The 144,179-nt window shown below is 41.9% G+C and overlaps 4 protein-coding genes and 1 long non-coding RNA gene across 11 annotated transcripts; 2 read left to right on the top strand and 3 right to left on the bottom strand.

The window, feature by feature from the left end:
- Positions 1 to 49,044: 49,044 nt before the first annotated feature.
- On the bottom strand, positions 49,045 to 64,117 carry hs6st2 (heparan sulfate 6-O-sulfotransferase 2). Of its 4 annotated transcripts, none has more exons than XM_079509589.1 (3): positions 64,026 to 64,117; positions 63,114 to 63,688; positions 49,045 to 52,952 (listed from the first exon to the last, which is right to left on the bottom strand). In XM_079509589.1, the coding sequence occupies exons 2-3, from the start codon at positions 63,686 to 63,688 to the stop codon at positions 52,133 to 52,135; spliced, it is 1,395 nt and encodes a 464-aa protein (XP_079365715.1). In that variant the 5' UTR covers positions 64,026 to 64,117; the 3' UTR covers positions 49,045 to 52,132. The 4 variants fall into 4 exon arrangements, with proteins under 4 accessions (XP_079365715.1, XP_079365714.1, XP_079365713.1 ...); XM_079509588.1 differs by having other exon boundaries at positions 63,949 to 64,114; XM_079509587.1 differs by having other exon boundaries at positions 63,114 to 64,114.
- LOC306929184 (serine/threonine-protein phosphatase 2A catalytic subunit alpha isoform-like) lies at positions 62,882 to 75,163 on the top strand. Its single transcript, XM_079509628.1, has 8 exons — positions 62,882 to 62,920; positions 65,610 to 65,737; positions 68,193 to 68,402; positions 70,230 to 70,403; positions 70,788 to 70,877; positions 71,334 to 71,495; positions 73,386 to 73,504; positions 74,194 to 75,163. Exons 2-8 carry the CDS (start codon positions 65,636 to 65,638, stop codon positions 74,264 to 74,266), a joined length of 930 nt encoding a protein of 309 aa, XP_079365754.1. The 5' UTR covers positions 62,882 to 62,920; positions 65,610 to 65,635; the 3' UTR covers positions 74,267 to 75,163.
- Positions 75,164 to 78,450: 3,287 nt separating this feature from the next.
- On the top strand, positions 78,451 to 92,811 carry sfxn1 (sideroflexin 1). The gene is made up of 11 exons (XM_079501593.1): positions 78,451 to 78,509; positions 81,440 to 81,612; positions 82,070 to 82,240; positions 82,926 to 83,024; positions 83,215 to 83,290; positions 83,458 to 83,543; positions 84,785 to 84,912; positions 88,187 to 88,236; positions 88,434 to 88,483; positions 89,799 to 89,846; positions 90,993 to 92,811. Exons 2-11 carry the CDS (start codon positions 81,449 to 81,451, stop codon positions 91,087 to 91,089), a joined length of 969 nt encoding a protein of 322 aa, XP_079357719.1. The 5' UTR covers positions 78,451 to 78,509; positions 81,440 to 81,448; the 3' UTR covers positions 91,090 to 92,811.
- A 2,971-nt stretch (positions 92,812 to 95,782) lies between these two features.
- On the bottom strand, positions 95,783 to 99,051 carry LOC306924622. Its single transcript, XR_013790191.1, has 2 exons — positions 97,419 to 99,051; positions 95,783 to 97,030 (listed from the first exon to the last, which is right to left on the bottom strand). It is a non-coding gene; the product is annotated as an uncharacterized lncRNA (long non-coding RNA).
- A 38-nt stretch (positions 99,052 to 99,089) lies between these two features.
- Positions 99,090 to 141,152, bottom strand: atp7a (ATPase copper transporting alpha). Of its 4 annotated transcripts, none has more exons than XM_079502761.1 (25): positions 141,006 to 141,152; positions 138,530 to 138,623; positions 137,038 to 137,166; positions 132,615 to 133,125; positions 125,797 to 126,089; positions 125,109 to 125,649; positions 122,891 to 123,088; positions 116,779 to 116,942; positions 115,238 to 115,399; positions 114,791 to 114,867; positions 113,993 to 114,215; positions 113,612 to 113,845; positions 112,904 to 112,995; positions 112,504 to 112,631; positions 112,035 to 112,189; positions 111,641 to 111,775; positions 111,113 to 111,307; positions 109,542 to 109,724; positions 108,364 to 108,577; positions 107,828 to 107,974; positions 107,502 to 107,644; positions 101,990 to 102,193; positions 100,932 to 101,049; positions 100,364 to 100,466; positions 99,090 to 100,009 (listed from the first exon to the last, which is right to left on the bottom strand). In XM_079502761.1, exons 3-25 carry the CDS (start codon positions 137,158 to 137,160, stop codon positions 99,733 to 99,735), a joined length of 4,620 nt encoding a protein of 1,539 aa, XP_079358887.1. In that variant the 5' UTR covers positions 137,161 to 137,166; positions 138,530 to 138,623; positions 141,006 to 141,152; the 3' UTR covers positions 99,090 to 99,732. The 4 variants fall into 4 exon arrangements, with proteins under 4 accessions (XP_079358887.1, XP_079358888.1, XP_079358886.1 ...); XM_079502762.1 differs by lacking the exon at positions 141,006 to 141,152 and adding an exon at positions 139,418 to 139,474; XM_079502760.1 differs by lacking the exon at positions 141,006 to 141,152 and adding an exon at positions 139,029 to 139,092.
- Between the last annotated feature and the right edge of the window lie 3,027 nt (positions 141,153 to 144,179).

The following is a 144,179-nucleotide window of genomic DNA, read 5'->3' as shown; positions in this document are numbered from 1 at the left end:
TTTTCGTCTTTTTTTCAAATCCTCAAAAATGATGCAAAACGGCATGCTATAGTATGCCGTTCGAGACCATGGGCTATACCCCATCGTCTCGGAGTGATTTTCGTCTTTTTTTCAAATCCTCAAAAATGATGCAAAACGGCATGCTATAGTATGCCGTTCGAGACCATGGGCTATAGCCCATCGTCTCGGAGTGATTTTCGTCTTTTTTTCAAATCCTCAAAAATACTGAAAAACGGCATGCTATAGTATGCCGTTCGAGACCATGGGCTATAGCCCATGGTCTCGGAGTGATTTTCGTCTTTTTTTCAAATCCTCAAAAATGCTGAAAAACGGCATGCTATAGTATGCCGTCCGATATGGGCTATAGCCCATGGTCATAAATGATGAAAAACAAGGATTTTAAAAAAAGACGAAAATGACTCCGAGACGATGGGCTATAGCCCATCGTCTCGGAGTGATTTTCGTCTTTTTTTCAAATCCTCAAAAATGATGAAAAACGGCATGCTATAGTATGCCGTCCGATATGGGCTATAGCCCATGGTCATAAATGATGAAAAACGAGGATTTGAAAAAAAGACAAAAATCACTCCGAGACCATGGGCTATAGCCCATCGTCTCAGAGTCATTTTCGTCTTTTTTTCAAATCCTCAAAAATGATGAAAAACGGCATGCTATAGTATGCCGTCCGATATGGGCTATAGCCCATGGTCATAAATGATGAAAAACGAGGATTTGAAAAAAAGACAAAAATCACTCCGAGACCATGGGCTATAGCCCATCGTCTCGGAGTCATTTTCGTCTTTTTCTCAAATCCTCAAAAATGATGAAAAACGGCATGCTATAGTATGCCGTCCGATATGGGCTATAGCCTATGGTCATAAATGATGAAAAACGAGGATTTGAAAAAAAGACGAAAATGACTCCGAGACGATGGGCTATAGCCCATGGTCTCGGAGTGATTTTCGTCTTTCTTTCAAATCCTCAAAAATGATGCAAAACGGCATGCTATAGTATGCCGTTCGAGACCATGGGCTATACCCCATCGTCTCGGAGTGATTTTCGTCTTTTTTTCAAATCCTCAAAAATGATGCAAAACGGCATGCTATAGTATGCCGTTCGAGACCATGGGCTATAGCCCATAGTCTCGGAGTGATTTTCGTCTTTTTTTCAAATCCTCAAAAATACTGAAAAACGGCATGCTATAGTATGCCGTTCGAGACCATGGGCTATACCCCATCGTCTCGGAGTAATTTTCGTATTTTTTTCAAATCCTAAAAAATGATGCAAAACGGCATGCTATAGTATGCCGTTCGAGACCATGGGCTATACCCCATCGTCTCGGAGTGATTTTCGTCTTTTTTTCAAATCCTCAAAAATGATGAAAAACGGCATGCTATAGTATGCCGTCCGATATGGGCTATAGCCCATGGTCATAAATGATGAAAAACAAGGATTTAAAAAAAAGACGAAAATTACTCCGAGACGATGGGCTATAGCCCATCGTCTCGGAGTGATTTTCGTCTTTTTTTCAAATCCTCAAAAATGATGAAAAACGGCATGCTATAGTATGCCGTCCGATATGGGCTATAGCCCATGGTCATAAATGATGAAAAACGAGGATTTGAAAAAAAGACGAAAATCACTCCGAGGCGATGGGCTATAGCCCATGGTCTCGGAGTGATTTTCGTCTTTTTTTCAAATCCTCAAAAATGATGCAAAACGGCATGCTATAGTATGCCGTTCGAGACCATGGGCTATAGCCCATCGTCTCGGAGTCATTTTCGTATTTTTTTCAAATCCTCAAAAATGATGCAAAACGGCATGCTATAGTATGCCGTTCGAGACCATGGGCTATAGCCCATCGTCTCGGAGTGATTTTCGTCTTTTTTTCAAATCCTCAAAAATGATGAAAAACGGCATGCTATAGTATGCCGTCCGATATGGGCTATAGCCCATGGTCATAAATGATGAAAAACGAGGATTTGAAAAAAAGACAAAAATCACTCCAAGACCATGGGCTATAGCCCATCGTCTCGGAGTCATTTTCGTCTTTTTCTCAAATCCTCAAAAATGATGCAAAACGGCATGCTATAGTATGCCGTTCGAGACCATGGGCTATAGCCCATCGTCTCGGAGTGATTTTCGTCTTTTTTTCAAATCCTCAAAAATGATGAAAAACGGCATGCTATAGTATGCCGTCCGATATGGGCTATAGCCCATGGTCATAAATGATGAAAAACGAGGATTTGAAAAAAAGACGAAAATGACTCCGAGACGATGGGCTATAGCCCATGGTCTCGGAGTGATTTTCGTCTTTTTTTCAAATCCTCAAAAATGATGCAAAACGGCATGCTATAGTATGCCGTTCGAGACCATGGGCTATACCCCATCGTCTCGGAGTGATTTTCGTCTTTTTTTCAAATCCTCAAAAATGATGCAAAACGGCATGCTATAGTATGCCGTTCGAGACCATGGGCTATAGCCCATCGTCTCGGAGTGATTTTCGTCTTTTTTTCAAATCCTCAAAAATACTGAAAAACGGCATGCTATAGTATGCCGTCCGATATGGGCTATAGCCCATGGTCATAAATGATGAAAAACGAGGATTTGAAAAAAAGACAAAAATCACTCCGAGACCATGGGCTATATAGCCCATCGTCTCGGAGTCATTTTCGTCTTTTTTTCAAATCTTCAAAAATGATGAAAAACGGCATGCTATAGTATGCCGTCCGATATGGGCTATAGCCCATGGTCATAAATGATGAAAAACGAGGATTTGAAAAAAAGACGAAAATGACTCCGAGACGATGGGCTATAGCCCATGGTCTCGGAGTGATTTTCGTCTTTTTTTTAAATCCTCAAAAATGATGCAAAACGGCATGCTATAGTATGCCGTTCGAGACCATGGGCTATAGCCCATCGTCTCGGAGTCATTTTCGTCTTTTTTCAAATCCTCAAAAATGATGAAAAACAGCATAATATAGTATGCCGTCCGATATGGGCTATAGCCCATGGTCATAAATGATGAAAAACGAGGATTTGAAAAAAAGACGAAAATGACTCCGAGACGATGGGCTATAGCCCATGGTCTCGGAGTGATTTTCGTCTTTTTTTCAAATCCTCAAAAATGATGCAAAACGGCATGCTATAGTATGCCGTTCGAGACCATGGGCTATAGCCCATCGTCTCGGAGACATTTTCGTATTTTTTTCAAATCCTCAAAAATGATGCAAAACGGCATGCTATAGTATGCCGTTCGAGACCATGGGCTATAGCCCATCGTCTCGGAGTGATTTTCGTCTTTTTTTCAAATCCTCAAAAATGATGAAAAACGGCATGCTATAGTATGCCGTCCGATATGGGCTATAGCCCATGGTCATAAATGATGAAAAACGAGGATTTGAAAAAAAGACAAAAATCACTCCAAGACCATGGGCTATAGCCCATCGTCTCGGAGTCATTTTCGTCTTTTTCTCAAATCCTCAAAAATGATGCAAAACGGCATGCTATAGTATGCCGTTCGAGACCATGGGCTATAGCCCATCGTCTCGGAGTGATTTTCGTCTTTTTTTCAAATCCTCAAAAATGATGAAAAACGGCATGCTATAGTATGCCGTCCGATATGGGCTATAGCCCATGGTCATAAATGATGAAAAACGAGGATTTGAAAAAAAGACGAAAATGACTCCGAGACGATGGGCTATAGCCCATGGTCTCGGAGTGATTTTCGTCTTTTTTTCAAATCCTCAAAAATGATGAAAAACGGCATGCTATAGTATGCCGTCCGATATGGGCTATAGCCCATGGTCATAAATGATGAAAAATGAGGATTTGAAAAAAAGACAAAAATCACTCCAAGACCATGGGCTATAGCCCATCGTCTCGGAGTCATTTTCGTCTTTTTCTCAAATCCTCAAAAATGATGCAACACGGCATGCTATAGTATGCCGTTCGAGACCATGGGCTATAGCCCATCGTCTCGGAGTGATTTTCGTCTTTTTTTCAAATCCTCAAAAATGATGAAAAACGGCATGCTATAGTATGCCGTCCGATATGGGCTATAGCCCATGGTCATAAATGATGAAAAACGAGGATTTGAAAAAAAGACGAAAATGACTCTGAGACGATGGGCTATAGCCCATGGTCTCGGAGTGATTTTCGTCTTTTTTTCAAATCCTCAAAAATGATGCAAAACGGCATGCTATAGTATGCCGTTCGAGACCATGGGCTATACCCCATCGTCTCGGAGTGATTTTCGTCTTTTTTTCAAATCCTCAAAAATGATGAAAAACGGCATGCTATAGTATGCCGTCCGATATGGGCTATAGCCCATGGTCATAAATGATGAAAAACGAGGATTTGAAAAAAAGACAAAAATCACTCCGAGACCATGGGCTATAGCCCATCGTCTCGGAGTCATTTTCGTCTTTTTCTCAAATCCTCAAAAATGATGCAAAACGGCATGCTATAGTATGCCGTTCGAGACCATGGGCTATAGCCCTAGCCTGGTTAATAAACCAGACCGAATCAGCCGTTGGCAAAAAAAAGTTGCCTACCAGCGGATTACGGTCTGGCGAGGCTCAGTAGCACGCCTCTTTCCTACAGCAGAGAACAGGTCGGACCAATCGGGACACGGTATGCAATATAGGCGGGCTTTGGTACAGTGACGTTCAATGCTTGAGACTTTTGACTGACAGTAGCTCTGACCAATTGCGTCAAAGAGAAAATGTTCCCCGGGAAATGAAATCCAAGTGGAGCCAGCCCAGACTGATATACCGCGACAGTGTTGTGTGATATTAGTCTGGTTTATTAGCCAGGCTACTATAGCCCATGGTCTCGGAGTGATTTTCGTCTTTTTTTCAAATCCTCAAAAATGATGCAAAACGGCATGCTATAGTATGCCGTTTGAGACCATGGGCTATAGCCCATGGTCTCGGAGTGATTTTCGTCTTTTTTTCAAATCCTCAAAAATGATGCAAAACGGCATGCTATAGTATGCCGTTCGAGACCATGGGCTATAGCCCATCGTCTCAGAGTGATTTTCGTCTTTTTTTCAAATCCTCAAAAATGATGAAAAGGAAGTGACAACACTTATCTCAAACATTATGGGTTTTGGAATAGATGATATATTCACATCTTTGTACCTAGGACAACTCCCAGATGGGCTAAATCAGGATGACTCCTACTTACTTAAGATTTTACTTGTAGCAAGCAAAAAGGCTATTACAAGAAATTGGTTACAAAAGAATTGTCCTACTGCTGACCTATTTATCAACATTGTGAAACAACTACATCTCCTAGAACAGATGACCTATTCTTTAAGACTGCAAAAAGAGCTGGGTGAAAGAAGATGGGAGAAATGGATAGAGTATTTAGCTGGGGGGGGGCGGATATGGAGTGAATATGGGCTGTGTCTTTTCGGTTGTCAATGAATCCAAAAGTCTGTAATATGTATTGTTGTTGCTTGTTGCTGTACATCCCATGACCTCATTTGTTTGTTTGTTTGTTTGTTTTTATTATTATTCTGTTTCTTCTATTGATGTTTTTGTTTTAATGTATGCCTTGTTTGTCTTTTGTGTCTCTTGCATATTTGAAAAAAAGACGAAAATCACTCCTAGACCATGGGCTATATCCCATCGTCTCTGAGTCATTTTCGTCTTTTTTTTAAATCCTCAAAAATGATGCAAAACGGCATGCTATAGTATGCCTTTCCAGACCATGGGCTATACCCCATCGTCTCGGAGTGATTTTCGTCTTTTTTTCAAATCCTCAAAAATGATGAAAAGGATTTGAAAAAAAGACGAAAATGACTCCGAGACGATGGGCTATAGCCCATGGTCTAGGAGTGATTTTCGTCTTTTTTTCAAATCCTCAAAAATGATGCAAAACGGCATGCTATAGTATGCCGTTCGAGACCATGGGCTATAGCCCATCGTCTCAGAGTGATTTTCGTCTTTTTTTCAAATCCTCAAAAATGATGAAAAACGGCATGCTATAGTTTGCCGTTCGAGACCATGGGCTATAGCCCATCGTCTCGGAGTGATTTTCGTCTTTTTTTCAAATCCTCAAAAATGATGAAAAACGGCATGCTATAGTATGCCGTCCGATATGGGCTATAGCCCATGGTCATAAATGATGAAAAACGAGGATTTGAAAAAAAGACAAAAATCACTCCAAGACCATGGGCTATAGCCCATCGTCTCGGAGTCATTTTCGTCTTTTTCTCAAATCCTCAAAAATGATGCAAAACGGCATGCTATAGTATGCCGTTCGAGACCATGGGCTATAGCCCATCGTCTCGGAGTGATTTTCGTCTTTTTTTCAAATCCTCAAAAATGATGCAAAACGGCATGCTATAGTATGCCGTTCGAGACCATGGGCTATAGCCCATCGTCTCGGAGTGATTTTCGTCTTTTTTCAAATCCTCAAAAATGATGAAAAACGGCATAATATAGTATGCCGTCCGATATGGGCTATAGCCCATGGTCATAAATGATGAAAAACGAGGATTTGAAAAAAAGACGAAAATGACTCCGAGACGATGGGCTATAGCCCATGGTCTCGGAGTGATTTTCGTCTTTTTTTCAAATCCTCAAAAATGATGCAAAACGGCATGCTATAGTATGCCGTTCGAGACCATGGGCTATAGCCCATCGTCTCGGAGTCATTTTCGTATTTTTTTCAAATCCTCAAAAATGATGCAAAACGGCATGCTATAGTATGCCGTTCGAGACCATGCGGGCTATAGCCCATCGTCTCGGAGTGATTTTCGTCTTTTTTTCAAATCCTCAAAAATGATGAAAAACGGCATGCTATAGTATGCTGTCCGATATGGGCTATAGCCCATGGTCATAAATGATGAAAAACGAGGATTTGAAAAAAAGACAAAAATAACTCCAAGACCATGGGCTATAGCCCATCGTCTCGGAGTCATTTTCGTCTTTTTCTCAAATCCTCAAAAATTATGCAAAACGGCATGCTATAGTATGCCGTTCGAGACCATGGGCTATAGCCCATCGTCTCGGAGTGATTTTCGTCTTTTTTTCAAATCCTCAAAAATGATGAAAAACGGCATGCTATAGTTTGCCGTCCGATATGGGCTATAGCCCATGGTCATAAATGATGAAAAACGAGGATTTGAAAAAAAGACGAAAATGACTCCGAGACGATGGGCTATAGCCCATGGTCTCGGAGTGATTTTCGTCTTTTTTTCAAATCCTCAAAAATGATGCAAAACGGCATGCTATAGTATGCCGTTCGAGACCATGGGCTATACCCCATCGTCTCGGAGTGATTTTCGTCTTTTTTTCAAATCCTCAAAAATGATGCAAAACGGCATGCTATAGTATGCCGTTCGAGACCATGGGCTATAGCCCATCGTCTCGGAGTGATTTTCGTCTTTTTTTCAAATCCTCAAAAATACTGAAAAACGGCATGCTATAGTATGCCGTTCAAGACCATGGGCTATAGCCCATGGTCTCGGAGTGATTTTCGTCTTTTTTTCAAATCCTCAAAAATGCTGAAAAACGGCATGCTATAGTATGCCGTCCGATATGGGCTATAGCCCATGGTCATAAATGATGAAAAACAAGGATTTTAAAAAAAGACGAAAATGACTCCGAGACGATGGGCTATAGCCCATCGTCTCGGAGTGATTTTCGTCTTTTTTTCAAATCCTCAAAAATGATGAAAAACGGCATGCTATAGTATGCCGTCCGATATGGGCTATAGCCCATGGTCATAAATGATGAAAAACGAGGATTTGAAAAAAAGACGAAAATCACTCCGAGGCGATGGGCTATAGCCCATGGTCTCGGAGTGATTTTCGTCTTTTTTTCAAATCCTCAAAAATGATGCAAAACGGCATGCTATAGTATGCCGTTCGAGACCATGGGCTATAGCCCATCGTCTCGGAGTGATTTTCGTCTTTTTTTCAAATCCTCAAAAATGATGAAAAACGGCATGCAATAGTATGCCGTCCGATATGGGCTATAGCCCATGGTCATAAATGATGAAAAACGAGGATTTGAAAAAAAGACAAAAATCACTCCGAGACCATGGGCTATAGCCCATCGTCTCAGAGTCATTTTCGTCTTTTTTTCAAATCCTCAAAAATGATGAAAAACGGCATGCTATAGTATGCCGTCCGATATGGGCTATAGCCCATGGTCATAAATGATGAAAAACGAGGATTTGAAAAAAAGACAAAAATCACTCCGAGACCATGGGCTATAGCCCATCGTCTCGGAGTCATTTTCGTCTTTTTTTCAAATCCTCAAAAATACTGAAAAACGGCATGCTATAGTATGCCGTTCGAGACCATGGGCTATAGCCCATGGTCTCGGAGTGATTTTCGTCTTTTTTTCAAATCCTCAAAAATGCTGAAAAACGGCATGCTATAGTATGCCGTCCGATATGGGCTATAGCCCATGGTCATAAATGATGAAAAACAAGGATTTTAAAAAAAGACGAAAATGACTCCGAGACGATGGGCTATAGCCCATCGTCTCGGAGTGATTTTCGTCTTTTTTTCAAATCCTCAAAAATGATGAAAAACGGCATGCTATAGTATGCCGTCCGATATGGGCTATAGCCCATGGTCATAAATGATGAAAAACGAGGATTTGAAAAAAAGACAAAAATCACTCCGAGACCATGGGCTATAGCCCATCGTCTCGGAGTGATTTTCGTCTTTTTTTCAAATCCTCAAAAATGATGAAAAACGGCATGCTATAGTATGCCGTCCGATATGGGCTATAGCCCATGGTCATAAATGATGAAAAACGAGGATTTGAAAAAAAGACGAAAATCACTCCGAGGCGATGGGCTATAGCCCATGGTCTCGGAGTGATTTTCGTCTTTTTTTCAAATCCTCAAAAATGATGCAAAACGGCATGCTATAGTATGCCGTTCGAGACCATGGGCTATAGCCCATCGTCTCGGAGTGATTTTCGTCTTTTTTTCAAATCCTCAAAAATGATGAAAAACGGCATGCAATAGTATGCCGTCCGATATGGGCTATAGCCCATGGTCATAAATGATGAAAAACGAGGATTTGAAAAAAAGACAAAAATCACTCCGAGACCATGGGCTATAGCCCATCGTCTCAGAGTCATTTTCGTCTTTTTTTCAAATCCTCAAAAATGATGAAAAACGGCATGCTATAGTATGCCGTCCGATATGGGCTATAGCCCATGGTCATAAATGATGAAAAACGAGGATTTGAAAAAAAGACAAAAATCACTCCGAGACCATGGGCTATAGCCCATCGTCTCGGAGTCATTTTCGTCTTTTTCTCAAATCCTCAAAAATGATGAAAAACGGCATGCTATAGTATGCCGTCCGATATGGGCTATAGCCTATGGTCATAAATGATGAAAAACGAGGATTTGAAAAAAAGACGAAAATGACTCCGAGACGATGGGCTATAGCCCATGGTCTCGGAGTGATTTTCGTCTTTTTTTCAAATCCTCAAAAATGATGCAAAACGGCATGCTATAGTATGCCGTTCGAGACCATGGGCTATACCCCATCGTCTCGGAGTGATTTTCGTCTTTTTTTCAAATCCTCAAAAATGATGCAAAACGGCATGCTATAGTATGCCGTTCGAGACCATGGGCTATAGCCCATCGTCTCGGAGTGATTTTCGTCTTTTTTTCAAATCCTCAAAAATACTGAAAAACGGCATGCTATAGTATGCCGTTCGAGACCATGGGCTATACCCCATCGTCTCGGAGTAATTTTCGTCTTTTTTTCAAATCCTCAAAAATGATGCAAAACGGCATGCTATAGTATGCCGTTCGAGACCATGGGCTATACCCCATCGTCTCGGAGTAATTTTCGTCTTTTTTTCAAATCCTCAAAAATGATGAAAAACGGCATGCTATAGTATGCCGTCCGATATGGGCTATAGCCCATGGTCATAAATGATGAAAAACAAGGATTTAAAAAAAAGACGAAAATTACTCCGAGACGATGGGCTATAGCCCATCGTCTCGGAGTGATTTTCGTCTTTTTTTCAAATCCTCAAAAATGATGAAAAACGGCATGCTATAGTATGCCGTCCGATATGGGCTATAGCCCATGGTCATAAATGATGAAAAACGAGGATTTGAAAAAAAGACGAAAATCACTCCGAGGCGATGGGCTATAGCCCATGGTCTCGGAGTGATTTTCGTATTTTTTTCAAATCCTCAAAAATGATGCAAAACGGCATGCTATAGTATGCCGTTCGAGACCATGGGCTATAGCCCATCGTCTCGGAGTCATTTTCGTATTTTTTTCAAATCCTCAAAAATGATGCAAAACGGCATGCTATAGTATGCCGTTCGAGACCATGGGCTATAGCCCATCGTCTCGGAGTGATTTTCGTCTTTTTTTCAAATCCTCAAAAATGATGAAAAACGGCATGCTATAGTATGCCGTCCGATATGGGCTATAGCCCATGGTCATAAATGATGAAAAACGAGGATTTGAAAAAAAGACAAAAATCACTCCAAGACCATGGGCTATAGCCCATCGTCTCGGAGTCATTTTCGTCTTTTTCTCAAATCCTCAAAAATGATGCAAAACGGCATGCTATAGTATGCCGTTCGAGACCATGGGCTATAGCCCATCGTCTCGGAGTGATTTTCGTCTTTTTTTCAAATCCTCAAAAATGATGAAAAACGGCATGCTATAGTATGCCGTCCGATATGGGCTATAGCCCATGGTCATAAATGATGAAAAACGAGGATTTGAAAAAAAGACGAAAATGACTCCGAGACGATGGGCTATAGCCCATGGTCTCGGAGTGATTTTCGTCTTTTTTTCAAATCCTCAAAAATGATGCAAAACGGCATGCTATAGTATGCCGTTCGAGACCATGGGCTATAGCCCATCGTCTCGGAGTGATTTTCGTCTTTTTTTCAAATCCTCAAAAATACTGAAAAACGGCATGCTATAGTATGCCGTCCGATATGGGCTATAGCCCATGGTCATAAATGATGAAAAACGAGGATTTGAAAAAAAGACAAAAATCACTCCGAGACCATGGGCTATATAGCCCATCGTCTCGGAGTCATTTTCGTCTTTTTTTCAAATCTTCAAAAATGATGAAAAACGGCATGCTATAGTATGCCGTCCGATATGGGCTATAGCCCATGGTCATAAATGATGAAAAACGAGGATTTGAAAAAAAGACGAAAATGACTCCGAGACGATGGGCTATAGCCCATGGTCTCGGAGTGATTTTCGTCTTTTTTTTAAATCCTCAAAAATGATGCAAAACGGCATGCTATAGTATGCCGTTCGAGACCATGGGCTATAGCCCATCGTCTCGGAGTCATTTTCGTCTTTTTTCAAATCCTCAAAAATGATGAAAAACAGCATAATATAGTATGCCGTCCGATATGGGCTATAGCCCATGGTCATAAATGATGAAAAACGAGGATTTGAAAAAGACGAAAATGACTCCGAGACGATGGGCTATAGCCCATGGTCTCGGAGTGATTTTCGTCTTTTTTTCAAATCCTCAAAAATGATGCAAAACGGCATGCTATAGTATGCCGTTCGAGACCATGGGCTATAGCCCATCGTCTCGGAGACATTTTCGTATTTTTTTCAAATCCTCAAAAATGATGCAAAACGGCATGCTATAGTATGCCGTTCGAGACCATGGGCTATAGCCCATCGTCTCGGAGTGATTTTCGTCTTTTTTTCAAATCCTCAAAAATGATGAAAAACGGCATGCTATAGTATGCCGTCCGATATGGGCTATAGCCCATGGTCATAAATGATGAAAAACGAGGATTTGAAAAAAAGACAAAAATCACTCCAAGACCATGGGCTATAGCCCATCGTCTCGGAGTCATTTTCGTCTTTTTCTCAAATCCTCAAAAATGATGCAAAACGGCATGCTATAGTATGCCGTTCGAGACCATGGGCTATAGCCCATCGTCTCGGAGTGATTTTCGTCTTTTTTTCAAATCCTCAAAAATGATGAAAAACGGCATGCTATAGTATGCCGTCCGATATGGGCTATAGCCCATGGTCATAAATGATGAAAAACGAGGATTTGAAAAAAAGACGAAAATGACTCTGAGACGATGGGCTATAGCCCATGGTCTCGGAGTGATTTTCGTCTTTTTTTCAAATCCTCAAAAATGATGCAAAACGGCATGCTATAGTATGCCGTTCGAGACCATGGGCTATACCCCATCGTCTCGGAGTGATTTTCGTCTTTTTTTCAAATCCTCAAAAATGATGAAAAACGGCATGCTATAGTATGCCGTCCGATATGGGCTATAGCCCATGGTCATAAATGATGAAAAACGAGGATTTGAAAAAAAGACAAAAATCACTCCGAGACCATGGGCTATAGCCCATCGTCTCGGAGTCATTTTCGTCTTTTTCTCAAATCCTCAAAAATGATGCAAAACGGCATGCTATAGTATGCCGTTCGAGACCATGGGCTATAGCCCTAGCCTGGTTAATAAACCAGACCGAATCAGCCGTTGGCAAAAAAAAGTTGCCTACCAGCGGATTACGGTCTGGCGAGGCTCAGTAGCACGCCTCTTTCCTACAGCAGAGAACAGGTCGGACCAATCGGGACACGGTATGCAATATAGGCGGGCTTTGGTACAGTGACGTTCAATGCTTGAGACTTTTGACTGACAGTAGCTCTGACCAATTGCGTCAAAGAGAAAATGTTCCCCGGGAAATGAAATCCAAGTGGAGCCAGCCCAGACTGATATACCGCGACAGTGATGTGTGATATTAGTCTGGTTTATTAGCCAGGCTACTATAGCCCATGGTCTCGGAGTGATTTTCGTCTTTTTTTCAAATCCTCAAAAATGATGCAAAACGGCATGCTATAGTATGCCGTTTGAGACCATGGGCTATAGCCCATGGTCTCGGAGTGATTTTCGTCTTTTTTTCAAATCCTCAAAAATGATGCAAAACGGCATGCTATAGTATGCCGTTCGAGACCATGGGCTATAGCCCATCGTCTCAGAGTGATTTTCGTCTTTTTTTCAAATCCTCAAAAATGATGAAAAGGAAGTGACAACACTTATCTCAAACATTATGGGTTTTGGAATAGATGATATATTCACATCTTTGTACCTAGGACAACTCCCAGATGGGCTAAATCAGGATGACTCCTACTTACTTAAGATTTTACTTGTAGCAAGCAAAAAGGCTATTACAAGAAATTGGTTACAAAAGAATTGTCCTACTGCTGACCTATTTATCAACATTGTGAAACAACTACATCTCCTAGAACAGATGACCTATTCTTTAAGATTGCAAAAAGAGCTGGGTGAAAGAAGATGGGAGAAATGGATAGAGTATTTAGCTGGGGGGGCGGATATGGAGTGAATATGGGCTGTGTCTTTTCGGTTGTCAATGAATCCAAAAGTCTGTAATATGTATTGTTGTTGCTTGTTGCTGTACATCCCATGACCTCATTTGTTTGTTTGTTTGTTTGTTTTTATTATTATTCTGTTTCTTCTATTGATGTTTTTGTTTTAATGTATGCCTTGTTTGTCTTTTGTGTCTCTTGCATATTTGAAAAAAAGACGAAAATCACTCCTAGACCATGGGCTATATCCCATCGTCTCTGAGTCATTTTCGTCTTTTTTTTAAATCCTCAAAAATGATGCAAAACGGCATGCTATAGTATGCCTTTCCAGACCATGGGCTTTACCCCATCGTCTCGGAGTGATTTTCGTCTTTTTTTTCAAATCCTCAAAAATGATGAAAAGGATTTGAAAAAAAGACGAAAATGACTCCGAGACGATGGGCTATAGCCCATGGTCTAGGAGTGATTTTCGTCTTTTTTTCAAATCCTCAAAAATGATGCAAAACGGCATGCTATAGTATGCCGTTCGAGACCATGGGCTATAGCCCATCGTCTCAGAGTGATTTTCGTCTTTTTTTCAAATCCTCAAAAATGATGAAAAACGGCATGCTATAGTTTGCCGTTCGAGACCATGGGCTATAGCCCATCGTCTCGGAGTGATTTTCGTCTTTTTTTCAAATCCTCAAAAATGATGAAAAACGGCATGCTATAGTATGCCGTCCGATATGGGCTATAGCCCATGGTCATAAATGATGAAAAACGAGGATTTGAAAAAAAGACAAAAATCACTCCGAGACCATGGGCTATAGCCCATCGTCTCGGAGTCATTTTCGTCTTTTTCTCAAATCCTCAAAAATGATGCAAAACGGCATGCTATAGTATGCCGTTCGAGACCATGGGCTATAGCCCATCGTCTCGGAGTGATTTTCGTCTTTTTTTTAAATCCTCAAAAATGATGAAAAACGGCATGCTATAGTATGCCGTCCGATATGGGCTATAGCCCATGGTCATAAATGATGAAAAACGAGGATTTGAAAAAAAGACGAAAATGACTCCGAGACGATGGGCTATAGCCCATGGTCTCGGAGTGATTTTCGTCTTTTTTTCAAATCCTCAAAAATGATGCAAAACGGCATGCTATAGTATGCCGTTCGAGACCATGGGCTATAGCCCATCGTCTCGGAGTGATTTTCGTCTTTTTTTTAAATCCTCAAAAATGATGAAAAACGGCATGCTATAGTATCCCGTCCGATATGGGCTATAGCCCATGGTCATAAATGATGAAAAACGAGGATTTGAAAAAAAGACGAAAATGACTCCGAGACGATGGGCTATAGCCCATGGTCTCGGAGTGATTTTCGTCTTTTTTTCAAATCCTCAAAAATGATGCAAAACGGCATGCTATAGTATGCCGTTCGAGACCATGGGCTATAGCCCATCGTCTCAGAGTGATTTTTTTTTCAAATCCTCAAAAATGATGAAAAGGAAGTGACAACACTTATCTCAAACATTATGGGTTTTGGAATAGATGATACATTCACATCCTTGTACCTAGGACAACTCCCAGATGGGCTAAATCAGGATGACTCCTACTTACTTAAGATTTTACTTGTAGCAAGCAAAAAGGCTATTACAAGAAATTGGTTACAAAAGAATTGTCCTACTGCTGACCTATTTATCAACATTGTGAAACAACTACATCTCCTAGAACAGATGACCTATTCTTTAAGACTGCAAAAAGAGCTGGGTGAAAGAAGATGGGAGAAATGGATAGAGTATTTAGCTGGGGGGGCGGATATGGAGTGAATATGGGCTGTGTCTTTCCGGTTGTCAATGAATCCAAAAGTCTGTAATATGTATTGTTGTTGCTTGTTGCTGTACATCCCATGACCTCATTTGTTTGTTTGTTTGTTTGTTTGTTTTTATTATTATTCTGTTTCTTCTGTTGATGTTTTTGTTTTAATGTATGCCTTGTTTGTCTTTTGTGTCTCCTGCATATTCAAAAATTCAAAAAATAAAGAGTTAAAAAATATATATATATGAAAAACGGCATGCTATAGTATGCCGTTCGAGACCATGGGCTATAGCCCATCGTCTCTGAGTCATTTTCGTCTTTTTTTCAAATCCTCAAAAATGATGCAAAACGGCATGCTATAGTATGCCGTTTGAGACCATGGGCTATAGCCCATCGTCTCGGAGTGATTTTCGTCTTTTTTTCAAATCCTCAACAATGATGGTAAAACGGCATGCTATAGTATGCCGTCCGATATGGGCTATAGCCCATGGTCATAAATGATGAAAAACGAGGATTTGAAAAAAAGACAAAAATCACTCCGAAACCATGGGCTATAGCCCATCGTCCCGGAGTCATTTTCGTCTTTTTTTCAAATCCTCAAAAATGATGCAAAACGGCATGCTATAGTATGCCGTTCGAGACCATGGGCTATAGCCCATCGTCTCGGAGTCATTTTCGTATTTTTTTCAAATCCTCAAAAATGATGAAAAACGGCATGCTATAGTATGCCGTCCGATATGGGCTATAGCCCATGGTCATAAATGATGAAAAACGAGGATTTGAAAAAAAGACGAAAATCACTCCGAGACCATGTAGCACATGGTCTCGGAGTGATTTTCGTCTTTTTTTCAAATCCTCAAAAATGATGAAAAACGGCATGCTATAGTATGCCGTCCGATATGGGCTATAGCCCATGGTCATAAATGATGAAAAACGAGGATTTGAAAAAAAGACGAAAATCACTCCGAGGCGATGGGCTATAGCCCATGGTCTCGGAGTGATTTTCGTCTTTTTTTCAAATCCTCAAAAATGATGCAAAACGGCATGCTATAGTATGCCGTTCGAGACCATGGGCTATAGCCCATCGTCTCGGAGTCTTTTTCGTATTTTTTTCAAATCCTCAAAAATGATGCAAAACGGCATGCTATAGTATGCCGTTCGAGACCATGGGCTATAGCCCATCGTCTCGGAGTGATTTTCGTCTTTTTTTCAAATCCTCAAAAATGATGAAAAACGGCATGCTATAGTATGCCGTCCGATATGGGCTATAGCCCATGGTCATAAATGATGAAAAACGAGGATTTGAAAAAAAGACAAAAATCACTCCAAGACCATGGGCTATAGCCCATGGTCTCGGAGTCATTTTCGTCTTTTTTTCAAATCCTCAAAAATGATGCAAAACGGCATGCTATAGTATGCCGTCCGATATGGGCTATAGCCCATGGTCATAAATGATGAAAAACGAGGATTTGAAAAAAAGACGAAAATGACTCCGAGACGATGGGCTATAGCACATGGTCTCGGAGTGATTTTCGTCTTTTTTTCAAATCCTCAAAAATGATGAAAAACGGCATGCTATAGTATGCCGTCCGATATGGGCTATAGCCCATGGTCATAAATGATGAAAAACGAGGATTTGAAAAAAAGACGAAAATCACTCCGAGGCGATGGGCTATAGCCCATGGTCTCGGAGTGATTTTCGTCTTTTTTTCAAATCCTCAAAAATGATGCAAAACGGCATGCTATAGTATGCCGTTCGAGACCATGGGCTATAGCCCATCGTCTCGGAGTCATTTTCGTATTTTTTTCAAATCCTCAAAAATGATGCAAAACGGCATGCTATAGTATGCCGTTCGAGACCATGGGCTATAGCCCATCGTCTCGGAGTGATTTTCGTCTTTTTTTCAAATCCTCAAAAATGATGAAAAACGGCATGCTATAGTATTCCGTCCGATATGGGCTATAGCCCATGGTCATAAATGATGAAAAACGAGGATTTGAAAAAAAGACAAAAATCACTCCAAGACCATGGGCTATAGCCCATCGTCTCGGAGTCATTTTCGTCTTTTTCTCAAATCCTCAAAAATGATGCAAAACGGCATGCTATAGTATGCCGTTCGAGACCATGGGCTATAGCCCATCGTCTCGGAGTGATTTTCGTCTTTTTTTCAAATCCTCAAAAATGATGAAAAACGGCATGCTATAGTATGCCGTCCGATATGGGCTATAGCCCATGGTCATAAATGATGAAAAACGAGGATTTGAAAAAAAGACGAAAATGACTCCGAGACGATGGGCTATAGCCCATGGTCTCGGAGTGATTTTCGTCTTTTTTTCAAATCCTCAAAAATGATGCAAAACGGCATGCTATAGTATGCCGTTCGAGACCATGGGCTATACCCCATCGTCTCGGAGTGATTTTCGTCTTTTTTTCAAATCCTCAAAAATGATGCAAAACGGCATGCTATAGTATGCCGTTCGAGACCATGGGCTATAGCCCATCGTCTCGGAGTGATTTTCGTCTTTTTTTCAAATCCTCAAAAATACTGAAAAACGGCATGCTATAGTATGCCGTCCGATATGGGCTATAGCCCATGGTCATAAATGATGAAAAACGAGGATTTGAAAAAAAGACAAAAATCACTCCGAGACCATGGGCTATATAGCCCATCGTCTCGGAGTCATTTTCGTCTTTTTTTCAAATCTTCAAAAATGTAGAAAAACGGCATGCTATAGTATGCCGTCCGATATGGGCTATAGCCCATGGTCATAAATGATGAAAAACGAGGATTTGAAAAAAAGACGAAAATGACTCCGAGACGATGGGCTATAGCCCATGGTCTCGGAGTGATTTTCGTCTTTTTTTCAAATCCTCAAAAATGATGCAAAACGGCATGCTATAGTATGCCGTTCGAGACCATGGGCTATAGCCCATCGTCTCGGAGACATTTTCGTATTTTTTTCAAATCCTCAAAAATGATGCAAAACGGCATGCTATAGTATGCCGTTCGAGACCATGGGCTATAGCCCATCGTCTCGGAGTGATTTTCGTCTTTTTTTCAAATCCTCAAAAATGATGAAAAACGGCATGCTATAGTATGCCGTCCGATATGGGCTATAGCCCATGGTCATAAATGATGAAAAACGAGGATTTGAAAAAAAGACAAAAATCACTCCAAGACCATGGGCTATAGCCCATCGTCTCGGAGTCATTTTCGTCTTTTTCTCAAATCCTCAAAAATGATGCAAAACGGCATGCTATAGTATGCCGTTCGAGACCATGGGCTATAGCCCATCGTCTCGGAGTGATTTTCGTCTTTTTTTCAAATCCTCAAAAATGATGAAAAACGGCATGCTATAGTATGCCGTCCGATATGGGCTATAGCCCATGGTCATAAATGATGAAAAACGAGGATTTGAAAAAAAGACGAAAATGACTCTGAGACGATGGGCTATAGCCCATGGTCTCGGAGTGATTTTCGTCTTTTTTTCAAATCCTCAAAAATGATGCAAAACGGCATGCTATAGGCTAGTATGCCGTTCGAGACCATGGGCTATACCCCATCGTCTCGGAGTGATTTTCGTCTTTTTTTCAAATCCTCAAAAATGATGAAAAACGGCATGCTATAGTATGCCGTCCGATATGGGCTATAGCCCTAGCCTGGTTAATAAACCAGACCGAATCAGCCGTTGGCAAAAAAAGGTTGCCTACCAGCGGATTACGGTCTGGCGAGGCTCAGTAGCACGCCTCTTTCCTACAGCAGAGAACAGGTCGGACCAATCGGGACACGGTATGCAATATAGGCGGGCTTTGGTACAGTGACGTTCAATGCTTGAGACTTTTGACTGACAGTAGCTCTGACCAATTGCGTCAAAGAGAAAATGTTCCCCGGGAAATGAAATCCAAGTGGAGCCAGCCCAGACTGATATACCGCGACAGTGATGTGTGATATTAGTCTGGTTTATTAGCCAGGCTACTATAGCCCATGGTCTCGGAGTGATTTTCGTCTTTTTTTCAAATCCTCAAAAATGATGCAAAACGGCATGCTATAGTATGCCGTTTGAGACCATGGGCTATAGCCCATGGTCTCGGAGTGATTTTCGTCTTTTTTTCAAATCCTCAAAAATGATGCAAAACGGCATGCTATAGTATGCCGTTCGAGACCATGGGCTATAGCCCATCGTCTCAGAGTGATTTTCGTCTTTTTTTCAAATCCTCAAAAATGATGAAAAGGAAGTGACAACACTTATCTCAAACATTATGGGTTTTGGAATAGATGATATATTCACATCTTTGTACCTAGGACAACTCCCAGATGGGCTAAATCAGGATGACTCCTACTTACTTAAGATTTTACTTGTAGCAAGCAAAAAGGCTATTACAAGAAATTGGTTACAAAAGAATTGTCCTACTGCTGACCTATTTATCAACATTGTGAAACAACTACATCTCCTAGAACAGATGACCTATTCTTTAAGACTGCAAAAAGAGCTGGGTGAAAGAAGATGGGAGAAATGGATAGAGTATTTAGCTGGGGGGGCGGATATGGAGAGAATATGGGCTGTGTCTTTTCGGTTGTCAATGAATCCAAAAGTCTGTAATATGTATTGTTGTTGCTTGTTGCTGTACATCCCATGACCTCATTTGTTTGTTTGTTTGTTTGTTTTTATTATTATTCTGTTTCTTCTATTGATGTTTTTGTTTTAATGTATGCCTTGTTTGTCTTTTGTGTCTCTTGCATATTTGAAAAAAAGACGAAAATCACTCCTAGACCATGATGAAAAACGGCATGCTATAGTATGCCGTCCGATATGGGCTATAGCCCATGGTCATAAATGATGAAAAACGAGGATTTGAAAAAAAGACGAAAATGACTCCGAGACGATGGGCTATAGCCCATGGTCTCGGAGTGATTTTCGTCTTTTTTTCAAATCCTCAAAAATGATGCAAAACGGCATGCTATAGTATGCCGTTCGAGACCATGGGCTATAGCCCATCGTCTCGGAGTGATTTTCGTCTTTTTTTTAAATCCTCAAAAATGATGAAAAACGGCATGCTATAGTATCCCGTCCGATATGGGCTATAGCCCATGGTCATAAATGATGAAAAACGAGGATTTGAAAAAAAGACGAAAATGACTCCGAGACGATGGGCTATAGCCCATGGTCTCGGAGTGATTTTCGTCTTTTTTTCAAATCCTCAAAAATGATGCAAAACGGCATGCTATAGTATGCCGTTCGAGACCATGGGCTATAGCCCATCGTCTCAGAGTGATTTTCGTCTTTTTTTCAAATCCTCAAAAATGATGAAAAGGAAGTGACAACACTTATCTCAAACATTATGGGTTTTGGAATAGATGATACATTCACATCTTTGTACCTAGGACAACTCCCAGATGGGCTAAATCAGGATGACTCCTACTTACTTAAGATTTTACTTGTAGCAAGCAAAAAGGCTATTACAAGAAATTGGTTACAAAAGAATTGTCCTACTGCTGACCTATTTATCAACATTGTGAAACAACTACATCTCCTAGAACAGATGACCTATTCTTTAAGACTGCAAAAAGAGCTGGGTGAAAGAAGATGGGAGAAATGGATAGAGTATTTAGCTGGGGGGGCGGATATGGAGTGAATATGGGCTGTGTCTTTCCGGTTGTCAATGAATCCAAAAGTCTGTAATATGTATTGTTGTTGCTTGTTGCTGTACATCCCATGACCTCATTTGTTTGTTTGTTTGTTTGTTTTTATTATTATTCTGTTTCTTCTGTTGATGTTTTTGTTTTAATGTATGCCTTGTTTGTCTTTTGTGTCTCCTGCATATTCAAAAATTCAAAAAATAAAGAGTTAAAAAATATATATATATGAAAAACGGCATGCTATAGTATGCCGTTCGAGACCATGGGATATACCCCATCGTCTCGGAGTGATTTTCGTCTTTTTTTCAAATCCTCAAAAATGATGAAAAACGGCATGCTATAGTATGCCGTCCGATATGGGCTATAGCCCATGGTAATAAATGATGAAAAACGAGGATTTGAAAAAAAGACAAAAATCACTCCGAGACCATGGGCTATAGCCCATCGTCTCGGAGTCATTTTCGTCTTTTTCTCAAATCCTCAAAAATGATGCAAAACGGCATGCTATAGTATGCCGTTCGAGACCATGGGCTATAGCCCTAGCCTGGTTAATAAACCAGACCGAATCAGCCGTTGGCAAAAAAAAATTGCCTACCAGCGGATTACGGTCTGGCGAGGCTCAGTAGCACGCCTCTTTCCTACAGCAGAGAACAGGTCGGACCAATCGGGACACGGTATGCAATATAGGCGGGCTTTGGTACAGTGACGTTCAATGCTTGAGACTTTTGACTGACAGTAGCTCTGACCAATTGCGTCAAAGAGAAAATGTTCCCCGGGAAATGAAATCCAAGTGGAGCCAGCCCAGACTGATATACCGCGACAGTGTTGTGTGATATTAGTCTGGTTTATTAGCCAGGCTACTATAGCCCATGGTCTCGGAGTGATTTTCGTCTTTTTTTCAAATCCTCAAAAATGATGCAAAACGGCATGCTATAGTATGCCGTTTGAGACCATGGGCTATAGCCCATGGTCTCGGAGTGATTTTCGTCTTTTTTTCAAATCCTCAAAAATGATGCAAAACGGCATGCTATAGTATGCCGTTCGAGACCATGGGCTATAGCCCATCGTCTCAGAGTGATTTTCGTCTTTTTTTCAAATCCTCAAAAATGATGAAAAGGAAGTGACAACACTTATCTCAAACATTATGGGTTTTGGAATAGATGATACATTCACATCTTTGTACCTAGGACAACTCCCAGATGGGCTAAATCAGGATGACTCCTACTTACTTAAGATTTTACTTGTAGCAAGCAAAAAGGCTATTACAAGAAATTGGTTACAAAAGAATTGTCCTACTGCTGACCTATTTATCAACATTGTGAAACAACTACATCTCCTAGAACAGATGACCTATTCTTTAAGACTGCAAAAAGAGCTGGGTGAAAGAAGATGGGAGAAATGGATAGAGTATTTAGCTGGGGGGGCGGATATGGAGTGAATATGGGCTGTGTCTTTCCGGTTGTCAATGAATCCAAAAGTCTGTAATATGTATTGTTGTTGCTTGTTGCTGTACATCCCATGACCTCATTTGTTTGTTTGTTTGTTTGTTTTTATTATTATTCTGTTTCTTCTATTGATGTTTTTGTTTTAATGTATGCCTTGTTTGTCTTTTGTGTCTCTTGCATATTTGAAAAAAAGACGAAAATCACTCCTAGACCATGGGCTATATCCCATCGTCTCTGAGTCATTTTCGTCGTTTTTTTAAATCCTCAAAAATGATGCAAAACGGCATGCTATAGTATGCCGTTCGAGACCATGGGCTATACCCCATCGTCTCGGAGTGATTTTCGTCTTTTTTTCAAATCCTCAAAAATGATGAAAAGGATTTAAAAAAAAGACGAAAATGACTCCGAGACGATGGGCTATAGCCCATGGTCTAGGAGTGATTTTCGTCTTTTTTTCAAATCCTCAAAAATGATGCAAAACGGCATGCTATAGTATGCCGTTCGAGACCATGGGCTATAGCCCATCGTCTCAGAGTGATTTTCGTCTTTTTTTCAAATCCTCAAAAATGATGAAAAACGGCATGCTATAGTTTGCCGTTCGAGACCATGGGCTATAGCCCATCGTCTCGGAGTGATTTTCGTCTTTTTTTCAAATCCTCAAAAATGATGAAAAACGGCATGCTATAGTATGCCGTCCGATATGGGCTATAGCCCATGGTCATAAATGATGAAAAACGAGGATTTGAAAAAAAGACAAAAATCACTCCGAGACCATGGGCTATAGCCAATCGTCTCGGAGTCATTTTCGTCTTTTTCTCAAATCCTCAAAAATGATGCAAAACGGCATGCTATAGTATGCCGTTCGAGACCATGGGCTATAGCCCATCGTCTCAGAGTGATTTTCGTCTTTTTTTTAAATCCTCAAAAATGATGAAAAACGGCATGCTATAGTATGCCGTCCGATATGGGCTATAGCCCATGGTCATAAATGATGAAAAACGAGGATTTGAAAAAAAGACAAAAATCACTCCGAGACCATGGGCTATAGCCAATCGTCTCGGAGTCATTTTCGTCTTTTTCTCAAATCCTCAAAAATGATGCAAAACGGCATGCTATAGTATGCCGTTCGAGACCATGGGCTATAGCCCATCGTCTCAGAGTGATTTTCGTCTTTTTTTTAAATCCTCAAAAATGATGAAAAACGGCATGCTATAGTATGCCGTCCGATATGGGCTATAGCCCATGGTCATAAATGATGAAAAACGAGGATTTGAAAAAAAGACGAAAATGACTCCGAGACGATGGGCTATAGCCCATGGTCTCGGAGTGATTTTCGTCTTTTTTTCAAATCCTCAAAAATGATGCAAAACGGCATGCTATAGTATGCCGTTCGAGACCATGGGATATAGCCCATCGTCTCGGAGTGATTTTCGTCTTTTTTTTAAATCCTCAAAAATGATGAAAAACGGCATGCTATAGTATCCCGTCCGATATGGGCTATAGCCCATGGTCATAAATGATGAAAAACGAGGATTTGAAAAAAAGACGAAAATGACTCCGAGACGATGGGCTATAGCCCATGGTCTCGGAGTGATTTTCGTCTTTTTTTCAAATCCTCAAAAATTATGCAAAACGGCATGCTATAGTATGCCGTTCGAGACCATGGGCTATAGCCCATCGTCTCAGAGTGATTTTCGTCTTTTTTTTCAAATCCTCAAAAATGATGAAAAGGAAGTGACAACACTTATCTCAAACATTATGGGTTTTGGAATAGATGATACATTCACATCTTTGTACCTAGGACAACTCCCAGATGGGCTAAATCAGGATGACTCCAACTTACTTAAGATTTTACTTGTAGCAAGCAAAAAGGCTATTACAAGAAATTGGTTACAAAAGAATTGTCCTACTGCTGACCTATTTATCAACATTGTGAAACAACTACATCTCCTAGAACAGATGACCTATTCTTTAAGACTGCAAAAAGAGCTGGGTGAAAGAAGATGGGAGAAATGGATAGAGTATTAAGCTGGGGGGGCGGATATGGAGTGAATATGGGCTGTGTCTTTCCGGTTGTCAATGAATCCAAAAGTCTGTAATATGTATTGTTGTTGCTTGTTGCTGTACATCCCATGACCTCATTTGTTTGTTTGTTTGTTTGTTTTTATTATTATTCTGTTTCTTCTGTTGATGTTTTTGTTTTAATGTATGCCTTGTTTGTCTTTTGTGTCTCTTGCATATTCAAAAATTCAAAAAATAAAGAGTTAAAAAAAATATATATATGAAAAACGGCATGCTATAGTATGCCGTTCGAGACCATGGGCTATAGCCCATCGTCTCTGAGTCATTTTCGTCTTTTTTTCAAATCCTCAAAAATGATGCAAAACGGCATGCTATAGTATGCCGTTTGAGACCATGGGCTATAGCCCATCGTCTCGGAGTGATTTTCGTCTTTTTTTCAAATCCTCAACAATGATGGTAAAACGGCATGCTATAGTATGCCGTCCGATATGGGCTATAGCCCATGGTCATAAATGATGAAAAACGAGGATTTGAAAAAAAGACAAAAATCACTCCGAAACCATGGGCTATAGCCCATCGTCCCGGAGTCATTTTCGTCTTTTTTTCAAATCCTCAAAAATGATGCAAAACGGCATGCTATAGTATGCCGTCCGATATGGGCTATAGCCCATGGTCATAAATGATGAAAAACGAGGATTTGAAAAAAAGACGAAAATGACTCCGAGACGATGGGCTATAGCACATGGTCTCGGAGTGATTTTCGTCTTTTTTTCAAATCCTCAAAAATGATGCAAAACGGCATGCTATAGTATGCCGTTCGAGACCATGGGCTATAGCCCATCGTCTCAGAGTGATTTTCTTCTTTTTTTCAAATCCTCAAAAATGATGAAAAACGGCATGCTATAGTATGCCGTTCGAGACCATGGGCTATAGCCCATCGTCTCGGAGTGATTTTCGTCTTTTTTTCAAATCCTCAAAAATGATGAAAAACGGCATGCTATAGTATGCCGTCCGATATGGGCTATAGCCCATGGTCATAAATAATGAAAAACGAGGATTTGAAAAAAAGACAAAAATCACTCCGAGACCATGGGCTATAGCCCATCGTCTCGGAGTCATTTTCGTCTTTTTTTCAAATCCTCAAAAATGATGAAAAACGGCATACTATAGTATGCCGTCCGATATGGGCTATAGCCCATGGTCATAAATGATGAAAAACGAGGATTTGAAAAAAAGACGAAAATGACTCCGAGACGATGGGCTATAGCCCATGGTCTCGGAGTAATTTTCGTCTTTTTTTCAAATCCTCAAAAATGATGCAAAACGGCATGCTATAATATGCCGTTCGAGACCATGGGCTATACCCCATCGTCTCGGAGTCATTTTCGTCTTTTTTTCAAATCCTCAAAAATGATGCAAAACGGCATGCTATAGTATGCCGTCCGATATGGGCTATAGCCCATGGTCATAAATGATGAAAAACGAGGATTTGAAAAAAAGACGAAAATGACTCCGAGACGATGGGCTATAGCACATGGTCTCGGAGTGATTTTCGTCTTTTTTTCAAATCCTCAAAAATGATGAAAAACGGAATGCTATAGTATGCCGTCCGATATGGGCTATAGCCCATGGTCATAAATGATGAAAAACGAGGATTTGAAAAAAAGACAAAAATCACTCCGAGACCATGGGCTATAGCCCATCTTCTCGGAGTCATTTTCGTCTTTTTCTAAAATCCTCAAAAATGATGCAAAACGGCATGCTATAGTATGCCGTTTGAGACCGTGGGATATAGCCCATCGTCTCGGAGTGATTTTCGTCTTTTTTTCAAATCCTCAAAAATGATGAAAAACGGCATGCTATAGTATGCCGTCCGATATGGGCTATAGCCCATGGTCATAAATGATGAAAAACGAGGATTTGAAAAAAAGACGAAAATGACTCCGAGACGATGGGCTATAGCCCATGGTCCCGGAGTGATTTTCGTCTTTTTTTCAAATCCTCAAAAATGATGCAAAACGGCATGCTATAGTATGCCGTTCGAGACCATGGGCTATACCCCATCGTCTCGGAGTGATTTTCGTCTTTTTTTCAAATCCTCAAAAATGATGAAAAACGGCATGCTATAGTATGCCGTCCGATATGGGCTATAGCCCATGGTCATAAATGATGAAAAACGAGGATTTGAAAAAAAGACAAAAATCACTCCGAGACCATGGGCTATAGCCCATGGTCTCGGAGTCATTTTCGTCTTTTTTTCAAATCCTCAAAAATGATGCAAAACGGCATGCTATAGTATGCCGTCCGATAGGGGCTATAGCCCATGGTCATAAATGATGAAAAACGAGGATTTGAAAAAAAGACGAAAATGACTCCGAGACGATGGGCTATAGCACATGGTCTCGGAGTGATTTTCGTCTTTTTTTCAAATCCTCAAAAATGATGAAAAACGGCATGCTATAGTATGCCGTCCGATATGGGCTATAGCCCATGGTCATAAATGATGAAAAACGAGGATTTGAAAAAAAGACAAAAATCACTCCGAGACCATGGGCTATAGCCCATCGTCTCGGAGTCATTTTCGTCTTTTTCTAAAATCCTCAAAAATGATGCAAAACGGCATGCTATAGTATGCCGTTTGAGACCGTGGGATATAGCCCATCGTCTCGGAGTGATTTTCGTCTTTTTTTCAAATCCTCAAAAATGATGAAAAACGGCATGCTATAGTATGCCGTCCGATATGGGCTATAGCCCATGGTCATAAATGATGAAAAATGAGGATTTGAAAAAAAGACGAAAATGACTCCGAGACGATGGGCTATAGCCCATGGTCTCGGAGTGATTTTCGTCTTTTTTTCAAATCCTCAAAAATGATGCAAAACGGCATGCTATAGTATGCCGTTCGAGACCATGGGCTATACCCCATCGTCTCGGAGTGATTTTCGTCTTTTTTTCAAATCCTCAAAAATGATGAAAAACGGCATGCTATAGTATGCCGTCCGATATGGGCTATAGCCCATGGTAATAAATGATGAAAAACGAGGATTTGAAAAAAAGACAAAAATCACTCCGAGACCATGGGCTATAGCCCATCGTCTCGGAGTCATTTTCGTCTTTTTCTCAAATCCTCAAAAATGATGCAAAACGGCATGCTATAGTATGCCGTTCGAGACCATGGGCTATAGCCCTAGCCTGGTTAATAAACCAGACCGAATCAGCCGTTGGCAAAAAAAAGTTGCCTACCAGCGGATTACGGTCTGGCGAGGCTCAGTAGCACGCCTCTTTCCTACAGCAGAGAACAGGTCGGACCAATCGGGACACGGTATGCAATATAGGCGGGCTTTGGTACAGTGACGTTCAATGCTTGAGACTTTTGACTGACAGTAGCTCTGACCAATTGCGTCAAAGAGAAAATGTTCCCCGGGAAATGAAATCCAAGTGGAGCCAGCCCAGACTGATATACCGCGACAGTGTTGTGTGATATTAGTCTGGTTTATTAGCCAGGCTACTATAGCCCATGGTCTCGGAGTGATTTTCGTCTTTTTTTCAAATCCTCAAAAATGATGCAAAACGGCATGCTATAGTATGCCGTTTGAGACCATGGGCTATAGCCCATGGTCTCGGAGTGATTTTCGTCTTTTTTTCAAATCCTCAAAAATGATGCAAAACGGCATGCTATAGTATGCCGTTCGAGACCATGGGCTATAGCCCATCGTCTCAGAGTGATTTTCGTCTTTTTTTCAAATCCTCAAAAATGATGAAAAGGAAGTGACAACACTTATCTCAAACATTATGGGTTTTGGAATAGATGATACATTCACATCTTTGTACCTAGGACAACTCCCAGATGGGCTAAATCAGGATGACTCCTACTTACTTAAGATTTTACTTGTAGCAAGCAAAAAGGCTATTACAAGAAATTGGTTACAAAAGAATTGTCCTACTGCTGACCTATTTATCAACATTGTGAAACAACTACATCTCCTAGAACAGATGACCTATTCTTTAAGACTGCAAAAAGAGCTGGGTGAAAGAAGATGGGAGAAATGGATAGAGTATTTAGCTGGGGGGGCGGATATGGAGTGAATATGGGCTGTGTCTTTCCGGTTGTCAATGAATCCAAAAGTCTGTAATATGTATTGTTGTTGCTTGTTGCTGTACATCCCATGACCTCATTTGTTTGTTTGTTTGTTTGTTTTTATTATTATTCTGTTTCTTCTATTGATGTTTTTGTTTTAATGTATGCCTTGTTTGTGTTTTGTGTCTCTTGCATATTTGAAAAAAAGACGAAAATCACTCCTAGACCATGGGCTATATCCCATCGTCTCTGAGTCATTTTCGTCTTTTTTTTAAATCCTCAAAAATGATGCAAAACGGCATGCTATAGTATGCCGTTCGAGACCATGGGCTATACCCCATCGTCTCGGAGTGATTTTCATCTTTTTTTCAAATCCTCAAAAATGATGAAAAGGATTTGAAAAAAAGACGAAAATGACTCCGAGACGATGGGCTATAGCCCATGGTCTAGGAGTGATTTTCGTCTTTTTTTCAAATCCTCAAAAATGATGCAAAACGGCATGCTATAGTATGCCGTTCGAGACCATGGGCTATAGCCCATCGTCTCAGAGTGATTTTCGTCTTTTTTTCAAATCCTCAAAAATGATGAAAAACGGCATGCTATAGTTTTGCCGTTCGAGACCATGGGCTATAGCCCATCGTCTCGGAGTGATTTTCGTCTTTTTTTCAAATCCTCAAAAATGATGAAAAACGGCATGCTATAGTATGCCGTCCGATATGGGCTATAGCCCATGGTCAAAAATGATGAAAAACGAGGATTTAAAAAAAAGACAAAAATCACTCCGAGACCATGGGCTATAGCCCATGGTCTCGGAGTGATTTTCGTCTTTTTTTCAAATCCTCAAAAATGATGCAAAACGGCATGCTATAGTATGCCGTTCGAGACCATGGGCTATAGCCCATCGTCTCGGAGTGATTTTCGTCTTTTTTTTAAATCCTCAAAAATGATGAAAAACGGCATGCTATAGTATCCCGTCCGATATGGGCTATAGCCCATGGTCATAAATGACGAAAAACGAGGATTTGAAAAAAAGACGAAAATCACTCCGAGACGATGGGCTATAGCCCATGGTCTCGGAGTGATTTTCGTCTTTTTTTCAAATCCTCAAAAATGATGCAAACGGCATGCTATAGTATGCCGTTCGAGACCATGGGCTATAGCCCATCGTCTCAGAGTGATTTTCGTCTTTTTTTCAAATCCTCAAAAATGATGAAAAGGAAGTGACAACACTTATCTCAAACATTATGGGTTTTGGAATAGATGATACATTCACATCTTTGTACCTAGGACAACTCCCAGATGGGCTAAATCAGGATGACTCCTACTTACTTAAGATTTTACTTGTAGCAAGCAAAAAGGCTATTACAAGAAATTGGTTACAAAATAATTGTCCTACTGCTGACCTATTTATCAACATTGTGAAACAACTACATCTCCTAGAACAGATGACCTATTCTTTAAGACTGCAAAAAGAGCTGGGTGAAAGAAGATGGGAGAAATGGATAGAGTATTTAGCTGGGGGGGCGGATATGGAGTGAATATGGGCTGTGTCTTTCCGGTTGTCAATGAATCCAAAAGTCTGTAATATGTATTGTTGTTGCTTGTTGCTGTACATCCCATGACCTCATTTGTTTGTTTGTTTGTTTGTTTTTATTATTATTCTGTTTCTTCTGTTGATGTTTTTGTTTTAATGTATGCCTTGTTTGTCTTTTGTGTCTCTTGCATATTCAAAAATTCAAAAAATAAAGAGTTAAAAAAAATATATATATGAAAAACGGCATGCTATAGTATGCCGTTCGAGACCATGGGCTATAGCCCATCGTCTCTGAGTCATTTTCGTCTTTTTTTCAAATCCTCAAAAATGATGCAAAACGGCATGCTATAGTATGCCGTTTGAGACCATGGGCTATAGCCCATCGTCTCGGAGTGATTTTCGTCTTTTTTTCAAATCCTCAACAATGATGGTAAAACGGCATGCTATAGTATGCCGTCCGATATGGGCTATAGCCCATGGTCATAAATGATGAAAAACGAGGATTTGAAAAAAAGACAAAAATCACTCCGAAACCATGGGCTATAGCCCATCGTCCCGGAGTCATTTTCGTCTTTTTTTCAAATCCTCAAAAATGATGCAAAACGGCATGCTATAGTATGCCGTTCGAGACCATGGGCTATAGCCCATCGTCTCGGAGTGATTTTCGTCTTTTTTTCAAATCCTCAAAAATGATGAAAAACGGCATGCTATAGTATGCCGTCCGATATGGGCTATAGCCCATGGTCATAAATAATGAAAAACGAGGATTTGAAAAAAAGACAAAAATCACTCCGAGACCATGGGCTATAGCCCATCGTCTCGGAGTCATTTTCGTCTTTTTCTAAAATCCTCAAAAATGATGCAAAACGGCATGCTATAGTATGCCGTTCGAGACCGTGGGCTATAGCCCATCGTCTCGGAGTGATTTTCGTCTTTTTTTCAAATCCTCAAAAATGATGAAAAACGGCATGCTATAGTATGCCGTCCGATATGGGCTATAGCCCATGGTCATAAATGATGAAAAACGAGGATTTGAAAAAAAGACGAAAATGACTCCGAGACGATGGGCTATAGCCCATGGTCTCGGAGTAATTTTCGTCTTTTTTTCAAATCCTCAAAAATGATGCAAAACGGCATGCTATAGTATGCCGTTCGAGACCATGGGCTATACCCCATCGTCTCGGAGTGATTTTCGTCTTTTTTTCAAATCCTCAAAAATGATGAAAAACGGCATGCTATAGTATGCCGTCCGATATGGGCTATAGCCCATGGTCATAAATGATGAAAAACGAGGATTTGAAAAAAAGACAAAAATCACTCCGAGACCATGGGCTATAGCCCATCGTCCCGGAGTCATTTTCGTCTTTTTTTTCAAATCCTCAAAAATGATGCAAAACGGCATGCTATAGTATGCCGTTCGAGACCATGGGCTATAGCCCATCGTCTCGGAGTCATTTTCGTATTTTTTTCAAATCCTCAAAAATGATGAAAAACGGCATGCTATAGTATGCCGTCCGATATGGGCTATAGCCCATGGTCATAAATGATGAAAAACGAGGATTTGAAAAAAAGACAAAAATCACTCCGAGACCATGGGCTATAGCCCATGGTCTCGGAGTCATTTTCGTCTTTTTTTCAAATCCTCAAAAATGATGCAAAACGGCATGCTATAGTATGCCGTCCGATATGGGCTATAGCCCATGGTCATAAATGATGAAAAACGAGGATTTGAAAAAAAGACGAAAATGACTCCGAGACGATGGGCTATAGCACATGGTCTCGGAGTGATTTTCGTCTTTTTTTCAAATCCTCAAAAATGATGAAAAACGGAATGCTATAGTATGCCGTCCGATATGGGCTATAGCCCATGGTCATAAATGATGAAAAACGAGGATTTGAAAAAAAGACAAAAATCACTCCGAGACCATGGGCTATAGCCCATCGTCTCGGAGTCATTTTCGTCTTTTTCTAAAATCCTCAAAAATTATGCAAAACGGCATGCTATAGTATGCCGTTTGAGACCGTGGGATATAGCCCATCGTCTCGGAGTGATTTTCGTCTTTTTTTCAAATCCTCAAAAATGATGAAAAACGGCATGCTATAGTATGCCGTCCGATATGGGCTATAGCCCATGGTCATAAATGATGAAAAACGAGGATTTGAAAAAAAGACGAAAATGACTCCGAGACGATGGGCTATAGCCCATGGTCCCGGAGTGATTTTCGTCTTTTTTTCAAATCCTCAAAAATGATGCAAAACGGCATGCTATAGTATGCCGTTCGAGACCATGGGCTATACCCCATCGTCTCGGAGTGATTTTCGTCTTTTTTTCAAATCCTCAAAAATGATGAAAAACGGCATGCTATAGTATGCCGTCCGATATGGGCTATAGCCCATGGTCATAAATGATGAAAAACGAGGATTTGAAAAAAAGACAAAAATCACTCCGAGACCATGGGCTATAGCCCATGGTCTCGGAGTCATTTTCGTCTTTTTTTCAAATCCTCAAAAATGATGCAAAACGGCATGCTATAGTATGCCGTCCGATATGGGCTATAGCCCATGGTCATAAATGATGAAAAACGAGGATTTGAAAAAAAGACGAAAATGACTCCGAGACGATGGGCTATAGCACATGGTCTCGGAGTGATTTTCGTCTTTTTTTCAAATCCTCAAAAATGATGAAAAACGGCATGCTATAGTATGCCGTCCGATATGGGCTATAGCCCATGGTCATAAATGATGAAAAACGAGGATTTGAAAAAAAGACAAAAATCACTCCGAGACCATGGGCTATAGCCCATCGTCTCGGAGTCATTTTCGTCTTTTTCAAAAATCCTCAAAAATGATGCAAAACGGCATGCTATAGTATGCCGTTTGAGACCGTGGGATATAGCCCATCGTCTCGGAGTGATTTTCGTCTTTTTTTCAAATCCTCAAAAATGATGAAAAACGGCATGCTATAGTATGCCGTCCGATATGGGCTATAGCCCATGTTCATAAATGATGAAAAATGAGGATTTGAAAAAAAGACGAAAATGACTCCGAGACGATGGGCTATAGCCCATGGTCTCGGAGTGATTTTCGTCTTTTTTTCAAATCCTCAAAAATGATGCAAAACGGCATGCTATAGTATGCCGTTGGAGACCATGGGCTATACCCCATCGTCTCGGAGTGATTTTCGTCTTTTTTTCAAATCCTCAAAAATGATGAAAAACGGCATGCTATAGTATGCCGTCCGATATGGGCTATAGCCCATGGAAATAAATGATGAAAAACGAGGATTTGAAAAAAAGACAAAAATCACTCCGAGACCATGGGCTATAGCCCATCGTCTCGGAGTCATTTTCGTCTTTTTCTCAAATCCTCAAAAATGATGCAAAACGGCATGCTATAGTATGCCGTTCGAGACCATGGGCTATAGCCCTAGCCTGGTTAATAAACCAGACCGAATCAGCCGTTGGCAAAAAAAAGTTGCCTACCAGCGGATTACGGTCTGGCGAGGCTCAGTAGCACGCCTCTTTCCTACAGCAGAGAACAGGTCGGACCAATCGGGACACGGTATGCAATATAGGCGGGCTTTGGTACAGTGACGTTCAATGCTTGAGACTTTTGACTGACAGTAGCTCTGACCAATTGCGTCAAAGAGAAAATGTTCCCCGGGAAATGAAATCCAAGTGGAGCCAGCCCAGACTGATATACCGCGACAGTGTTGTGTGATATTAGTCTGGTTTATTAGCCAGGCTACTATAGCCCATGGTCTCGGAGTGATTTTCGTCTTTTTTTCAAATCCTCAAAAATGATGCAAAACGGCATGCTATAGTATGCCGTTTGAGACCATGGGCTATAGCCCATGGTCTCGGAGTTATTTTCGTCTTTTTTTCAAATCCTCAAAAATGATGCAAAACGGCATGCTATAGTATGCCGTTCGAGACCATGGGCTATAGCCCATCGTCTCACAGTGATTTTCGTCTTTTTTTCAAATCCTCAAAAATGATGAAAAGGAAGTGACAACACTTATCTCAAACATTATGGGTTTTGGAATAGATGATACATTCACATCTTTGTACCTAGGACAACTCCCAGATGGGCTAAATCAGGATGACTCCTACTTACTTAAGATTTTACTTGTAGCAAGCAAAAAGGCTATTACAAGAAATTGGTTACAAAAGAATTGTCCTACTGCTGACCTATTTATCAACATTGTGAAACAACTACATCTCCTAGAACAGATGACCTATTCTTTAAGACTGCAAAAAGAGCTGGGTGAAAGAAGATGGGAGAAATGGATAGAGTATTTAGCTGGGGGGGCGGATATGGAGTGAATATGGGCTGTGTCTTTCCGGTTGTCAATGAATCCAAAAGTCTGTAATATGTATTGTTGTTGCTTGTTGCTGTACATCCCATGACCTCATTTGTTTGTTTGTTTGTTTGTTTTTATTATTATTCTGTTTCTTCTATTGATGTTTTTGTTTTAATGTATGCCTTGTTTGTGTTTTGTGTCTCTTGCATATTTGAAAAAAAGACGAAAATCACTCCTAGACCATGGGCTATATCCCATCGTCTCTGAGTCATTTTCGTCTTTTTTTTAAATCCTCAAAAATGATGCAAAACGGCATGCTATAGTATGCCGTTCGAGACCATGGGCTATACCCCATCGTCTCGGAGTGATTTTCGTCTTTTTTTCAAATCCTCAAAAATGATGAAAAGGATTTTAAAAAAAGTCGAAAATGACTCCGAGACGATGGGCTATAGCCCATGGTCTAGGAGTGATTTTCGTCTTTTTTTCAAATCCTCAAAAATGATGCAAAACGGCATGCTATAGTATGCCGTTCGAGACCATGGGCTATAGCCCATCGTCTCAGAGTGATTTTCGTCTTTTTTTCAAATCCTCAAAAATGATGAAAAACGGCATGCTATAGTATGCCGTCCGATATGGGCTATAGCCCATGGTCAAAAATGATGAAAAACGAGGATTTAAAAAAAAGACAAAAATCACTCCGAGACCATGGGCTATAGCCCATGGTCTCGGAGTGATTTTCGTCTTTTTTTCAAATCCTCAAAAATGATGCAAAACGGCATGCTATAGTATGCCGTTCGAGACCATGGGCTATAGCCCATCGTCTCGGAGTGATTTTTGTCTTTTTTTTAAATCCTCAAAAATGATGAAAAACGGCATGCTATAGTATCCCGTCCGATATGGGCTATAGCCCATGGTCATAAATGATGAAAAACGAGGATTTGAAAAAAAGACGAAAATCACTCCGAGACGATGGGCTATAGCCCATGGTCTCGGAGTGATTTTCGTCTTTTTTTCAAATCCTCAAAAATGATGAAAAACGGCATGCTATAGTATCCCGTCCGATATGGGCTATAGCCCATGGTCATAAATGATGAAAAACGAGGATTTGAAAAAAAGACGAAAATCACTCCGAGACGATGGGCTATAGCCCATGGTCTCGGAGTGATTTTCGTCTTTTTTTCAAATCCTCAAAAATGATGCAAACGGCATGCTATAGTATGCCGTTCGAGACCATGGGCTATAGCCCATCGTCTCAGAGTGATTTTCGTCTTTTTTTCAAATCCTCAAAAATGATGAAAAGGAAGTGACAACACTTATCTCAAACATTATGGGTTTTGGAATAGATGATACATTCACATCTTTGTACCTAGGACAACTCCCAGATGGGCTAAATCAGGATGACTCCTACTTACTTAAGATTTTACTTGTAGCAAGCAAAAAGGCTATTACAAGAAATTGGTTACAAAAGAATTGTCCTACTGCTGACCTATTTATCAACATTGTGAAACAACTACATCTCCTAGAACAGATGACCTATTCTTTAAGACTGCAAAAAGAGCTGGGTGAAAGAAGATGGGAGAAATGGATAGAGTATTTAGCTGGGGGGGCGGATATGGAGTGAATATGGGCTGTGTCTTTCCGGTTGTCAATGAATCCAAAAGTCTGTAATATGTATTGTTGTTGCTTGTTGCTGTACATCCCATGACCTCATTTGTTTGTTTGTTTGTTTGTTTTTATTATTATTCTGTTTCTTCTGTTGATGTTTTTGTTTTAATGTATGCCTTGTTTGTCTTTTGTGTCTCTTGCATATTCAAAAATTCAAAAAATAAAGAGTTAAAAAAAATATATATATGAAAAACGGCATGCTATAGTATGCCGTTCGAGACCATGGGCTATAGCCCATCGTCTCTGAGTCATTTTCGTCTTTTTTTCAAATCCTCAAAAATGATGCAAAACGGCATGCTATAGTATGCCGTTTGAGACCATGGGCTATAGCCCATCGTCTCGGAGTGATTTTCGTATTTTTTTCAAATCCTCAACAATGATGGTAAAACGGCATGCTATAGTATGCCGTCCGATATGGGCTATAGCCCATGGTCATAAATGATGAAAAACGAGGATTTGAAAAAAAGACAAAAATCACTCCGAAACCATGGGCTATAGCCCATCGTCCCGGAGTCATTTTCGTATTTTTTTCAAATCCTCAAAAATGATGCAAAACGGCATGCTATAGTATGCCGTCCGATATGGGCTATAGCCCATGGTCATAAATGATGAAAAACGAGGATTTGAAAAAAAGACGAAAATGACTCCGAGACGATGGGCTATAGCACATGGTCTCGGAGTGATTTTCGTCTTTTTTTCAAATCCTCAAAAATGATGCAAAACGGCATGCTATAGTATGCCGTTCGAGACCATGGGCTATAGCCCATCGTCTCAGAGTGATTTTCTTCTTTTTTTCAAATCCTCAAAAATGATGAAAAACGGCATGCTATAGTATGCCGTTCGAGACCATGGGCTATAGCCCATCGTCTCGGAGTGATTTTCGTCTTTTTTTCAAATCCTCAAAAATGATGAAAAACGGCATGCTATAGTATGCCGTCCGATATGGGCTATAGCCCATGGTCATAAATAATGAAAAACGAGGATTTGAAAAAAAGACAAAAATCACTCCGAGACCATGGGCTATAGCCCATCGTCTCGGAGTCATTTTCGTCTTTTTCTAAAATCCTCAAAAATGATGCAAAACGGCATGCTATAGTATGCCGTTCGAGACCGTGGGCTATAGCCCATCGTCTCGGAGTGATTTTCGTCTTTTTTTCAAATCCTCAAAAATGATGAAAAACGGCATGCTATAGTATGCCGTCCGATATGGGCTATAGCCCATGGTCATAAATGATGAAAAACGAGGATTTGAAAAAAAGACGAAAATGACTCCGAGACGATGGGCTATAGCCCATGGTCTCGGAGTAATTTTCGTCTTTTTTTCAAATCCTCAAAAATGATGCAAAACGGCATGCTATAGTATGCCGTTCGAGACCATGGGCTATACCCCATCGTCTCGGAGTGATTTTCGTCTTTTTTTCAAATCCTCAAAAATGATGAAAAACGGCATGCTATAGTATGCCGTTTGAGACCATGGGCTATAGCCCATCGTCTCGGAGTGATTTTCGTATTTTTTTCAAATCCTCAACAATGATGGTAAAACGGCATGCTATAGTATGCCGTCCGATATGGGCTATAGCCCATGGTCATAAATGATGAAAAACGAGGATTTGAAAAAAAGACAAAAATCACTCCGAAACCATGGGCTATAGCCCATCGTCCCGGAGTCATTTTCGTATTTTTTTCAAATCCTCAAAAATGATGCAAAACGGCATGCTATAGTATGCCGTCCGATATGGGCTATAGCCCATGGTCATAAATGATGAAAAACGAGGATTTGAAAAAAAGACGAAAATGACTCCGAGACGATGGGCTATAGCACATGGTCTCGGAGTGATTTTCGTCTTTTTTTCAAATCCTCAAAAATGATGCAAAACGGCATGCTATAGTATGCCGTTCGAGACCATGGGCTATAGCCCATCGTCTCAGAGTGATTTTCTTCTTTTTTTCAAATCCTCAAAAATGATGAAAAACGGCATGCTATAGTATGCCGTTCGAGACCATGGGCTATAGCCCATCGTCTCGGAGTGATTTTCGTCTTTTTTTCAAATCCTCAAAAATGATGAAAAACGGCATGCTATAGTATGCCGTCCGATATGGGCTATAGCCCATGGTCATAAATAATGAAAAACGAGGATTTGAAAAAAAGACAAAAATCACTCCGAGACCATGGGCTATAGCCCATCGTCTCGGAGTAATTTTCGTCTTTTTCTAAAATCCTCAAAAATGATGCAAAACGGCATGCTATAGTATGCCGTTCGAGACCGTGGGCTATAGCCCATCGTCTCGGAGTGATTTTCGTCTTTTTTTCAAATCCTCAAAAATGATGAAAAACGGCATGCTATAGTATGCCGTCCGATATGGGCTATAGCCCATGGTCATAAATGATGAAAAACGAGGATTTGAAAAAAAGACGAAAATGACTCCGAGACGATGGGCTATAGCCCATGGTCTCGGAGTAATTTTCGTCTTTTTTTCAAATCCTCAAAAATGATGCAAAACGGCATGCTATAGTATGCCGTTCGAGACCATGGGCTATACCCCATCGTCTCGGAGTGATTTTCGTCTTTTTTTCAAATCCTCAAAAATGATGAAAAACGGCATGCTATAGTATGCCGTCCGATATGGGCTATAGCCCATGGTCATAAATGATGAAAAACGAGGATTTGAAAAAAAGACAAAAATCACTCCGAGACCATGGGCTATAGCCCATCGTCCCGGAGTCATTTTCGTCTTTTTTTCAAATCCTCAAAAATGATGCAAAACGGCATGCTATAGTATGCCGTTCGAGACCATGGGCTATAGCCCATCGTCTCGGAGTCATTTTCGTATTTTTTTCAAATCCTCAAAAATGATGAAAAACGGCATGCTATAGTATGCCGTTTGAGACCATGGGCTATAGCCCATCGTCTCGGAGTGATTTTCGTCTTTTTTTCAAATCCTCAACAATGATGGAAAAACGGCATGCTATAGTATGCCGTCCGATATGGGCTATAGCCCATGGTCATAAATGATGAAAAACGAGGATTTGAAAAAAAGACAAAAATCACTCCGAAACCATGGGCTATAGCCCATCGTCCCGGAGTCATTTTCGTCTTTTTTTCAAATCCTCAAAAATGATGCAAAACGGCATGCTATAGTATGCCGTCCGATATGGGCTATAGCCCATGGTCATAAATGATGAAAAACGAGGATTTGAAAAAAAGACGAAAATGACTCCGAGACGATGGGCTATAGCACATGGTCTCGGAGTGATTTTCGTCTTTTTTTCAAATCCTCAAAAATGATGCAAAACGGCATGCTATCGTATGCCGTTCGAGACCATGGGCTATAGCCCATCGTCTCAGAGTGATTTTCTTCTTTTTTTCAAATCCTCAAAAATGATGAAAAACGGCATGCTATAGTATGCCGTTCGAGACCATGGGCTATAGCCCATCGTCTCGGAGTGATTTTCGTCTTTTTTTCAAATCCTCAAAAATGATGAAAAACGGCATGCTATAGTATGCCGTCCGATATGGGCTATAGCCCATGGTCATAAATAATGAAAAACGAGGATTTGAAAAAAAAACAAAAATCACTCCGAGACCATGGGCTATAGCCCATCGTCTCGGAGTCATTTTCGTCTTTTTCTAAAATCCTCAAAAATGATGCAAAACGGCATGCTATAGTATGCCGTTCGAGACCGTGGGCTATAGCCCATCGTCTCGGAGTGATTTTCGTCTTTTTTTCAAATCCTCAAAAATGATGAAAAACGGCATGCTATAGTATGCCGTCCGATATGGGCTATAGCCCATGGTCATAAATGATGAAAAACGAGGATTTGAAAAAAAGACAAAAATCACTCCGAGACCATGGGCTATAGCCCATCGTCCCGGAGTCATTTTCGTCTTTTTTTCAAATCCTCAAAAATGATGCAAAACGGCATGCTATAGTATGCCGTTCGAGACCATGGGCTATAGCCCATCGTCTCGGAGTCATTTTCGTATTTTTTTCAAATCCTCAAAAATGATGAAAAACGGCATGCTATAGTATGCCGTCCGATATGGGCTATAGCCCATGGTCATAAATGATGAAAAACGAGGATTTGAAAAAAAGACAAAAATCACTCCGAGACCATGGGCTATAGCCCATGGTCTCGGAGTCATTTTCGTCTTTTTTTCAAATCCTCAAAAATGATGCAAAACGGCATGCTATAGTATGCCGTCCGATATGGGCTATAGCCCATGGTCATAAATGATGAAAAAGGAGGATTTGAAAAAAAGACGAAAATGACTCCGAGACGATGGGCTATAGCACATGGTCTCGGAGTGATTTTCGTATTTTTTTCAAATCCTCAAAAATGATGAAAAACGGCATGCTATAGTATGCCGTCCGATATGGGCTATAGCCCATGGTCATAAATGATGAAAAACGAGGATTTGAAAAAAAGACAAAAATCACTCCGAGACCATGGGCTATAGCCCATGGTCTCGGAGTCATTTTCGTCTTTTTTTCAAATCCTCAAAAATGATGCAAAACGGCATGCTATAGTATGCCGTTCGAGACCATGGGCTATAGCCCATCGTCTCTGAGTCATTTTCGTCTTTTTTTCAAATCCTCAAAAATGATGCAAAACGGCATGCTATAGTATGCCGTTTGAGACCATGGGCTATAGCCCATCGTCTCGGAGTGATTTTCGTCTTTTTTTCAAATCCTCAAAAATGATGCAAAACGGCATGCTATAGTATGCCGTTCGAGACCATGGGCTATACCCCATCGTCTCGGAGTGATTTTCGTCTTTTTTTCAAATCCTCAAAAATGATGAAAAACGGCATGCTATAGTATGCCGTCCGATATGGGCTATAGCCCATGGTCATAAATTATGAAAAACGAGGATTTGAAAAAAAGACAAAAATCACTCCGAGACCATGGGCTATAGCCCATGGTCTCGGAGTCATTTTCGTCTTTTTTTCAAATCCTCAAAAATGATGCAAAACGGCATGCTATAGTATGCCGTCCGATATGGGCTATAGCCCATGGTCATAAATGATGAAAAACGAGGATTTGAAAAAAAGACGAAAATGACTCCGAGACGATGGGCTATAGCACATGGTCTCGGAGTGATTTTCGTCTTTTTTTCAAATCCTCAAAAATGATGAAAAACGGCATGCTATAGTATGCCGTCCGATATGGGCTATAGCCCATGGTCATAAATGATGAAAAACGAGGATTTGAAAAAAAGACAAAAATCACTCCGAGACCATGGGCTATAGCCCATCGTCTCGGAGTCATTTTCGTCTTTTTCTAAAATCCTCAAAAATGATGCAAAACGGCATGCTATAGTATGCCGTTTGAGACCGTGGGATATAGCCCATCGTCTCGGAGTGATTTTCGTCTTTTTTTCAAATCCTCAAAAATGATGAAAAACGGCATGCTACAGTATGCCGTCCGATATGGGCTATAGCCCATGGTCATAAATGATGAAAAACGAGGATTTGAAAAAAAGACGAAAATGACTCCGAGACGATGGGCTATAGCCCATGGTCTCGGAGTGATTTTCGTCTTTTTTTCAAATCCTCAAAAATGATGCAAAACGGCATGCTATAGTATGCCGTTCGAGACCATGGGCTATACCCCATCGTCTCGGAGTGATTTTCGTCTTTTTTTCAAATCCTCAAAAATGATGAAAAACGGCATGCTATAGTATGCCGTTCGAGACCATGGGCTATAGCCCATCGTCTCTGAGTCATTTTCGTCTTTTTTTCAAATCCTCAAAAATGATGCAAAACGGCATGCTATAGTATGCCGTTTGAGACCATGGGCTATAGCCCATCGTCTCGGAGTGATTTTCGTCTTTTTTTCAAATCCTCAAAAATGATGCAAAACGGCATGCTATATTATGCCGTTCGAGACCATGGGCTATAGCCCATCGTCTCACAGTGATTTTCGTCTTTTTTTCAAATCCTCAAAAATGATGAAAAGGAAGTGACAACACTTATCTCAAACATTATGGGTTTTGGAATAGATGATACATTCACATCTTTGTACCTAGGACAACTCCCAGATGGGCTAAATCAGGATGACTCCTACTTACTTAAGATTTTACTTGTAGCAAGCAAAAAGGCTATTACAAGAAATTGGTTACAAAAGAATTGTCCTACTGCTGACCTATTTATCAACATTGTGAAACAACTACATCTCCTAGAACAGATGACCTATTCTTTAAGACTGCAAAAAGAGCTGGGTGAAAGAAGATGGGAGAAATGGATAGAGTATTTAGCTGGGGGGGCGGATATGGAGTGAATATGGGCTGTGTCTTTCCGGTTGTCAATGAATCCAAAAGTCTGTAATATGTATTGTTGTTGCTTGTTGCTGTACATCCCATGACCTCATTTGTTTGTTTGTTTGTTTGTTTTTATTATTATTCTGTTTCTTCTATTGATGTTTTTGTTTTAATGTATGCCTTGTTTGTCTTTTGTGTCTCTTGCATATTTGAAAAAAAGACGAAAATCACTCCTAGACCATGGGCTATATCCCATCGTCTCTGAGTCATTTTCGTCTTTTTTTTAAATCCTCAAAAATGATGCAAAACGGCATGCTATAGTATGCCGTTCGAGACCATGGGCTATACCCCATCGTCTCGGAGTGATTTTCGTCTTTTTTTCAAATCCTCAAAAATGATGAAAAGGATTTGAAAAAAAGACGAAAATGACTCCGAGACGATGGGCTATAGCCCATGGTCTAGGAGTGATTTTCGTCTTTTTTTCAAATCCTCAAAAATGATGCAAAACGGCATGCTATAGTATGCCGTTCGAGACCATGGGCTATAGCCCATCGTCTCAGAGTGATTTTCGTCTTTTTTTCAAATCCTCAAAAATGATGAAAAACGGCATGCTATAGTTTGCCGTTCGAGACCATGGGCTATATCATCCCATCGTCTTGGAGTGATTTTCGTCTTTTTTTCAAATCCTCAAAAATGATGAAAAACGGCATGCTATAGTATGCCGTCCGATATGGGCTATAGCCCATGGTCATAAATGATGAAAAACGAGGATTTGAAAAAAAGACAAAAATCACTCCGAGACCATGGGCTATAGCCCATGGTCTCGGAGTGATTTTCGTCTTTTTTTCAAATCCTCAAAAATGATGCAAAACGGCATGCTATAGTATGCCGTTCGAGACCATGGGCTATAGCCCATCGTCTCGGAGTGATTTTCGTCTTTTTTTCAAATCCTCAAAAATGATGAAAAACGGCATGCTATAGTATGCCGTCCGATATGGGCTATAGCCCATGGTCATAAATGATGAAAAACGAGGATTTGAAAAAAAGACAAAAATCACTCCGAGACCATGGGCTATAGCCCATGGTCTCGGAGTGATTTTCGTCTTTTTTTCAAATCCTCAAAAATGATGCAAAACGGCATGCTATAGTATGCCGTTCGAGACCATGGGCTATAGCCCATCGTCTCGGAGTGATTTTCGTCTTTTTTTTAAATCCTCAAAAATGATGAAAAACGGCATGCTATAGTATCCCGTCCGATATGGGCTATAGCCCATGGTCATAAATGATGAAAAACGAGGATTTGAAAAAAAGACGAAAATGACTCCGAGACGATGGGCTATAGCCCATGGTCTCGGAGTGATTTTCGTCTTTTTTTCAAATCCTCAAAAATGATGCAAACGGCATGCTATAGTATGCCGTTCGAGACCATGGGCTATAGCCCATCGTCTCAGAGTGATTTTCGTCTTTTTTTCAAATCCTCAAAAATGATGAAAAGGAAGTGACAACACTTATCTCAAACATTATGGGTTTTGGAATAGATGATACATTCACATCTTTGTACCTAGGACAACTCCCAGATGGGCTAAATCAGGATGACTCCTACTTACTTAAGATTTTACTTGTAGCAAGCAAAAAGGCTATTACAAGAAATTGGTTACAAAAGAATTGTCCTACTGCTGACCTATTTATCAACATTGTGAAACAACTACATCTCCTAGAACAGATGACCTATTCTTTAAGACTGCAAAAAGAGCTGGGTGAAAGAAGATGGGAGAAATGGATAGAGTATTTAGCTGGGGGGGCGGATATGGAGTGAATATGGGCTGTGTCTTTCCGGTTGTCAATGAATCCAAAAGTCTGTAATATGTATTGTTGTTGCTTGTTGCTGTACATCCCATGACCTCATTTGTTTGTTTGTTTGTTTGTTTTTATTATTATTCTGTTTCTTCTGTTGATGTTTTTGTTTTAATGTATGCCTTGTTTGTCTTTTGTGTCTCTTGCATATTCAAAAATTCAAAAAATAAAGAGTTAAAAAATATATATATATGAAAAACGGCATGCTATAGTATGCCGTTCGAGACCATGGGCTATACCCCATCGTCTCGGAGTGATTTTCGTCTTTTTTTCAAATCCTCAAAAATGATGAAAAGGATTTGAAAAAAAGACGAAAATGACTCCGAGACGATGGGCTATAGCCCATGGTCTAGGAGTGATTTTCGTCTTTTTTTCAAATCCTCAAAAATGATGCAAAACGGCATGCTATAGTATGCCGTTCGAGACCATGGGCTATAGCCCATCGTCTCGGGGTGATTTTCGTCTTTTTTTCAAATCCTCAAAAATGATGAAAAACGGCATGCTATAGTATGCCGTCCGATATGGGCTATAGCCCATGGTCATAAATGATGAAAAACGAGGATTTGAAAAAAAGACAAAAATCACTCCGAGACCATGGGCTATAGCCCATGGTCTCGGAGTGATTTTCGTCTTTGAGGATTTGAAAAAAAGACAAAAATCACTCCGAGACCATGGGCTATAGCCCATGGTCTCGGAGTGATTTTCGTCTTTTTTTCAAATCCTCAAAAATGATGCAAAACGGCATGCTATAGTATGCCGTTCGAGACCATGGGCTATACCCCATCGTCTCGGAGTGATTTACGTCTTTTTTTCAAATCCTCAAAAATGATGAAAAACGGCATGCTATAGTATGCCGTCCGATATGGGCTATAGCCCATGGTCATAAATGATGAAAAACGAGGATTTGAAAAAAAGACAAAAGTCACTCCGAGACCATGGGCTATAGCCCATCGTCTCGGAGTCATTTTCGTCTTTTTTTCAAATCCTCAAAAATGATGAAAAACGGCATGCTATAGTTTGCCGTCCGATATGGGCTATAGCCCATGGTCATAAATGATGAAAAACGAGGATTTGAAAAAAAGACAAAAATCACTCCGAGACCATGGGCTATAGCCCATCGTCTCGGAGTCATTTTCGTCTTTTTCTCAAATCCTCAAAAATGATGCAAAACGGCATGCTATAGTATGCCGTTCGAGACCATGGGCTGCATCGTCTCGGAGTGATTTTCGTCTTTTTTTTCAAATCCTCAAAAATGATGAAAAACGGCATGCTATAGTATGCCGTCCGATATGGGCTATAGCCCATGGTCATAAATGATGAAAAACGAGGATTTGAAAAAAAGACAAAAGTCACTCCGAGACCATGGGCTATAGCCCATCGTCTCGGAGTCATTTTTGTCTTTTTTTTTAATCCTCAAAAATGATGCAAAACGGCATGCTATAGTATGCCGTTCGAGACCATGGGCTATACCCCATCGTCTCGGAGTGATTTTCGTCTTTTTTTCAAATCCTCAAAAATGATGAAAAGGATTTGAAAAAAAGACGAAAATGACTCCGAGACGATGGGCTATAGCCCATGGTCTAGGAGTGATTTTCGTCTTTTTTTCAAATCCTCAAAAATGATGCAAAACGGCATGCTATAGTATGCCGTTCGAGACCATGGGCTATAGCCCATCGTCTCGGAGTCATTTTCGTATTTTTTTTAAATCCTCAAAAATGATGAAAAACGGCATGCTATAGTATGCCGTCCGATATGGGCTATAGCCCATGGTCATAAATGATGAAAAACGAGGATTTGAAAAAAAGACAAAAATCACTCCGAGACCATGGGCTATAGCCCATCGTCTCGGAGTCATTTTCGTCTTTTTTTCAAATCCTCAAAAATGATGCAAAACGGCATGCTATAGTATGCCGTTCGAGACCATGGGCTATAGCCCATCGTCTCGGAGTGATTTTCGTCTTTTTTTCAAATCCTCGTAAAAGGATGAAAAACGGCATGCTAAAACTATGAAACATTTCAAAGATTCCTTTTCAGGCAAACATGTCCACCATAAGATGAACCTAAATAGGTTTTTTGAATGGTGTTTCTAGGTGTAAGTATGTAGGACTAGTAGCATGCCAAAGTTTGTGCTATTGCCATTTTCGTCTTTTTTTCAAATCCTCAAAAATGATGAAAAACGGCATGCTATAATAGTATGCCGTCCGATATGGGCTATAGCCCATGGTCATAAATGATGAAAAACGAGGATTTGAAAAAAAGACAAAAATCACTCCGAGACCATGGGCTATAGCCCATGGTCTCGGAGTGATTTTCGTCTTTGATGAAAAATGATGAAAAACGGCATGCTATAGTATGCCGTTCGAGACCATGGGCTATAGCCCATGGTCATAATTGATGAAAAACGAGGATTTGAAAAAAGACGAAAATGACTCCGAGATGATGGGAGTGATTTTCGTCTTTTTTTCAAATCCTCAAAAATGATGCAAAACGGCATGCTATAGTATGCCGTTCGAGACCATGGGCTATAGCCCATCGTCTCGGAGTGATTTTCGTCTTTTTTTCAAATCCTCGTAAAAGGATGAAAAACGGCATGCTAAAACTATGAAACATTTCAAAGATTCCTTTTCAGGCAAACATGTCCACCGTAAGATGAACCTAAATAGGTTTGAATGGTGTTTCTAGGTGTAATTATGTGTAAGTATGTGTAAGTATGTAGGAAAGTAGGAGTTCCTCCTACTTTCACTCTGCATCATGTTTTGGAGAATAACATCCAGAAGAGAACTGGAAAGAGATGGAAAGCTGAGGAGATTCTCAGAGAGCATGGTGGCACTCTGTGATAAGCTGCTGTCTATGTGAGCCACAGGTTGTGGGTTCAAGTTCAGCCCATGGCCTCAGACGGCATACTATAGCATGCCATTTTTCATCATTTTTGAGGATTTGAAAAAAAGACAAAAATCACTCCGAGACCATGGGCTGTAGCCCATCGTCTTAATGGGTTAAATGAGGGGGGAACTTCGACCGAGAGAGACGTTTATCTCTTTTTGCAAGTGTTGCTTTTTGTAGAGACGTGAGGTGTGAGCGTTTGTGTAGTTTTCTAATCGTTTGAATGTTAATTAAAATATTTTGAATTACAGAATGTAATCTCTTGTTCAGAGTTACTTTCAAGTGTTTAGAAAAAATGTGCTTAATGACCAATTCCCATGATTCTGTTACTAGTCTGACATTAGTTCTGGAATGTGTGGTTGTCAAGCTAGCTGTCAGTATTCTAACTGTTACAACATGTGTTTTTATGGTAGTTTTAAAGTGAAAAAGGTAAGTGGATCAGTTTACCCCTGCCTGGTTCACTTTACCCCATTGATTTTTCTGGTCTGTCTCAGTTTACCCCTGCCCTGGGGTAAAGTGAGACACCTGACCACTTTTTTTAAAACAACCATATTGTCACTGCCCTTTGTCTTGAATTCATTCTGATAGTTTCCATTGTTAGGAAACATCCCAAATGAATGGGAAATGTGTAAATTTGACTGATATATCATTTTAGCTCGCCTACAGGGGAGCAAATGTAAAAAGTGTCTCACATTACCCCCGTCTCCCCTACAAGGGAGAGTGAGTTTGAGAAGAGGATCGATGGATGAAGAGGAGCTTACCTTATTATACTGTAAATGTTTCTTCCCTCTATTTGTTTGACTGTCACCTCTGCCACCGAGACGCGAGGTTACTCCGTGGTGAGATTGAGAAATAAATACTACAACAAGAGAATGACAGCTTGGCACGCGCGACAGAATGCAGCCTTGTAACTAACTTGTACGTTTTATTTTTGTCAAACTAATATTGTGTATGCCGTTTGCTTTGATTGAATAATTCATTGAACATGCACTCCGTAATATGATTTGGGTGTGTTCTAAATAAAGTGTTAGTGTTGATTATCGTGTATTAATCTATAATTAGATTAATCTATAATCTAATTATAGTTAACTAATACTATTACACTAAAAAGGATAAAGATGAAGGGAAAATAGACCTTTTTATAGTACAATAATGTTTCAAGTTTACATATACAAACAAATTACACAATAATCAACACAAACACTTTATTTTAGAATACACACAAATCAAATCATAAGTGTATATTGTGCATATTATGTGCATATTATGTGCATATTATATTATGCATATTATGTGCATATTATGTGCATATTATGTGCATAGTATGTGCATATTATGTGCATGGTATGTGCATATTATGTGCATAGTATGTGCATATTATCTTCAACACTGACGGACGGATGCCTATATGATGTGCATAGTATGTGCATATTATATTATGCATATTATGTGCATATTATGTGCATATTATATTATGCATATTATGTGCATATTATGTGCATATTATATTATGCACATTATGTGCATATTATGTGCATATTATATTATGCATATTATGTGCATATTATGTGCATAGTATGTGCATATTATGTGCATATTATGTGCATATTATATTATGCATATTATATTATGCATATTATGTGCATATTATGTGTATATTATGTGCATATCATATTATGCATAGTATGTGCTCTGGTTTTGCATATCCAGACCAAAACCAGAGTAAAAAGCATCAAATTCCTTTAAAGATAATACAGGGACAGACCCAGCTACACATAGCTGTCTATAGGAGTGGTTGCACCACTCAAAAAACGACATACTAGGAGAAATGTGATATTTCATGTGAATTAAAATATTTGATTGTTAATATCATTTGCCTGAATGCATTTATTCAGGCAAAATATCCAATTATTTCCAATCCTATCAACTAAATAAGTTTAGCACCCCCTGCTGGCATAAATAGAGGGTATGCGCATGCATACAGTGAATTGGAAATCGAGTGGCAAAGTGAGTTTAATGTCGTTTAATGCAATCAGATAGGACTTTTGTTTGGATGTAAGGGCTATAAAGACCAGAAAGGTAGTTTCTTTGCCACTCAGTAAGGTGTTCCCGCATAACTTCCGGGTATGATGATGTCACACGCACACTCTATATTTGCCAGGTGCCGCACAAAGCCGTAGCCTGGGATTCAATACAGTACACAACACAACAATAAGGTACATTTATATTCTTTATTAGTTTAATATATTAAAAAAAGCATACATGGGACACAGTAAATGTATGACATTAGCAAGTATGCTACACAAAGTACACATTGAGGTAAGTATACAAATTCCATCCTCCACCATGAACTAAAGCAACTTCATAACTGTTCTGCATTTTCTTTCTAATGCATTTTAGACAAACCAAGATTTTAGTCTTCATATTGAGTAGTTACAAGCAGTATCCACACACACACACACACACACCCCCCCCCTCCATTTTTCAACTTCTTTCTTTTTATAAATCAGTGCTATTGGACACCTTTTACATCTGTGTGTGGGTTTTACAAAATATTGAACCAATGAATGAAAAGTATTAAAAAGCGCTTTTGACTAAACCTCCTAACCTAACTCCATTGGATTCGTTCAAACCACATTACTCCAACTTTGGAGATTCATTTCTTTTCCCATCATTGACTTTGTCATTCTAATCAATGGACAAAATAACTAACTCCACATAAATGGTCAAAAACCTCCCAACTCAACTTGAGTCACCCCATTCGACCGTTATCATACTTAAATCGGCGAAATCATCCGTTATCATCACCATCGAATGAGGCCAGTATGGCCATACTGGCATACTCACTGTTTCAGTATGTCATTATCACCGATTGTGACGGGTGATAATGTCACTGATGTCCTGACGGAGGCGCGCCGTGTCTGGTGGCCTTGAGCCACGTGAGGCACCGCCGAGCGAGGCGCTAGCCGAGCGAGTCGCCGTGCCGAGCGTTGAGACGGCCACCAGACCCGACTCAGCGCCGTCCGAGTTACGTCCAGATAGGCAGAGAATAGTATATATTAGTCGCCCCTAGTTTCCATGCGCCGACAAGAGTTGGAAATGTCGGCCAGTATGCCAGTATGGCCATACTGGCCCCATTCGTTGGTGATAACGCCGATTTAATGGTATGATAACGGTCGAATCCGCTGCTTGAGTTGTACAGGTACAAGTAGGGTTTAATATTTTTCCCGGATTTGGCTCATTTTAACTCCTCACTCAGCTACCCGGGAATTCCCGTCGAAAAGAAAAGAAAAGCAAAAAAGTGCCCACTAAAATGCATGTACATACTTCATATTTGCAATAGAATAGTGATATTTTATTGTTTAAAACGTTTTATTTGAACGAAATATGAACATATAAAATTAAATTAAAATATTACTAATGTATAGCCTAGCTATAGGCCTATACGCTATTCAGAAAAAAGTGACACTTATCGAGTTTGCACGGGAAAAGAATAACCGACCTCACCTCTTTCACATAGATTAGCTATACTATGGTCTTTCACCCTTTGAGCAGTGCTTGGTCCCCTTCTCCACTGAGAAGGTGATCATCTCGTTTTGTACTTTATGAAAACAGCCAGCACGGCCAGTGCACGCAACACACTGATTATATTGTATCAAGGTCGCTCGTTATTTGAGAGAGAGAGAGACACACAGAGACAGACAGACAGAGAGAGAGAGAGAGAGAGAGGGGTGCTGCATGCTGGTGGTTAGGCCTACTGGTTATAAAACAAATTGTACTCATCTTTGTGTTGTTTCACGTTATTGCTGAGTGACACGCACACATGCAGGGAAAAGCAAAAAGGGGTTTAGAAGCGAGAATGTCCATCGCGGGGAAAGGAAACTCCTCACTCAGTCAGTAAAACACACTTCTCACAGAGTGATTAGGCTACTAATGATTGAAAGGTGCAGCAGCTTTGAGAGTGTGCCTGAAGACGTCTGTTGGAGAGAGTGAGACTCCACAACGCCACGGTGCTTTTATTATTAAATTATACGTTCTCATCAGACATTCAAATTTTGCTAAAGTGTATATAAGCTCTGTATCTGGTTCATTGCGGGAGGATGCAGGATTTTATTTTGACCGCCCGCCCGCAGGTATTTAAATACCGCTCGCGCGGCCAACATTTACGTTGGGGGCCGCGGGCTCCCGTTCCCGTTGCAGCCCTCTAGTATGATCCATATAAATGATGGGAGGGTTCAGATTAGATATCTGACCACTCACAGATCAGGGGGAAAACACGCTCTGTGTGCAAACTCCTTTAGTGTAATTTCTAACAAGTAAAAGAAACCTCCGGGCGGGAAATTACGTGAGCTGTACGCGGGAAGCCTGGATCCCGGTCTTAAACCCTAGGTACAAGTGATTATATAAGGGAGAGAGAGCATATCTCATCATTGAAATGTTCTTTAAAACCAATCGTCCATTATGCTGCATCTTATTAACCTCGTTAACCACTCCCCTTGAAGACAAAAATGTGATTTCAAGGGGAAGTGGTTAACCAGGCTAGCATCTCATGACAGCCATGAGAACGCTCTAAAAGGCTGGAGTGTTGTGAAAGTTAGGGCTATTGGCAGCTTGGACCAACCTTCATGTTATGTAAAAGGACGCATTTTGGCCACAATAATTATTTGTGACAAAGTAATACAATCAAAAATCAATAAATAAATGTGCATAAATTAAAACTGGCCATCGTGGACACAAAACAATGTAGCTAGTACCAAGCAAACTGGTTGACATGGCAAACCTGGAATACTCATCAAATATTAATCACTTTATCCCTATATAGTTGACCGGGGTAACCAGGGCTCTATACCAGCTCAGTGGCGTTGTGGTTAGAGTGTCCATCCTGGGACTGGGAGGTCGGGGTTCGATCCCTAGCCTGGTCATACCAAAGAAAAATGGGACCCAATGCCTCCCTGCTTGACACTCAGAGGTTGGATCGGGGGTCCCTGCGACATACTAGCGCCATGTCCAGGGGGTGTACTTGTACATCAAGCTGCCTCACGCTACAGAAACAGGAGATAACATTTTTAGATTTACAAGCTTGCAATACGTTGTATCACAGAGCTTTGTGGGCGTGTAAATCTGCTATTTTCTGCGAATGCTTGCCCCCAGAATAGGGAGGCTAGGTTTCAAGTGGTTATAACCAATAACCCTAGCATCCCAGTTCTGGGGGGAACATTTGCCAAAAATAGCCACGTTACGTTGTGAGCTTGAAGATCGGCTAGTTTAGGCGAAGAGATTGTTTTAGTGGTTAAGACCCCCCTATTCCCACTACCATTGTTCCACATTGTCCAGGTAATCCTCTATAGTACTGTTCTCTTCTAGAGCCCACCACTGTGGGAGCTGCACCTCAGGCTCCACTGTCTCTCTGTTGGCCCCTCTCTGCTTTGTCTCCGTCGGGGGAGGACGGCCCTCAGGCTTCATTGGGGGCCTCGTCGGCCACCCCAGCCTCGGCGACAGTCGCCCCCGAAGCCGTCGCCTCCTCTCCTGGTGCCTCCTCTCCCTGGCCTGCCTTCGCTCCTGCTTCCGCGCTGCCTGGAAGCGCTGGAGGAACAGGTCTCTGGCATATTCGTACAGCTCCACGTCCCAGCGGTTCATCTGACGGATCCTCCTCTGCGTCTCTGGAGCCACCTCCACGCTGGCGGCCCGCGTGCCATTGAGCTGGGTGAACGGCGCAATAAACTCCAGGTGGAAGGCACGCTCGAAGAGGTACTGCGTCTTGCGCTGGTACTCAGTGAGCCCGAAGAAGGCCATCCCCCGCAGGTTGCGCTTGGCACTCTCCAGCAGCACGCCCCAGCGCTCATCCTCAGTCATGGTGGAGACGTTGTAGCAGCCCACCAGGCTGAGGTCAGCCAGCATGCGGGTTTGCCGGTTGCTTGCCAGGTTGTAGGGACAGTCCATGAACTCCTCCAGGGAGCAGCCCGACCAGTCATCTCCAGGGTAGCAGCTCGGCAGTTCGGACAGTGTGGGAGCTCGTCCATCACACACGTGCAAGGAGGCCTTCCATGTAGCTCCACGCTGCACGTGGCGCCACTCACTCAGGTAGCGCCACACAGGATCCCGTAAGATGGTGATGTAATAGTAGTTCCTACTGGAAAGAGAAGATGAGACAAGGGACACAGTAAAGATATTAAGTCAATTACTTTTTTTTTTGAGCGATGCCTCCGCTCCATTGCGGAGCTATGTGTGTCCGTATGTCTGTCCCTGTGTCTGTATGTATGTCCAAGCATGGAAAGCTACACCCTCTAAAGTGGCCAGTAGAGTACAGTTTTCTAATTATTGTTTCGGCCTGAAAAATTGTGTTTGTTGTCATGATTTCTCACAACTCGAGTTGGCTTTGTACGACGCTTAAAAGGTCTTTAAATAAATACTTTTTGAAATGTCTATGAGGAAAATGAACGGGGAATAATTTCCTGGGCCCTGGTAGGGGGCGGGTCTGCGACGCTCTAGACCACAGTACAGTAACTATAACAATAAATGTATAGTTGCACCGCTCACTTCACACAGGTGTGATTCTTTCTAAAAAAAAAAATTTACTTTTTGAGGCACTTCGGATAAGTACGTTTCCGGAGCACGAGCAAACGCAAATACATTTTAAATCAACTAACTGTAAGTTGGTTTTGGTGAATACATGCTTGCCTTGAATATTAGATGAATATTCTCAGTTTACAAATTAATAGCCCTAGAATGTCTGTGATCTTTATTTCAAGTATTCCAAATACACAGGCACAGCCATAGATCGGTCCTATCCACGCACTGTTAGCAGACTGACGTCATCTGTATTTAAACTTGTAGCACTGCGTGTGCACTCACCCAATAATTAATACCTAAGACTTGGAGTCGTTTTGGGGACTAGTTTAATTAATTAATTTAAAAGTTCTGGCCGAAAACATGCATTTAGTAAAATATCTCCAACTTTTCCACGAGCTGCACACAGATGACATTCTCTCCGGTGAGGATGAGTGCAGGACTGAACATATCAAAACTTTCTTTAGGAAGCACAAATGTATGGAGCACACAAAATAGGTTGTGTGATCAATTACCCCACACCAATCGCAACACACCTGTCAATGTGCCCCATACATTTGTGCTTCCCAAACATTGACTGTTCCAAAAGGAAGTTTGAAATGCCGACGTGGTCAGTCTGCTAACCGTGCGCAGATATGACCTATCTAGCCCAAGATTTAGACACTCGTAGTGTATTTTTCGATTCTGACGTCATCACTCTCCATGAGAGTCTAAGCTACCATATGCCTTATTTCTGGTCGCGAATCCCTGCCTCAAAGTAACTCTTAACTTGTACAAATGCAAAATCTAAGCTGCTTTCCCTGCGGCCCCACTTGTCCGGTTTGTGTGCGCCCAGCAATTACACCCTGTAGGTCCGTAGTTTTCAATAAAAAAATATGTTTTGATCCACTCTGTCTCGGAAAAATACGCTACGACTCGAGTGTCTAATTCCTGGGCTAGGACCCATTTATGGCTATGTATTTGGAATACATGAATTGTATGTAAGATCACAGACATTCTAGGACTATTACGGTAACAATATTTGAAAGGTGATTATTAGGAAAGCGAGACAATATTGTTGGCTGCTATAGAGCGCCGCAGTCCCGCCCCCTTTCATGACGACGCTAGGACAAGAGGTGAATTCCTCATTCATTTTTCCCATAGACATTTCAAAAATGATTTATTTAAAGACGATTACGCCACGGAAAAAGCCAACTCGAGTTGTGACAAATCATGACAACAAACAACATTTTGGGCCGAACAAATAATTACAAAGAAGAAAAACAAAAAAAAAAGTGTTGTAACCTCCCGTTTTCTTTTTCTATCTAATTATTTGTTCAGCCTGACATTTTTTTGTTTCTTGTCATGATTTGTCACAACTCGAGTTGGCTTTGTACGAGGCTTAAAAGGTCTTTAAATAAATACTTTTTGAAATGTCTATGAAGAAAATGAACGGGGAATCATTTCCTGGTCCCTGGTAGGGGGCGGGACTGCGACGCTCTATAGGAGCGTCATAAAAGAAAGTGAAACCAAAGAAGTAACATTTTAATGCACTTGTCCAGAAAGATTCATTACTTGCCCCGGACAACAGGACAAGACTTAGGGCCCGATTAAGCAGGTGAAATCTAATTACATATCGTATTACAGTTTTTAAGACGTGGAGGCGTGGGCAATGTCATATTACAATTATGGGCCTGGTAAGAAGCGCTTTCGACACCCCGTGGTGTGAGCGAAACGGCCTTGAATTAGTCATGGGAGTGTTTAAGGGAGTTTTTCAGGCTTACCCAATCAACATGTCCGTACTATTCTCTTTTAGTGCTGCCGGAATTGTCCAAAAATTACATTCGGATATTCGTTTTAAAAACCCACGTGGATTCGACCAATTCGACCCATTCGGATTTCGATTCCGATTTTTTAATAATTATATTTACACCAATACAACCTGAGACATAACATTTAAGATCGCATTGCTGGCGCAACTCTCTCTCTCCGCGCATTGGTGCTGCTGAAAACCGACACAACGCATGCATTCTCCCTTCTCCCATAAACCTTCACGGCACGGAGGCAGTATTAATTCACAGAACAGAACACGGCATTGCTGCTGCTGCCGGACCGGCGCCGCAGTTCATCCTTACGCATTTTATTTATCTTTTTATAATTTCCTGAAGGATAAAGTCGCTGATTGAAGATTGATGAGTGATAGATCTGTGTGTTGTCTAAAAATATACTCTCCCGTCCGTCCGAAACAACACAACACAACACAGCAAAATAAGTTTCGGTGTAGGCCAGGCCTGTCTCTGATTCTGATCACTAGGTACGCTGTTGACGGAAGATTTCACCCTTCTGAGCAGCGTACACTCACTGCGCAAATAACGTAAAAGGCCCCGCCAGCCCTGTGCTCACCGTTATTTGCGCACCGTCCGTACGCAAATAACGTAGTGCGCTCTTTGCCGACTTTGCGCAGGGCGGGCGGGGGCCTTTTGTGAATCGGAACTACGCAGCCTGCGTAGTCTGCGTTTAGGAAGAGTGCGAGGCAGCCGATTTATTCTTCAATGTATGCCGGTGTCGGCGTGTCGCGTGGCAAATATAACTAATCTACAAGCTCACAACGCTTACCCACGGAACCGTCTCACGAAAACTTGCACAGCATTTTTTTTTTTTATTAGAATCTTAATTTTATATATTCAGTTATTCATTTATTTTTTTGATTCGAAAATTCGTTCGAATATGGAATATTCGTTGGCAGCTCTATTCTCTTTACGAGTCAGCTGATGTCCTCATACGGAATGCGCCCTTTTCTGCAAGTGGTATTACATGTCTGCAGGCTGGCACCATAGACATGACATGACTTTGTCACATTGGGTTAATTATTCCTATTGCACTGCATGCTGTCACCTTTATGCCTCAAAAGAACAGATCCACAAGCTGTCACAGCCATGATGTGCATAGCTTGTAGGCCTATGTCTCTATTTTGTTAAGTAACTTGCAGTGTTAATATTAGAAAGTCATTACAGCGGCGCAGCCATATGCTAAGGGAGGGAGATATACGCACATCATCACTTCATTTGTTTCTGTTCTAAGCATGAAAAACAGCTGTAAAAATCTTTATTCTAGTTCATTTGATTCATAAATGAATAACTAAGCCTTTGAAATGGCACCTACCTATACCTTTCAGATCGGAATGGAACTGCGAGTAGATACGCAGCATGGCTGGCAAATTGGCAAATTGGCAATCCATGCGTAATGTTCCCAGAATCGTCTAACCCCCGAACATACAAGTTCGTTTGATATTGTTTAATTCGATAAAAATAGAACCATGTACCATACAGCGAATGAATATGGGGATTTTTACATTTTAAAAAACGGTTGAGAAATGAGAGAACCATGAGTGTTTATAATATCAAATATTATAATAATAATATGAAAGACAAACGCTGTGAAGAGCTCACCATCCCGAAAAGGAGGAAATATAGCCTATAGTGCATGCACGTATATGCACTGTTGCACACACGCTCTTTATTTGTTTCTATTGAAAAACACCAGTAAAATAACGTTTATTTTATTTTATTTCATTCGAGTCACGACGAAGGAATGAGTTGAAATGCCATACGTGCGCCATGCGTATTGCTGCGGCCCCAATGTTATGGTCTTCCCTCGTAGCATTTTATTGACGAAGGGTGTGATAGGGTGTGATACAGCGTATGAAAGCAAACTTCCCAATGATTATGGAGATTTAATTTTTAAAAAAGGTTGAGAAATGAGCGATATATGACCCTTTATAATCTCAACGTTTGAACAGAAAGCCAGAAAGCCAGAAAGCTCGCTGTTGCCATGTCTCATAGAAACAAGTAAATAGGTCTATAAACATACTCCCAAAAGAATCGCATATAACAGGGGTCTGCAACCTATTTTAAATGAAGTGCCATGTTTTTATTTTCTAGATAGTGAGTCTGCCATATCAAATTCATTTTAATGACACCACATTAAAATTTCCAGCATATTTTGATTGTCCACAAATATAAAGTTCTTCCTTCTTTTTCCATATTTTCTTGCACATTGTTATAATGATCATTATAAATATATATCCGCCTGCAGTCAGAGTTCATAGTTTTAATGAATGAATGTGATGCATTGTGAGCTGGTAGATCTGCTATTTTCAAAAGAAATTTTTGAAAAAAGTGACAATTGTGGAATATTTTTGAAAAATGTTATTGAAACATATAAAAACACAAATCTGTCATGGGGGTCACTGGCTTAGTTGGGCAAATGCATTCATCGGGGGGTCCTTGACATGGGAATGTCGCTGTGTGAGGATCACTGGTTTGAACAACATTAGGAGAAAAGCTCAAATAAGCACTTTAGAAACAAGAAAAGCAACCACAACTACCAATATTTACAAGCAACTTTACAGAAAAAGAAGCCGCTTACAGACATGGCAACACTCCAGCAGCACTCCAGAGCCGCTCAAGTGTAAAATCAAACAGGGCCTTTTGCATTTAAGAGGTGGTCAGACCCAGGTGGAAACGGTATGCGCTGAGGGTTTTTAGGTCAAGGGGCTTAATAGCAAATAGCGCAAAGCGAAAATAATTAACATATGGACACTCCCCCAATGCTAAAATATTCAGGAACGTGGTATTCCATATGAGTGAGCGTTCACCACGGCTTCCATAATACGAAAAGGCGCAGAGCGAGGCCAAAATCTGTATTACCACATGGGTTTTTCGACTTTTTTCGGCTGTTAATATCAAGCCCTGGCTATGTGTACAGTTGTACACAAGGATTTTTGAGTGGTGCAGCCATTCCAATGACCAGCAATGTCTGTCCCTATGTATGTATGTTTAGGGTACAAACAGGTGACAAAGTGGCGCTGTTGAGCTTCACACTGTGCACAGGTGCATGATGGGAAGCTGAGTTTTAGTGTAACAGTACAGAACAGACGCAATAGTCTTGACCACCAATTGTCACTGTCGGTTTTGGAAAGGTCCTAGCCTAGGGCCGACTTTAGTTCGGCTGTATAAAAGTCGATTAATGTGTGACGTGTGTGTGTGTCTCAAACGCGTCTCGTTAAGAACGTGATGTGTTGGGAACACAGGTATCTTGAGTTTAGTTTCTTATGTGGATGTGTTGTTTATTGGTGTAGCCAGTATAAGTTTGTAATTATTTTAGGGGGACGGACACTATCCTACAGTCGGCTCTTCGGTGCCACTGAAAATATCTGACGAGCCGAAATCATTTCTGCACTACCGCAGTAATTACCCATTCGAGTTCAATTTGTTGGCCGTGAAGCCAAGGAAACACTGGGAGTTTGGAAGCCACCCAAATTCCAAATGCTTGTGACCGGGACATGATCTCGCCAGAGCGGATACAGATACAGTAGCTGGCTCTCACTGGCCGTGTGATCTGGCTGCAGAATTTTCATTTTTTCATGTCATATGAAAGCAGGGAATCATAGCTTCAAATTGACATATTGGTTGTTCAGTGTGGCCCACCAGTTTTGGAGATATGGCTTAAATGTTAAAGACCACAGAAGTGAACCTTTCAAGCCTGTTTCCTCAACTCGCTGTTTTCTGCAAGACATTACTCTATAAGCCTTATATAGAGTAATGTCTTGCAGAAAACAGCGAGTTGAGAAAACAGGCTTGAAAGGTTCACTTCTGTGGTCTTTAACATTATACCTAGCTACATGTTTGGGCATTTATTTCATATTTACATGTCGATTTCAGCTCTGACACTTATTTCAGACATGCTCTAGTATGTGAAGAGTCTGCCTGTGCTATTAACTCATTAAAAACAAATCTCTGGTGAAAAGCTGTAATTTGCGCGATGGCAGTCTCTCAGTCAAGTCAGGGGATATTAATAAAATCTGGGAATAAATTTCTTACCAAGAATTTTCTTCACCAATGTGTTTGTAAAGGTATCTACTAACATATCCCACATTGGTTTATATTCAACCACCCTAGGGGAATTTTTGACAGCCGTTGAAAGTTGGGGTACCATACAATACATTATAAGGCAAAATGTTCTAAATTTCATTATGCTTTAAGTAGCATGTGACATGTCAAACTAGGGGTTTTTCATCATTCTGAATCCATTCCAAGCATTAGTTTTGCATGAAAACACTCCTTGGGTTAAAAATGGCTATAGCCGTAATCACAAAATGTGATGAAGTCAGCACATTTGGGCATATTTTGGCACATTTGGGCAAGTGTCTATGGTCGTTTTTAGTCCAAGGAGTGTTTTTCGTGCAAAACTAATGCTTGGAATGGATTCAGAATGATGAAAACCACCTAGTTTGACAAGTCACATGCTATTTAAAGCATAATGAAATTTAGAACATTTTGCCATATATTGGCTGTTGATGGTACCCCAACGTTCAGCAGCTGTCAAACATTCCCCTAGGGTGGTTGAATATAAACCAATGTGGGATATGTTAGTAGACACCTTTACAAAAACATTGGTGAAGAAAATTCTTGGTAAGAAATGTATTCCCAGATTATACAGATTATACTGATAACATTCCCTGACTACAAATCTGGTCACAAATGTGTGTTTACAGAAAAGAAGCCAGACAGTGGCAGGCATGCTTTCTGTAGTCTCCACAGTCCAAGACAGTTTAAAGACAAAAAGGGACTCTGACCACTTTGATAAGATATTTGAGAAGGCACAAGGTATGTGTGAACGACTGTCTCTAGAGCCCATTGTTTTGCCACGCAATCCTAAACCCCCCCAAAGATATTCTGGGCCGGCTGCTGCTTGTAAGCAGCAGCCGGCCCAGAATATCTCCGTTATCTGCCTCAGAATTCTACAGAACACAGTTCTACACTGTTTTAGACACAGCACATACAATGAGTGATAGATGTATGCAAGAAGGCATAGAAACTGTAAAACAACTGGAAAGCTCACTCCTGACGGGTACTATTAATGACACAGTCTGCAAATACCCTGAACTGGATAAAGACAATTTAGAAATTCAATTGGCCATGTTTAAAAAGTACAAAGTCAAAACAACTGCAGATGCTGTGAAAACTCTACAAGAAATGAGTCCTGAGATGCGTGAGCTATTCAAAGACATAGAGACACTTTGGTGTTGGTGGTGGCCATTTCATCTGCTGAGGGACAGCACAGCTTTAGTGGGTTGCGTAGGTTGAAAACGTGGTTGCGATCTACCATGGATCAAAAACGACTCAATGGTGTTGCTGTATGCCATATTCACAAAGAGAGGTTAGCCAAAGTGGACAGAAGAGACATTGCTCAACAATTTGTGCAAGGGAATGATAGGAGGTCGGTATTTGGGTCCTTCAAGGAGCCTACTCCTGGTCAGTGAAGTTACTTGGCTGCACAAGTCATTAAACTGACTCCGCCAGTACACTGGGTTCCCCTGGGGGGAACCCAGTGTACTCTCTGCTGCCCCATCTGGCGGAGTCAGGTTAACAAGTCATATGCTCTTTAGTCATTTCATGATTCTGTACTGTTGAAAACGTTCTACTGCAGATTGATTTCATTTCATACTAGCCAATCAGAATGCCTGTTGCTTGTGATTGGTTAGCTGATTTGCTCGTTTACATATGACGTAAATGTTTCCTTCAATGGCGACCTAATTTCTCCGTTCATTGTTAATCTTGAGACATTTGGGGACAAAAGCTGTATATACTGTAGGAGTAGGAGGGGCTAGCGCCCCTCAAAAAAAATCCATGTGCATTTCATTCATTAAAAAAACAATTTAATTTTAAACCATCCATCTGCAGTAGAATGCATTAATTTAAAGAAAATCCATGTGCATTTCATTACTTCTGTTGATCAATTGACTTGTTTACCCGTTACCTGTTCCATATGTTTATAATTGCATGGATTATGTCTATCATGTCTAACCCACTGTAATAGACACACATCACAACTGTACTGTACTGGTTCTCAAAATGCAATGGCACACTAGGGTGCTGTGAAAAATTCATGCAGTTAATTGAATAAAATCTATTTGATATAGACTTCATGAATTCATGTGCATTTCATTCATCTGTATTTCATTTTAATAATCCATCTGTAGTAGACTTAATCGGGTAAGGATTGCTGGCTTTGCTGAGTCTGTGTTAGCAGTGTTTTGCCTTGAAATCTGTGGAAAGCATAACACTGTGTAATTTTGCTCAAAAGTGGAGGGGATGTCCCCCCTCCTCAGCGCAAAAGTGGACTTTTATAAAATTCGGCCCTAGGACCTTTCCAGAACCGACTTCTTTTCGGCAATAAATAGGACTATGAAATTGTATGAATGAATCAGCCCATAGTCTCCGGACTCCGGAGATGAGACAACTAACAAATCATCTTGGTTTCAACAAATAATCTTGGTTTTAGTTTTTCCACCAATATATCTGATGTCATGCAGGCTGCAGCCAGTCTCTCATCTAGCCCCTTTTGGGACCCTCGGTTACCTTTTCTGAATTTTGTTCGGCGGTACCCTAGGGTAGTTTATTCCACTCTCCATAAGATGCAGATTTACCCACTCTGTTCACAGAGAGCCGTGCCGCCACTTTAGTGTTGGTGAGATGTTTCAAAGATGCATAACACAGCTATAGGAGACAACGGAAACGAGTGCGAAACCGCATTAACCGCCGATGTCGTTAATATAACAAAATGTAGCATCTTTTGGCTAACGGCCGATGTAATCTTCCTAAAACCGGCCGAAATCCGCGCGTGCACGGTCGATCACGCACGCGCGTGATTGCGCATGCATCGCTGCGTAAAATGCGATGTTTTGGGCTTGATTAGAGCTTAATTTGACTTAGTTATGAAAAATACGATGATAGCTTAGCATTCCGGACATCTGATAGTGCTGCACAGTAGCAAAGATACTACCGGATATTTTGATCGCAAACCGGAAGTGGTCACCGCTCACTCGCTCTATTTGGTCAAAATCAGCATAATGGTGACGTTACCGCCACCATCAGGACTGATTGTCCCAATACTATAGTCTTGCCAAGTGAAAATGAGATATAGTGTGTATATCGCGGATTTTTCTTTTGGCATTCAAATTATGAATTAAAAATATGAATATATGTCACAGAAAAGCTGCTATTGGGGGTGGCAGTCCAAGGGTTAAGTACGTTTTTTTTTTAAAGTTTTGCTTCGCTGAAATTCTCTCTTCCTCACTTCCCATGTACCGCCTCCCACGACACAACAGCATTATAAACATCCTGCATGCACGCGGTCGGCCAATCAGAGGCAGCCAGTAACTAGGACGTGCAGCTAGCCAGTTGCCGTTCGGGAGGCGGTACAATGCAAAGTCAATAAGGAAGTCAAGGAAGAGAGAGGAGAGGACTTCAGCGAAGCAACATTTTAAAAAAAGATTAAAAATACTTAACGGCATCGGCGGTTAATGCGGTTTCGCACACGTTTCCGTTGTCTCCTATAGCTGTGTTATGCTGCATTTTTTAAACATCTCACCAACACTCAAGCAGCGCCGCGACTCTCCTTGAACAGAGAGTGGGTAAATCTGCGTCCTATGGAGGGTGGAATAAGCTACGAGGGACCCTAGGGTACCGCGTCCAAAATTCAGAAAAGGTAACCGAGGGTCCCGAAAGGGGCTAGCTGCAGCCAGTCTCTCATCCTACCTTAGACTTACACAAGATTTACAGCTTCTATATATCAAGTATTTTCTCATACAAAATGTTGCTGCTTGTACTGTACCTGTATGACTACGAGTAAGGGACATAATCACTCTTGATTCTTATGTTTGTTAATATTACTAACTCACCTAGGCAGGGTGGTCTTGGGGGTTTCACCCTTTGTGTCCATGCGTGTTGGGACACAGTTGATGAGTTCTGTCCAGTCCGCATGAAGTCCACAACTCCAACCGGTGGAGAACCGAGAGAAGAGCCACGTTTCTCTTCTGCCAGGCCGGTAACAGGTGCATTTCTTCTGCCCTGCGTGACATTCACACGGCCGCTCCAGCTGAATGTTGCGCACCAGGTGGCGACCAAACGTCGTGCCCCCCGTCTTCTGGATGTGCAGAAACACTATGACGTCCTCGCCTTTGATGTCAAAGTCCACGACGGGGTTTAAGTCGGCTTTTGAGAAGTTGAATCGAGCAACGAAGCGGACCAGAGCCCCGTCCTCACTTGAGTACGGGTCCGTACCTCGTGTGTCGCTGCTGAATCCGGGGTGGCTGGCACCGCGGGGGGCATTGCCCGGTGCCCAGGAGCCCAGGTGCAGCAGCTGGCAGTCGGAGCCGCTGGGACAGACGTATTGGAGTACAATGACGCCGAAGAGAACCAGCATCAACAGGAGGATCAGGACCCGGTGGTTCTGGCTGCTGGATTTCTCATCCATCTTCCCACCGGGAGAGGGACAGATAAAACATCACTAAAGCAGTTCGGGCCCCTCCTGGGGGGGCAGTTTAGTTTAGATTCCACACACGAGCCATCGAGTTGTATTATAACCAAGAATATAGCCTAATAATTAATAACTATACGGTAGCAGCTACCAAAACAATAACAAAGCTGTTGCTAACGTTAGCTTAGCACTGATTTCATGCGATTAAAAGGACGATTCGCCCCACCCGTAACGCGGTTACAACATTATATATTTACTATAATTCCAGCACTAGAGTTTCAATGAAGATTGTTGCATTTAAGTTTTGTAGTAAAAGTTACTACAGTCTTCTCACAAAATGTTACGCTAGATAGTCCGTCTAATCCTGCCCACCGAGCTGGGATCCTGCGCTTTTCCCAAGTTCCCAGAAGTCTGTGCGCTGGATCCCATAGCCAGAACGGACGTCAGCTCTGCCAGAGCATAGATATATATCTATGTGCATTTTAAAGTATTTTATTGAATTTCCACAGAGCCAGCCATAGAGCTATAAAGCCTAGACTGGGCGCGTTCGGAAATAAAATATAATACTAGCACAGTGCATTGCACAGTGTTGCCTGTGCAATGTACTGTGCTAGTAAAAAGCTAGCTCTGATCCATTGCTCTAATGCGTTACACATTAGAGCTATGGATCAGAGATTCAGAGCTAGTATAAAGCCAGCCAGAGCCACAGAGCCATAGAGGAGTTACGACATTGAGGGGGCAGAAAACAGCCCGGTCACGTGGTTCATGTAATTCGTGAATTGAATTGAAAATTGAATTCTTAATTGAATTCTAAAGCACTGTAAAGCCTATAGACTCCAATGCATTCGGTAAACTTCCGGTTCAGGTCTTTCACTATTCGCCAATAGAAGTCTATGTAGAATACATGTTTGGCTATAATATGGGGTGCAAACGCAAATTAAATTAATAGTGAAGTGAAAGGGCTATAACGGACACACATTTGGCCAACCCACTGGATTTTCTTTCTGTTTATTAAAGAGACTCGGAGACCACTGTAAACAAATAGCCTACTCTAATGATTATTATCAGAATAGTGCTTTGTATCAAAACACTTGTTGTTTTAACCAACAATATAAATTATCCTACCTTTATGTAGGTTATAGGCCTATATGAGAATAATGAGTAATCTAAATGTCTATAGCCTACGTTTTATTTGGGTAATACTATAATATTTAAATGCTTAAATAGCCCTCCTCCTCGCATTATTGTTTTGTACACCAGTTGTCTATAGTCTTGGTAGGCAGCCGCAGAACAATGCTCATCTCCTCCTCATCTAGCTGAGGACCCTCTGGAGCCCCATAATAACTCCTGCCCTGGGGATCCTTTCCTTGGACCCCAGTTTTAAAACCACTGCACTGGTTTGCTGGCCAAGAGAGGGAGGGATGCGGTGACGTCAGCACAGTGTTGCCTGGGAGAGAAGACAGACAGCAGGGTGTGGGACTGTGGGTCCGGTCCGCTCCGCTGCTGGAGCTCTCTCTCTCTCTCTCTCTCTCTCTCTCTCTCTCTCTCTCTCTCTCTCTCTCTCTCACACACACACACACACACACACACAGCTTTGTTTTTATTACGCTGCTTGACACATCGAACACCCTGCATGCACATAATACTGTTAAGTATCCGCTGATCTGAGACCGTTAGCTTCTATATTATCATGTGAGTCAGACGATCAACGTCCCGGACGAATTTGCAGCCAGGGCCGCAGTCTGTCTGCCAGTCCGCCCGTCCGTCCGCACAGGCAGCTGCCGCATCCTTCCACACTGCACAGATACACAGCTAGCACGTTAGCCTATTAGCTAGGCTTGGAAAGATATAGCAAAGTGTTATTTTTCGTATTCTTATTATCATAATCTTTCGTTTGTTTCGCGGGTAAATTTATTAGCTGGCTTTTGCTATCGAGCAGCAAGCATGGACGACAAGTCATTCACCAAGGAGCTGGACGGATGGATCGAACAACTCAACGAATGCAAGCAGCTCTCAGAAGACCAGGTCAAAGTCCTGTGTGAGAAGGTAACGATATGAAAACCATGTTTTATTTACTTCCGATCGTAAATAAGAATCAGTTGCATATAGTCAATGCTGGCCTGGTAGCATCAATGTGCAACCACCGAAGCAGCAGCATCCCTTTCCTCTCCTCTCCATCACATGCAGGGACGTTATTTTAGGCCACATGCCAAGAAGATGGAGGTTGGAGGCGAGTCAGTTACTCTGTTTTCATCTTCGACGCCCACTTTCATTCATTCACCTTGTTGCTGTGTCACCACTAACATCATCCATATACGCATCCCATTATCCCAAGTATAGCGCCATTCAGTGAAGTACTTGGCATTTGATAAATATGCATTTAGGCTCAAACAGACCCAAACCATCCCTCCAGACATCCCAAAACAAACTGGTCAGGCAAGTACTTGGCCTTACTCCCAGGCCAGAACCCACCTCACCCCTGCCCATTTATAGGCTGGAATGTCTTAGGGTTGGTTGCGATATTGAGGGGGGCAGAAAACAACCTGGTTCATGTACTCGGGCAAGCCCATAGACTCCAATGCATTCCGTAAACTTCCGGTTGTCCCTATTTGAAGCCTTCAATTAGGGACAAACCAATAGAAGTCTATGTAGCAGAGCCGCCATTGGACTGGCCCCATGAAGTGAACAGAGTTTGCGTAACTCTGTCTATACTCTATGGCTCTGGGGTTGATGACATAGGCTACAGCAACTTGCGATGGGCCTGGTCTACAAGTTCCACTACACCACTAAGATACCCATGTTACATGTACCTGTCAAAATACTTCCTTAATGTCAACAAAGTCCACAATCACAACACCAGAGGGAGTTCAACTGGAGACGGTGACCAGAGACCAATGCCATGTCACCGCCAGAGACCACAAGTGTCCTTGAGCAAGACACTTGAACCATTCACATACTCAATGTCTTGTGAATTGCGCTACATGCTGATACATACAGCTACATGCCGAAAATGTAAATGTTCAAAATAAAGTAAAATAATGTTGAGAGTAAGAAGAAAATAAGTACAAGGGTCCTATTTATGCTTTTCTGTTATGTGCAAACCAGTGTGTGTGCATTTATATGAGCAGTTTAGAACGGTTACTTGCTTTGGTATGGTGGACAGGCGTTATCCAGTTTTTATCAATTTGAGAACGTGCAACCCAGATTCGGCTCAAACAAAGGGTTTAAATTCATAAATGTCAAGCAAAGTTGTAACGCTTGCTTGTACTCACCAAATAATTAACTTGGGGTCAGCACATTTTAGAGAACACATATTTATATACAAATAAATGTATACATTTTTCATAATTTCTTTCTCAAAATCAAAAAATTGCCAGGCAGGGACATGGCCAATCTTGCCACGGACACGTTTGTCTGTGTAGGCAGGGACATGTTGGTGATGCGTGAATCTCGTTTGCGTCCGAGCATAGGCATGGTAACGCCCCGCCTGCCTGTGATTGGCCTACCGACACTGCCCGTCTTGACTGTCCTCCGAGGTGGATATAATGCTGGATAGTCAGATTCGAGGTTACTCTCCGTGGTGGGAAATAATACAAGTACGGTATGATACAAGAGAACTATAACTTGTACCTTTTATTTTTGTAGAAGAGGCGAACTAATATTGTTTATACCATTTGCTTTGATGGAATAATTGAATGAACATGCACTCCGTATTTGATTTGGGTGTAGGCCTATTCTAAAATAAAGTGTTTGTGTTGATTATTGTGTAATTTGTTTGTAGCCTATGTGTAAACTTGAAAATTATTGTACTATAAAAAGGTCTATTTTTCCTTCATCTTTATCCCTTTTAGTGTAATAGTATTAGTTAACTATAATTAGATTAATACATGATAATCAACACTAACACTTTATTTAGAACACACTAAAATCATATTACGGAGTGCATGTTCAATTAATTATTCAATCAAAGCAATCGGGATACACAATATTAGTTTGCCTCTTCTACAAAAATAAAAGTTACAAGGCTGCATTCTGCCGCGCGTGCCAAGCTGTCATTCTCTTGTTGTATTATTTATTTCTCAATCTCAGAGTACACGTCTCGGAGGACAGTCAAGACGGGCAGTGTCGGTAGGCCAATCACAGGTAGGCGGGGCGTTACCATGCCTCAGCCATGCCTATGCTCGGACACAAACGAGATTCACGCGTTGGTGACCACTGCCTGGAACCCCCTCAAGGACTACCAGGCCACAAATCCCTATTTGATATGATTTTCAATCATCTCTGGGACCCCAATTTTGGTTCCATTTGATTCCCATAATGTTGACAATTGATTAGTTAGCCCAGGGAGCGGTTAGGGGTTCACTAGTTTTGCTCAGGGACACTTCAACACGTAGAATCAGGGCTGGGCCAGTGGGGCGTGAACCAAGGACCTTCTGTTTCCCAGACAGCCTCTCTACCCTCTCAGCTCTCCTCCTAAGCTCCTGGTCTGCCTCCTTCACAGGCTAAGGAGATCTTGACCAAGGAGTCCAACGTGCAGGAGGTGAGATGTCCGGTGACAGTCTGCGGAGACGTGCATGGTCAGTTCCACGACCTGATGGAGTTGTTCCAGATCGGCGGGAAGTCTCCCGACACCAACTACCTCTTCATGGGAGATTACGTGGACAGGGGCTACTACTCTGTGGAGACAGTCACACTGCTGGTGTCGCTGAAGGTAATGAGTAACAACAAAGTACAGCCTCAAAAGCTACAGTGTTGACGAACAATGTTATGACCTGGAACGGGAGACACACCGAGGATGAGGTATAGCGCTTCGTTTTCACTGTCTGTGATGTCTGTAATTTTTGTTTAATATATGCGATATTCCCTCTAGTGTTCAACGCAAGGACATGCATGAATTGTATGGATTCATCAAAATGATCATCTTAAATTAATTACCCTGAAAAGCACTCAATAAATATTAACATAGTCAAGCAACTGCATTGAATGAAATGGAGCATTCTGCTGTTTACTGGCTCACAATGCATACATGCTCTCTGAAATCCGTAGCTACTAGCAATATTTGAATTTCTTCAACGTATTTGAGGGCAAATTATGTGCAGCTAAAAACAGAAGTTTGCTAACTTTCACAAACACGCACCCTGGTCCATTTGGTTTCATTTTACGCTCTCAAGAGTTGCATTATTGTTAAACATACTGCATTGATTAATTTAAAAGAAGTACACAATTAGAGAATGTAGAAGAATTGTTATTTTGATCAAAGTTATCTCTCCTACCAACATCAGTACAACATGGAATTGTGGACAAAATCTTATCCGACAACAACAAAATGTTCTAAGTCTTGGTTCTGAGAGGTTAAATCTCATCGAATGGTGGTCCGCGGCTCAAATGCCAAATAAATAACGGGCCTTGATATGAAAAAGATTGAAAACCACTGGGCTAAATTACTGACATCACAGAAAGCATTATGGAAACAAGATATAATAGAGTTCTTTCGATACCAGTGTTGGCATTGCCTCCGATTCTGTCTAAAATGCTGATATTGGGATCATTGAGTAGGTAAGTCTATGCATGCACTGATCCAATATCATGTCATTTATGATGTGATGATATACGGTAGGTAATACTGTAGCTCACTTTTGCTAAACCATTCTGGTTTTTATTTTGAATATATTGTTTTAAAGTTGATGTTGCGCTGCACTACAGTTTTAAAAATGTTTCTGCACTATTTAAATCTTGTTTTAAATTACTACATTTTGGCTGCACTTAAAGGAATCATTATTGACATTCATGACACCCGCAGACTTTGTACTTCGTTTAGACCGATACACAAACAAAATAATAACTTGCTTGCTTTAATCCACTGTCTGCCTGTAAGTTCTCAAATGTGACACAATGAAAACATTCTTAATTTGTTTCCCTAAAATGATTAACATAACATGTCAGATAAAACAGGTGTGTGCATGTGTACAGAACACAAGTGTGTGTGCATGTGTACATGCGTGTGTGTGTGTGTGTGTGTGTGTGTGTGTGTGTGTGTGTGTGTGTGTGTGTGTGTGTGCGTGTGTGCGAGTGTGTGTGTTCTTTTGTCAGATGTAAGAAAGGTGGGCTCCTTACCTCCTTGAGCAAAATGAAGTCGGTTATTGGTTCTAAATATGAGTTTCGATATATTTTCTATTAATTACCCAGTCCCACTCTGTATAATTGTTATACTCTACATCAGTGGTTCCCAAACCTTTTCATGTCAAAGACCCCCAATTTGACACTGATGAGCCCGCGGACCCCCAATTTGACAAATATATGCCAGGGACCTCCATAAGAGATTTGTACGGCTCTAGCAATGATTCTCAACCCGTTTAATTTCAAGGACCCCCCAGTTTGACATACATATATTAGTCTACAGACCCCCACTTAATGGCATTTCTATCTCTGGGACCCTCAATTTATATTGTAAAATCAATGTTAATTTAACTCTGAGAGTGCACAAATGGAACCATTTCTACATGCATGTCTTTCTAATGAACACAGATCATATTTTCAGGTACGGTACCGTGAACGAATCACAATCCTTCGAGGGAACCATGAGAGCAGACAGATCACACAGGTGTATGGCTTCTACGACGAATGCTTGAGGAAATACGGGAACGCCAACGTGTGGAAGTACTTCACAGATCTGTTTGACTATCTGCCACTCACTGCGCTGGTAGACAACCAGGTGAGATGATGAGGATGATGTTGATGATGCATTCAGATCATGTCTCACTGTGTAATACATAGGCCTGTACGGCTGTACCTGTAGCTATCGATTATCTTTCCATTGTTTTTCGATCAATCAAATTACAGACAAGTGTGTTTTATATCTATATATATATATATAGACCCAAAATTCAACTATACATATCAAAAGTAGGAATTGAAATAATCCCCAAAAGGTAGCACATCCAAGAATTCAAATAAATGGAGGGCAAAGTACTTACATTTACACTTTTTTAATTGGCACACACCAATAAACACTAGTTTTATTAACCCATGGATAGCATGAACTTGAGGCTTCAGAAAAAGCCATAGCTCTATTATTTCAGTGTCTGACCTCTTTCAGATATTCTGTCTCCATGGAGGACTGTCTCCATCAATAGACACATTGGACCACATCAGAGCGCTGGATCGTCTACAGGAGGTTCCACACGAGGTAATATATGCTCCACATTCATTCCTCTGTAGTTTGTTTAAAGATGCTGTAAGTGATATGTTTTTGTTTAAAAAAATGTTCTTGTTCTGGTTGAACAGTTAAAGCTTAACCTCTTGGAACCCCACCATCCATATTCTGGGTGGGACATTAGCCAAAAATAGCGGATCTACAAGGTCACAACACATCACAACGCGATGTGTTGTGAGCTTGTGGATCAGCAACTTTTGGCAAAGAGATTTGGTGTAGAGGGAAAAAAATACAGAGCCAACTTATAGGTCAAATTGACTAAGGCTCAAACAACAGGCATTCTGTATTAGCTCTGCTGTTGAAATTTCATTGCATACCCGGGTTTGAACTTTGAATGTATACGTATTTTCTCACATCATGTCAGTTCACTAGAGTAGACCCCTTTGATCTAAAGTATGATCTAACATTATGTTTTTGGCCATCATTTAGGGTCCTATGTGTGACTTATTGTGGTCAGATCCGGATGACCGTGGTGGTTGGGGTATTTCTCCTCGTGGTGCAGGTTACACTTTCGGGCAGGATATCTCAGAGACCTTCAACCATGCAAATGGCCTAACACTGGTCTCTAGAGCCCACCAGCTGGTGATGGAGGTAGGTTGATCTTCTTTAACCTCTAGTGTCCTTATTCACACACACACACACACACACACACACACACACACACACACACACACACACACACACACACACACACACACACAAAAACACACACACAAAAACACACACACACACAGAGCGCACAAGGTCCAAAAGTTTGCTCCGATCAACATTATTCAAGTGAAATGAGTTGGTTTTATAGACTATTACAGCAACATTGGGCTAATAGCTACCATGTTGTACGACACAGGACAGGGATTTACCCAAGGAATAAAGGTTATATTATCATCTGATCATCTATCGATACAGTCGACAGACAGACAGACTGACAGATAGTGGCTATGAGCAGTGTCTTGTGAAGTTGTGCTCTCATTGGCTGTAATACAGGACTTCTCGGGACGCGATCGCAATCCATTTCATACTGTACGATGTCCAGTCGGCGACAGAGCCAAATATCAAACCTGCTTGATATTTAAAATGGTCGGGAAGGCGTCGGCGAGCACTTTTATCGGCGCTATATCTTCTCGCAGAGCCTTTCACACACAGGGAGCAAAACCTTGGCGATCAAAGCCAGATCTTGCGTCAGATCAGTTGTGTCGGTGAGCGCCAAAAATGGTCCCCGACAGCATAATCGGAGCAAATATCGTGCAGTGTGTACGAGCCATTAGTTACTGGGAAGTTGGAAATCAAGAAATTCCACAGAAAAGGGAGTTAGAATCTCAAGAAGGGAGAGTGTACAATATTGCCTGGTTGAGTCATTATTATGCCCATATAATCGCAGGTGTCTCTGCTTGCTCGTACAAAAGTTTCCTAATCAGACAGTCTGATTAGGTAATTGATTTAATCAGTATATCAGTTAACATGAGTTTAATAGAGCGTCGCAGTCCCGCCCCCTTTCGTGATGACGCCAGGCCCAGGAAATAATAAGCCTATCTCACAGAATTTCCCCGCCCCCCTTAATACGCCCCCTTTCGGGGTTAGTGGTGATAGCGTGACGTCACTCCATAGACGCTTCATGTTAACAGAGGTCATTTAAGAAGTCTACAACTTTTGTTTTCTCAAGGTAAGGTTTGTTCTTTATCTGTTCGAGCTGATTTACCATATTGTTTGCTTCATAATAATATTGGTCTGTCACATTTTTACATTAGAAAATGTACTTAGATTCTCCAGAGAAAAAAACGTGTAAATGCTCATGTTAAAGTCACCACTATTTACCGGAAGTGGGCGTGAAAAACGGGCTGTGAGATAGGCCTATTCCCAATGCATTTTCCCCATAGGCTTTTCAAAAAGTATTTATTTAAAGACCTTTTAAGCGTTGTACAACTCGAGTTGTGACAAATCATGACAACAAACACATTTTTTTGGGCTGAACAAATAATTAGAAAGAACGGCAGGTTACAATACTTTTTTGTTGTTTTTCTTCTTTGTAATTATTTGTTTGTTGTCATGATTTGTCACAACTCGAGTTGGCTTTGTACGACGCTTAAAAGGTCTTTAAATAAATACTTTTTGAAAAGCCTATGGGGAAAATGCATTGGGAATTATTTCCTGGGCCTGGCGTCGTCATGAAAGGGGGCGGGATGTTGGATAAAGTAAGAGAACAGACTAAGGGTAACCATGGGAAAGGAATAGATCAGTGGTTCTCAACCTTTTTGGGCTCTGGACCACTCGCACAATTAGTTAAATAATGACTGTTATGGACTTGATATAATTTGTTGGGTATGCATAGTATCATGCAATGAATTAAATCAACTTATAACAGTCATTATGTAATTTCAAGCTTTTTTTCTCCACACCACAGCAATTCATTTGATGGACTTATGAAATATTATTTAAACATATTTTAATATGTGGAAAACTTTTTTTCCTTTTATGTCTAAACAGGGTTATAACTGGTGTCACGATCGCAACGTGGTAACGATCTTCAGCGCGCCAAACTATTGTTATCGTTGTGGCAACCAGGCAGCAATCATGGAGCTGGACGACACACTGAAGTACTCATTGTAAGTACAGATACACTGTAGGTACACGTTAGTAACACAGGTATAGTTTAGTTCTGGTGTAAACATGACAACCAATCAAACTTATATAGCACATTTGATTTAATAAATCAGCTGCAACTCAATGTGCTTCACAGAAGAAGAAAATATGTAAACAAAGGTTGTTGTTTTGGGGTTTTTTTTTTTTTTACAAAGGAAGAATAAAATTCTAAACAAATTAACAGATGCCAAAAAGATTAGTCTTAAGTTAAGATTTTTGTCCACAGAGCCCACTGTTTCAAAGTCTAGGACCATAATAGCTATAAAGATCACACTTGTGTGAAGTGAGCGGCACCTTTTATCATGATCGTGGTATGATGATTAAGTCATCAAAGTTCCGTAAAAGGTCCATAGACTTGGCTGCCACTACGTCATAGGTTAATGTGGCACCCACTACGCCATAGTGCACTGTGACACCCACTACATCATCCGTAAAAAGTCCATAGACAGACTAGTCTGCCACATGACGTCACGGCGGGAACACACAAGGCCACATGTTGGAGCAGCCGCTCAAAAAAACAAAAGGACAAGGGCTGACAATGATAAAATAATCAGTTACATTTGGGACAATGTAACTGATTATCGTTGTTGATTAATAGATAAATATTGATAAATGAGAGCTTCGTTGTTTACATGTGGTTTGCATGTTTCAGCTTACAATTTGACCCGGCACCGCGTCGAGGAGAACCCCACGTGACACGACGCACGCCAGACTACTTCCTTTGAAGGTCTTCGTTACCGTTGAGGAAGTCAAGAAAGGGGCAACTGGTCACACAGAGGTTTGAGGAAAAAGCATTCATTAACCCATGGACCAAAAATGTGTGCCATAATTACAATAAAATGGAAAATATGCCACATGTAATCAAGACCACATCCATCCTGGCAACCTTCTCTCTGTGCATGACGTTTTTATTTCTAGAAACGATTGTCATTATAAATGGAACAGTCACATTACCTGCTGGTTTTGTCAGGAAAATATATTTGCAATGAATAAAATAATACTGAGATATAAATGCCTAAATGTAACTTTTTGTGTTAGGATGTTAAAGATGACAAGTGTGTCACCATATACAGTATAAAAGCTGCATCTTTCACTTGGCATGGCCTCAAATTAAAAGTTGCAGTAAATATGATGTGAAGTTTCTTTTTTTTTCTTATTTGTAACTGATCGCAATGGTTTTTTGTGAGGTGAGATGATTGAATTAGATGTTTAAAAGGAATTTGTTCTCTTTGCACTTTTGTATTTGATTTTTATCACATGGCACTGACCAACTGCATTGTTTTTATACCCCATTTTAGTGTTAAGTTACAAGTAGCCCTCTGCTCTGCTGTCTCATGAGAGTTCAGCTTGATTTATACTTTGTCGTACGACGGTGTCATTCGGTCAAAAATAGATATTTGCTATTTTTGACCAGCTCACAACAACATATCGTAGATGTGACGCGTTGTATGTTTGTATATCCGCTATTTTCAACATGTAACACTGTCGTGCGACATGTATAAATTAGACATTATTGTATTTAATTTCAGTAGGAAATATTGGTACAAAATAAATCCACTGTACAATAACTTAATGTTTTGCAGCCCCAGCTATATGAAATAAAGATTGAAGTTACTCCTTCATTTATGTAGTTTGGTTTGGTGTATTTGCCTTACAGCTTTCTAGAAGGATCCCAGAAATCACCACTAGGTGGAGGTATAATGTCAAGAATGTCTCTTATCATACCATGACTGTGCTTCTAGCCCTACCAATGACCATACAAGTGAAGTGTGAAGGAATTATTAAGGTAAATAGCATGAATAGTATGACACATGGCTATTTGACATAGAAGGTGAAGTGAGATTATAAGTAAAACCCTTGTTGTTAAGAGCCTATTATCTAAAAGCTATTATCAGCTCTTATCTTATTAGTTCTAGATTAACAAGATGTATAGTCAGTCAGTCATACCAGGGCTACCTCAATCAGGATATGATATAACAGTTATTCTGAATTAACCCTGTATTGTTGATGGATAACTGTTTACACTTTAGTACTTTACACATGCTTTTGTAACGTTAGCAGTGACACTGCATGCGAGTGTGGACTAGCTGACACCAACTCAGGACTCCTGAATCCACACCTTCCTGTTTAGCATTTATGGTCTTGAGCTCTGCAGTGTTGTTAGCTAGTGTTTACATTGGTGGTTACAGGCTACCTTTGCATAGTCAGTTTGCTTGCTGTCAGTTCCAGGTGCCAGACGCAGTACCCTGCCAGCCTCATCCTTCTCTCTCTGACCTTGGCCATAACCAGCGGGAGGCCTCTGTAGAGGGCCACGTTTCTGATGTCGTCCGGCCATGTGACACTACATGATCTGTACGTGCACTGCACACGCATGTGTATCATTAATCTGCTTCAATTTATTTTTCTCCATACAAATACAACAACATGGGTAGGTATTACTTGGTTTGATTGATTGAATAGGCTACTTTATTAAGAGTTTGCATAAAAGTACAGTGGTTTCCATTGTGGTCCTGTATTCAATTCATCAAGACATTTAAAAATACAAAAACATACAATAAATCATCAACACTATGACCAATAAAAGTATATTTACAGAATAGGGGGGGTCATTTCTGGTGTCAAGCTTAGGAGACTAAGCACATTTGCCAGACAGGTTGTAAAATTGCAGGTGCTCTTACGGTTTTGAAGGAGGGTAAGAAGTAAGTTCATGGCTGTTGGTAGGACATTCCACATTGTGGTGGCATATCAGTAGAACAAATTTAACGCCATGTTTGTTCCAAATCTGGGTTGAGCGAGAACAGTGGAGCTCCCTCCGGTGCCTGACCCTCAGTGGTGCCTGTTGGTTAAGGTCAACACAAAGTGTGTGTGTGTGTGTGTGTGTGTGTGTGTGTGTGTAACAGAGAGAGAGGGAGAGAGGTCAGACCAACAGATGTAGTGTTAGTAAACGCTATAAATGGTATTCGAACATTGTTTAATATCTTACTTGATATCTTATTACTTAAACCAGGCAGGTTAATTGACAGTTTTGTTGTTTGTTTTTCTTCATGAATATTAGCCAGCCTGCTTAGAAAGGAAGTCAAAATATGTTACGTTTCGTCATCCGTCAATTATTAATAATTTACTACAGTTTCATTGACTTTACTACAGTAAAGTAAATGAAAAGGTCTTTGAAATAACGGATGTGAAACACAAGTGTCTGAAAATAAAAGCACACATGAAGCTTGTAGTCACTTCAACGTTTACATGCCATAGCAAAGCGTCTGTAGAATAATGTAGTTTGTCAACGAAAATATGTCAATTTAAATAAATGGTAGATTTATTTTCAGAATGAAAACAGAACAAATGATATTAGAAAAAATCACACCCGTGTGAACTGAGTGGTGTAAGGTCTTATATAGCCTGTCTGACGTAATGAAATCATGTCTGACGTAATGAAATCACACCCGGGTGAACAGGGTGAACATAGCAACCATGCTCATTTTTTCTGCACAGACTAACAAAGCCAGTTGTAGGAGTGTTTTACACCACTCAAAAAGGATGTAGGACTACATTAATCAATATTCTCTTAATTTTATAATTTTTACCTGTATCATCATATTCATTCCAGTAAATTTGCTAATCAGAGACCAGATATTGTAGTATAAAGCATATTATATTTGGGGAGAGGCTATACAACATGGGTCCACTGCTTTTCTCAATTTATATGCTCCCACTCGGCCAGATTATTCGCAACCACAACATACATTTTCACTGCTATGCAGACGATTCCCAACTATACATCCCGCTCAAACAAAATGATGCAGACAACATACCCCGGATCCCTGCATGTCTATCAAAAGCTGTTACAACACAAAAGCTGGATGAGTCCTATTCGGCCCCCCAAACTCCACCACCCTCATCCAGACACAGCTAGGCAGCCTAGCAAAAAATGTTAAAACCTCAGCCCGAAATATGGGTGTGTGGTTTTGATTCTAACCTCTCTTTTGAATGATGCCCAAATAACAAAGGTTGTACAGACATGCTTTTTTCAGCTGAGAAACATTGCCAGAATGAAACCATTCCTCATACCTACAGATCTTGAAAAAGTAATCCATGCATTAATTTCTTCACGTCTAGACTACTGTAACTGTGTATTCCGGACTCAGCAAGAAAGCCATAGCCCGCCTGCAACTAGTTCAAAATTCTGCAGCAATACTAGGTGTGAAGTACTGGCCTCCCTTCATTGGTTGCCAGTACATTTCAGAATTGATTTTAAGATGTTATTGACTACTTTTAAAGCTGTGCGAGGGCTGGCCGGCCTGGCCCCAAGTTACATTTTAGCTATCTTACAGCCCCACGATCCCGCACGTACCCTCAGATCGGCAGGCAGGGGTCTCCTGACTCCTTTTAAAACAAAACACGTTACCATGGGTGATATACTCTAAGCAGTCTAAGGGGTGATAGGGCCTTCGCAGCCCGGGAACGACCCAGAACCTGAGGGACGCACCCTCAGTGGCTGTCTTCAAAAGACTTTTAAAAACCTTCCTTTTTACACAGGCTTTCCCATAGATAGCCTGTTTATTGTTTATTACGTGGTGTTATTTTATTTTTTATTGTTGTTTTATCCCATCAAATGCCTCTGAAACCTATATTTTATACTTCTGCTATTCAAAATAAATGAAAGAAAGATAGATAGATAGATAGATAGATAGATAGATAGATAGATAGATAGATAGATAGATAGATAGATAGATAGATAGATAGATAGATAGATAGATAGATAGATAGATAAAAGTGTGCTATGGAAAAGCTTTTAATTTGAAAGGGAGATTTCTCCCACTGGTGGCGGATGTATCTCGGTCTGCTCACTACTTCCACCTTGACGCTGCTGCGTGACAAATTAGCTTCGTTGAGCCTGTTTTGGAGACAGCCAGGACCGTGGTGACTGACTGGTGACAGAACACGGAGAGAACCCACAGGCACAGTGCAGTAAGTGACATATACATCATGCATTAATTGTGTTCTCTTTAGTAAAGACAGATGTTTGCATCAACCGACTGTCACGCCGCGGCTCCGTGCGTCACATCTGGATGGATGGATGTGTTTAAGTGGACTAGTGGAGGGTGATGTGTGGATGTGGCAGCTGGATGAGACTAGTATAAACCACAACACCACGGATGCTGTGACCGACGTGTGGATTTTATCATGACTAATAATAGACACTAAATAGTCTATTTAATAACGACAGTGTGCTCATTTCTGATAACGGGCTGTAATCGTTCCGCTTGATGCTGAAACATATATCGACGTGCTGCTGTGATCTGGTCCAGATCTGGCTGGTCTGTGTCGGACTGGACTGTCTGGACAATTAAAAGCCTACGGTAGATTATAATGGTATAGCCTACTCCGCGGTCTGACATGACCTGGTGGAAAAAAAGAACTGATCTATAAATTAAGCTTGATGGTGTCAGTCAGTCAGTCAATCAGTGAGCCAGCCTGCATTGTCACCGTCCGTCATGTGAAAGTTCTCTGCGTAATTAAATGAATGAAATGGGTTGCTATAAGCCAGCGCGTTAATAAAGGTGCGATCCGTACGTTTTATCATGGCCCTTAAACCACGGTGTAACGGGGAGGTAATCGCGTCGCAAAACAACGGATATTCGAACCCATATCCATATCCCCCCAGTCCCCCCCGTGGGAAACCAAACATCTACCACTTCAAGACGGAATTCCCTGTTGTTATATTGGGCTTTTATATGTGTTCATGGCAGTAGGTCAGGTCTACAGTGAGTGCAGTCTACTTGTCAGCAGCACCACTGGCACTGCAGATCAATGATGTAACTATAATTGCATTAACATGCTCTACCACCATACAGCTTGGTTAAAATAAAAAAAATGTAGGCCCTAAAATTCGGTACATTCCGTTTACGGATTGCAGCTTTAAAGTGTATTAGTTAATGTGTAGACACGCAGGTCGCGTTTGATTGGCTTAGAGAGGGGGGCAGGTGCTGGGGGTTATAGATCAAAGGCCGCCAGCGGGACAAAGTTCAAATTGTGTCACTTGTCACTTTCCATTAATACTGCAGCATTATAAAACTGGCGTTTCATAATAACTCTTACTGCACATTGTGCACAATAATGATTGATTAAATATAAATCCTATGCGCAACAACAGTGAATAAAGAAGGTGGGGGACTGGTCTTGTGAGAACCTCATGGCCTTTTAATTCAATTAAGGCACAGGAAAAGCACTGAAGCCACTTGGTTCCACACGGAATTCTCGTTTTATTATTGTCAGTCCAGCGGCCATCTTGGATGCAATTCCAAGAGGAATTTCATCATCCACGCAGCCCTCCTTTGGTGGTCGTCTGACGTCTGTCTGTACAAAATCACGACTTGTTTTAGCCTGGATCCAGCCCAAAGACCCCGCCCACTCTCTGAGTGGACTGCATCTCTTGAAGAAAGCTACAGTCTGATAATCAGGCTAGACTTGTTTCACATTAGTGAGATTGTCAAATTCGAGCCTACTGTGGCCCACATACATGTCCTCCTTAAATGGTGCAGTTAATTGAACTAATCAATTTAATCAATATATTTTTTGATAATAACAGTAGGCCTGTCGACTTTCAAAAAAAGTCAATCTGCAAGCTCACAATGCGCCATGAGCTTGTAGATCAGCTATCTTTGCGTGTAGCCAACGTGTAAAATAAGGCTTAAGTGATTAATCAGACTAATTGATTCAGTCGATTAAAAATATTCTAAAATCAAAAAATCACACCTGTGTGAAGTGAGGGGTGCTCTTATCATACGTCATCATACATCATCTCATTCTCAACCAATGGCACATCTGGTTTGTGTTTACACACCTTTGTCTTCAATGTTTGCGTGTACACACATTTGCTTCTGTTATTTGAAATAAAAAAAGTAATTGATAGAATAATCACTAAGAAGATAGTCTACCGGTATGCAGCCCTAAGTTAAAACCCATCATACTGTGTTAAACGCAAGGACTGCTTTATTCAGTTTTTGCCTTACGGCCAAGCTACACCAGGCTTTTATCGCGCGGCCGTTTACCCTAAACGCGCATGCGTTTTTTAAAATAGGACTGGACCTAAATTAAACGCACGCGCGGGGTTCGCGTTTAGGGTAAACGCGCGAGAAAAGCCTGGTGTAGCCCGGCCCTGACTTGCATTGGGAAGATCAAGCATGCCTGCATGCATTTGCTATGCATACAAATTGAAGCATGCATACATGCTGTATTTACTATGCATGAAGGTACGTTCCTTCCAGTCTCAGACTCAGTCTGACTCTGAGTCTGCTCTGCTCTTGCGAGTACCGTTTATATAGCATGTTTTGTTAACTGTATCCTGCTGTACACACACATACATTGATTTGTACATACGCACATATACTGTACTTGCACAAGTCCACTTTTCACCAGTTTACAGTCACAGTTTGGGGGATGGGGGAGGGGTGTGTGCCTATGGGCCTAGTCCACTTGAGCGCTTCAGAACTGTTGTGTCAGGTCAGCCATCACCATAGCAACATAATGCTGAATCAGCAGCATGGTAATTCAGGGAGGAACATTTTCACAATACTTTCTTACTATGGATAGCAACAATTATTTTGTCCTTGTTTCTAAACCGGATTACACGGCTAGTTTTAGAATACCAGGCTTTCCTCCGCAGTGGAAAGCCCAGTGATGCAAGGTCAAGTGTCTACTGATATTACCACCTACGAGACAGATCATCCAATGTGCTGCTGCCTTGAAATTCAACATCTTGTGAAAGTTTATCTGAAATGTCATTGTTTTATTTAGCTGCACCAATGGTCCTGTGCTCGAGACAGTCCTTCAAAAGATTGTGCATTATATAAAACTTGATACATGTGTTTTACTTACTTGTTTGCGTATATCCTTAGATAATAAACATGGCAGCAGAGCTATCCACCGCCATAAACATCAAGGAGCCACGATGGGACCAGAGCACCTTTATGGGCCGAGCCAAACACTTCTTTACTGTCACAGACCCCAGGAACATCCTGCTAACCAACGAACAACTAGAACATGCACACAAAATCATCTCTGAGTACAGGTAAGCTGAGATCCTACACAATACCACCAACCTTACAGTACAGGTAAGCTGAGATCCTACACAATACCACCAACCTTAGAGAACCAAATGCCCCAGGGACAAAAGAGCAACAAGTCAGACAGCAAATGAACAAATATATGTTCATTCATGTTTATGCAATTTTGTCAATAAACCTCTATCTAACAAAAGTGACAATGACACGAATGTATGAGTCAGTGGAATGTGCTCACACTTGTATATATATTTTTCTGTTGCTCATGCCCACACATCAGTTCCCACCTGATGTGTAGGAGTTCTGACCATATCAGTTACTTCTATAGATGTCTAAGCTGTGGACCAGTTCCACTGAATCCTGATAATAATGGCTTAATTCTCATGTTTCGTATTAATTATTGTTTGCTATTATAATTGCTATTGCATATTCTTTTGTCAATTTATGAGCATAATTGTCTTTCAGACAAGGTGTGGTGTCTCCAGACCTGACAGAGGATGAACTGTGGAGGGCCAAATATATTTTCGACTCTGCCTTCCACCCAGACACCGGCGAGAAGATGGTCCTGATTGGACGCATGTCGGCACAGGTTCCCATGAACATGACCATCACCGGGTGCATGATGACCTTCTACAAGTGAGAGCTGTTGCTGTTTGTGTCATGAGTACATCCACATAGAACACATAGCGTGGCGATATGGTGATGTAATAAGTAACATTTTATGCACAAATAAAAGCACAAACACTGTATGAATGAGGCATCATTCTTACAGGCACATCAGGCACCAAATGAATAGCTGAATGTGAAATATTTATATAAAAGGTCTTCATACTCGTGGTGTATAAAGAGAAACAGTCAAAACACCTTCAATGTTCTACCAACACTCACACGCTCTGTGTCTCATACGCAGTAAAACCCTCTCTGTTCATTTATCCATTTGTAACTCAGAGAGTGTACAAATTGGAATCAAATGGACCCTTACAACTCTGAGGCCCCTTTTCCACCAAGGTTGAACCGGTTCAGTTCTTATTTCCCACCTCATTTTGTTTCCACTGACAATGAATTGATTGCCCTGAACAGGGAACAGTCAAACAAACTACACACCAGAAAACCACGCGTAACCAAACATTAACATTAACCCTAACCGTAACCTCACAGAAACTATGCCTAAACCTAACCTCAAACACCATGTCCATCCGAGGCAAACACCTGGAAAAGAGGTTATTGTGATGCAGAGTATATACCCGTAACACGCCTCAATCTGTTCTTGTACAGTGCAGCTTATGGAGATAACATTCTGTTGACTGTGTACTCTCTACAGGACCACTCCAGCAGTAGTTCTATGGCAATGGATCAATCAGTCCTTCAACGCAATAGTCAATTACACCAACAGGAGTGGAGACGCCCCTATATCAGTCAGGTAAAATAAATCTTCACTTTCCTACATTACTGAATGCATGACCAGGGACCACATGTACTACCTTCAAAGACCACCAGTGGTCCACGAGCCACCGGTTGAAAACCTCTGTTTTAGAATATGGACACGGGGTGATATGAATCCTCTATCGAGCTTTGTCTTGGTGTGTAACCAGAAGCCTTTCTGTTTGCAGTCAGCTTGGCACAGCCTATGTGTCGGCCACCACAGGGGCAGTCGCCACTGCTCTGGGACTCAACGCACTAACAAAGGTAATCCGTTCATGTAACGACCTATTGTTCTCATCATCACCACCAGAAAGGCTGGGAGGCGGAGATTATGTTTAATTACTGTATTGACATGGTGAAATTAGTTGTGCATAAATAGCTTCTCTGTCATGACGAACGTAGACAGTGATTTATACACAATTCTCTTGTAGCACATCTCTCCTCTGTTTGGACGATTCGTTCCATTTGCTGCTGTAGCTGCCGCTAACTGCATCAATATCCCACTGATGAGACAGAGGTAGTATATACACACACACACACACACACACACACACACACACACACACACACACACACACATAGTTGTCTCCACCAGGCCGAAGGCATGGGGAGAGAGTATGTTTTGTACTCCGTCTGTCCGTCCATCCGTCCGTGTGTCCGTCCGTCTGTGAACAGCTAATCTCCGGCACCGTTAACCCGGTCAATGCCACATTTTGCACACACACTCCCTGGATGCCAACGATGAACCTCTGCCCCTAAATTTCCAGAACGGCCTGTTATAGCGCCACCAGGAGGCCGCTTTGTTCAAAACAACTTTTTGGACAGTACACCTACAGATTTTGTCCAAACATCACGCAAATTGGTACACAGTCTCTCTAGAGCCATTCAACGAAACAGGTCTTTCAGATTTCTCAGACTACATCCTGATTGGCTAAGATTAGCTTCCAAAGTTCGCAGGAGTGCTCAGTTTCAAACAAAATGCTGCAAATCATGAAGACATTGTGTGATTTCCGTGAAATTGCGCACACACATTCCCACTAGGCCGAGGAAGAAATGCCACGTGAACATTTTCAACTCAGCCTCATGGTGGCGCTATAACTGGCCGAAAAGTGTTTTTACCTCCAACTGCACAGATTTGTGGATAACTTTGTATGCCAACTCCCTAGAGGCCAAGGAAAAACCTTTGCCTGGAATTTTTCACATCTGCTCTTTATAGCGCCACCAGGAGGCCGACATATGTAAAACACATTTTCTAATATTACTCCTTCAGATGTTATCCAAATTTCACGCAAATCGGTACACATGCTCTCCATAGGCATGTGATCAAGACGGGTTTGTTTGATTTCTCATAATCCACCTTCATTGCCTACGATTGGCTTCTAAACTTTTCAGGAGTAGCCCACTCTGTACCCGTTTTGTACAAATCGCCACAACTACTCAACGCAGCGTCCGATTGCGGTGAAACTGCATGCATATTCCCACTAGGTATAGGAAGAAATGCCACTTGACAGTTTTCAAATCAGCCTCATGGTGGCGCTACAACAGGCCAAGCCGTGTCTCTCTCACACACACACACACAACATGAGTATATTACTCCTAAACATTTTGCCAAACATCACACACACTCCTATCCTCCTGGTGGAGACCTGTGCCCAGAAGGGCACTTTTTCTAGTTTCCTCTCTAATGCATAATGTGTACTTTAAACAACGTGTGGCAGTATAAATCAGGTGACTTGATGGGACATGTGTTGTTTGCAGGGAGCTGAAACACGGCATCCCCATTACAGACGAGAATGACAACCGGTTAGGAGAGTCAACCAACGCGGCCAAGCAGGCCATCAGTCAGGTGGTCGTCTCTAGAATCCTCATGGCCTCTCCAGGAATGGGTATGAATATTAGAGTTGAAGTTGTCTGTGAGTTTGTGTCTGGACACATATATGCCCATGTAAGGACATGGCTGATGTCACAGCCCATATATAACCAGTATGGAGGTCCCTGATGTCAGTGCAAATCAGCGTTGTCAGGCAAAGGTTTCCTGTTTTGTGCAAAGTCAGGCCAGTGCTCAATTGGCAAGAGGGAGAGGGGGGGGGGGTATTTCACCCACACAAAGCCAACTAGGCCTTTTATGAATCCAAATAAGGCAGAGATTTTCAACTGGTTGTCCGTGGTCTCTGACCATGCATTCAGTCATGTAGGAATGCATTTTTCTTCCTTTTCTTCCCCATGTTTTTGAGGGGCACTAGCACTAGTGTTGTTGAACACATAAACAGCTTAACGTCTGGAAAATTGCACGACTGACCCACGCAGGTGATGGCAATAATACTAATAACTGTAGTCTTTACATTACATGAAAACTCCTGTCAGACAGTTGTTAAAGTTGATTGAGTTGGATACTGTTTCTCCCTCTAATATTTCCTCCTAGGCTGTTTCTAGTTTATTTAAATAATGTCATGCACATTTGTACAGTGCATCAGCAAGGACTTGAGGAGGGAGAAGTGCAGTGCCTGCCATCGGTCGGCTAGGCGGTTGTCTAGAACCGCCTATCTGACAGACACAGCGATATCTATAAGGACGGGTAAAATGCAGGGAACAATTCTCCCCTAGAGAGGAAAAAAAGGATTTAAAAATCAAACATGCATACCGTTAATTAATGTGTGTCGCTTGCTTCTTCTGTCTTGCTGAAATTGTAGATTGCAGAATGTAGTTTTCTTAGCAGTGGTATAATTTGTGCAATATTTAAGAATCAAGAATCAAAAACACAAGCCATCTTATTTTGTGGCCTGTATCTTATGACCTTCATTTGCTGATTGTGTGACATGACTCATCACCAATGTGTTAACTGCCCCCTTGTGGCATGGCATACTACTACCCTGCAATATAACTAGTCTGAGTCTAACCAAAAACAAAGAAAAACCATTACATTCAGTGTTAATTAAAACTATAAATGGGTCTAAAAAGCAGTACTGCCTTGCAATATTGAAGGTGTGTCTGGTGCAGATAACATAACTGAACTATGGAGGCAGCTTTGTTCAACTGTGTCAGTAGTGAACCCTACTGTATAGACAAGTTAAGGCTCATACATACTCCAGTTTTAAGCTATCACCTCAAACTGGAGTAGGAATGCAGCTTTAGAAGAGGAAGGGGTACTATTCAGTCCTAAAGAGAAGAGATCCACCAAGCCATAAGGTAACTAGCTGATAATAAAGCTAGCAGAGCACCTTAAGCTAGCCAGCCCTAGAGTAGCAGCGCTGCTGTGCATCTGCCTTACAGGACTACTAACACATGGTGTACTGCCAGACTCCCTGTTAACTGTGACTCTATAGTGCCTGTCATTAAGGACAAGGCTGGCAAGGTAGGGAGTATGGACAACTATAGACCGCTATATATCGCCCTAGCCAGCATACTGTCTAAAGTGCTTGAAAGGTTACTACTAGACAGGCTAAAGTGCCTTGCAGAGTCGAACGTAATCGACGCAAGAATACATACTTGGAGGGTGAGAGAAATTTCTCTCCTTGCGTCACGTCAGTTACGTGATCTGTCTCGTTCCGTCGGGTTGAGATCTGATCCCGAGCCTACGCAACCATATTGCTTGCGTTGCGTACCTTGCGTCGAGGACACCCTGCCCACCTGGAGGCAGCAGAGAGCAAGAAGGCTTTTCCTCCTCTGCTCGACCCCTCTTGAAAGAGGACACTTCCGCCGGCACATTGAGTTGTAAACGTAAACACGATCGGCATGGATATTTCACATTGAAAGTTAAACAGGACAACATGACATCAGCGTTCGAAGCACTGCTTTGCAAACTCGTCGGTGATTATCAAGCCTGCACTGACGTTATGTCCAGTGGGCAATGGGCCGCCCAAAGAATGGGCCGCCCCCATTGCTTTAATATGTTTTTGGGCCAAATGTTAGCCCTGAATTTTTTACCCAGTCCAGCCCTGCTTTTCAGACGAGAACTCCGCTGAATTACAGCGGAGAGAGTCCTCCTAATCCTATGCTTCCATTTGGTGACAATTTGACCGTGTGAACGCAATGATAAATTGTATCTACACCACAGACAATAAATTTGGCTTTAAGGCTAGACACGGTACAGACATGTGTATCTATGCCTTAAAAGAAGCAGTAGAATCCTACCGCACTGTTGTGACGAAAAGAGAGTTGAGCCAGAAGGCAAAGCTCACTGTCTAGCGAGCAATCTTCGTTCCTACTCTCACCTATGGTCATGAAGTGTGGGAATACAAGCGGCCGAAATTAGTTTTCTTCGACGGACGGCTGGCATCTCCCTTAGAAATAGGGTGAGAAGTTCAGTCACGCGAGAGAGACTCGGAGTAGAGCCGCTGCTCCTTCACCTGGAAAGGAGCCAGCTTAGGTGGTTCGGGCATCTGGTTAGGATGCCTCTCGGGTGTCTCCCTAGGGAGGTCCTCGATGCACGTCCCACTGGGAGGAGACCCCGGGGCAGACCAAGGCACAGATGGAGGGATTACATCGACTCACTGGAACGTCTCGGGATCCCCCAAGAGGAAGTCACTAATGTTGCTCTGGAGAGGGAAGTCTGGAGCTCTCTGGTGGAGCTGTTTCCCCCGCGACCCGACTACGGATAAGCGGTTGAAGATGGATGGATGGAGAATCCTACAGAAGACACGGCTCAACCATGCGTACTGCACAGCACACGGCTCAACCAAGCGTACTGCACCCCGCTGTATACAGCCCCCTTATATTATGGGTGAATTATAAAAAAAGAGAGCTTGCGCAAGCTTAAAGTGGTTTACAATGACGCTCTCAAGGTGGCAGTGCTAGTCAGCTATTCTGTGACTCGGGTCTAACCACCTTCCAGGCTCTCATGAGAAACCTTATGTTCAGTTTTAAATGTAGACTTCATGGATCTCATAATGAGGTGATTAAGGTGTTGACTAATCCCAGGTTTAGCACAGTTAGATACCGTTCTCATATGTGGAAACACTGGTACGTGGGCCTCTTATAGATTACTTTTGAGGGCTTTTTAGATTTTTTTATGAACTCCTGTATCTTTTAATTGTTTGTATGTTTTTTTAATTGTTTGTATGTATTTTATTGGCTTCGGCTGTAAATAAAGTTTGATTGATTGATTGTACATAGATTGTGTTTTGCATTGTACACTACTGAAATGTTAATGTTCTCTTTCAGCTATCCCACCATTTTTAATGAACCATTTGGAAAAGAAGGCCTTCTTGAAGGTAAGCATCTTTCTGAAGCTTAACATTTCAAAATTTAAACAATAAAAAAATGGCTTGAGCTTAAAGTGTATTCGGATACCATTTAGTTGTACACTGTCTGGGTGAAATGAACATTTGAAGAGTGTGCTGCCTGCTTATACATCAGAGGAGTGAATGGAGTCACGCTATCTTTGTGTTTCTCTGGTTGGTCTTTTCAGAGGTTACCATGGATGAGTGCACCCATTCAGGTCGGCCTGGTTGGATTCTGGTGAGTGGTCCGATGCTTCCGCTGATAAGACAACCATTTGCAAATTCTTCTGAAATTTCAACTTAGTAAAGAACAGCTGAAATGAAATATATGCCCTTCACACATTTAGAGTATATCTGTGGTCGTAATGGGGACATTACACACACAACAAATAAAGAAATAGGAAGGATAGCTTTGATTTAAAATAACTGAGAGTTGTAGCAGACCTGCAGATTCCTGGGAGTTTGTTAGTTGGTATGTGGTGCATAAAAACTCGACCCTGCTTCTCCACCTTACGTTCTGATTCAAATCCTACATTACTAAATGAATGGTCAGAGACCACATGCAATACTTCCACGGACCACCTGAAAACAGGTGGTCTCTGCTCTATTTTCAAGTTTCAAGTTATTTATACAGTATTTGATTTGAATTCGGCCAATGTTTGACAAGTTGTTATAGTAGCTATAGTTTGTTGATTACTTTTGATGCAGTAATGATCCGTTTTAATTTCATTTATTTATTATTATTTTTATTTTCAGTTATTAGGACAGTTAGGTATTAAAAGTTCTTAAATTGCCACTTTACTGTCATCTGGAGATCCATATGGAGACCCACTCTCTCTCTCTCTCTCTCTCTCTCTCTCTCTCTCTCTCTCTCTCCACATTCAGGAAATATTAGATTGTGAATATTTTGAGAAGACATATTTTTATATACAATCATTATAATTAAATAAATGTATATATTTTTCATAATTTCTTCCTCAAAATCTCAAACATTGCCACGGACATGGACAAAGCTTGCCACGGACACGTTTGTCCGTGTGCGGACATGTTGGTGACCCCTGCAGATGACCGTTCGATACAATTTACAATTTAGGCATTTAGCAGACACTCTTAATCCACTACTGAATCAACTGTAGTCGTTTTAGGGAGATCTGTAAAGACACCATTACAGTAGTGGAGTTTACTAAAGATGAATGTATGGACAAGTTTTTCTAAATCTTGCTAAGACATAAGTCATTTAATCCTTATATCTGTATTGTATTCTTAAGGTGCTAGTAGATTGACTTTGTAACTTTGTTAATGTGACTACACCACAATTTGTAGCTTGAGTTTGTGGTGACCATTGAAGCTAAGCAATGTTTTGACTCCAAAAACAATTACTTCAGTTCTCCTTTTGTTTAATTGTTTAATGGAACATTCTGGCACATGCAATCATTGATTTGTTCAATGACTTTGCAACTTTGCACTTAAAGTGCATGAATTTGGACCATAGTCCACAATAATTATGAGAGTGTTCTATCCAAATGTTTGATTGTAATATGATTGTGTTTCAGTCTGGTGTTTGCCACGCCGCTGTGCTGCGCTTTATTCCCACAAAAGAGGTGAGTGAAAGATGTATGAAACTTGTACAGTCTAATCATATGCATAAATACAATACTGTGATTGTGAGGGTTGATTAACTCCACAATGAGCCAGCCTTGTCAACATGTTTAGCCACGCTGTGTTTCAATGTAGATACTAGATAGGATGTTGCTGGACGCATGGATGTTTATTATCTAATTATTTTAGGCAGTCTTTGCTTTTATTTAGACAGGAGAAGATAGTGAGACGAGGAACAATCTTATAACTGTACCTTTAACTGTAATGTTCAAAAATAGCAGATGTACAAGCTGAGCTTGTATCTGCTATTTTTTAATAGCCCAACACTAAGATCTAAAATGACACAGATGCTTTCCCGGTATTAATGGGTGAAGAGATAAGATAATTCTGTTGTGTGATGCAACCAGATTTCCAAATCAATGAAAAGAAAATACGTTTTTACTCTGTAATCATATTGTATAGATAATGTGTTTGCATTATGTGCTTTTCTCCTTCATATCTGTAATGCTCAGCATGCAGTTTGTACCACTTGCCCTGCCTGCCTTGCCTTCCCTAGTATAGTCATATATCTTCTACCAGTTATGAGTCATAACTTATGACTCATCCAGCTGTGTAATATAGTTTAAATTCCCTGCATGGGGGTTCTTAATAAACCTTGTCATGTGACTTACCTTATAGTCATCTAGTTCTCACCACCAGTGGTGGATAGAGTACTCAGATGTTGTACTTAATGAATGTACAGCGGAGTCTCCGCTGGTCACCAAATTATTGGCTTAGGAATGCGACAAAAACTAAGACTTTTTTGTGAATTCAAGGCTTCATGGGGTGTGTAATCGATAGAAAATAAGTCACCTTTTTGGGTTTTACTTGAGTAAAAGTACAAATGTATTGGTATGTACAATAATAAGTGGTTAATAATCTAAATCTGCAAAGTAACTAATTGTAGTGGTGTAAAAAGTACAATATGTGCCTCAGATTTAGTGCAGTAGACGTGTAAAAATCAAAATACTATACTTAAGTCAAAGTCGTACATAAGTACACCACTGGCCACCACTCACCACCCATAGTAGAGAGAGTGCTTTTTATCAGCAACACAGCAGAGGTGCAGTCAGTTCATGCCAGCTCTTCTATGTGTGTGCATTCCTCAGCTCCATGTCAGTGAGCAGTTTGGAAGCGGAGCTTCAGGAGAAGATCCGAGCCAACCATCCGGGGGTTGAGAGAGTCTACTTCAACAAAGGACTATGAGCGTTCATCCCCCGTCATGGAAGCACTGCCATGCTCCGCGTAGCCACCATGCGTCATGTTGCTGCGTAGCCGCCAGCCCAGCACGCTCCTCAGCTCTGCTCCGGTCCTCCTCATTAGTCAACGTGCCAAAGTTAAGTTTGATGTTCTGTCTTCATTTCAGGTGCACTTCCCAGGACGTCTTATTTTAATGTTTTATCTGTAATGATCGTCGGTTAATTTTGTGCAAAAGAAGATTTATTCACAGTGGACCTTGATGAAGCGTCTGATGTTCAAGAGAGTACTTATAGTAGTCAGACCTTTATTTTTTAAACTCATGCAGTATTTTTTTTAGGCTTAAATGTATGCTGCTGCCAAGCCATTTGCATTTTATTTTATGACCTGTGTTACTTGATGGGGTCACCACAATCTATTTGTATCTCAAAGACGTCTTAAGCTGTTGTACGACAGGGTGGCGCTCAGAAAATACCAGATTAAAATGTGTAAATCTGGTATTGTCTGCGTACCACACAGTCATGCGACAGCATACATTATCACTCACTCAGTATCTGCCAAATCTCCCTTCCAATGAGGTTTTAAGACACCGCTCATCTATTATAACCTCTCACTACGTTGTTTTATTTTCCAGAATAACGCACATTTAGAATTAACAAGTTCATTTTGCCAAATGAATGAATCTCACCAAGCCTTTACAACAATGTATGGAAGTTGATCGATATATCCAGGGCTCCTCCCTCCGCAATAAGATGTTGTGACGTCACCATCGAGGTTAACTTAACGATGTGATGTAACAAGGGTGACATCACAATGTGACGTGTTCTTTTAATGTCATAATATGTTAATGCAGTGGTTCCCAACCTTCTCTGGATCAGGGCCCAGTGGAAATGAACACGGCAAGCTATCTGCTGCCGTGTTACAGTTAGTGGTCAGATGTCTTAATGATCAATCAATCAATTGGGTTCCGGCTTGGATCAACGGAACCAACAAGAAATACCATGACATTTAAAAAAGAAAATGATGTTATTGTATCATTAAATCTTCCACTTGCAATACCCTCACCCAGCCCACAGTTTGGCAATCACTGTCTTAATGTAATGAATCTTTGTCACAGGCTACTATTTATTCTGCTCGCCAAAAGGTGCATGATCAAATCACTCCTCCTAAGCATGACATTACAGTCATTGCATCACATTCCAGAGGCTTCTAGGGTCTTTGGACTCATCAGGCTTTGTTCAGGGCTTTGTTCACATTTAATTTCTAAGTATGACAAAAATAACGTGCCAAAACAGCAACATCTCTGTCTAATGTCTTACTTAGGGACAATATGAGAGTTTAGGATGAGTTGCTTTCATATATTCTTGCCTTAAAAGGAACAAATACCTGTGACTCCCATCTGCCGTTCTTTTTTAAAACTGTGCCTTTTCTCATCTGTCCATCTGTGGTCGTTGGACAAGGGCTTTTATGGCTTAATGCCACTTATCAGAGGCCCACTGAGCATTCTATTGTGTTATATTGTAAACTTTTAGGTACAGCAGATGACATTAATGATTAGGTGTAGACATAGTGGCTAGTTCTGGCTACCATTGAACTTCAGCTTTCTTGTCACATGGGTAAAATTGTGTATTTCTTTTTAATGATTTTTTTAAAAGGAAGTAAGTAAAGGAATAAGAATAGAGATAGAAAGAAAGAAAGAACAAGGTACAAGAAGAGGTAACCCGGTGGTTAGTAAAAATAGAGACATGTGTTGTGTGAGCGGTAGTCTCGCGTTACCAGACTGTTGCCTCCACGATTTCCAAACGCTTCATCATACATTCTGGGCCAACGGAAGAGGTCTCATGAGTATGCAATAAAGCGGAAGTGGAGCCTCCTCTCCACTTCCGTTTCGTCTTTACAGTCACGCAAATGTATTCTAATATAAATCATCTAAGGCTATAGCTTGTTGCTGTAAATGTAAAGATATTTTAAAATATATTTTTGTGAACGGAAATGGCAACTTCCGTTACTCAGCTCATGGGGGCTATAGTCCCAGATTCTATATAGCATTCGGAGATTGTGGAATAGTTGTCTGGCTACGCGAGACTATGTGAACGGTGACCACTGCGGCGTGACGTTATGTTGTACTTTTCGGTGGTCACCTTTTCACCGAAAACTGGACTATGAATAGGCCTTAACATTCCTAATATGAGTAAAGACGGACAGATCAGATATTCTAGATATTCTTGAAATGAGTAGAGTAAGATACATACTGTACGTACACATACATACAACACTCTTGAGGTATTGACTCCTTTCAAGGCAAGAAAGATATAGGTGCTACTTATCAAAAGCCATATTTTCACCATTAACATCTTGCAAATCATAGGTTGGACACTTTGCCAAGAGCAAAGGTCTGCTGATCCTAAAAATGACCTAGTTATTAGACTCCCACGTTAGATTTTGATGTGAAGAATATATTGAGATAAACTACTGCTGACTACAGTGGTATTGTTCTAAACACAGCAGTAGAAGCATCCAGCAGAGGTTTTGGGCAAGTCTCTTCTGCTAGTGTTATGCGTAAATGTTTCTGTTTTCATGACAGTGGATTTGGTTGGCAGGTAGATGAATCGGATGTATAATAACAATACTAATTGGTGTGAGCTGTCTCGCAGTCCCAAATGATAATGCCAGCCTTTCATGTTTGGACAGAGATTAACAGATTGTTGCACTACGTAATTCTGACTCAGAGGAATACATTACAAACGCCCACCATCTTTACACACCTGCATTAATGGGATAGATCCATGAATATTTCATTCATAACTTGAATTCTAGGTCTCTTACCCCAGTGTCTATGTAACAAGACATTCACTTACATGTATTGGCCAGTTTTAAAATCAAGGAATGAGATGAGACTAACACATCTTCAACAAATCCTTTTTTTTCTCTTTACAATTACAATTAAGTGTTGTTTTTCCAGTGATTGGGCCAGATATATAAGGGGGCCAGCTTTATGTTCCTTCAGCACCTGTTAGCAGGATTTAAGCAAATAAACAGAAATGAATAAGTGTGCCAGGTTTCAACCTGCTGACCATGTCGACTCAGTGACTATGTCAGTGTAACTCAGTTGGCTACTTTCCAAGTAAAGTAGCCATCAGAATCACATGCTACTGTAGTGTATACTACTGTAATGAATGAAGTGTCATGCCACCTCGTGGCCCATCCCTCATGGGATTATACGACACCTTTTCATAGTTACAATTATTCTACTGTAGATGGAAAGATACTGTATACTATAGCTACCGAGGGAACTGTTGCAGGGAAAGCAGATGTTCTGAAGTTTTGTCCAGACAGTGGCACCACCTGAATGTGTGTGTGGATGACTGATTGATCCTGTTTGCATTGATTACCTCGATCTACAGCAAGTATGCAGTCGCCAAAGTTCAAGCTGTGATATTACATCTAAAGCATAAGGGAACATAGGGCTGAGGGAACATAGATGATCCCTATACATACATTAAAGCACAAATTAGTCAAGGTAATTTTGTAAATTTGCTGTATACATTCCATTATTATCTTGATTCTCCTCACCATTCTGTGGTTTTTGTAAGGTGTTAAATGTTTAAGTATTGAACGTATCTATTTGCATATTGTTGTATACTGTAGGTACAGTAACTTTATTTGAGGTTGTCAGTGTTTTCAGAGAGAACCCACAGCTTTGCAGCTGTTTCCTGTAGTAACTGATTGAAGTGAGGCTCATTATTCTAGTGTTAATTAGTGACTGAATGTAGGATATTAAATTACAACGGTTAGTCTTAAACACACTGGTACTACATGTAATACTGTGTATAAAAGACTGTGGAAGCACAATGTTGTCACAGGTTTGACCTGCATATTTTCATAAATGTCACTAGTAATGTGTTTCTTGCACACATGGCTCTACACCATTAGTTCTCAAAGTGGGTCCAGGGACCCCCAGGATTCCAAATGGACCCTTACCAGTCTGTAACTCTTACAGGGGTCCTTGAAATTAGGAATGACTGCTCAACTACAGTATATGCTTGATTAGAGGGACTCAGACAAGATGTGAAGTGAATTCTCTGGAACCCTTCAGAATTCAGGCTATTTGAGCATCTCCTTGACTTCTGACCTCAAATATATATCTAGATAAACCTGCTGAAAATATTTAGTAAACGTAACTCAATAAATAACATTTTCCACAGGCTTTCAATCAGCCAAATCATCTCAAATCTCATGATAGCCAAAGCGATACAAATCCACTCAAAAGGAATAAGTCATTCAGTTTACTTTATATCAATTGAAATGATTATTTTTAAGTATATAATGAGAAAACTGTATCTAATTGTTTTGCAGTACACTGGATTGAGATGCTGTAATGTTGAGACTACTAGATGAAATAAAAAAAATAGTTGATGAAATCATGCATGGAGGATATGGTGTCGTTCATTGTGACTATAACTCCACCCTCTGGTTCAAATTTGGCACAGCATGCTAAGATCATAACATTTCTATCAATTATTCACTCATTTCGCTCTCCCTCACATACTGGCACACAAATCGCATCAGATGCAGTTAGAGGTTCAGCGTCTGAACTGCGATTACAAGACTGAATGTCCTCAAAAAGTTATACACACACACAGAAGACTGGATACGCTTTCGACAAACATGTTCATAAACAAAGCTGGATAAAACGGGTTTATTTTGATGAAATAATTTATTTGACACAAATGGACGTAGAAAGCAAAGTGAAGACATTATGATTAACAGGTAATCTTCTGGTTTCACAAAGACCTGATAGAAATGCACAGCAAAGGGATAATTTCTGTTGATTTTATGATACAATGTTACAGAAAAGATACACAAGTTATACTTGTTTACACAAAGCCAAGTTATACTTTTTTCCACAAAGGCAAGTCACAGCCTGCACTGACTGGATATTCTGAACATCCATCAATCGCATCCATAGTGTGTGTACGACATCCTTCACGTACTGTATCTCCAGAACCAACCAACCATTGGTGTAAAAAATAAAACTGATAAATAAAATCACCCGACAGGCAATATGGTGAATGGGTCTGTACTGAAGACTTAATACAAAGTATCCACAGACAGCAGGGACTGCAATAATAATTACAATTAATTAAATCTGTGCTTTATAGGCAATATTTTAATTTAAACTCAAGTTTACGTAACTTGTTTGTGGTAACTGCATTTCACCTGTACCCACCCTGGGGTGATACATCCAATATAAACCTTATGGACACACATAGGAATGAATGACATGTTTCTTGGAATAAAAGCTCAAAAAGATAAAACAATGCATCACTTATTGTTTGGACAGAATATAAAATCAATGCATTTACATTTTGGTATTATTTTCCATTGGATATGTGGAAATGTAGCACTAGTTTCACTTTGTAACCAGCTAATGTTCATTGCAATCAAAACACAATTCACTTAGCATGTAACTACAGTTTTATCCATACCAAGTAACACGTAATAACTGGAACTCTTTATGAGATATTAAATAAATTAGATTGTGTTCAAAAAGATAGAACACTGAGTCGGCCAGATGACTAACATCCATCTACAATACAGATTATCAGGGACGGGATCATAGGACAGTGTGGAGCCTATAGTTCCATTGGATCATAGGACAGTGTGGAGCCTATAGTTATCCTATAGGATCATAGGACAGTGTGGAGCCTATAGTTCCATTGGATCATAGGACAGTGTGGAGCCTATAGTTCCATTGGATCATAGGACAGTGTGGAGCCTATAGTTCCATTGGGCCCACAAATTAACCACTTTCACCCTGGCCTCCTTATTTTGGCCATGTCATTATAATTATGCAAACATTTCCAAAATATTGCAAAAACAATCCCCAAAATAGTTTGCCTCCGTGATTCGTCGTAAGACAAAGTTACCCAGCAAGCACGGTCAGGACCTGGACGAATCAGTGCCGCGTGATTATGAATCCCACCAACGTTCTAGGGTAGACCCGCCTCACCATGTGTCTGATTGGCTCCCGGGAAGGCATCGTTTTACTGAGGTTAGGCCGTTCGGGTTAGGTTTAGGGGGGTGCATACTTAGTTTAGACTAGTCATTGGTTAGACATGGGTTAAGGTTAGGTTTAGGTGTGCTGCCCCGTGGGAGGTTAGGTTTAGGGTGAGGGTTTGAGATAGGTTGTAAGTTTTAGGACTAATGACTGGTCGCAAAAACGAGAACTGTCAATCACAACGACTACTGGCCAATCACAGCAGGGCTTTCCTAGAACTGAGGTGGGATACATAATAAACGCATCAGGCGTGTCTCCATTGGGGCCAGATCAGGACCTGGACGAATCAGTGACGTCTGGATTGGGGCCAGATCAGGACCTGGACGAATCAGTGACGTCTCCATTGGGGCCAGATCAGGACCTGGACGAATCAGTGACGTCTCCATTGGGGCCAGATCAGGACCTGGACGAATCAGTGGATTGGGGCCAGATCAAGTCAAAACAAGACTAGTCACATCTGGCCCAGAATATCACCTGATTTCAACATAAATTTTACCCACTAAGACGGACGTCCCTGGATGAATCAGAGAGTCTGATCGAGGCCAGATCAACTTAAGTCATGTCATAACTAGTCAGATCTGGCCCAGAATAAGCTATATTATTTAATCTGGTGAAGACGTCCTGGAAATGACGTAAAGATCATCCCCATATGGGCTGTGATCTGGCCTTGTCCTGAACGTCACCGGAGTCACTGGAGGACGTCATCATTACGTTATCATGACGTAATTTGGCTTGCTGGGTAGGGCTTAAGCGGTGAATGCACACGTCACGTCTTGATTCCACTGGTGGACTGTAAAGGAGAGAGACCAGCACTATCCATCCATCATTGCTGTCGAGCGGAAGCAGTTACTTTTCAGGAAATAAAAAAACCACCTGTGTTCCAATAGATCCAATGTACTCATTTAGTCACAAGCTATTGATGATACATTTCAAGGGGTCAATATTTATAAAATCCATCGCTATGATCGAGTCAATATTATGGTGAGCAATGGGTTTCATTTTCTTTGCATAATAACTGTACTAAAAAGTTAAAGATTTTCACCAATCATTTGTTCTTACCCACATTTGAATGTGACAAAGTCACCGCAATTATAACTCATTGCTTTTATGTGTACCATCAGGTGTTTTGACTGTTACAATCATTATTACCTTCACATTTATTTATTTCCCATAAAATGGGTTGCCGCCCGACAGCGACGATATACTCTGTGTGTTGCATTGAAATGTGCCCAGAATAAAGGCACCAGGGTTAAAGTGGCTAAACTACTGCGGGAGAAAACTATGGCTTGCTTTTTTCCAGCCTGCCCTCCTGTTGAACCTCTTCAGAACAATGGCGTCTGATTCAGTGAATGAGTGACTTATCAGTCTGTTCTCTCAGTTCAAGGTAACCTGGCCCTCCGCCTCAGCAACGTGCTATCTTTGGAATGTTCTTGGACTTTGCCAGAGTGGCATATAGATTGGCACTTGGGTAACATTTACTTTACACAAACAACTAAACTCTACTACAGGCTAATATACTTGGTCGAACGACCCTTTTCACAAGTAACTGTAAAACAAACAAAACAAAAAAAAATCAGAATGACATTTTGTGTGTGTACTTAGTTCATTCACAATGTGTTGTTCATTTTGGGAACCTGACAACACACTTCTGTAGTCCGACACATGACTTAATTTTCCTATGTGTACAATGTAATGAAAACAATGATAAATAAAAGATAATATAAATAGTCTTTGTATTAGAATTGTACTATACAACAGCATTACAACTCCATTGTCTTATAAGTTGACTGTGTCAACTCCTACATGAGGCACCGTGTCTTTGGATTGATGTTACAGATTGTCTGAGAGAGGACATCCCTCTACACGTGGACCCCTGTGTCAGTGGTTCCCAACCTCTTTTCCTTGGAGCCCCCCAAATAACCCCCCCCCCCCCCCCCCCCCCGTGCAAACTCGCATAATGTATGCAATTACGCATGCATACACCCACGCATGTTAACCAATTAAGCCCTAAATACTTCTACAACGAATATCAGAAATAGCTGATTTACAAGTTCACAACACCTTCTTGCATTGTGACATGTTGTGAACTCCACAACATTTCCGCTATTGTTGAAACGTTTTGAAACATTTACAAAACATTTCTGATTTTCTGTATGACAAATTGCACTGATATCAAATTGAGAACATACATTCAGTGGATTAGAACAAGTTATGATTTTGTGCAACTATTTTGGACTACCTCCAAACAGACACAAGACAAGGCCTCACGTCGCCATGATCATTGGCACCCGACCCAAGGTTGGGAACCACCGGACCACTCTGCTACATCGTCCTCTCCACCTGAGGACAGCGGTGACCAGAAACGCGCTGCGTGTGCACGTGACTTCCAGCATGTCTGAAGTGCATGTCGTTAGAGGATCATCGCTACAGAGAAAAGCTTCTGCCCCGGAGGGCTTTCCTGCACTAGATAGAGACGGACCATTATAACCCCTCGCCTCTCCCCCCCCTAGATCAGGTTAGCTTAGCGTAGCATACAGTACAAAGGGCCCAGAACAGGCTCCGAACGGCCTGACCTGGCCCTCGGGGCTTGCTCAGACAAACTCCTCGTCGCACAGGGCTCCGCTCACCAGCAGGGAGTGCTTGTCGGCCTCGCTGAGCGCCATGCTGTTGAGGGAGTGTTTGTCGGAGCGCATGGAATTGATGGAGGCCTGGCTGTAGTTGACGATGCGGTCCAGCAAGCTGAGTTTGGGGGAGGGGCGGCGGAGCTCGCCGATGCCGATGTGAACGCTGACGTCGGACAGGCTGCCCTGCCTCCTGGGACGGCCGCACAGCTGGGATTCCAACTTCTCTGCACTGGGCTTCGTGTAACTGTATGGAGGAAGTATAGATAGCATGGAAGGATGTAATGGAAGAGATATTCATTGCTATATTCAATACTAGACTGAATCCAGCCTAGTTCTGTTCCGTTTCCCTTGTGCATTTTCATGTCAAAATAAAGAAATGTATGGCTGCGGACCCCCATGTGAAAAGATTTTGTGCCAGGTTTCTTTTTTCTCTCCAAAAATAATAATAACCTATGAGCTCACATGTCACATTGCAACACATTGTGAGTTTCTAGATCTGCTATTTTCAAATAGCTTAAGTATAAAATAGGTTAAACAGTTTAAACTGTTCCTCACTTTGTCTTTAAAATACATGAATGGGGTGGAAGTATAGTCTTACCGTTTGAGTAGGAGAGAAGATATAACTACAGAGACTGACGACAGAGCCATGGCAGCAGAGCCCATCCAGGGCTGTAACACCAGACCAATGGGAAGGAACACACCTGACATACACATAATGAAAACAGACAGTCAGCGCTGCAAGAAGCACTCCCTGTTTTTACGCAAGTAAAAGTAGAAACACCACATTGTAGAGTAGAGAACTGAGTAAAAGTCCTGTATTCAAAATGTTACTTTATTAGGAAATGTTCATCAAAACATACTAACACCACCAAAAGAAAAAGTACTCATTATGCAGAATGTTTTTTTCTTTTTACATTTTCAAAATGTACAAGCTCACAAATCGGTAACTTATTACTAAAGTTTTCATATAAAAGTACAACAAAGCACAATATTTGCCTCTGAGAAACTATTATGCACTGAAAAATGGATATAGTCAATTAAAGTAAAAGTAACTAATAATTTTACTTAAGCACAGTACTTGAATAAATGTTCCACCAGTGAACACAGTCACCCATCTGGCTACATTTCCAAACAAACATGACAATGTATGGTCTGCTGCCACCTACCTGCAGCAATGGGAATGCCAACCAGGTTGTATATGAGAGCAAAGCCGAAGTTGATTCTAATCCTCTTGACTGTTTTCTTGGACAGCTCGATACAGGCGACCACGTCCAGTAAGTCATTCTGACACACGGTGGGGAAAGGGAAGCAACGTTTAGATGAAGATGCTGATCAAATAAAAATACCGGTATATCATTTACAAAAAGGTACCAACTCTCGTCCAATAACAGACAGAATAGAAGCCCTATTGGAGGAAGATTGACAACCTCCATTTGACAGAAAGAACTCTCAGAATAAGGTCAAAAGGTCTGCAGTTTACACTTTAACGCCCTGAGTGCACAGGACGGAGTTCAATTAGTAACGCCCAGCGCTCAAGACAGAGATTGATCAAAAGGATGGAGATTATTGATATCAAAACCGATCGCATCGCTCCACAGGCTGTTGCGCAACACTCGATGTTATTTTGCGGTGGGACGTCATCGAAAATGTTCCCCCCCATTTTAGCCGACGAGATCGAAAATCTTAAAACGTTAATAACTCTTGATCTAAATCATTCCGTACAATTCTAAGAAAAGATTGACGGCCCGCCGCGGTCCCGTCGTTAGTCGCGTTAGAATTAATCATACCTCCCGTTGTTGTCGATCGCCTTGAGAATGTTTTGGCTACATCAAGCTACTTCAGCCACATCCGGTCCGTCGCTAAATGTGCTCCGCTGCTATAAATCGCTGGGCGCTATGATTTAATGGATTAAATAACCCCGGGCGTTTGGGGTGTTAACTGGGTATCACTGAGTCTTTTGCATATTATAAGCAAAAAAAGGCAGTCAAAGAATTAACGTGACAGCCATTTTAGTGTGATGAAATATAAAGTAAAGTAAGTGGTTGATAATACTAATCGATTTAGTCAATTGTAAAAAAGAAAAATCACTTCTACAACTACTGTTAAAATCAATGTAATGGTGAGATATAAATGAAACAATGTTGTCCTTATAATTGCTAGTCTGATGAATACATTCAAAAAGAGACTGGACAGCAGTTTGTGACTGGTCACACAGGAGACTCACCCGGATCAGAACCACGTCGGCAGCCTCTATGGCCACGTCCGTGCCCGTTCCGATGGCGATGCCCACGTCAGCCATGGCCAGAGCGGGTGAGTCGTTGACACCGTCGCCCACCATGGCCACAATCTTCCCTTCCTGCTGCAGCTGCTCCACCTTGGCCACTTTGTGGGACGGCAACACCTCGGCAAACACCTTCCTAATGCCCACCTGTTTGTAACACCATGGGATACCAATGTTATCCAATCAATCAGGAGGGAGAAACACATATGGGATATAGGAAGGAAAAACTAAGTGATAAAAAAGAGCAGACAAAATTGGAACTGTAAGGGTGTGGTCACACTGAATTGGAATTTTACCAATTTCTGCAAAAAAAAAGAAAAGCTGTTCACATTGAAAAGTATTGGCAGATTCTGCCCTCATAGGTTGAATTAAAGTTGGGTGTGCCACTGTGCCCACCCCAACAGTGGGTGTGCCACTGCCCACCCCAACAGTGGGTGTGCCACTGTGCCCACCCCAACAGTGTAAAGTTGGGTGTGCCACTGTGCCCACCCCAACAGTGTACAGTTGGGTGTGCCACTGTGCCCACCCCAACAGTGTACAGCAGGGTGTGCCACTGTGCCCACCCCAACACCCCAACAGTGTACAGCAGGGTGTGCCACTGTGCCCACCCCAACAGTGTACAGCAGGGTGTGCCACTGTGCCCACCCCAACAGTGTACAGCAGGGTGTGCCACTGTGCCCACCCCAACACCCCAACAGTGTACAGCAGGGTGTGCCACTGTGCCCACCCCAACACCCCAACAGTGTACAGCAGGGTGTGCCACTGTGCCCACCCCAACACCCCAACAGTGTACAGCAGGGTGTGCCACTGTGCCCACCCCAACAGTGTACAGCAGGGTGTGCCACTGTGCCCACCCCAACACCCCAACAGTGTACAGCAGGGTGTGCCACTGTGCCCACCCCAACACCCAGACACTGTACAGCAGGGTGTGCCACTGTGCCCCAACACCCCAACAGTGTACATCAGGGTGTGCCACTGTGCCCACCCCAACACCCCAACAGTGTACAGCAGGGTGTGCCACTGTGCCCACCCCAACAGTGTACAGCAGGGTGTGCCACTGTGCCCACCCCAACAGTGTACAGCAGGGTGTGCCACTGTGCCCACCCCAACAGTGTACAGCAGGGTGTGCCACTGTGCCCACCCCAACAGTGTACAGCAGGGTGTGCCACTGTGCCCCAACACCCCAACAGTGTACAGCAGGGTGTGCCACTGTGCCCACCCCAACAGTGTACAGCAGGGTGTGCCACTGTGCCCCAACAGTGTACAGCAGGGTGTGCCACTGTGCCCACCCCAACAGTGTACAGCAGGGTGTGCCACTGTGCCCACCCCAACAGTGTACAGCAGGGTGTGCCACTGTGCCCACCCCAACAGTGTACAGCAGGGTGTGCCACTGTGCCCACCCCAACAGTGTACAGCAGGGTGTGCCACTGGGCCCCAACACCCCAACAGTGTACAGCAGGGTGTGCCACTGGGCCCACCCCAACAGTGTACAGCAGGGTGTGCCACTGGGCCCCAACACCCCAACAGTGTACAGCAGGGTGTGCCACTGGGCCCACCCCAACAGTGTACAGCAGGGTGTGCCACTGGGCCCCAACACCCCAACAGCGTACAGCAGGGTGTGCCACTGGGCCCACCCCAACAGTGTACAGCAGGGTGTGCCACTGTGCCCACCCCAACAGTGTACAGCAGGGTGTGCCACTGGGCCCCAACACCCCAACAGTGTACAGCAGGGTGTGCCACTGGGCCCACCCCAACAGTGTACAGCAGGGTGTGCCACTGTGCCCACCCCAACAGTGTACAGCAGGGTGTGCCACTGGGCCCCAACACCCCAACAGTGTACAGCAGGGTGTGCCACTGGGCCCACCCCAACAGTGTACAGCAGGGTGTGCCACTGGGCCCCAACACCCCAACAGCGTACAGCAGGGTGTGCCACTGGGCCCACCCCAACAGTGTACAGCAGGGTGTGCCACTGTGCCCACCCCAACAGTGTACAGCAGGGTGTGCCACTGGGCCCCAACACCCCAACAGTGTACAGCAGGGTGTGCCACTGGGCCCACCCCAACAGTGTACAGCAGGGTGTGCCACTGTGCCCACCCCAACAGTGTACAGCAGGGTGTGCCACTGGGCCCCAACACCCCAACAGTGTACAGCAGAAGCTGATAAATTCTCTTTGTGGGGTTCTTTCCCTCTCCTGTGTTTTTTCTCCCTTTATACACACCACAACTCCTTAACACTAGCGCGTCGGAGCGGTCAGGCTGACCGATTTTGAAATTTTGAAGTGGATTTTCTTTGCCCATGAAGTCCTGAGAAAGTTCCCCTTGCATGACTTTTTCTAAATGTTCGATTCAAACCATCTCTGTTTTTTTTTTCATCTGAAACGTTTTGGAAATATGATTTTAGACATAATTCTACTAAAATGTCTGCTCTTTTGCGGTCCGTGGGACCGCTCTTAGAGCCCTCACCCTTTCTCCCCCACAAGCCGTGCTGTTCACACCTTCCTCCCGGCTGGAGACGGGCATTGTTCAAGCTAATGTGTCATTTGCATTCCAACCTACATGTGGAAGTCCACAAGTAGGCAAACTTACATTACAAACTTACATAAACTAAATGTTGTTTTAGATGTTATATTTCTTATATGCGGTTTGCAGAAATAACGATGTCTGACTTTATTTCTCGAAACGGAAAAAGAAATATGTTGACTATACACACCATCTTTAGCATAATTATGTTGGAATAATAAAGTTTATAGCATTGTGACTATGTCGCGCATATTCATTTCATATATCAGCGCATCAAAAATATTTTTACTTTATTTTTCGGAGGGCACGCTAAACGAACAGTGTAAAAATGACATGAATCAATGACATGAATCATTCCAACGCGATAGACCTCCTTCCCTATAATGTATCCCCTCTATATAAAAATGACAATATATAACGCTAATGTCGTATTTATTTTATTGTCTCAATACAAAGATGGACAGTGTAATTGCTGCGCAAGGGTAATTAATTATAGTGACATGTGAGCGCTATATTGAATATATAGCGCTCAGATCGTCACTATAATTATAGTTTCTGAAATGAAAAAGAAAATATGGTGTGTTGACTGACTGGCGTATTGTTTCCACCTATATCTATTGAGCATAGCTAAATAAATACATGTTGACTATACACGCCATCTTTAGCATAATTATATGGGATAATAAAGTTTATAGCATTGTGACTGAGCTGTGCATGACATTTCCTGTTGGCTGTTTTCAATGAAATGACTTGTGTATAATATGAATAAATGCTACATCCTACATTTATTTTGTACCGTAGGCTATAGTTTTTGAACGAATATTACCATGTAGGCCTGAAATGTTTGGTGTTACATCACAAGCATGCATGTGTGACATCAAATCCTTTATACACATTTCCTTTATACACATTTCCACGCATCACGGCTCTCTTTTTTCTCTCTCCCTCCCTCTCTCGTGGAGAGGGAGAAAATATCCAAGTAACTGACGGTGAGGTATGCGGAAGTGCATTTTAGATAACGCTGTAGCACTATTTGTGGCGGTGATGCGTCACATGACTTGATCTATCCTATGGTGTATATATAAACCGTGCTGCTGCTACGGATCTCTCTGCTGGCACAATAAATCAAATATATATAAATGACATCGATCATAGGCGGCGGCTAGGCCAGGCTTAGCCTTCCCAACAATTATGCTGGGTATTTTTAAAATATATATAGGCTAATATGTGGCTAGCCGGCCGCTCCCAAACTCCCAACTCCTTTGTCTGTAGCCTAAACTTTTCTGATTTGCACGCACGCACGCACAGCTGTCGCGCATATTCATTTCATATATCAGCGCATCAAAAATATGGTGAAATATGGTGTGTTGACTGACTGGCGTATTGTTTCCACCTATCTATTGAGCATAGCTAAATAAATACATGTTGAAAAATAACTTTGAGTTGTCCTGTCGAGTTGAAACGCTGCCTTGAATTAGTTGGAATGTGACATTTAGAAGACAATGGCAAGTCGTCAACCCCCCGCCACGGGGGGAGAGGTGTGAAGAGATGCAGGGAGAGAGTGGCCAATGGAATTGCACGAAAAACACCGGTCAGCCTGACCGTTAGCCGTCATAGTAGTAGTGATTTTAATTCAGACATGCTAGTGTTAAAGGGGAAAACCACCCATTTTCAACATTTTACTATGTCATTAATATACCTTAGAGCTGTTGTGTGGAAATAATAAAAAGTCCCCCCATTTTATGTTTCCTAGAACTGTAATTATGAAATAAATCATTAACATGGTGAAACACATCTTGATGGCATCATCAAGATGTGTTTCACCATGTTAATGATTTTTTTCAGACCTCTAGTTCTAGGAAACACAGAATGGGGGAACTTTGTATTATTTCCACACAACAGGTACATTAATGACATAGTAAAATGTTGAAAATGAGTGGAATGCCCCTTTAAGCACTATATACTATACCTATATACTAATTTAACTGGGGTCCCCCAAGCCTCTATACTTGGTTCCCTCCTATTTTCCCTCTTCACCAAATCTCTTTGCCGAAAACAGCCGATCTATAAGCTCACAATGAGCTTGTGAATTGGTCACACTAGGGTTCAAGCTCTCGACTCGCCAGGCTCCAATACACGCACATTGGACAGAACGTTTCTCCACACTGCTGTCCGGGTGTGGAACAGCCTACCAGAGCATGTAGTTGACTCCATCACAGTTAATGGCCTTCAAGCCTTTAAACGCAGAGTTCATAGACATCTCCTGACCACCCCTCACACAGACTGTTGAGCTGCAGTGAACCGTATGATTGGCCAATGGATATGTATTTTATCTTACTTGGTAATTGTTCACAATTGCATCGAAAAACAATACAAAATAAAATAATTTGTTTATGAAACAGGCCACATGTTTAAACTTACGGCATCTAGAAGATCTCGTGTCAATATAAACCTCTACCTCCTGAGCCACAGTCGCCCCGAATATATGTATGAACTGGCAAAGCCAGTTCATACATATATACATATATATATGTCAATATGAACTGGCAAAGCCAGTTCATATTGACATACTTATTTAGCTAAACAAACTTCTTTATTCATGCATGGCGTGAGTAACGCTTCATTCATGCTTAGTCGAACGACAGTGTCACTCGCTGGAAATAGCCGATGAACAAGCTCACAATGTGTCTTCAGTGTCCGAGGGTCCACTCCAGACGGTGACACATCTTTAGACAGAAGATTTCAATCACATTCCAAACTACCTACGAATGTGGTTCAAATCTGATAAGCAAAAAATTTTTTTGATGTGATATTCTGCTATTCAACATAAAAACAAACAAAAATAAAATGATCTGGATAGGTCAAAATAGGATTTGTGCTGTCAGTGTGAACAGAGCCTAAACCTTGTGATGATAATGGTGTTTTGTTTGTGGTACCTGAGCGGCGATGGCGCGGGCCGTCTTGCTGTTGTCGCCCGTCATCAGAATCACCTCCAGACCCATGTTGGTCAGAATGCGCACGGCCAATTCCGCCTCCGGCTTCACCGTGTCTGCTATGGCGATCATCGCACACAGCAGACCTGCACAAACAGCAAGAATGGAAAGTTTCTCAGTGGTTTCTCAGTTTCTTTTCAAATAAGAACTAAATACGTGGGTATCGTTTTTCTTTAAAAAAAAAAAAGAAAAAAGATTATTCCGTTATAATTTGTTTATTGGTTCTAAATATCCATACACCACAGGATACATGATAAAGGTTGACTCACTGTCTATAGCCACCAGTACCGCAGTGCGTCCTCTTCGCTCGTGTTCTATCATGGCCTCATCCACGTCAGCAGTGATCTGAAGACCATTCCTCCTCATCCACTCTCTGTTCCCGATGAGAACCACATAGGAGGCTGTCTGGACCAGGGCTATAAAACACCACAAACACGTCCGTGTTACTATACTTGTGAGGACTTTAATATTTTAGGAGGGCAATTAAAAGAAAATGCAATTTTTACAATTTTAACCCCAATGCGCAAGTTATACTACCCAACCCCTAAACCTCACTTCCAAATGCCTAATCCTAACCCCCAAACGGAGTCTATTTCAGTATTTCTCAAATTCTAATATATTTGTGGGGGCATTTGAACCCCAAAAGTATAGTAAAACAAGGGAGCACACACGCACGCACGCACGCACGCACGCACGCACGCACGCACGCACGCACGCAAATCTACGTCCAACTTGAATAATGATTTACTACTTTGTACCGTGTCCTGTGTTTGTGACAACAGCCCCAGGACTATCCCCAACATACCGAGTGGCTGTGGGTCCATGATAAGTGGATGGGAGCCCGTGGAGCTTCTGGAGTCAGCAATGTGGATGAGGATGCCGTTCCTCTGGTTGTTGTCCTCGCTGTCGCTGTCCTCCTGTCTCAGCAGGGACTCTGTGTTACTGACCATACATTTGATTCCACAGCCCGGCACCGACTGGAAGTCTGTACACTTCCCCAGAGACTCTGTGCCCAACTCCTGCCAACACACAGAAACAGAAGACACATTCAGCAAAGATGAAATGATACAAGATGCAATACAGACAGTTGGATAAGTTAGAAACTACCAATTTATTGTTGGTAATTTCTTCAATGAATTTACTTTAGTCTAAATAAATACATACCGGTAATCAGATCTTATAATGACGCCAAAAAGACATGGCAAGTGCTCATGCAGTGGCCAGCGGAAAAGCTACAGTATAAGGAGGACACCCTAAAGGCAACTCTCAAAAGCTACGGTCTTGATCCAGAGAGCTGGGAGGCTCCCAACAACCCTGTTTCAACTGGTACATTGCGGTCAAACATGGTGTAGCAGAGTTCGACAAGCGCATCCTCCACCAAGCCGAACAGAATGGACAGCTTTGGAAGAGCAGTACCACTTCGTCCCCCTCCTAGCCACCTAGCAAGCCCACAACCATCACCCGCCCTCACTGCAATTGAGTATCGGCCTCATCAGCCATCTACACTGTAGATCTTAGATTTTTGATTTATGACCACAAATTAATTAATAAAGTTAAATAAGTCAATAAATTCTAGAAATTGAATTAAATGCTCATCACAAGTATTCTTTACCCAGCAGTTGTACTGTAAATAGCACATAATAGGAATTTCACTAAACCGATTATGATATATTCTCTTTTTTTATGTATTTTATTATTTGTTTATTATTAGTTTTCAGTTGATCAATTCACTGATTATTCATTTAAATCATTTCACCAATACCTGCCAATATTATGAACTTAAGAAAGTAATGTTAAGGTGCTTGCATCAGACATCTTGCCAACACCTGGGTAATATTCCAGTTCTCGCCAAGATCTGAAATCAGATTTATACATAATACTTGTTTTTGTCCATTGTACGCCTGTCTCGAAATGTTCAACATTTTTTAACATAAGCAAAACATGGAGATACAGACAGAATGTGAGACGTGAGTTGAGACTGACCTGTTTGCAGTATTTGGTGATGGCCGCCCCCAGGGGGTGTTCGCTGTTGTTCTCAGCAGTCCCCACTACAGCCAGGAGGCGTGAGCGCGGCATCTTGTTCCCCTCCACAACGATCTTCATCTGAATGACCTTGGGAGCGCCGTATGTAATGGTCCCAGTCTTATCAAACACTACAGTCTGGATCTGCATGGAGATAATAAAACAACCACATCTAAATACTGACAAACACATTTGAGCCATTACTCGTTTGATAACAGAGCGCACCCCTCTACAGCCTGGGAGCGTATATTGGGCAACATTCGATGTCATTTCCAAATCAAAAAGCTTAACTACTTAAACCCTAATTGATCTGGGTCCCCCAGGTCTCTAATCTACATCCACTAGTACTTCCCTCTACATCAAATCTCTTTAATGTAGAGAAGAATAGCCACAGTCCAGCGTTGCCAGACAATTGGAGATGGTTGCGAAAATGGCCACTGACAGATGTACGGCCACTGTTTTGGAAACCAATAATATCACTGCCCCAATATGCGGGACGGCCCCAAAAGACATTGGATTGGTTCTGTAATGCAGTTATTTTTAACTCTCGAATTGTTTCCACTTGGTGCAAGGAAGGGTGGGAGATTGTTAGCACACAGCTTGCTAGCCATTTCAGGCATAGGGGGACCTCTGGTGCTAATGCTGATAGCATTGGAGGACCACCCTTTTCCAAGGCCGACAGCAAATGTTCTCTTATAGTGAGAATCACACCGCATACCTCAAAAGAAAGCTTAATTTGTCCACTCCAATTTAAAAAAGAATTATACCAATGTTACCATCTTCCATTCTGGAGATATTGACCTTTATGTAACATTGCTTTTGTAGGAACACGCTGTTCTTGAACAGAAAGCTGAGTTATGGACCGTTTTATGTCAGACATTGACAGGCAGATATAAAAATTAACACAAAAAATATCCTATACATACTATACACCGAATGAAAGCCCTGAATGTCTACTTTTACGAGGAAAAAAGGACACATTGATCCCATCTACCCTTCGTTGGTAATTGGCTTTTTTATGCAGCTACAGAATGAGCATAGGGACTGAGGGAACATATTGGGGCTACGTTAGTACTGTTATTTGTTTATTTTTGATGATGACGTCATCATCATCATCGGGGAGACAGGCAGATGAAACAACGCAAAGATGCGTTGTCATTATTTATCCATCTATGTACGTGTCTGTGTATCGTTCCAACTCGCCTCCAGTTCCACACCCCTCCGCCTCTCCCGTCCTGTTTTCAGGAGGGGAGGGGGATAGGATTTTTTTTTTTGGATCACGTGTTGTGGCATGGATCGGGGCTGCTTGATCTATTGTCCGGGTGGGTAGAAAGGTGATTGAAAGTAATCAATAAAAAAAATGCGCTAGACGTAAATCTGTGTCCCGCATCGGACCGTTGGGATTTGAACCACGTAAAAAACCGTGTCCCGCATTCTGTGTGTTCTTCTAAACACAGTGTGTTCTGTGTGTTTAGACACCGTCTTGTGAATCTATGAATTCAATAAGGCTATATGACAGGGTTCTGGTTCACCTTATGGGCCATCTCCAGTGGCTCTCCTCCCTTGATCAGAATGCCGTTCTGGGCTCCAACGCCGGTCCCAACCATGACAGCTGTGGGGGTCGCCAAGCCAAGCGAACAGGGACAGGCAATGCATAACACGGTGATGGCGGCCTGGAAGGCGAAACGAATCACTGCTTCCGTCCTGGATATGCTCTTGTCATAACCCTGAAGGACAGAGACAGTCACTCTCAGCATCAGAAAGGAATATACAGGCAATCAAAAAAAATGATTAAAAAAAAGGGTACAAAATCTGTCCTGCATATGTAAATTTTAAATTACATTTAGCCATCGGGCCTGGAAGATGAGATTGAATGAGGCACACAACTTTTATACTTCATAGTAAGTGATCACAAGTGGTTAATTTTATCAAATGCTCAGAGATGTCAAGGTGATTCAAGGTATTCTTTGTTGTCTCTTGTGTACATAAGGCACATAAGGTGAGGGTGCTGCACAGACAATGCTCTGTCTTTGAAGAGCTGGAATGAAGCTCAGACTCACAGGGAAGTACTTCTTAACAAGAGAAAAGTCCACAAAGCCGATGAGGATCCAAGCCAGCAGGGTGAGAAGAGAGACCACCACGATGAAGGGGACGAAGTAACCGCTGATCTTATCTGCAAACTGCTGGATGGGAGCCTAAACAGTAGAACGCCAATGTTAACACACTTCATTCAATGATGGTAACAGTGATGTCTATTTTTGTGAGCTTGTAAATCTGCCACGTTGCTACTTTTGTGTGAAAAGTATGATGAATTAGGATATTAATTTGAAATATGGATATACGTTTCTGCCAGGCGGCCTCGAAATCATTTATACATCATGCCCCGGTGTAGAAAGACCTTAAGCAGAAGCACGAGCGTCAGTTATCTCCTAAAGAAAACTCATGATGACTTGCCTTTGAAGTCTGAGCCTCCTCCACCAGTTTGACGATCTGCGACAGCGTGGTATCCATGCCGACGTGAGTAGCGCTGATCAACAGAGCACCGTTCTGGTTGATGGAGCCAGCGATCACTATACTGCCCGGCTTCTTTGTCACCGGCATGGCCTCACCTAGCAGCACAGGTCACACACCGTTACAACACGATAGGAGCATGGAGCGTCTCACTTGCCAACACACAAGAGGTTGAATGAAGTGAAAGCAACGCTCCCCAAAACAACAGGTTTGGGAATCTGTTGGGAAATGATTACATGAAAGTCACATGTGCAATTCCAGCTGTAACTGGAATTGCCTAATAAGTGTTTATTGAAAGCAGTTATATTACAGGCTAGCTTGACTGTTGAAGCATGTATGAATGAAGAAAGATGTTTGTTTAGTTTACGGGATATTTTAGATACAGTATAAATTAACACGGGTCTGATCAAACCTGTGATGAGAGACTCGTCAGCCATGGAATGACCCTCGATGACCCGTCCGTCGACTGGGAACTTTCCACCAGGAACCACCTTCACCACATCACCCCTCTGAACCAGTTCTACATCCACCTGCTCCTCACTGGAACACACGCATCGTCACAGAGCATACATTTATCACTACGGAATTCAGACATGGCACAAAATATCTTTTCATTATATCATTTCTACACCGCTCCGAAGCATTTACAATACAATGAAAAGTAAATGAAAGTATTTCTAACACAGGAGGGGTTTATTTATGCTCTACCAGTCCTTCAATGTACTGTACCCGAGATTGACTTTGAGATTATTCTAATCATCATTTCAACATGAAATATGAGAGGTACTTTCAGAGAACACGGTGCAATGTACCTGAGAACAGAGCGGTCACTGTTGAGAGTGACCACGGTGGCTTCAGTGGCCTGCAGTGACATCAGCTTGGACAGAGCTTCTGATGTCTTGCTCTGAATGAGACACACATCGTTTATGAACCACAGACAATACGGTCTTTTGTAACACCGATTATGAATAACAGCCAATGAGGTCTTCTGTAACACTCTTTATGAATAACAGCCAATGAGGTCTTCTGTAACACTCTTTATGAATCACAGCCAATTAGGTCTTCTGTTACACTATTTATGAATCACAGACTTCTGTAACATTTGAACATTAAATACAGTTTTTAATGTTCATTCAGTGGGATGAGGGACCACACTTCGGAAATATATTGAATGCTCAAATTCTATCATTACAACATTAAATATCACTGTTTTATCAATAACAAGCATAAGGCTTTTATAACATAATTGCCCTCACAAGGATAGTCACACACACACACACACACACACACACACACACACACACACACACACACACACACACACACACACACACACACACACACACACACACACACACACACACACACACACACACACACACACACACACACACACACACACACACACACACACACACACACACACACACACACAGGAAAATCTTTTTTTTAAGACACACATTGAATTCAGATTTTTGCTGTATAAAGTTCATGATAACATTGTTGTGCAATAAGCATACCTTTGCTATTTGTTCCAGGCAGCGTCCCAGGGAGATGAAGACGAACAGCATGGGCGGGGTGTCGAAGAAGGTGATGGGGTTGAGCTTTGCCTTCTCCACCATGGCCACCAGGAGGATGACCACAGAGTATGTGAAGGCGATGGACGTGGCCAGAACAATGAGCACGTCCATGTTGGAAGACCGATGTTTGAGTGCTTTATACGCTTGAATGTAAAAGTAACGGCCTCCAATCACCTGCAGAGAGAGGGGAAGGAGGGGATGACGCACACACACAATTTAGTATATTTAGCACAGTGGTTCCCCAAATTAAATATATTTGGCCGCAATATTTGACAATATTGACACTCATGAAAAAATGATGGCCAACACAATGTGACGTACCTGCACGGGCACACAGAACAGGAACGAGAGCAGGTTCATGATGGACAACCCTGGGAGCAGCTGTCTTTCCAGGAACATGGTGGAGTGGTAGATGGTGTGGTCCTCCGCTGTGGCGTTGTGATGGTGGGACGTGCTTATCTGGTGGTCCACTATCATCATGTACATCATCATCCCCATCACCGGAACGCAGAACACGAAACTAACCAGGAACGAGTTCTTCCACCTGGGGACAGAGAGACCATTGTGCTTTAGGAAATTACTCTAGACCAGTGTTTCCAAAACACTGCGTCAGGGCAGATACATTGTTATGGGTCGTGACTGAGTAAATATCCTTTTTTTTCTCCATTTCCTACATTCAATAAATACAATCCTATTAAGTCAAATATTTTCAGAGATAAGTATTTCAAAAAAGCTCACAACGTGTTGCATTGCGACATGTTGTGAGCTTGTAGATCTGCCATTTTCACTAGTTTGGGTCCTGGGGGGACAATCATTTCCTGGGTCTCGAGCTAAAAGGTTTGGGACTTACTCCTATTCGTCCCCTATGGCCTATGGGACATAAGGCTTCAATGAGCGCTCTCCATTGCATCCGATCCCTGGAAGGTTTGGGAACCACTGCTTTACAGTTGACACCAATTGGCCCAACAGTTCACGATATAACCTCAGTGCTGATGTGTGTGCGTGTGTGACATACATGTGCAGGGGATGTTTATGAAAATACGGAACAAATTGTGTCCCGTATTGGTTAAAAAACAGGACCTGAGATTTCATTGGCAACTAAAAGGGAATGGTTCTTACTGTTGTATCTCTGTGCTGTGGTCCAGGTGACTCCCAGTGCGGTCCCTCTTCACCAGAGATGCTTCAAAGCCTAGATTCTGTCAACAGTCACACTGTCATCTCATCTGTCATTACACACTGAAATGTGTCATCTTCTTCTCATAAATATAGTAGGGCTGGGTCATATGGACATAAATTCAGACCAAATACATCAATATCGATATTGTGACAATAATAGCATATTGTGACAAGATACATGATTTATTTTTAAAAATAGTGAAAATATTTATACATTTAATAAATTTTCACAATTTTTTCAAAATATAAAATAATAAGTGGTTGCAACAATTTTGCCATATCATAATTGAGCAAAAACCCAGACGATATTTAATCTCATATATAATATGGATATATTTCCCAGCCCTAGTATAAACATGAGCCAGATATGAAGTAGGGCTAAATGAATACCTCTATCAGTTTGATGACATCTCTTGGGCCCGTCACCTCAGGATCGTACTTGATGTGGGCTTTGTTAGTTGCCAGGGCTACGGAGGCATAGATAATTCCCTTCTCTTTCATGAGGTTGGATTCAATTTTGTGAACACAAGATGCGCATGTCATTCCCCGGACCTGAATGAAGTAGAAGGGAGGCAACTAAGTCAATTACAAATGTATAAGCTCGTCTCTGTCAACAGAATAACAAACGTGCCTCCTCTGCCTTGTGAGCCGACAGTTGGCGTTCTGGTGCGCCCTGGGAGTGGGCAGGGCTGTTCCTGGCCATTGTGTTGCCCTACTCACAACTATCTTTTGGTTGCCCACCCACGCACGGGCACGACGCCCGTGCGTGGGTGGGCACACTTCACGCTCGCTTGGCTATAGTCACTGTGTGAGGATAACTAAATTGGGACTGTGACTGTGGGATCAACTATTGTCTGACATACAATACACATGTGCACAATACATAAACAATGTCTTTATGTCCAGAGTTCAACATATTTGGGTATTACCAGAAAGATAACACCATACATCACTCGGTGAGTGACAGACTTCAACACTTGTCAGTCACTTCAATTGCACACAGCAATGACAGCATGCATTGTCAGGGAACATGTGAATACACATATGCATAGTCACATTTTTGTTTTATTTATGTTTCCTCCCTGTTGTGTCTTGAAATTAACAGAGAATTTATATTTTAGGAACAGACCTATCGCACGTTTCGCCACAAGGTGGCGAATCTGCCTAACAGGTTAGTTATACTGTGAGTGACGTCCTTCTTCAGATGCTACGAGGACGAGAAAGAAACAACAATGAACTGTCTCTGTCTCCCATTTTTCCCTGTTTGTTCAGGTGAACCTGCAGATCCGCTTTAAAAATATATAATCTGTTTACTGAGCCACAGACACAACCCAGGTGCAACTCATCGCGTTGCAACTTGCGACGTGTTTCATGTAGGGATGCACAATATAGATTTTTGAAACCGATAGATAACTTCCTGCTTCTCAAGACCGATACTAATAACTGCTAATAAATATACACATAAAAAAAAGACACACTAGCGAGTAACAGTACATTTAACATAGCTTTGACATAAGCTGGGTGCTTTGTCAGCATATAAGAAATAATTTAGCAGAACTGCAAGCATATGAAAATATATAAAATGAAGAATACATATACAATATATTATCGGAGCTATTAATAATGTTATCGGATTTATCGGGATGATGTCATCATTCTTGATATCGGGCCGATACCCTATACTTAGTTGAACTACTGTACTAGACCCTCTCTTCTTTTCTCTACACTAAATACCTTCGCTGAGAACGGTCGATCTACAAGCTCACAATGCATCACAAGCACCTTCCCTTCAACCAGTGATATACGATTCCATTGCCAACGAGCAAAGCTAAATTATCATGGTCAAAGTGTGCTGCCATTTTCTAAAGATAAAAATAAAACCAGAATTGGCACATGCAGAGTTTGACGTGAGAGAAAAATAGTTCACTCACCACTAGTTCCAGACTTCCATCAGAGCCCTCATAGTTCTCCATGACAGATGCGGTGAAGCCTAGCTCTCTCACAAACTCGGCCACCTTCAGCGGGTCGATGACATCTGGGTTGTAACGCACCTCCGCTTTACTGGCCATAAGCGCCACAAGTACAGAGTACACACCTGCACAACAGGACCAATTTAAGGTTATGAAGCCAAAATGTATTTTCTTTGCATGCTGTGAGGCATTAACCACTTAAACCCCATATACTTTGTTGACTGGAGTCCCCCAGGAGTCCGTACTTAGCTCCCTCCTTTTTTCCCCCTCTACACCAAATCTCTTCTCCAAAACTCTATAAGCTCACAACGTGCCTTGTTGCAACGCGTTTGTAGATCGGCTATTTTCAGGGAATGTTCGCCGATTATGACATACCCAGAAAAGAGATCATGCACACACAAACGTGGCATCCTCCTGATTGGGACATCCACATTGCAATTTTTTATTCTTTCTTTCCCATGTCCGTATATATACGGATCCCGACGCTAGGGGACCTCATATCCCAGGTCCGTATAGATACGGACCCCAATGTATACTCCGTCTATATAATGGTTGAGTCCCACCGGAGCTTTTAACATTGGTCCGGTTCCTATGGCAACGCCCCACCACTCCAGCTATGGGATTGAAAATATAATCACTGTGTAAAGCAGTTGAAAGGAGGATTTTCAAACGTCCATAAGTCGGACTCCAGGAGAGCTGTCCTTGGTGGATCTTCTGCCATCCAAATTTCGGATGTCATTTGTGCCTTTGTACCGCGACGCTCCCGCCATGTAAAAGCTTCGGACGAAAGGTAAACGGTGTGTGCGTGTTCCAATGATGAGTGTGTGTAGCGAGTGTGTGTGGGCGGCGGGCAAACACTGACTTTTAAAGTGAACGCATATGGTGGCACCTGGGACTGTTATGCTAACAGCTAGCTGCAATAAATGAGTTAATATAGGATATACCAGTAAGACGCCCTGAGGGCGAGGTCACGTGCACGCATCCGCCTGGGTGACGGCAGACTGCTGGGTGAGTGCTGGCGCTTTGGTATGGGGGGTCAGATCAATATATGGAATGAATTCTGTAATCTGTACTGGCCATATATGGAGCGTGTCTTGAGTGTACAGGGTTTGATGAGGTCAGATCAACATATGGAATGTCAGAACAGGTCAGCTCCATATATGGAGATCTAAGGGTTTGAGGTCAGATGTAGAGTTGCTGGCCGGCTCTATATATGCAGATAGGTCATGATCCAGTCTTCTCCATGTATGGATAGATGAGGACAGTATTGTGATTTTCATATATGGTGACGTGACGTGTCACGAGGCGTGATGTCACGAGGCGTGACCATATATGGAGGTGTGATGTCACGAGGCATGACCATATATATAATAATAATAATAATAATAAACCTTTATTTATATAGCACCTTTCAAAACGAGGTTATAAAGTGCTTTACAAAAAATAAAATAAGAACAAATGCAGTGCACACCAAAAACAACAATAAAAAATGAAGAACAGGCAATGTACAGAAGTGCAGTAGGACATAAGAACAATAGGGAATGTTTAGAAAACGTTTAGGTGTTAAAAGCAGCTTTATAAAAGTGAGTTTTTAGGAGGGATTTAAAGCGGGGGACAGATTTTGCAAGCCTTATCTCGAGGGGGAGGGCATTCCAGAGAGTTGGGGCTCTGAGTGCAAAGGCCCGGTCACCTTTTGTTTTTAGCTTAGATGTTGGGACCACTAAGAGCGCCTTTTCTGAGGACCTTAAGGTGCGCTGTGGGATATAGGGCTTAAGTAGGTCAGATATGTAGGATGGGCCCAGATCAGAAATGGCCTTAAAAGTTAAGTGTAGAATTTTAAAATCTATTCTAAAAGTGATTGGGAGCCAGTGCAGGGATGCCAGGATTGGTGAGATGTGGTCGTATTTCCGTGTACCGGTCAGGACTCGGGCTGCAGCATTTTGAACTAGTGGATGGATTTATTGGAGAGAAAGGAGTACAGGGAGTTGTAATAATCGAGACGTGAATAAATTAATGCGTGGATTACTTTCGTTAAATCAGGGGTGGATAGGAAGGGATTGATTTTGACAATATTTCTAAGGTGAAAAAATGATAATTGAATGACCTTTTTTACATGGCCTTCAAAATTGAGGTCGGGGTCAAGGATAACACCAAGGTTCCTCACGGAAGGCTTTACATTTGGGGTAAGAGAGGCCAGGTTTTGCGCTAACATGGCTCTTTCTTGGGGTGGACCAAAAATGAGAACCTCAGATTTAGAGTCGTTTAGTTGTAGAAAATTGATTGACATCCAGTTCTTTATGTCTACGAGGCATGCGTGGAGTTTTTGTATACTGGAGGGGTCTTTAGGATTGATGGGGAGATACAATTGGGTGTCGTCGGCATAGAAGTGAAATTGAATGTTATGGCTGCGGATGATGTCGCCAAGGGGGAGCATGTATAATGTATAATGAGCCTTGGGGGACACCGCAGTGTAGGGGGGCTAGAGATGAGGTTGCTTCACCAATCCCGATGGAAAAGTGTCTGCCAGTGAGGTACGATTTAAACCACTCCAGGGCGGTACCTGATATGCCCACACAGTATTCCAGCCGGCTGGTAAGGACCGCATGATCAATGGTGTCAAAGGCCGTGGTCAGGTCCAGCAAGACAAGGATAGAACAATATCCTGAGTCTGCGGCCATAAGAAGGTCGTTGACCACTTTCAGGAGAGCCGTTTCCGTGCTATGCAGAGCACGGAAACCTGACTGGAATTTCTCAAAAAGGCAGTTTCCACTCAGATGGTTCACGAGCTGAGTGAACACTACCCTTTCCAGAACCTTAGAGAGAAAGGGTAGTTTAGATATGGGTCGGTAATTGCTCAGGGAGGAGGGGTCAAGGTTTGTCTTTTTGAGCAAGGGGGAGACAAGCGCAGTCTTAAAAAGGGCAGGAACTGATCCAGAGGATAAGGAGCTGTTTACAATAGACAAAATATGGGGACTGACAGTGGATAAGATCTCCTTCAGGAGCCTGGTGGGAATGGGATCCAGGGGACAGGAGGTGGACTTCATGTGGGCTATTGTGTTCTGGAGGGTTGAGATGGATATCTGTTTAAATGAACAAAAGGAGGGTTTGGGGGAGCTAGAGGCTACATCTGGGCCCGGGGGGGGCAGAGGAGACTGTGAGATGACCAGTTGGGATCTAATGAGATCAATTTTGCTGGAAAAAAATAGTAAAAATTGTTCGCACCTTTCAGGGGAAGCAAGCAAGTTGGGGTTGGAGGGGGGGCCGACAGAGAGTTCAATTGTTTTGAAAAGGGTTCTGGAGTTATGAAGGTTCTTGGAAATAAGGGTGGAAAAGTAATTTGCTCTGGCCTCTTTAACTGAGTTATTATAAGATTTCATGAGATCTTTCATTATTTCAAAAAACACTTCCATTTCCGAATGGCTTTCCTGAGCTCTCTTTTAAGCGTGCGAGTGTGGTCATTGAGCCAGGGTGAGATGGTGGTGGTGGTGCTGGTACGGGTTTTGAATGGGGCGACAAGATCTAAGGTCGTCAGACAGATGTTGTTGAAATAATTGAGTTGATTGTCGGTGGAGAGGGAAAGGGCAGGAGGGGAGACAGAGGACCTAAACACAGAAGTGAATTTGGCAGAGGTTGATGGGTTGATAGTACGAGAGCGACTGGGAGCCTGGAGTTTTTTGGGGGGTGGGGCTACCATCATATTAAAGGTAATAATGGAGTGATCAGTCACGGCTGACCATTCTGAGGCATTAGTTTCCAGGTCGACAATGCTCAGTCCAGAGGACAAAACAAGGTCAAGCGTGTGGCCTTTTTTATGCGTAGGGCCGGATGGGTGAATTATAAAATCAAACGATTCTGTAAGGCTGCGAAATTCACCTGCCAGGGAATTATTGGGGCAGCAAATGTGGACGTTGAAATCGCCGAGCAAGGACACTCTGTCGTATTTGGGCATGGATAAGGAGAGCAGGTCTGAGAATTCTGTGATAAAGGAGCTATTGGATTGTGGGGGTCGGTAAACTAGGATAAACAGTGTGGGTTGGTGCTTGATGGAGAATGCCAAGTACTCAAATGAGGAGAAATTACCAAATGAAAGGGGGGGTACAGGTGAGATTAGTATTAAAGATAACAGCAACACCGCCGCCACGGCCGGAAGGCCGGGTGTTCTGTAGGTAGGAATAATTGGGGGGAGAAGCTTGGTTAAGAAGACTAAAATCACCATTTTTTTATCCACGTCTCAGTCAGCAAAAAAATGTCAATATTATTTGAAGAGATGAAATTATTGCAGAGAAATGACTTTTCGTTGAGTGATCTGATATTTAAAAGAGAGATTTTTATTTGGATAGGGGCTATTTTTGGTGGATTAATGTAGGGGGGGCAAGGTGGATAAATTAGGTTGTTGAGCTTGGTTCCGTGGGATTTGGTGTTGTAGTGCGGTCGTTGGCCGATTTGAACAGGGATTGAATACTGTGTGTGGGTATTACTAGAAATACAAATGATGGGTGAAAATAAGGCGAAACTAGTGGTAGGAGGTCCGCCCGGCCAGCAGGGGGCGATATAACGGATACGGGTTGTCAGGTGGTGGTGAGCCGGGGCAGACGGGGAGATGAGTCAATATGGAGGTGTGATGTCACGAGGCATGACCATATATGGAGGCGTGGGGTCACAAACGGACGGATGGGAGATGCAGGTTTCAACAGAGATTCTTAACACATTTTGAGACCAAGACGTCCACAGACGTCCTGGGAATTACCGCTATGCAGTGCCAAAGACGTCTGTGGACGTCTTTTTTTTTTTTCATGTCCAAAAAAAATGAATGAAAAAAGCGGGCACCCTGGGTCACTATTTTGAAAGTGTTGTGTGGGCACACAATGTGTTAATATGGCACAGTTAAGAAGCAGGAGTTAAACTATTAATCTGGTGTCAGTGAGGTCAGATGTAGAGTTGCTGGCCGGCTCCATATATGCAGATCTAGTATGCATGGCTATCCAGTATCCAGGGTTTATGAGGCCAAACAAACTGTATCCACTGTTGCAAAAATTATTTGTTTGATTAGATGAGGTCAGTGTTGTGATCTTCATATATGGAGATGGCCATATATGGTGGCGTGACATGTCACGAGGCCTGACCATGGAGGCGTGATGTCACAAGGCGTGACCATATATGGTCAACTAACGGACGGGAGATGCAGTTTTTCATAGTAAATGCGACCTATGGTCACAAATAAATGTATCCGTCTGTCTCAAGAGACACACTGAACATTCATCAAGAATTTACTCCCGTAATATAGAAAGAAATCTGGGCCGATTTCACATCATGTGTAAATAAGAAAATGTACTGTAACTACCATAACTACAAGCCAGTTGCTGTAAAGACAAGTGCTCATTATTCGATTACTAATAAAAGAATTACATCATGATCATTCTAAAAGGTACCCCGTTCTGATCGGAATTATCTAGTGGTATTTTTTATAATACACTTTCTTCACTGTCAGGAGATAATGTTAGGTGTTGGCTCTGTACTGATAGCCCAGCATGTGTTTATGGCCCATGGTCACAGTGACATTTGTGTCAATTTTCACTGTTGTATGATGGCAAGTCATTGCTGACATGACAAGTCTTTATCATAGACTGCTGTGACATTACCCTAAGGAGTACACGACTACACGTGATCGTTCATCTATTTAACTTGCATGTCTGCATATGTTGTCATTGATCTACAGATCTGACAAAACACATAATATTTTGCAGCATCATATTCAAGCCAACGGTTTACATTGTGGTTGAAACTTTCTTTTGTCCACTTGTTTTTCACAAAAGTCATTATAAAACACCAGTAACGCAGGGAATGTTGTTAAAATTAGATGACCATACAGGCAAGTGCCAGGTGTGTTCTTCTGGCCCGGACAGTTTCGAAATGTCCTCTGGTCCATGGATCCATTTATAATGTTGACTCCTGATTTTATGCCAATTTAGGATTAATGTTATAGACTGGCAAACAAGGACAATAATAATGGGTACTGCACTAAGTACTTTACAATGGGTTTAATAATACAAAGTAAAAAAAATGGTTCACCCACCGGCTTCATTTTTTAGGTTGCGTTCGATGTTGGCGACACAGGAGGCGCAGGTCATGCCTCCTATCTGAATGAAGCATTTCAAATGGCTGCTGGCAGGACTTTTCTCCGGGTCGCTGTCCAGCTCTGGTTCCTTCACAGGTGCCGAAGGACTCGATGACACTAAGCTACTTTTTGGTGCAGGCAGCAGGGAGTTGGTCTCTGTACATGGCGAAAACATCCTGGGAGTTAGAATCAACTCCACTCAAACATGCAACAGTTGCATTGTGAGAAAAACCAAAAATGGAAGCATGACAAATTCAGCAACAAAACCATTTATTAAAGCTATTGTTAAGCAGTGCAAAGTTCAGCCAGCACCAGCAAAGAACACAAAAAAGATTGGTGAACAAATCTAGAAGTTTCGACAAGCTGTTTTAGTGTTAATCTCTTTTGTAACCACTTAAGCCCCAATGTATAGTTCTTCATATGCCAAATAGTGAAAAAAGCTGATCAGATCTACTAGTTCATAACATGACAATTTGTAGATTTTCACCTTTAACCCATTTAGGCCTGAGGCCGATTCTAAAAAGGACTTCTAAAGCCTGACCTAAGTTTTCTGAAAAAGTTCAAATATTTATATAGCAGCATCAAAGTTTTACATTTTTTGAATACTGTACATACTGTACAGAACCCCAAAATGGGTTCCCGGCCTGAGGGGGTAAAACACCAAAAGAGGTTCCCGCCCAGAATGGGTTTGACACGCCCAATAGGGACACCAGGTTGAATGTGGTTAAGATGCTGGATGAACATTGCACTGCTTCATAGATAAATGGTTTAATGCAGGAGCTTCTGTTTTGGTAAATCTTTCATTGTTTGGAGGCCAGCCATTCCCCCACTATGAGAAACTAAATGTGATGGACGTTTCAACAGTCTCGTTTACACTCTGCTGGCATCAACATACTGTACACTTTCTCTATCCAGACTGTGTTCCAGATTATTCAGATGGGTTACAGTCATAGCCTGGCTAATAAGCCAGACTCAAATCACACTGTCGTGTGGTATTTGAGTCTGGAGATGCTGTGTATGGATCTTGTTTCCTGGGGGGCGGGTTCAAACATTTTCTCTTTGACGCAATTGGTCAGAGCTACTGTCAGTCAAAGGTCTCAAGCATTGAACGTCACTGTACCAAAGCCGGCCCATATTGCATACCGTGTCCCGATTGGCCACACCAGTTCTCTGGTGTAGGAAATGGGCGTACAATTGAGCCTCTCCAGGCAGGCAATTATTTTTTTTGCCAACGGCTGATTCGGTCTGGCTTATTAGCCAGGCTATTACAGTCACACATGATATTAAAATGCCTCTTGGATAAACATGAAATCAGATCTGGCTTTTACTGCAACTGTATCACACAAAATACAAATCTCCAGTCTGCACTCAGTCACTTCTGTGTGAGTTGTGTTCTATCTTGGCTGCAGAACAATAGAACCATGTTTGTATTAGTGTTCTCCACCAATACAATGTGATACACTCTACTGTACCTGAAAACCATATGGCATATTTTTTTGTTTTCCCCGATTGTGGGGATAAACTTTTTAAAAAAGTAGCCAATCAACAAGCTCACAGCACGTCGCAGTGCTGTGGTTTAAGTGGTTAATGGCAGGCTGACACATGGGGGTAATTAGAGTGGGACTGGTTCCTCCACTCCAGCTGAGTTGCTAAGATGAAATGCGTTCTTTAAATTCCTTTCTTTAGTCAACTAGGACGTAGGCTAAAACGCTGTCTGTACAATAAACCTGTTCTTGTTTCTATAGTATTGTGATTTGTGACAGAAAGTAGCTATTAGAGGCCAACCGTTATATCAGTCTGGCTAATCGGCCACTATCTACCTTTTTCACGACAAAGACAGTGGCAATTATGGAGCTGGTCTGCTGTCTGCTTATTTGTATCCACTTTCAAGTTTTCAGAAAATGTAAAAAAAATAGATGCACAAGCTCACAATTTGTTGTGTAGATCAGTGATTTGGAATATTTTGAGTATGACTTAAATGATAAAATTAAATAGAATTAAGTGTATGTATATTTGTGTTTATTCCTATTTAATTGAGTGATTATTAATTAAATATTTTCAAATAGAAACTTTAACCAATTCTAAGTTTTTCAAATTGATTAGAAAGGTTTGCACTTTTTGATCTGGCACCGGTCGGGCTCTACAGGTTGATAAATTAAGCTTTCCATTTCCTCACCAGGCAAGAAGGCATCAAAGCCCATGTCCTCTATGGCTTCTCTCAACTCCTCTGGGGTGGTGAGTAGAGGGTCGTACTCAAATGTCCCTTTGTGATTGGCCAGAGACACCTGGGCCGACCTCACCCCGCTCCTCTGAGAGATCATGCCCTCGATGGACTGGACGCACGAGTTGCAGGTCATTCCCTCGATGTGGACATGAGCTACAGCCACCAGGGGCTGGTTGAAACAGGGCTGGGGGGCGGTGAGTTGGACCTTGGGGGCCACAGCCACCAGGGGCGGGCTCTGAGGAGCTGGGAGTTGGGCCTGGGGGGCTACCTGCGGAGACAGAAGTGGGGAGGAGGGTGACGTTGTGGACTCAGCGGGGACACTAGGAGCCTGGGACTCCCAGGGCAGGCTCTTGAAGTTCCCCGGTGGGAGTGCATCGATGGCCTGCTGAAGCTGAGGCACGGTGATCTTCTGGGGGTCGTGGCAGATGGACGCCATTTCCTTCTCCAGAGAGACGACCACAGAGGAGACGCCCGGCAGCGTTGCCACGTTGTCCTGCATGTAGGGGTGCAACAGTTAATCAAAGTAATTGATTTAATAGATTCATAATGATTTTTTTTTTGAAAGTTTTTGCTTTCATCATTTTAGCAGCAGAAATAGGTAATGCGTGACACATTGTACGACAATCACAAAAAGCTCTACCTGGATGTTGACCACACAGGAGCGGCAGTGCATGCCCGTCACCCTGAGTGTAGAAACGGCTGAGTCCGTGAACATCTCCATCTCTTCTTCCGACGTCTCGCTCGTGGAAGAGACGACCGGCGACCGCTGAGAGCTGACCAATCGTTCCAGCTCGGAGGGGGACAGCTGCATGGGGCGGGACTTGGACTTGACGGTGGCCTTGAAGCCGGCAACGGCGATCTGGTCGACGATGGTCTGGGTGGTGGTGAGGTAAGGCAGGTAGACGACGGTAGCTTCCTGAGACTCTAAAGCAACTATGTACACAAGAAAGATGAAGATGAATTATACATGACTAGTACAACAATAAGAAGTTTACAGTTGAGCTGGGCGATGCAGACAAAATACTGTACTTCAATATTGTGACGATACTATCAATTTACTGTACCTAAAGAAATGTAGTTCTAAAAGCTCACAACACATTGCATCGTTATGCCAACTACAACTAGCTGTCACTGCGCAGAGATAGAATGTTAGGTGTTGGCCACTGTACTGATATTGGGATTGCGCTGCCATAAAACACAGCATATTTCAGTTAATCAGTTACATCCCAAACTGTGGTGCGCACCCCTGCGTGACTCGAGACGGGAGAGCAGCAGCACTCAGCAGCTCAGTCTCTCTCTCTCTGTGTAGTGACATTCCTCCCCACAGCCCCCCCTTTCCAAGTTCCCTCACACATCCAGCGTTACAGTTTCAACTCAAGACAAGACATGAAGCCAACTCACATTGTCCATCATCTGTCCACGCTTCGCAAAGTAAAATCCACAGGGTGTAGAATTAGTTTTTAGTAGGCTGTGTTAACCAGCACTATAATGAAAAGCTGCGCAGCGCAAGCCAGGTAATTAACAACACCAGCCAGCTGCAAATGCTTCGGTCTTGATTGTGTGTGTGTGTGTGTGTGTGTGTGTGTGTGTGTGTGTGTGTGTGTCGCTCTCAACCTAAAATGAAACTGAAAGGAATGCAGGCCTAATATTATTAATGCATTTTGGCTATGTGCAATAATGACAATGCACAATAATAAATGTTTTAATAACTAAATAACTGATCTTAACACCCCAAATGCGGGAACCGGTTTTCTACGTGGTTCGAATCCCAACGGTCCGATGCAGGACACGTAGATCTCTGTTTAGCGCATGTTTTTATTGATTACTTTCAATGGCCTTTCTACACACCCGGACAATAGATCAAGCAGCCCCAATTCATCCCACAACACTCCGGTCACGTGATCCAAAAGAAAAAAAATGCCTCTCCCCCTCCCTTCCTGAAAACCGGACGGGAGGGGCGCATTGCGTAGAATAGTCTCTGTAACCGTAATGGCAGCGCCCATGCGAGCGTACATACAACTCCAGTAAACAGAATCACACTGCATAACATCCGATCGGCTTGCCTCCACCTCTCCTCCTGTTTGTTTCAGGGGAGGGGGTCTTGTGTGTAGTGTCTGTCGGAACATGGCGGCTCCCATGGACGCACAATAATGGACGCACAATAATAATAATAACAACAACAACAATAATAATATGTCTGCTAATTAACTGGCAGAGGGGGTATGACTTTAAATATAGGTCTGAGTGTGCCGCCGCGTGTCCCCTGCCATTCAGACATAGAGCCTTTCATGGCAGAAAGAGGAGCCCACTAAAGAGACGAAGAGAGACACAACCCTGACGAACAGGACAGAAGTGGCTCAATCAGACCTCACATCTCCAGCTATCACCAAGCATTGTCCTGGGGTAAGGGCATGGCCCCAAACCTCCCTGATGACAGTAAACCTTGTGGCTTTCTATAGATCCAATTATCTCAGAGTTTCTAGTACCAATGATAAAGAGATGCCGGTTGATGTTGGTGTTGCCTACACAGTCCAGACCTACACCAGGCATGCATTCAACCCCTTTATACTTAGTTGTCCGGAGTCCCCCAGGGCCCTATACCTGGGGCCCTCCTGTTTTCACTTGACACTAAACACCTTCTCCGAAAATATCTGATCTACAACCTCACAATGCTGTTTTCGCCAAATGTTCGCTTACAATCGCGTTTTCACTCTACATTAAATATATTCATCGAAAATAACCAATCTACCAGCCCGGCTGTTTTGTCAAATGTTTGACCTCAGAATAGGGATGCCAGGGTTCATGGGGTTAAAACTGGAAAGGCAGGTGTGTGGACAGTATAGAATGCAAACCCTCTCCACCAAAACTGACCTCATTCAAACCCCCAGAAAACATTCAACACCATTAAGCACAACAAATGCAGACATGTTGGGCTACTCTCAGTGTTGCTTAGCATTACAATGTCATACAGACCACAAGACAAAGGGACCTATGGGCTGGTGTCAAATGCCTGACAGTTTACATACAAATCAAATTCTAATGAGCCATCATGACCCTGACCTAAAGAAAGACAGGTTCATTATCCTGTGTGCAAAATGCAAACTTATAATGCAGCCTGGTCCCATAAAGCTCACATACGCATCCGACATCCGTTACCCTTGTCAGTTGAATTTATGCTTTAATGTTTAGCATTGGGGGGAAAGGAACACATTCTGCGCCCTGTGAGATAAGACATTGTAGTAACAATGACTAATTAAGAACATTAAGGCAAGTGAAATGAGTGTTGAAACGGGACTCCCACAGGACACTGGTCATGTCTAACTGACCCACGTCTATGTTTGAAATAAGAAAACATTCCCAAGCCACAATAATCTGCAGCCTAAAACAGACTAAATGCAGGGTCTGGAAATGTATGTACTGCCTGCAGCACCATCATAACAGATCTAAAGTCGGTCAGATTCATGTCTCCTTTCCTTCTGCATGCTACGAACAAACAAGAAAACTAACAAACGAATCACAACTTCATGGATTGTAGCCGAGTTCGCAGAGGGACGGTGGACGGTTATTTTTTGATGATGATGATCATCGGTCAGATGAAACAATGCAAATACGCGCTGGTGTGGAACTGGAGGGGCACAGCAACACCACCGTCCCTCTGCGAACTCGGCTAGCCGAGTTGGAACGATACAGTGACAGACACGTACATAGATGGATAAATAATGACAATGCGTCTTTGCATCGTTTCATCTGCCCGATCAGTCATGATCATCATCATAAAAAAATAGATAAACAAACAGTACTAACGTAGCCCGAAATCGAATATGTATGAGCATAGGGCCAATACGTAGCCCTATGCTCATTCTGTAGCTCATTCAAAAGCCAATTACCGACGAAGGGTAGATGGGATCAAAGTAGACATTCAGGGCATTCATTCGGTGTATAGTATGTATAGGATATTTTTTGTGTTCATTTTTATATCTGCCTGTCAATGTCTGACATAAAACGGTCCCTAACTCGGCTTTCTGTTCAAGAACAGCACGTTACTACAAAACCAGGTGTTACATAAAGATAAATATCTTCAGAATGGAAGATGGTAAAATCAACAAAAGATTATTAAATTGGAGTGGACGAATTAAGCTTTATTTTGAGGTATGCGGTAAGAGAACATTTGCTGTCGGCCTTGGAAAAGGTTGGTCCTCCAATGCTATCAGCATTAGCATCAAAGGTTCCAAACGGGCATTGGGGGGGGTGCGTCAGCTAGGTCAGGGGGTAACAGGGGGTGCACGGCCAAAAATGTTTGGGAAGGCCCGAGTTACATAATAAAGGCCGATTTAGCAGAACTGATTCTTTCTGTACACGTCAGAACCAGATTTATACCTCTTCCTATGACGGTGTCGCTCAGAAAAGGCTGCATTCATGCTGTGAACTTGTGGATCGACTATTTTCAACATTGTATGATGGCATGTCATTGCTGACATGACATGTCATTATACACTGCTGTACATAACCCACCTAGAGCATAATGTGGGTCCTAGGTTATCTTTTCTATATTTAACTTACTTGTCTGCATATTCTGTAATGATCTACAGATATGACTACAGATATAACAAATGTACATCTCATTCTTAGCTGCATCATATTCAAGCCAACTGAACATTATCTCTGAAGTAATTTGAAAGTTTACTCTAGGTTGTGTGAGCAACCCAGACACTTTTTAAGTTGCTCTATTCAATATTTAAAAGATATATTAATTTGATTAGACACACCCCCTTCATATATAACCCCCTTGCCCTCTGTGGTTCTCTCATTTTTAACCACGTTCAACTAATTGAAAACACACGTCCTTTGTTCTGGTGAATGATATTGTGTGTAGTGTCTTTTCAATTACTTGTTTCATTTATTTTATCTAATTTCTTTATTAAAAGTAATTGAAAAAACATGGCCCCTCACACAAGTACATGCAATAAAAATCTAGGACAACCAGTACCTGTGCAATGATAGTGGTGCTACACTCAATAGCCCTAGAGTCAAATAGCCCTATAAATAACATGTCACTCCTCATAGGGATGAGATTAAAGGATTTCATGAGTCACAGTCAAATCCCACAGGCAATGCTGCGGTCACGGTGACATGCAGAATGAAGACACATGTACAGTATTGTAGGAAGACATGTTTCCAAATGCATTACTAGTACCTCAGGGAAGGACTCGTTAATGTTTCACTGTGCCGCTTAAATGGATTACAATGAAGGGGGAAAAATCCTACGATTGAAAGGTTTTCAGGCCAAATCCCAATCTACGATTTATGCAACCGTGTGAAAGGGACACACCAGTGCTCTAAACAAATTGTTTAGGAAACAATTATGATGTTTTGGTATTATTATTTTTGTACAGGTATTATCCAATACCATTAGGGTTTATGGAAGATGCTTCTGACATGTATTCTAATCCTCTGCCTCCCCCCCCGGGCCCAGATGTAGCCTCTAGCTCCCCCAAACCCTCCTTTTGTTAATTTAAACAGATATCCCTCTCAACCCTCCAGAACACAATAGCCCACATGAAGTCCACCTCCTGTCCCCTGGATCCCATTCCCACCAGGCTCCTGAAGGAGATCTTATCCACTGTCAGTCCCCATATTTTGTCTATTGTAAACAGCTCCTTATCCTCTGGATCAGTTCCTGCCCTTTTTAAGACTGCGCTTGTCTCCCCCTTGCTCAAAAAGACAAACCTTGACCCCTCCTCCCTGAGCAATTACCGACCCATATCTAAACTACCCTTTCTCTCTAAGGTTCTGGAAAGGGTAGTGTTCACTCAGCTCGTGAACCATCTGAGTGGAAACTGCCTTTTTGAGAAATTCCAGTCAGGTTTCCGTGCTCTGCATAGCAGCTGGAATACTGTGTGGGCATATCAGGTACCGCCCTGGAGTGGTTTAAATCGTACCTCACTGGCAGACACTTTTCCATCGGGATTGGTGAAGCAACCTCATCTCTAGCCCCCCTACACTGCGGTGTCCCCCAAGGCTCCATCCTAGGCCCCATCCTCTTTTCATTATACATGCTCCCCCTTGGCGACATCCGCAGCCATAACATTCAATTTCACTTCTATGCCGACGACACCCAATTGTATCTCCCCATCAATCCTAAAGACCCCTCCAGTATACAAAAACTCCACGCATGCCTCGCAGACATAAAGAACTGGATGTCAATCAATTTTCTACAACTAAACAACTCTAAATCCGAGGTTCTCATTTTTGGTCCACCCCAAGAAAGAGCCAAACCGGCCTCTCTTACCCCAAATGTAAAGCCTTCCGTGAGGAACCTTGGTGTTATCCTTGACCCCGACCTCAATTTTGAAGGCCATGTAAAAAAGGTCATTCAATTATAATTTTTTCACCTTAGAAATATTGTCAAAATCAAGCCCTTCCTATCCACCCCTGATTTAACGAAAGTAATCCACGCATTAATTTATTCACGTCTCGATTATTGCAACTCCCTGTACTCCTGTCTCTCCAATAAATCCATCCAACGCTTACAACTAGTTCAAAATGCTGCAGCCCGAGTCCTGACCGGTACACGAAAATACGACCACATCTCACCAATCCTGGCATCCCTGCACTGGCTCCCAATCACTTTTAGAATAGATTTTAAAATTCTACTTTTAACTTTTAAGGCCATTTCTGATCTGGGCCCATCCTACATATCTGACCTACTTAAGCCCTATATCCCACAGCGCACCTTAAGGTCCTCAGAAAAGGCGCTCTTAGTTTTGTGTAGTTTCGGTTAGACCTGTTTAACCTGTATATGCACCTGTTTGAGGTACTTATGTATTATGAATGATCATCGATCGAGAAGAGAGGCAGACATCTCCCCTTGTGTGTATTGTTCGTATATTGTCTTGTTTTGTTTTCGGTTGTATGTATTGTCAATTGTCAGTCGTTTCGTTGTCATGTATGTTTGATTAAAATTCAATAAAACGTAAATTGAAAAAAAAGAAAAGGCGCTCTTAGAGGTCCCAACATCTAAGCTAAAAACAAAAGGTGACCGGGCCTTTGCACTCAGAGCCCCAACTCTCTGGAATGCCCTCCCCCTCGAGATAAGGCTTGCAAAATCTGTCCCCCGCTTTAAATCCCTCCTAAAAACTCACTTTTATAAAGCTGCTTTTAACACCTAAACGTTTTCTAAACATTCCCTATTGTTCTTATGTCCTACTGCACTTCTGTACATTGCCTGTTCTTCATTTTTATTTTTTATTGTAAACTGTTGTTTTTGGTGTGCACTGCATTTGTTCTTATTTTATTTTTTGTAAAGCACTTTGTAACCTCGTTTTGAAAGGTGCTATATAAATAAAGGTTTATTATTATTATTATTATAATTTGTATTGCTAGTTTGAAATCTAATTACTGAAATCTGTGGTGACTGAGAACTTTAATCCACAATCTTTATGAAACAGACGACCACACCTCTGATCTTCTGAACTCCTTTCAGCTTTCCGATCCTCCCCTCAATGGTAGTGGTGCAGGAGTGGCAGGTCATTCCCTCGATGCGCAGCTTCAACAGCGATGCCCCTCCTCCTGCTGTGCTGGGAGACGAGGCTGACGTTTGGGCTTTCTGGGAGGCGACGCCATCCATAGGGACGTCCGAAGTCTTCCCCACACCGGCAACCACCTCTCCCAGCTGCAGTTCAGACGTCAAGGAGGGGACAAATGTGACACAGAGCGCCCTCAGGTCCTGGTTCTCACTGACGTCGAGGACTCCCTGAACCTGGCACAGCCTGCTCACGGCTTCCTGTTGGCCTTCAGCGGTTAGGCCTGCTGTGGGAAGCGACCGGGTGTCTGTGGCGACTGGCGTGGCCGAGGTGGACTCTGATAGGCTGCATTCAAAGCCCATGTCATCAATGGCCTCCGACAGGGACTCTGGGCTCTGTAAGCCGAGGTCAAATATGACGGTTGCATTCTTCAACTCTAAAGACACCTACGACAAAGATATAAAAAAAACACAAATTTATACAAAAGTATTTTTACTACCATGTAAGTAAGATAATCATTTTTGCTAGAACCATACAGATTGTTGTCACTGTGGATGCCACAAAAAAAGACTTTAAGAAAGGGTCAAGTAAGTTCTCTGCAACACACAGCTATACACCATCAGACTACATAAAGAGCCCCTCAGGGCACAGGTCTCGTTGTGGCCTCCTGGTGGCACTAGAATAGGCCAATGTGAAAAGGGTGCCATTTCTTCTTACGCCTTGGATGGCAATTGGATGATTTGAGGCATTTTGTTCCAAAATTGTGTTTTGCAAAAATCCACCTGTTGGTGGCGCTATAACAGGCCAATGTGAAAAGTGTGGGATATAGGTCAATGTGAAAAGTGTAGGATATATTCCTCAGCCTAGTAGGAAAGTCCGTGAAAGATTTCACGTAAATTGCACGCTGCGTTCATGATTTGAGGCTTTTTGTTCCAAACTGGCCAATCCTGACAACTTCTAAAGCCAATGTTAGCGAATTAGCATGGAATATGAAATATCAGAAAGATCTGGCTTGAACACATGACTATAGAAATAGTGTGTAACGATTTGCGGGAGTTTTGGACATAATCTGGAAGAGTAATATCAAAAAACGTGTTTTTCAAAAGTTGGCCTCCTGGTGGCACTATAACAGGCCGTTCTGGAAAATTTGGGGCAGATGTCCATCTTGGCATCCAGAGAGTGTGTGTGCAAAATTTGGCATCGACCGGGTTAACGGTGCCGGAGATTAGCTGTACACAGACGGACGGACACACGGACGGAGTGAAAAACATACTCTCTCCCCATGCCTTCTGCCTGGTGGAGACAATAACATTTAATATTTTATCAGCTAGAACTAGACCACTGACACTGCAACATCACCATAATAACCACTAGATGTATCATTACCTAAATGGACGTCTAAAACTAATTGATCAAGGTCAGTCTACTGCTCTGTTTATGCTAGATCAGACACCTGGCTGAAATCAGAGAAACCATGCATACCCCAGGTTATCAGACAAAAGGAAACATGGGGCACGTTATCAGCTACCAGTGTGATATGCACACATAAAGCTGTCCCGTTAACAATTACAATTTAGGCATTTAGCAGACACTCTTAATCCGGAGAGACTTACATTAAGCAAGAACAAAAAGCATGGCAATACATCATATACATACAAAGTAGTTAAGATGAATCATACGTAAGCAAAGAACGTAACAGTGGAATATCTATATAATGAAACGATGCAGATATATTATCAATCATCATCAAGGCTAGGGCAAGTACTATTGGCCTACAATGGGAAGTACATTCCATAATTTTGGAGCCAGAAGGGAGAAGAGTTTGGGACGTGTGGAGCGTTGTCCCCAGACCAGAGGGTCTGTACAATAAGGGGTGACCGAGTTCATCTGCCTTGCAAAAGGTCACATCCTGCTCCACTTCCATCTACAGTTCTACACTCATTCTTCCCAGTAAAGCAGGAAACATGTGAACATGTGATACTCACGAGGGTCACCTGATTGAGCCACCAGTTACAAACCACAGCGTGTGCGTGTGTGTGTGTGTGTGTGTGTGTGTGAGGGAGGGGGGGCTGGTAGAAAAAGGGAAAACTGTCCAAACAGAAATCAATTCTCTCCTTCCAAGTCACATCACATACAATAACAATGCACATAATGGGGGCAATGACTATTTTAAGGAACCCTAACAATGTTTGCTTGTGCATGCAGGCTGCCTATTGATCTGCTGGAACAGAGATCTGCAAAGGGCAGAGCTCTGCCAGGATCACACTATTGCGTTATCTTCTCATTTGACCCCTGCCTGGGGGTGAAATACACCATGATGGAAAGGCCAGGTCGCATTGATTTCAATCTGGGATCTCTCTCAGGCAGCTACATGGATGACTGTGTACCATCAATTAGACTAGCCTTCCCCAGAGGGAATGAGTCTGAGAAAAATTAAACCTGACTGTCCCCAGAAAAGAAAAGGAAGGACCTTTCCAGAACCAAATAGATTGAAAACAACCTTCTGAGAACTTAAAGGAGAATTCCATGCTAGAAGGCTTTTTTACCTTTCTTTGTAGTCGTTATGTCCCCACCAAAGAGGTCCAGGTGTTTTTTGTGCAAAAACTCCTTATTGGCTATTTCCCCTACCATAAGCCCTCAATGAATTCCATTGAATGGGAATTGAATGGGGCTATGGGGTGTTGTGCTAATTCGCTTATTTCCATCGAAATAAGTAGTAAAGTGTGCCGCTTGGGATATTATTTACATTATGAAGAGAGGATATATACAAAAAAAACAAATTTGAGCGATGGAAATAAGCGAATTAGCACAACACCCCATAGCCCCATTCAATTCCCATTCAATTCAATGCAATTCATTTAGGGCTTATGGTAGGGGAAATAGCCAATAAGGAGCTTTTGCACAAAATAACACCTGGACCTCTTTGGTGGGGACGTAACAACTACAAAGAAAGGTAAGAAAGCCTTTTAGTATGGAATTCTCCTTTAACCACATAAGCCCTATAGTCTTCACCATACGACAAGTAGGAAGACATGGCCGATCTATAAGCTATAGAGCTATAGAGAGGACGGTGTTAATAATGTGGTTAAAATATTCTCACATTTACTTTAAAACAACATTGAGGACACACTGACACTGGAATTTTACATCCTATTTTGTAGCAGTTGATTTGAAATCTTACTAGATGTTATAAAAGGTCATACTCTTTCAGGAACTGGTGACATAAGCTACTTGTGACTCTTACTTTCATAAGAGTCACAAGTCAGCATTTCCTGACTTTGACTTTGGTGGGATTTTTGCCTTTATTGATAGATCACAGTAGGTTGACAGGAAATGGGAGAGAGATGTGTGGGGGAAGACATTCAGCAAAGTTCGTCAGGATCGGGACTCGAACTTTACCAGCCTAGCGGAATATTGGATTACCAGCCTAGGTGCCCCAAGTCAGCATTTCCTGAAAAACTGGCCAGAGTGGGCAACAGGGCAAGTACAATGTGTGTATTGCTGGCCCAGAGTGTTTAAATAGTGCTTCCAAGCCAGCAGGCAATTTTAAAATGTCGATCCCTGGGTCTAAATTGTAAACATTGCATCTGCTTAAAATAAAAGAGATCCATTATGTGTGCAGTAACACCTGAACACCATCACCATGGTTGCTAAAGTAGAGCTTTGTCTGTTTCTTATATTACAGATATGATAAAACTTTATTAATCCCCCACTGGGGGGAAATTCATGGTGGTTACGAAGAGACAATAACCGTCTACAGCACTCAACCATACAACAATACACATATTAGACTACACTCACTCAGATGCACATACTGTACTTCTAGCTCACAAGCCCACCCACACACATCATCTACAAACAATACAACAATTGATGCTAGTGATGCGTGGGGAAGCAAATCATTTACAATTATTCAACTGTCCCAAATTAAGCCACATTTAAAGATATTAAACCAAACACAAATATAACTTCTATGCTTTAAAAAAAAGCATATCTATTCTACTTGCAATAATTCATTCGTTATGAATTATTGCAAGTAGTAGGGGGGGGGCGACAGTGGCTCAGAGGTAGAGTGGCCGGATGAATGGCAACCACAAGGTTCCCAGTTCAAACCCGGGCTCCCCCAGAGTTAGTGTCGAAGTGTCCTTGAGCAAGACTCTGAACCCCTAATTGATCCCGATGTGTTGGTTGGTGCCTTTCATGGTTTCCTCCGCCATCGGTGTATGAATGTGTGTGAATGGGTGAATGTAATGCACAATCTATGTAAAGCACCTTGGATAAAGGCACTATATAAATGCACCATAAATTTCATTAGTACATCTTAGACAAACAATAGTGGGGAGAGTATTGCCAATCACCTTTATATGTATGACTCCAGGCAAACGTCTGACAGACTGCTCTATGGATTGGACACAGGAGCCACAAGTCATTCCCTCCACATCCAACACCACAGAGCACAGCTTCACTCTCTGTGTCATCATGACTAGCTAAATGGGCAAAGAGGAAAAACAGAGAATGAAGAAGTGTTTTACCCAATCACTTACAATATAAACATTAGTACAAGCAGTGAAATAATGGTAGGACTTATTCTGCTTATCTTTACACGGCGGTGTAAAAAATGTGCAGGTACAAGATCAAAAGTTCAAAATGTGCACGTATTAAGCAGGTCTAAAATATTCTGTATCTTTCATTAGCAGCAGTGCCAAGTCAATTGTGCAAATAAAAGGCAGGCATATACATAAAAAAGAAGAAAGACAGAAAATAGAGTCTCTTACTCTTCTCTGTAAGCCTTGAGACACCAATTTGTTTAAACAATCACAACATTAGGGGAAAATAGAAACGAGGTAATGGTAAACAATAGTCTGTCAATTCATAGTGCAAGCAGCCTGACACAACAGCAGGGCCACACAAGTAAAGTAACACAGTCATACCACACTGATTCAGTTGTTTGTACTTCAATATTAATAGCACTTACTCCTAATGTAAAATTTAAAATGCAAGTTCAACAAGGTTTCAAAGACATCACAGATTAGCGTCAGTCTCTTAGTTTCAGTAATATATGATTGTTATATGCATAACGATGGACAAGGATTGTATAATCGCCCACTGTTGCTTAATAAAAGTTTAAGCACTAGTATTTTACTTTTTCATGTCAATACAATTGACAACACTGCCGTGACAAATTCACAGTAGGCTATGAAGAACTTCAAAGAGAGATCATTCCAGAAATAAGATAAATGTAATAAATCGAACCGTCACTTAAAAGTCAAGGAATGGAGGCAGTATTTATATCATAATTTGATATATATGCACACACATGTAAGGACTTTAATGTGTGCCTTTCAAACTCTAGAAACGTAATTATAGCCCTGATTCTGTAAGCGTGTCGCCTTTGTTCATCATTTTGTAACCGAGAATGACATCAACGTTTTATCTAAACTGAAGCAAAGTACTTAAAACCCCACAGAAACGAATTATGTTTATATACATACTTATAACACTTACTTTATGGTTTTATCATGCTTTGAACTATATCCTTTAGTTTTTTCTACAAATGTTATTTTAACCATGTATTATTTTTTAACCCGCACGGAAGGTTAGATGTCTTTCAGATAGTGTAATTCATGTATCTACAATTTGAGCATAACAATGAACATTGATTAAAGAATATAAATTAGTTATGACTTTCATGGCACATACTGACATACAGTTCTTCACATTAATTTACCGGTACGCAATGTTACAGTAGGGCAGTTCAAACTATACCAGATGCATGCGTTACATAACGTTATCAATCCACAAACAAACGTTATTGATTGAAAATTAATACAAATTATCCATAACTCTCACCGTAGATAGTTTTGAAGTTCTGCTGGTTACGTTGCAGTAGTAGTCAGGTTAAGCTAACAGGCTAACATTAGCCCACCAAAGCTTCCTTTTAAAGCTGGAATAAAAAATAAACATAACGGACATCATAAACACTGACAAACCGTTAAAACGTATTTTCCAACAATAAAAAATAGATTAACAAATAAACACGGTAGTTAACTTAAATCCATAATTAGCCATCTCTCGTCTTCCCTAGTTGTCTTCATGCCGACAACACCTACCAGACCAGACTAGTCACTAGAAGCATAAAGTAAACCAACGTCAACAACTCAATGACTTCCGGTCACTACGTCAAAAATAAAACCCAGATTGAAATAGCTATTTTTCTTAGAATGTTATATATTTATATTTAACGAAAATAAAATAGTTACATAACACATTTGTAAAGGACTAGTACTGACCGCATATGATTGGCCAAAAAAAACCGAAATAAAGTCAATACAAGTCACAAGTCACATACCAGATATTAAAAGGTGTTCTTTCTTTCAACTGTTGTTTTATTCCACCGAGTGCGAGTGATTCTGTCTGTGGTGGCCCCTATATATATACTCTATGGGTGGCCCTGGGAGGCGTATGTGCGTCTTTGCACAGCGGGAGGCGGGGCTGAGCGACCCCCCGTTGCCCCCAACCCACACCCACCCACACACAAGAAACCAGCAAGTCAGCCTTGTTTAACCAGTTAAGCGCATATGGTTACGCGTACTACTATATACTGTACGGAATTCAAATGATCAAATGGCAATATAATCATATTGAATAGATGTATAAGAAAAGTGAAACCCCACCTCGGGGAACACAATAAACCGCTTATTCTAAACATTTCCAAGTAAAGTCCGACAGACTACATACAGTATATCCAATCGACGATGAGGTGACAGCTGGGTTATTCTCTGAACGATGTTGCTTCCCGGAAAGTATCACTGTTTATCAGTTTTCAGTGCTAGTAGACTAGGTTCGTCATTCCTAAATAACCAAAAGGGAAAGTGATTAATTGAAAATGGTGGACCCTATTGTAAACAAGTGTGTAGTCCACAGTAAGTTTTTGTATTGTATTGAGTTGTGAAATTCTGCAATTCCTACAGTAGGTATTAACAGTATGCAGAATTTCAAACGAAACTTAAGCACAACATCCAACCTTGCTCGTTATCTCCCTCCTTAAGCCCCCTCCCCCCACTCAACCTGCATCCCTCACTGCTGATGTTTTTGTCAACTACTTTGAGAAGAAGGTTGACGATATCAGCAGCTCCTTTCCCCCCCTCCCCCAGCAGCTCCTTTCCCCCCCTCCCCCATAAAGTGGCATCTGACTCAACCAACACTAACCCTAGCCGCAATTTGCAACTCTATATTTTTTTTACAATGGGATGAATATAGAGTTGCAATACCCTCCATTGACTCCCCACTCATCATATTGCGTTTGCGATCTGCTGGTCTTAAACGACGTTAAACTCACCAACATTGCAGCTGTAGTCCAAGCTTGAATTATGCTCTTTCAATCTGCCGAGCTTGTTTTTCATAAAAATCCACCGTAGACATGTTATGAGCTACTTTCTGTCCAAAATATTCCATAAGTGATATTCCTGCCGTAATATTCAACATACCGTAAAACCAGACGTGTGGGAGAGCGCTTGTTTAATAGAAGGCCGTGCGTGACGGGGCGTCGCGCTGCGTCGGCCTCTTCTTTGGGTGTCTTACCTGCGCAGGTAAGATTCTATTAAACAAGCGCTCTCCCACACGTCTTGTTTTACGGTAGGTTGAATATTACGGAAGGAATATCACTTTTGGACAGAAAGTAGCTCATAACATGTCTACGGTGGAATTTTATGAAAAACAAGCTCGGCAGATTGAAAGAGGATAATTCAAGCTTGGACTACAGCTGCAATGTTGGTGAGTTTAACGTCGTTTAAGACCAGCAGATCGCAAACGCAATATGATGAGTGGGGAGTCAATGGAGGGTATTTCAACTCTAGATTCATCCCATTGTAAAAAAATCACACCCGTGTGAACTGAGTGGTGTAAGGTTTTATATAGCATGATCAGCTGTGGTCTGACTTAATGTCTGACGTTAAAGATCTTTGGCTAGGTAGACTCGTCTTCTGATGTGATGATTTGTGACCATGAAGTTGATTCAGCTGGAGTTTTTGTCCGATGTGAGGTATTATATAAGGTAAGGTATTATATAGCCTGATCAGCTCTGATCTGACGTAATGAAATCACACCTGGATGTGATTTCACAACTGGCTTTTTTTGTGCAGAGAAAATGACCATGGTTGCTACGGTCATCCAGTTCACCCGGGTGTGATTTAATTACGTCAGAAATTATTTTGAACATAGCAACCATGCTCATTTTTTTCTGCACACAAAAGCCAGTTGTAGGAGTGGTTTACACCACTCAAAAAATATAGAGTTGCAAATTGCGGCTACACTAACCCCAACTTACCATGCATGTCCTCCTTCTCTCCTCTTTCCCCAGACGAGGTCCTACAACTAGTGACATCCACTAGACCTACCACCTGTCCTCTCGACCCTCTCCCGTCTCCAATCTTCCAGATCATCGCACCTGATCTGCTCCCCTTCATCACCTCCATCATCAACACCTCAGTAACCTCAGGCTGTGTCCCATCTGCCCTCAAGTCAGCCAGAGTAACTCAAGGGGGCAGGCAGACTTTCCAACGTTGAAGCTCTCCTCCCTAGTGGTAGGAGGAGGGACTACAGGCGGACCCGTGGATTCATGACCGGGAAACCCATAGAGTATATATATAAGGAACCCCGTGCAGCTGGGCTTTAACATTGAGCGCTCGGTTGCACTTCCGCATTTGACCACCAAAATTTGGTGGTCAAATGCGGAAGTAGACGTTCTGAGACGGTACTTCCGGCAGTCTTCCGGGTGCTTCAAAACGCCACTGAGCAACTTCCACTGACATGAATAGCTGGGGGGGCGGAGCTTCGCGCCAGTTCAGTCTCTATTATATATATACTCTATGGAGTAACTCCACTCCTCAAGAAACCAACCCTTGACCCCTCAGATGTCAAGAACTACAGACCGGTATCACTCCTTTCATTTCTGTCTAAAAGCATTGAACTCTCTCTCCATCTCTCACAGAACAACCTGCTGGATCCCAACCAATCAGGATTCAAGAAGGCACACTCCACAGAAACTGCCCTGCTGGCAGTCACAGATAGCCTGGCTAATAAGCCAGACTAATATCACACAACACTGTCGCGGTATATCAGTCTGGGCTGGCTCCACTTGGATTTCATTTCCCGGGGGGCGGGTTCAAACATTTTCTCTTTGACGCAATTGGTCAGAGCTACTGTCAGTCAAAAGTCTCAAGCATTGAACGTCACTGTACCAAAGCCCGCCCATATTGCATACCGTGTCCCGATTGGTCCGACCTGTTCTCGATTGTAGGAAAGAGGCGTGCTACTGAGCCTCGCCAGACCGAAATCCGCTGGTAGGCAACTTTTTTTTGCCAACGGCTGATTCGGTCTGGTTTATTAACCAGGCTAAGTCACAGAAGCACTACATGCTGCCCAGGCTTCTTCCCACTCTGCACCAGCTGCTCCTAGACACCCTAGCGCAGGGGTGCCCACACTTTTTGACTTGAGAGCTACTTTCAAAATGACCAGCTCGGCAAGATCTACCCACCAAATCAATTATTATACCATTGCTGAAAATAGTTTAAATATGTACCTGAGGGGGCTTCGGAATAGTAGAGTTCGTGTTACATTCTCCACAGTATAAGACAAATGCACTTGGAATGGGAAATAGAGGGGGAGAAATGTTTTTTATCGTTTTTTTTCTTCAATATATTTAAATGAAATACTCTTTAGGGGCATGTCATGTGATCTACCTGCACAGCCTTTGTGATCTACTGGTAGATCGCGATCTACCTTTTGGGCACCCCTGCCCTAGCGGATCTAGGCATCGGCGGGACAGCACTAAAGTGGTTCTCTTCCTATCTCACCGACCGGACCTACCAGGTTTCCTGGAAAGGTCTGCTATCATCCCCCCGAACCCTCCAAACTGGGGTCCCACAGGGATCTGTACTTGGTCCCCTCCTTTTCTCACTGTACACCAAATCCCTTGGCACTATCATCTCGGCTCACAATATATCCTATCACTGCTATGCCGATGACACACAACTGTTTCTGTCCTTCCCCCCCTCTGCCACTCAGGTGGAAGAGCGCATCACTGCATGCCTCTCCAAATGATCCAAAATGCCGCAGCTCGTCTGGTCTTCAACCAGCCAAAATTCTCACATGTCTCCCCCCTGCTCCGCTCCCTGCACTGGCTCCCAGTCGCTGCCCGCACAGAATACAAAACTCTGATGCTGGCATTCAAAGCAACCAAAGGTATGGCTCCCCCATATCTTGCAAGCATGATTGAACCCTACAAACCCTCCCGCGCACTCAGATCAGCCAACGCAGGAAAGCTGGAGGTACCCTCACTAAAAACGCCGGGACAACGCTCCACACGTCCCAAACTCTTCTCCCTTCTGGCCCCAAAACTGTGGAATGCACTCCCCGTTGCAATCAGAACTGCAGCATCACTCCCAATCTTCCGCCGTAGTCTGAAGACCCACCTTTTCAGACTCCATCATGGCCCATAGCACTTATCCTACCCCCTTAGATAGCACTTTTTAGACTTAGATAGCATTTGAAACAGACTTATAGCATGTCATGTAGACAGCACAATAATTGCATTGTATGTAGTCATAGGACATCATAGTACATATGTATAGCATAGTATATATGTATAGTTAATATGTAGTGTCATTATATAGATATGTTCTAGTTACGTTCTAAGGCGCGATTCATACTCCTATTTTAGAGCCGAATAAAAGTCGGTTCGGCTCTGTAGAGCCTACAATGTGACGTCATTTGAGGTTCGGGGGGGCGGGTACCGTCCTAAAGTCGGCGCTTCGGTGCTACTGAAAATTTCTGACGAGCCGAAATCATTTCGGCACTACAGCGCCGAAACAGCGGTAAAATAGGAGTATGAATCGGCCCTTAGCTTACGCATGTTTCTTGATAAATGCATTTTATATATGTGATGTATTCCCATACTTTTGTTCCTGCCTAATGTAAGTCGCTCTGGATTAAGAGCGTCTGCTAAATGCCTAAATTGAAATGAAATGAAATGAAATGAAATGAAATGAAATCTATATTTACCCAGGGTATCTGGGCTAAGCTCAAGAACTTGTTTCCAGCCAGGCCCTGCTCATAGAACACATTTCATCGTAGTGGTTGATGCCTTGTTCAAGGGCATTTCAGCGGTGGTAATTTTAACGTGTCGGACGGCTGATTCGAACTGGGAACCTTCCGGTATCTAGACCGCGCCGCTATCCGTTCGGCCACCGCTGCCACAATTGTTATCATTGAAGTAGGTAACCTACTTCAATGATAACTAGCAAGGTTGGATGTGTAATGTACCACCTCCAGCCCACCATACAATTGGCATCAATTCCTGAGGGAAACTACCTCTAATGAAACTACTAATGATTGTAATGTGTCTATATGCCTACTAGTTTCAAACATGGCATCAGGTACGATCGCCCCTAAACCATCTCGCCCCTCGATTTTACTTGACTTTGTGTAAAAAGCGAAATAG

Source organism: Electrona antarctica, assembly GCF_951216825.1.
Source record: "Electrona antarctica genome assembly, chromosome: 1".
NCBI lineage: Eukaryota > Metazoa > Chordata > Actinopteri > Myctophiformes > Myctophidae > Electrona > Electrona antarctica.
The sequence above is the reverse complement of the archived record's forward strand: the minus strand, read 5'-3'. Positions and strand labels throughout refer to the sequence as shown.

Bases quoted from the DNA above. Each gene is read 5' to 3' on its own strand.
- hs6st2 (XM_079509589.1), bottom strand. From the start codon at position 63,688: ATGGATGAGAAATCCAGCAGCCAGAACCACCGGGTCCTGATCCTCCTG. The intron at 52,953-63,113 runs GTGAGTTAGTAA...TTCTCTTTCCAG, and splicing joins CCCAAGACCACCCTGCCTAG to TAGGAACTACTATTACATCA.
- LOC306929184 (XM_079509628.1), top strand. From the start codon at position 65,636: ATGGACGACAAGTCATTCACCAAGGAGCTGGACGGATGGATCGAACAA. The intron at 65,738-68,192 runs GTAACGATATGA...CCTCCTTCACAG, and splicing joins TCAAAGTCCTGTGTGAGAAG to GCTAAGGAGATCTTGACCAA. The intron at 73,505-74,193 runs GTAAGTACAGAT...TGCATGTTTCAG, and splicing joins GACACACTGAAGTACTCATT to CTTACAATTTGACCCGGCAC.
- sfxn1 (XM_079501593.1), top strand. From the start codon at position 81,449: ATGGCAGCAGAGCTATCCACCGCCATAAACATCAAGGAGCCACGATGG. The intron at 82,241-82,925 runs GTGAGAGCTGTT...TACTCTCTACAG, and splicing joins TGCATGATGACCTTCTACAA to GACCACTCCAGCAGTAGTTC. The intron at 83,544-84,784 runs GTAGTATATACA...TGTTGTTTGCAG, and splicing joins ATCCCACTGATGAGACAGAG to GGAGCTGAAACACGGCATCC.
- atp7a (XM_079502761.1), bottom strand. From the start codon at position 137,160: ATGATGACACAGAGAGTGAAGCTGTGCTCTGTGGTGTTGGATGTGGAG. The intron at 114,216-114,790 runs GTAAGAACCATT...CTCTGTCCCCAG, and splicing joins CACAGCACAGAGATACAACA to GTGGAAGAACTCGTTCCTGG. The intron at 112,190-112,503 runs GTTTGATCAGAC...CTGTGCTGCTAG, and splicing joins TGACGAGTCTCTCATCACAG to GTGAGGCCATGCCGGTGACA.